At 46.6% G+C, this 143,424-nt stretch overlaps 2 protein-coding genes and 1 pseudogene across 2 annotated transcripts; 2 read left to right on the forward strand and 1 right to left on the reverse strand.

The window, feature by feature from the left end:
• Positions 1–418: 418 nt before the first annotated feature.
• Positions 419–38,249, forward strand: LOC132078521 (fer-1-like protein 4). The gene is given in 45 exon segments (XM_059480729.1): positions 419–497; positions 595–650; positions 1,660–1,748; positions 3,096–3,195; positions 5,749–5,840; positions 6,444–6,485; positions 6,592–6,756; positions 7,027–7,087; positions 8,287–8,418; positions 8,537–8,599; positions 9,610–9,694; positions 9,971–10,130; positions 10,348–10,531; positions 11,301–11,487; positions 11,695–12,059; positions 12,400–12,508; positions 13,256–13,454; positions 14,184–14,304; positions 14,922–15,022; positions 15,596–15,683; positions 16,987–17,103; positions 18,216–18,368; positions 18,607–18,784; positions 19,372–19,496; positions 19,872–20,006; positions 21,162–21,335; positions 21,582–21,698; positions 22,005–22,166; positions 22,501–22,660; positions 23,442–23,545; positions 23,943–24,074; positions 24,660–24,708; positions 25,891–25,997; positions 26,351–26,482; positions 27,195–27,305; positions 27,747–27,874; positions 28,329–28,499; positions 29,271–29,425; positions 31,331–31,509; positions 32,478–32,563; positions 33,517–33,615; positions 33,881–34,122; positions 36,011–36,282; positions 37,040–37,140; positions 37,674–38,249. Coding segments are annotated over 45 exon segments (6,048 nt in total). The 3' UTR covers positions 37,855–38,249.
• Positions 38,250–41,667: 3,418 nt separating this feature from the next.
• Positions 41,668–47,191, forward strand: LOC132078431 (CMP-N-acetylneuraminate-beta-galactosamide-alpha-2,3-sialyltransferase 2-like; annotated as a pseudogene).
• A 475-nt stretch (positions 47,192–47,666) lies between these two features.
• On the reverse strand, positions 47,667–75,350 carry ERGIC3 (ERGIC and golgi 3). The gene is made up of 13 exons (XM_059480767.1): positions 75,246–75,350; positions 75,057–75,127; positions 74,454–74,541; positions 74,216–74,335; positions 72,901–72,994; positions 71,580–71,745; positions 69,889–69,946; positions 56,863–56,894; positions 56,116–56,212; positions 54,387–54,451; positions 53,433–53,569; positions 52,546–52,601; positions 47,667–49,981 (listed from the first exon to the last, which is right to left on the reverse strand). Exons 1-13 carry the CDS (start codon positions 75,331–75,333, stop codon positions 49,902–49,904), a joined length of 1,152 nt encoding a protein of 383 aa, XP_059336750.1. The 5' UTR covers positions 75,334–75,350; the 3' UTR covers positions 47,667–49,901.
• Positions 75,351–143,424: the final 68,074 nt, after the last annotated feature.

Here is a 143,424-nt window from a genome sequence, read left to right on the forward strand (position 1 = left end):
TTTGTGCTGGGGACGGTGCAGGGCTGAGGCTGAAAGCAGAGCCAAGCTCTGTATTCACAGATGGTGTCTCTCAGTTCTGAATTCAGCAGCCCATGCCCTTCCAAGCACCAGCTTAAGCATGGCCATGTGATGGCTTCACTTCCCCGGCTGTTTCCTGCAGTGCTCCCTGGGGGTCCCCATGGTCCAGGGCTCTCTTAGCCAGCAGAGGTGCGTTCTGGGGGGCTCAGCCGGGTGGGTTGAGGGAGGGAGGCAGTACAGCCAGGGCTTCCCCTCCTCCCTGTGTCCCTCGGCAGGGGCTGCCCAGCCCATGGGCCCACTGGGGTGTGGAGAGTCTGGCTGGACCGGCTGGGTGAGTCGAGGTTGAGTCACTTTGGGCGGTGCACGCTGAGCGGAGGCAGCAGGGCCCACCACCAGCTCCATGGCGCTCAGTGTTGGTGTCCGGCGGCTCTCCCAGCTGCCGGGCCATGGCGAGCGGCAGGTCCATCTCAGCTTCCGAGGTGGGCTCAGGTGGCCGGGAGGGTGGGGTTTGGGGATTTAGGGCTGGGGACTGCCTTCTCCTTGCCAGCACCTTATGCCTCCTCTCTACTTCTCAAGGCTTCACCCAGAAGACAAGAAAGGTCTGCTGTGGCCCAGAGGCCGTCTTCAAGGAGGTGAGGAAACTGGGATCATGTGGAACTTGTGGGACTGGGATGGGACAAGTCAGTGTCTCGGTCATAAAATCATAGATTGGTTTGTGTTGGAAGGGATCTTGAAGACCATCTCATTCCAACCCCCATACCATGGACAGGGCCACCTTCCACTGGACGATCTTCTGGGAATTTCTCTGCTGTCTCCTTCTTCCTCTCTGCTCAGAGGGGCAGATGGATTCCTCACACTGTGTATGTGACCTATGTGTACAAGCCTCCAGGAACTGAAATTCAACTGAGTGACACTGCCTGGAAGGCTGGGCATATCAAAGCTGAAGGCAAAACTCCCCCTGCCCTCAGAAAGCCAGACTGTCACTGCAGTTGATGCCTTGTGGGACAGGAGTGCGACTTGTGTGTTTGAGTGCATGTATGTGTGCATACGTGTGAGTGTGCAGGGGCAGGGATGGGGTGGCCTGGGAAGCATGTCCATTCCTTCAGTGCCATCCCCACTGAAGCCTGTGACAGCCCACCTGTGCTGTGCCAGTGGGTGGTTCCCACCTGTCCCTTGCTCAAGTCCCAGTGCCAATGTGCTGCCTGGGGAAAGGCAGAGAAGGTGGCAGGGAGCAGGAGGCCCAGCCACTGTTTTGGATGTGTGGTGAGTTGAAGCCTCAGAGTGCAGCTTTTCTCTAAGCCAGATGACTCCCTGCCTGGATGATCACTTCTTCCCAAGCACCTCTGTACGTTCCCATGTTCTGTCTCACTCCACAACCTGCCAGCTCAGGAACTCCAGCAGACACAAGCATCCTTCTTTTTCCAGGGTGGTGCTGCTCTGACTTCTGTAGCAGCTGGCTTGTGGTTCTGTGCTGCTGGAGGGGCTCTATGCCTGGCCAGCAGGAAAGTAACTTTCCGTCACAGCTGCTTTTCACCATATCCATGGACTTGGTCACCTCACAGGGGAGCCAACCAGCCATGAGACATGGCAAAGTGTGGCTGAGAATGAGTTGTCATCCCTTCCTGCTCCATTTGTTTGCAGCTCTTTCGCTGGCCGCACTATGGGAAGCTTGTCATGGGTGAAATGCTGTCCATTAAGGTTTACAACTGCAGCAAGGTTTTCAGTAACAGGTGGGTCCTTTGATTGTTGGGGTGACCTGTAGAGGTGGGGGAGAAGACATACTGGTCTTTACATTGTGTTCTGGCAGTAGAAAATGTTTATTGAAAATTTGATGGAAAGAAGATGAGCAGAATGCCACTTATAGAGGAAGGATGGAGTGGTTGTTCTGGTGGGGCAGCAATACTGTATATATTAAGTTAAATAAGGGAAAGGATTTAGCTGTGCCAGCAGTAACAGGGACTACATAAGGATCCAGATCAGACCTTCAGCTGGGACAAAGGTTAAACAAGGCCCTAAAAAACAGCTACAAAGGCAGGTCTTGCTGCAGACTGAGGACCTACTGTCATCCTGAACATCGTTGTGACTGTGACCATGCTGCACCCAAATTCAACATATCTGTTGGTGTAGAAAAGCCCTGAATGCATTGTGTTATGGTTTAACCTTTAAAAAGACAGCAATTTCAATTTAAAAGATCAGAAAAGATCAGCCAGAATTTAAAATGCTTCTAGGTGGCACAGGCACATTGTCAACTCAGTGGCTATTCCAACACTTGTAAAACACTGCAGGGAAACCCAAGAATGGAGATGACGGGGAGATCTCCTTTGCACTCCATGAGTCTGGATCTGCACAAACCTTTAACCATCAATGGCAGCTCAGTTGCAAGTAGCTGCCTGGGGAAAAAGGCAGGACCTGCTGCAGGGTCAGTCTCAGGTATTCAGCTGCCCGACTCCCTATGGAAAACACTTCAGGGTAGCTCAGAGGGCCTGTAAGTGGGAGAGTGGAGGTCCCAGTTCTCCCCAGGATGTAGGCACTGACGCTATGTACGGTGTTGTTGCAGTCTCTCTTTTTATTCCAGTGTTAGGAAAATTAATCCACAAACACCATAGGTTTCTGTCCAAAAAGGAGACAGAGGAGTCCTGTAGCTTTGTTTGAATAAAGGGAGAGGTCATGGGTGTTTTCCATGGGATCTCTCAAATTGTTAGAGGATACAGCCTCCTTTTTGTCCTGATCTCCCAGCCACATTTCCCTTCTCTTTTTCCCCATTGGCTGGCGTACTTGAGAGGTACAGACTTCCCGAATGCCTAATACCTATGACTCCTTTGTAATTTGTATACTCCCACCCCCTTTTTTTTCCCTTGTGTCAATCTATGGAATTTCTATGGAATGTATGGTTCTTCTTTTATCTCTCTGTATTTAACTTTATTTATCAGCAGACTCACTGTTTGTAAAGACAAATCTCTCATTCCATTCATCAATCAGTGGAATCCTTCCCATTGTTTCTTTTATCCCTCAGTACTAGTTTTATCTACCAGCAAACCCACAGTTTGTAAAGACAAATCCCTCATTCCTTTCACCAGGCTGCTCGGTACCCTTGTCCTCAGCCTTCAGCACCTGATGACATCTGGAAGACTAATCCTGCGTGAGTCCCTTGTGGACAAGAGCAACAGAGTCACTGATGTAAGTTCTCCAAGGACAGCCTGCTATCAGCAGTCAGTAAGACTTTTTGGGAAACTTCGCGTGGTACTCTCCAGGTGGATTGGGGACTGAGGGGGAATCCAAAATGCTGTTTGAGCTGGAAGCACTGTGGCATTTATGCCATCTCTGCACAGACACTTCACATTCACCAAGAGGTTTCTTGGAGCATCTACAAATGCATGGGTTGGGCTTGGGCTCCTGGAGAACTGTCAAGGGCCTGAATGAACAGAGGGAGGCTTCGTAAAACCTTCTCAACTCTGGGAAATGGATGTAGGAAGTGGCATCTTCTCTGCTTCATGCACCATGAAGTGCATGTGTATGGGCTGCTGCAGTGATGGAGTGAGGTGGAAGGTGGTAGCGTGCCTTGGAACCCCCAGCAAGCTTTTGGGTTAAACACTAGCATTAACTGGATGACTTAATGAGTGTCTGGGACAGCATGAGTGTCACTGACACCTGACTGCCCCTCTGCTCTGCGAGTCCTGCTCTCCTCCACCCCAGCACTGGGGCTCAGTTAGTCCTTTGCACTTGTAGAAGATGAACACCACCCTAAAATGAGCTGTTTCCCGCCAGCTGGGCGTGCAGACACAGCTCAGTGGGTTCCAGACTGCCACACCTGTGCCAGGGCAGCTGGCAGGCAGGAAGAGCAGAGGCGGAGGCAGTGGTCCTGCAAGGTGCTCTCTGCTTGCTCTTCACACTGGCAGTATGACTAAACCACATGGTGGCACATGGTATGCAAGCTCTGTGGCCACCAGACCACCAGCCTGAGTGGCACAGGCACAAGCTGCTGGTGTTACTGGACTCCTGGAGCAGGTCCAGATAGAAATTGACCATTTCCAGGATGATTGCCCATGCAGCTCACTGGATAAATGTTCATGCCAGCAAAGAGACAGGGATTAGACTCACCTCTTGGTGCTGGTGATGGTTTGGAGGGACTCCATTGTGTAAGGTTAGAGGTACAATGTGGCCCAGCCCTTTGCCCCGGGTGCCTCTTCCCTTGTGCTAACAGCAACACGTGTAAGAGCCTAAATGAGAGATGTGTGACTCAAGGTGGGTCTCCAAAATGCAGTTTATTCCATCCAAGAGGTTACAGCAGTCCAGGGTCGTGGGCAACAGTGCCTGTGCCTACAGCTGTCAGTTCCAGCTGCAGGCAGGCCTGGAGACCCTTTGGTTTTGGTTACATTGCATTATATACTCTTCTTTGCTGAGCATCTTAATACAGCAGAACCAATCTATACCGTAACTATTATCTATAGCCTATCATAACTACAATAATTACCATATTCATGTTACAATTCTCCAATCACTAAAAGTTACTTCATTACAGTTTAAGCTAGAAGTTGTTATTCAGTTTTCTTGCAGTGGAAAATTCTGAGACTTTTTTCTACTTCCCACATCAGCAGGCTTGTTTGCCTGTGCTATTTTCTTGCACCCCCCCCCCCCCATCTCCTCAGCCAGGCTGCCTGCTGCCAGCACATGTTTACTGAGTTTCAAGATAACGACACAGGCTGCACTCTCTCTCTCTCTCTCTCTCTCTGTCTCCAAGGGGGGAAGGGGGAATGGCTGCCCGATGTCTCTTGGGGCTCTCCACCCTTCCATCCTCCAGGGCCTCCTCACCTCCCATCTCTGTCCAGGCCCAGGCCTACCACATGGCTGCCCCTCCCCCGCCCAGCAGCAGCAGTGGCTGGACGGGGGAAGGGAGATCCGACCTCCGTCCCTCGAAGTCCCAAGAGAGCCTCCCAGGGCCGAAGCTCTGCTTTTAACCCCTGGGTGTTCTCGGAGGTGTGTCCAAAAACCCACTGGCTACACCAGGTGCCAATATCAAAATCCAAGCACCCATTGGTTTGACCACAACATCCCAGAATTCCTACTTCTTCCTGGTCAAACCACCACAGCTTTGAACCCAGAGTACATCCCCTTCAGCCTACTAAGGAGTGATCTCCTCCACGCTAGTGTTTTTGGCCTCTGCTGGGAAATCATTTGTGTATGTGTTGGTTTGAGATCAGGCTGGCCACCTGCAGACCAAGGGTGTTAGACCTGTGTTGACTGTGCCAATACCCAGCGTGCTTTGTGCGTCTCTGGCTGTCCTTCCTTGTCTCTTGTAATGCAGGCTCTTGATGTGTTGGTGGCTTCTCCAGCATTTTAATCCAAGCTAGGGATTCCTAGCTTGCTAGGATCCTCTGCCAGCTGTCTTGTGCTTCCTCCAGAGAGACTGCTCCAAATCCCTGCATGTTATTGTGCAGGGCTTTCCCCAGTTCCCTTGTCAAAAATGCCTCGAGGCTATTCTCTGGGCCTCTTTATGGGAGATTTGTAAAGTTGAGCCAGCTTTTATTCAATGAAATATGGAGTTTAAGAAGCTGTGGAGGAGGGAGTTTTGTTATGTCTAGCCTATTGGTGGAGGCAGACAATGGGAGTCTGGTATAAATATGCTTCTCACCTCTTTTTTTCTTCCATGTCCCACTTTCTCTTTTTTGTGACATTTTTGCCTTTGTTTTGTGGCTACCAAGCTCTCAGGCCCTTTCACTTTCTGCTTTGTAGATCTACATTGAGTTGGATTTGCGCTACCAGCCTCCAAATAGCTCAGCGGGGAGCTGGGTTGAAGAGGATTTTGTCTATCTTATAAAAGACAGGTATGGAAATCCTAGGAAGAGCAAATTTCCAGGTAGTCTGTACAGCTGCCTTTGTCAGTGGCAGCCTTTGGGATGCAATCCAGCCTCATTTACTCTCCACTTCTGGCCAGGCTGATGCATCTCAACTCCACAGCAGCAATAAGGGAGCAGGACTCTAGGATAGAGAGATTCCTTGTTATCACAACGAGCCTTTGACTGCAATGATCCACTGTAGGTGCTGGGAGTCCTGGGACTCCCTAGGAGAGACTTGAGAGCATTTCTGCAGCCCTCCTGGCTTGTGGTTGCAAAGTTGCAGAGAGCATGGTTTTGGCCTCCAGCAATTCCATGCACCATGCATGCTGGTAATGCCCAAAGCCAGGGGAGTTGTAGGTTTCTGGGCAAACACGATGACAGGGAGTAGCAGGGCCTGCAGAGTGTCACTTGTGGAACTAGAGAGAAAACAGCAGACACATGAGGCGGACAGTGGATAAGCTTAGGAAAAAATTGCTGGTGTCCCTGCCAAAAAATAAACAGGAGAGTGGCTGGGGCACTGTTCATTAAATGAATCCGAAAACAGCCGTGGCACACTGGTCTTTACAGAAAAGCATCTTTTGTTTTTTACAGTTCGGAGTTAATCATCCACAATCCTGGATTTGAGCAGCTGGAGTAAGTAGCCCTTGAATGTCTTGGCTCACCCTCCTGGATGGAGGGCAGTGAACAGCCCACTTGTGAGGGCTGATGTATGGCTCGTGGCATGCTGTGGGGCTTGCAGGACTGCCCAGTGGCTGAGAGCGAAGGAACTGGACAAGAAGGCTGTTGCACTAGGCAGGAAGTTGGCAAAAGGTCTGGAGACTGATGAAGAAGAGGAAGAGGAGGAAGATTTCTATGATACATCTGTGATTGAGGCCTCGGGCATAATCTTCAGCCCTGTGAAGAGGTATCCACAGCATGGTCTTCTTTCTTGCCCTTGCTTGGGTCCTGGTGTAGAAAGTGCCATATCCTGAGGAATTCCTGCAGCTCATGACAATCTGCTTTGGCAAAATGTCAGAAAACTTCCATCTCTGAAGGCCCTAGATAGGGTGTGTTGGGGATTTGGTCATTCCCAAGGCAATGAGCCATTATTTTCTGTTGCTTCCCTTGGTGGGGACTTACTCAGGGTTCATGTTGACAAGGACACCTGCTCACCTGGGCTTTTTTTTCTGTGTAGCCACTCCAGACTCTGCTCTGCACGGGACCTCTTTGCCATCCCAACGCCGCAGAGTTTCCAGGTACTGCAGCACTGGGTGCATGTCCCCATAGCTGCCTCCAGCCCTGCAGCCAGTCCCTTTCTGCCTTGCTGGAGGCCTGGGCTTCTCCAATTGACACATACTTTGTCAAGGCCTCTAGCATGAAGACCATCATGCTTAGTGTGACTTCCCTGGGCAAGATGTAAGATTCCCTGCATCCATGTACGGCATGCAGAATGAACTGCATCCATGAGTGCTGGCCACAGTATCAGTAAGCCCATGTAGTTAGCTATGGATAAACAGGAGAAGGGAATCAGCTACATGTGCCATTGCAAAACACTGCCTGAGCAGAGCTTCAGAGAGTATCCAGGCAGGGCTGGTGCCTGCCAGCTTTCTGCCAGGGTCTTGTCTGTCTTCCTTAGGGACAGCTGTGGGACATGACCAGGGCCAGAGGGCTGTGTGGGGGCTTGCTTGGACATGCCATAAGGCTGTTAGGAAGCAGTGGCTCTGGCTGATTATCTCATATCTGGCTAAATTGATTTCAGGGCAAGTCGCCCAGCATGGCTATAGATATAAATCTTCCTCTGGTTCTAAGTAAACATGGACTCACATTTTGTCCGATCAAACAAGCAGGAAGTTTTTGTGATGATTGAATTTACTGACATCATTCTCTTGAAGCAATCATTCTGTACCTTAACTATGGTCTATTTGCTTGTACTAAGAGCAAATGTGAGAACATTTCTTTTATATCTTAGACTCGTAAGCAGTTGCAGTAAATGTAAGTAAATCTGAAGCAGCCACATTCCAGTCTCTCCAATGGTGCCCATATCAGTAGGATTCAAAGAGGAGTATTAACAGAAGATACAAAAAGCATCTTCTCCAAGATGCTCTGTGGACCCTCCCATGTGGGAGCAGTGGGTTTTCAGACACTTGGGATCAGAAACTGAGGGTACAGGTGCTGCTGGGAAGGTCAGCTCTTGTCAAAAGTACTGGGGCTCTTACACTTTATTTCCTTGCTTGTCTGAAAGAAACAAGTATCTCAAATACTACTTTGGTCTTTCCTGGCTGTAGTAGATTTCAGCAGGTATGCTTTTGCCTGCCCTAGGCATCCGGCTCTGAATTGAGACTGCCCTGTACATGTGCATACTGGTATTCTTGAAACAATCTCAGGATGGAGGTGTAAACAAGGAGAGTGCTGATTCAGACAAGGAGAGTGCTGGTTTTCTCCCATATTTTCTCAGGTTGGGATTAATGTAATTGAAGCACAGAAGTTGGTGGGGGTGAACATCAATCCCTTTGTTGTAGTCAAGGTGGGAGAAGAAAAGAGGCACACGGCAACACAGAAGTCAACAAACTGCCCCTTCTACAACGAGGTATGTGACATGGACAGAGGCTCTGTCCTTGCCCCACCAATGTCCCGAGTGCCTGGGACCATCCTTGCAAGGGATGCCTGGAAGCCTGGGGCTAAGCTGTCTTGCTCTTCTCTTCCAGTATTTTTTGTTTGACTTCTATGAGCCAAGGGACATTTTATTGCACAGACTCATAGAGATCTCGGTATGTATGTCTTCCTCTTCATCTTTCACTGGCTAGTGGTACAGCCTGATGCTTCTGTGTGTAGACACTGGGTGCAATGGGCAAAGCAAAGCTACCAATGCCATCAAGGTGTTCCAGCTGGAATCACCTGCCCACAGAGAGCCACAGGGCCTTCCTGTGGCTACACTGGGGCAGAGACCTAGTCTTGCTCTGAGCCAGTGCTGGGCAGTGTTGCCTTCCCAACTCCTCCAGGTAAGGGTTTTTCGTCACCCTGTGACTGCAGTGGGGCCTCTGGGGCACTTTCTTGCCTTTTTCCCTTGTTGCCCTGCTATTTGGCAGCAATCCCCTACTGCCCCCTTACCCTGGAGTCTCATCCTGCAGGTCCTGAAGATAAGTGACAGATGTGAGGGGAGCTCAGAAATTATTTGTGCTGTAGAAAAGCCCAAGCAGGCAGAGAGTTTGAAAATCCCTTGGCACAAAGCACAAAGATTTTCCCAAGGCACAGGGATATTCTGAAGATAGCTAAACCCAGCCAGCACGCCCTTTGCCAAGTGGCCTTCAATACTTTCCTTGTGAAAAGCTGTGTGTCTCTTTTGCTGCCGAGAGTTCAGCAAGAACTGAGCAAGACTTGGGTTTTGGGAGAGATGCTGGCCTGGTGGGGTCATGGCTCTGCCCTAACCCAGCAGGATACGGACACAAGGACTTCCTGTGGGAAAACAGATCTGTCCTATCTCCATTGCTGGGCTGTGGCTTACCTGGGACTGCAGAAGTTGAATTGTTTGCACCTGACTGCCTCGGTCTAGGTTTGACTGTGGGCTATGGGCTGGTGGGCTTTGTGGGAGTGGTTGGGTAGGAAAGGGTTGGTCCTACAGCTAACACAGATGAGTCAATCTGCATGAAGAGCTTGCAACCACTGCCTCAGCTGTGCTTTGGAACACCTCTTGGCAGTCCTGTGTTCCTCGGAGATATCTGGATGTATCACCTGGCTGTCCACACCTCATGGTGCTCAGGGGAACTTGTGCTGTCTGCAGGTTTTTCACTCAAAGAAGATACCATTTCTGGGAACTTGCATAGGAACGTTCAAGATGGATGTTGAGACAGTGTACAGCCAGCCAGGTATGAGAACTGCACCACATACCTGTGTCTGATCCTGGCTCTGTGTGAAACTGGTGTTTCCTTCATGCTCTGATGGGTCTGGTCAAGGCCCTGGTTTTAAAGCACTTAGTTTGCATGAAGATCTGAGCTTGCTTCTCCACCCAGCTGTCGGAAGGCAGGTGACACCTTCTGCACCTTCAGAGGCAGGGTCAGGGCCAGAGCAGTCTGTGCAGACAGAGCTGGATGTGAAATGGTAACCTAGCTGCTCCCTAGGAAACTCCTCCTCTTCCCTCTCAGATCACAGGTTTTTCCAGAAGTGGGCAGTTATCAGTGACCCCATGGACACCCAGGCAGGCGTGAAAGGCTTTGTGAAGTGCAACATCTCTGTCTCTGCACGCGGGGATATTGCGGGCTCCCTTCCCACCTATTCCAGGAACCAGGATGAGGACATTGAAAGGTAGGTGCAGTGCGATCTTGCATGGCCCTGAGGAACACTGCCATGTCTCTCTTCACACAACCTTTTTTTCCCCATTTTCCCCTCTTCTGATGGGTAAAGACCCAGTGAAAAAGACCTGTGGTGAGGCAGGATCCAATCTTCCTGCAAGTCAGTGAATTTCCCATCATTGTGTTCTGTGGACTCCAGGAGAGGGGCAGAACATTAATTTGTCTTTCAGGAATCTGCTGCTGTCTGAGAGAGTCCCTGCAGAGAGACCTTGGGCCAGGGTCTGCATCAAACTCTATCGTGCTGAGGGCCTGCCCAGCATGAGAGCAGGCATTATGAGTGGTATCTCCAAGATCATAGGGGAGAGAAAAGTCTTTATTGACCCATATGTGCAGGTCTCATTCTGTGGGCAGCAGGTGAGTCTGAGGGGAAGCTGTGTTGGGACAGGCTGATTCTCCCTTGGCTGTGTGGCAGTACGTGGTGGGCTCATGGTGCCAGGAGCCTCCATGCGGCACAGCAATCCCACTGAAAATAGGCTGGGAGAGCTCAAGTGTTGCTGCCTTTAGCAGTGGTCTGAGCTGTGTGGCCATGGCTGTGCAATGTCTGAATGAGAAGGCTGTTCTCTGCTTTTGTCTCTACAGAGTGCTGCTTATAGGACATCCTCAGCCCTGAGCACAGCTACTGGCTGAGCTACTGGCTTTGCAGGCAGATATTCATATCCTTAAATACAGGGATAAATCCTGGAGCAGAAGTCCTTTTTCTGTGTCAAGCTGGGCTCAGCCTGAGACCCTTGAGAGACTTTACTGAGATAATGACCCAGTTTTTGCACATAAGGTCAGGCTTTTTGATCCCATTATATCCATTAATATGAGAATCAATCCCTGATTGGCAGTCTTGTGGGCCTGGAGTGCTCCAGGCAGCCCTTAGATACCTATGAGTCTGCTGCTCGTTTGCATTCCCTTGATTGTGTAGGTCATGCCAGGGCCTTGGGACAGGCCCCATTAATGAAACAGAGAGGAATTGCAGGAATGGGGATAGGAGCAGGGACACTGTCACATCCAGAGCCTGCCTGTCACTGTCTGCAGGTGGTACAAGAGTGCATGCCATTCCAAGCCAAGCTTTGAGGCATCCCTTTCTCTGGGCACCAGTTGGGACGGTGACACTTTCACACCTTCCTCTTCCCAGGGGGAAACGTCAATAGACACCAGCACCACTGAGCCTGAGTGGAACGAGCAGATCAGTTTCATTGAGATGTTCCCACCTCTGTCCAGGAAGATAAAAGTCCAGGTGCTGGATGATGCCAATGTCGGTGATGTGGCCATTGCTACACACTACATTGACCTGCAGGAGATCTCAGACCCTGACAGGAATGGTGAGGCTTGGCATGGCTGCCTTGGGGCAGGATGTCTTGGGCAGCCGTGTGCCATGCACTTTCTGCTTGGCATGCTGGTGTCCTGGGGCTGGGAGCAAAAGTGGCTGAAGCACGCTGACACTCTGGTGTCCTGGGCAGTCCTTTTTGGGGAGGTCCTTCTGCAGCAGCACCTTGGAGCATAATGAAACCCTGTCTCTGTCTCTGCAGGCTTTAACCCCACATTTGGCCCAGCCTGGGTGAACCTGTATGGCTCCCCCCAGAACTCAACTCTGCGGGATGTCCACAAAGACCTCAATGAAGGCATGGGTGAGGGCATCTTCTACCGTGGGCGCATCCTCATGGCCATCACAGTGGAGATCTTCAGCAGCCCCAGTGCAGCAGAGAGGAAGCTTGGGTACCGGATGAGAGGCGCCCTGAGAAAAATGAAGCTGAAGAAGAAAAGTAAAAAATCCAAGGAGAAAACAAAAGAACTGAGCCAGCTGCAGGGAGAGGGGGAGGCTGGGAGCTCTCAGGAGGCTGAGCAGCCCAGGGAGGTCACTGTGGAAGTGGAAGAGCTTCATCCACTCCCTGAGGTGAGTTCTGTGCTGACATGGCTGATCCATGCCAGTCTTTGGCATGCACATCTGTGAAGGGAAAGAGGCAAGGTGGGAGGCAGCTGTGTTGATGCAGTAGCCATCCCTTAGCCTACAACCTGCTCAGTGGCTTCACACAAGCATCAGCCAATCCATGGCTCTGCACCAACACCTCAGGATTTCCAAGAAATCCTATCCTGCTTCTGGCAGACCAGTGGTAATCTCAGCAGCATCCTGCTGAGGTCCTGTGGAAGGGTTGGCAGACATCAGTTATGCCCTGGTGCTCAGGCAGTGCTTTGGCACACAAGGGTCTCAAGCTGATTTCTGTCTCCTTGCTCAGAATGTGTTGGGGAGAAAGGATGAATTCCTTCTGTTTGCTGCCTTCTTTGAAGCAACTATGATGGACTCCTCTCTCAGCTTGAAACCTGTCAACTTTGAAGTCTCTATAGGTGTGTATTCCCCAGGGCCCCACGTCCAGAAACTATGGGAACAGTGTGAATCTCCCTCTGACAGGAAAGTCAGTTCTTCATACTGCCCTGTCAAGTCAGCTCAGGAAGTTGGGAAAGATGAGGAATGAGTCCAGGGAGTGTGCACAGTGCTTTACTAAAACCCTGAATGTCTTCTATGGGACTGGAGATTCGCACCATTTGTGGAAATACCTGTTTTGGGAAAGTTTGAGGAAACTCTTCTAGTAAGTAGGAGTACAAAGAAGTAGAAGAATTTGGTAGCAAGAAAGGGAAAAAAAGGAGGGAAAGCTGGGATACTGGGGTTGGCCATGTGGCACTGAGGGGATATGACAACAAGTGATGGGGAAACAATGGTCTGAGAGTGGGTCAAAGCCCTCACCTGCTAAGCTGGACGGGTGAAGATGCTTGATGCTGAGATAGTACTTGAGGAGCTGATGCTGGTCCCAGTGTAGGGATGTAGATGGTAGTCCGCAGACACTTGGTGGAGCTGATAGAACTAAAGAAGGCATACACAAGGACCTCCTTGCAATTGCACAGCTCCCTCTCGGACCTCCTGGTTGTCCATGTGATGTGCCAATGGTTGGACACAACTACTAGTTCCCAAAGAAGTAAATGCCTCTGTGGCAGTCTTCCTGCCAAGAGTCTGGTATAGCCAGCTAGAAAATGTCTTTTCTAAAAACACCTGAGTGATCCCACTTACCAGTTTATAATTTAATGCTCACCTTCAAGGAAACTACGGCAAATGTGAAGAGGTTGTGACCAAAGGATGGCAAAAAGTGGAAAAGGGAGAAGTGAAAGAGGAAAGGCAGCCTTTACTGGATGCTGGTTCAGATGGTGAGCTGGATGCTGAAATGCTGACTCCAGCTTTAGCAGCAATGAACAAATCAGTTACAAAGAGTCAGAGACCAGAGCCCATGGAATATGACAAGTAAGTCTTCTATATCTTTCTATTCCACCTTTCTTGGAGCTGTTACAGCTTCCCACATTGGTTGTTCCAGATGTTATTAGAGGTCTGCTCTAATAACATCTAATGCATCATAGGTTTCTCTTCCTTGCAATCCTGCAGCTTGCCATGGCCTAGCTGGCTGGGATTTCCCACTAGCTCTACGAGCCCTATGGTGTCTACTTGATGTTTGCAGATGGCCAAGGATGGGGTCCCAAGGAAACTGAGACCTGTCAAAAACAGCCATCCCAGTGAGGAAGGAGAGGAGTACTCTTGGCATATGCTATCCTATGTTGAGCAGACAAGACACATACAGAAGCTCTTCTGATGTTTGTTCTGGGAATATTGCCTAGTTTGTCCCATAGGCCTGGCAATGTCTTAGTCTTTGTGTTGTGCAGCCTGTGCCTGCTACTACTTAGTCCCATAGCAGTGAGAAATCTTGGCAACTTCCCATGCTCCTGTCAGCCTCATTTGTCTAAGCATGTGTTGCTGTCTCTACTAGAAACCCTGTGTGCTAGTTTGGGATGGCAAAGGGCAGATCCAGCAGCTTGCACCCATGTCCATGGTGCAGAGCCCAAAACAGACAATTAATTCCCTATGAGGGAGACAGAGTTCAGCCTCTGCTCCCTTGCTGGATGTGCAAGTGCATGTGTTATGATATGGCATATGCTTTCTGTAGCAGTAGCCATAACCGCCTATGCCTGCTGTCCTTAGGTCATACAGCTGCCTGCCCATGACACATGAAAAACCCTGCGTGTACGTATGGAGCTACTGGGAGGATCACACCTGGAGACTCTGCATTTCAAACCGGATTGTCAAACTGGCAGAGCGTCTGGTAGCATTTTCAGAGTTTTTGTCTGTGTCATCCTCCTTCCTGGTGTGCTTTGTTGCATGTGCAGTTGCTGTGCGAGATGTTTGCTGTCCTCACCCCCCACGCAAGTCCATGTCTCTCACAGGGCTTAGTCCCACCTGCCCTTTAGACACGATTGGGTAGGCCACATGGACTCATGCTGTGCAACTGCCTAGTGGTGGTTCCTGGAGGAGTGAGTGATGTGATATGATGTCTGTGACAAGTTCCTCTGCTGCCAGTCCTGAGCTGTGTGAGCCCTGGGCAGATGATTGGGCAAGCAGACTCTCAGATTGTCGTGAAGGGGATGCAGTCTCTCCCCAGGACCTTGCCTTTCCCTTTTGGCTTGAAAATATGAAAGTAGAGCTTGCCACAATGTATGTTAGTGGCTGCTTGAGGACTGAGACACAAGGTGTTGTAACAACAAATGCTAAGGTTATCCTCAGGCTCTGGAGAATCCCAGGCAGCATAGTGCTGATCTGCAGCTCATGAATCCCAGCTCTGCAGAAAGGCATAAGCCATTTGTGACAAATGCATCCTTGCAAGGTTTTACTCTGACCCCTCAGCCAGGTGCAAGCTTTGTGAATATTGCAATTTCGCTGCAGGAGCAGGGGTTGGATGACGTGGAGAAGCTCTTGAGAAGACCAAAAGCTAAAGCAGAAGAGCGGCTCAGAGAAGTGCTGGAGGAATTTGTAGGTGGATGCAGGTTAGCATGTCCCTGATGTCCTGAAGATTCTTGTTTTCAGATTAGGAGGTCATATAATGTTCTGCCTCAGCTGTGTGCAGCCTTCTCTCTTCTCCTTTTGAGGTGGATGTGCAAAAGAAAATGAGGATGACTTGGGAAAAGGACCTTCTCTGTAGCTCTTCAAGCTTGGAGAGGAGACTCCAGTCCTGTTCTAAGAATCAGAGGGGTCATAAATGAGAGCTTCAGTGCTCCTGGGCTCTCATGTCTTTCCTAAATGTGAAGGATATTTCCTTCACTATATTCAATCACACAGTCAAAAGATCACTCACTGTTTCAATCCCCATGACTATCCTGTGGGGGCTGTTATGCACTTCAGTCTGCAGTGCTACAGTAGAAAGGGAGCCTCAGGTACTGAGAATCCCCAGCGTACCTTCTGAACTGACAAGCTTGCAGAAGAGAAGGCATTGTAGAAATGGAGCCACCTGACACATCTGGATTGGTACCAGGGATTTGGAGCTTGTGTCCCTGCTGTGAGCTGTGCTCAACATGCTGGGTGCAGAGGATACAGAGTCTGTGCTGCTTTTCTTATTGCAGGCAATATTCACTCAGCACAGAGAGAAAAACAATGGCTCATCCAAATAACCTGGACAGATGTCGGACAAAATACCTGATGCGCAACATTGTAAGTCATGGGGTTTGGTGGTGGTTGGTGGGAGCCTGTGCAATCCCTGCTCTGGGGAAACTTCTGGAGGATCAGCAGGAACTGATGCTAAGAAGAAAACCTGGAGCTAAAACTCACTGTATCAGTCATGGGCTTTTACTACACCATCTCCCAGTTCTGCTCAGAGCAATACAATTTCCGGCACAGGGAAAAGAGAGAGAGTCTGGCCATGGCTGCCCCTTTTTCTGTGCAGATGCTGTGACCTGATACCTTTCTTCATCTCCACTGGGGCATATGTAGTTGAGCACGTGCATATTGCTGCCCAGTAGGTTGCTGGAGGCCTTTTGGTGCACCATATTCCTGCAGGCAGTTTTGTGGTGGCTCACTGAGATCCGCTACTCCTGAAAACTCAGCCCCTTGGCTGAGTACATATCCAGCAGGTCTACAACAGCCATTCATCTGTCTGTCCTTAGAAAGGGCAACACTTGGGCACTTATCACCCGGCACACAAGACTAGCTAGATGAATGAGAGCACAATTACATACCCTTCATCACAGCACAGCTGTAGAGTCATAGCCCCTGTCAGACTACAAAGCTTTGAAAAGCTGACCAAAATGCAGTGACAGCAGCAGGAAATAAAATTTAGGCATATCTGGATCCCAGTTCCCTTCTCTCTGCTTCCTTGCGGGTCATCACCTGAGCTATGGTGGAGGTACTCTTCAAAGTCTGAGAGACTCTGTAAGAGAGAACCCACCTAAGAGATGAGTTTTCTGGCCTTGCCACTCCATAGTGGGTGTACACCCTGAATTTCTTCTGGATTTCATTATTAGTTTTGATTCATCCCAAAGTTTCTTTTCAGATGTGTACACTATCTCCGATATGTACTAATAATGGTGAAAGCCAAGCCCTGTGTTGCAGTTTACTACATCTTCATAATCCCACACTACTGTGGCCCCAAGTTGCTCCTTGGCCAAGATCTCCTGCAGGCACTATCTGGAGCCTTAGAACACCAGCTTCTGGAATGTTTATTCCTTAGACAACTTTCTGCCCCAAATGATTTTAAAGCTTATGGACTTCTGTTACCAGATTATATTGGCCAGGCTGATGAGTTACTGTAGTCTCCAGTTCATGGCATCCTTTGTTAAATGGCTTGTGACAGGTTCATGGAGGTTTGCTCTCAGCAACTGGGCAGTGGGCCATGGTGGACATCAGGGCGCAATGGGGCAAGATGGACTTGGTCAGCACAATAGGCTCCCTGCAGACCCCCCATGTGGGGTGGCAGTGGGGCATGGCTGGTTGTGTAACAACTGTGCTTTGTGTTCAGATCCTGTGTGCAAAGCAGGGGCTCCGTGTGAGGCGGCACCTGACCTGAGATAATGTCAAGGAGAAGGTTAAGGAGACAAGGAGGATCCTGGCAAAGATACGTTCCATGGCTAAAGAGGTACAGTGGCTACGAGGGAACCCCTGCTCTGAGCTGGAGAGGTTAGGCAAGGAGAGGATACTGAGCTGGCTGCTCGGGCTCTCACCAGTCTGAGCTGAAGCTTTTCCTCTGCTGCTATGTAAAATTCCAAGTTCCAGCTACTGGAAGTTACCATGTTTCCTGTGATAGCTCTAATGAGGGATGAGGCCTGGCAGCTTTGCAGGGCTGTTGGTGGCGGGGCAGGGGTCCAAGCAACTTTGTAGTGGGTAGGAGGCAGAGCAGGGCCAGCTCCAGGCCTCCTGGGCCTCTCTGCCCCACCAGCCCAAGGCCTTGTCTGCAGCAGACAATTTTGCCTTGGAAAACAGCCTTGCTTGTGCTGCCTGAACTTCCACCAGGGTCTTACCCTTGATACTTTCTGCAGATTCAAACTTGTATTGGAGTAAAATTCTCATCCATAGCAGAGACTCTTCACATTCAGAGTTTCACTTTTTCATTTTAAGTAACTGAAAAAATCGGCGTGTTGTGCTGTAGTGTCAACCAGAACGCCATGTTTGTTGACATTAGGTGGACAGATGCTGTTGAAGTTTGGAGAAGTCTTTCACCAAGTAAAGTCAAATAATTTTCACGTCTTTAGCTATGTGAGGGTAGAGTGATGTACAATTGTAGTGATGATGTTTTTCTTCCCAAGTCATCATTTCTGTGATGGAGCTCTGGTGTTCTGGGGATGGTTGAAGATCTGCCTGTCCACAGGAAGAGGGGAATGAATTCTTTTGTTTGCTTTGCTTGTGTGTGAAGTTTTTTCTTTCCCTATAAAACTGTTTTTATCTCAATCCATGACTTCTTTCAATTTTACATTTTGAATCCTTTCTCCCATCACACCGAGGGACAGTGTGTGACAGGCTGCATGGGGCTGAGTTGCCAGCCAGAGTCAAACCACAACACCTCCAGAGCCATATTGCAGGGCTGACTTTCAGAAGTACATGGCCAATGTTAGGTCCTTTATTTCTGGATCTCTAAATCACCATTGCTCAGCAGTCCGTCCTGTGGGGAGATGAAGCTTTCACCATGTCAATGGAGGGAGGATGACACATGCTATTCTTCTGCTGTGATGTTCCTCCCTTCCCTCCCTCCAGCCCCAGTGCACTCTCCCTGATGTACTCATCTGGATGCTCAGCAAAAACAGGCGTGTGGCATATGCCAGAATTCCTGCACAAAACATCCTCTACTCAGTAGTTGAAGAGGAGAAAGGCAAAGACTGTGCAAAGATCCAGACTGTCTTTATGAAGGTAGGGTTTATACCAAAACAGTGTGTTCTTGCTTGCTTCACACTGTTTCCTTCTCCTTGCTTTCAGCCCTCCTTCCTGAAATCCTCAAGTTCATAAGGAAACACAGCTCTCATTCCACAACTGCCTTTTAGCTCTGCTGATGTGATGCTCTTTCTCCTGTGCTCTTTGGTCATTCCCAGGCTGATGGTGATCATCTTGGTCTGAGATGTGAAACCTGCTAAACCTTCTGTGCTTTCAGGTTCCTGGCTTACACACTGGTGAGATCTTTGCCAAACTGGAAATCTACATGTGGCTTGGGGTAACCAAATATGTGAAAAACTGTTTGGCAGAGTTGCCTGAGGAGTTCCTTTCCGAGAGTGAGCAGGAGATAGCCCAGCTCTCAGCATATAGCCCTCCCAGCCGGCTCACCAGGGATGGTGAGTGCAGATACCAGTTCTTCACATAAGCAGGAGAATAGGGAGTTGAGAGGTCCCATCCATGGATTAGTGTCTGTGATGGTGCATTGTCCCCTCACAGTCCTTCACCTCAGGCCACACTGTGAGAATTAGGACCTGATCTAGGGTTGTCTCCAAGGCATAACTGGGATAGGTGCATCCAGTTTGATCTCATGAGGATGTATTTGCGCATTCACAGCTAAAGCACCAGACAGAATGGGTGCTTTGTAGGCATTGAATGTGCTGCCAAATTGGCAATGGGCATGAGTTCTGCCCCTCTGATGAGGCTTGATGGTGCTCCCCCACAGTAGATGCTCATAGCAGAACACTGCACATTTCACATGTCGCACTCATGTACTTCCCAGACGTGTCTGGGGAGCCCACTGAGCTTGTCTGGCTTGGCTAAACCTTTTGAGATGTACTGGCCGGAGAACCACAGCCCCACAGAAGTGGCAACTATTTGTCACAGAATGCACCCACTCCTCCTATCTGGCTGGCCTTCTCCTTCAGGCATTTTTTGGCCTCATACAGGACTTTGTTGGGGACTTCCTCTCTCCTTTTCTTACCAGACTTCAGCTATTTCCAGCTCCGAGCCCATCTGTATCAGGCTCGAGGGATCCTACCTGCAGATGATAATGGCCTTTCAGATCCATTTGCAAGAGTGGTATTTTCAACTCATTGCCAGACCACGAGGGTGAGACCACTTAAACTCTTGCCTCTGTCATCTTGGGAACTCGGGGAGAGAAAAATGACCATGCTCGCACTGACACGTTTAAGGTCAGTGCTACGGAAGTCCTCCTGGGACTTTTGTATCTCCAAGGACTTGGGTATCTATGCTCTGAGCAGTGTAATTATGTTCAGAGAATATCTGACAGTCATTGAGCATGGTCTCAAAGGTTGATTGGCATGTGCTAGTTGACCTTGAGTGCTGATCTCACATCCCTCCTGCCAACCTCCAGCTGCATGTGGCTGTGTGAGAGAGGGAATCAGCCTGGAGTTCCTCTCTTTCCTGCATGTGGTTTATTTCCACTGACTGTGGAACACTTGGGCCTTCTGTCTCCATCTGCAGATGCTGGAGGAGACACTGAGCCCTATGTGGAATGAGCTACTTTTGTTTGACCAGCTCATTATTGATGGGAAGAAAGAAGAGTTGAAAACAGAGACCCCCATCATTATAATCAACCTTTTCAGCCACAATAAATTTGTAAGTATGGCCACGCTGCCCTCCTTATGTTGTTTCTGGAAAAGGGAAGGCAAAGGATTTCTGAGTACTGCGACTTCTCTGCTTGGTTTCCATGACAGCTTGGTGCTGGTCCGCTGGTAATAGTGAGTTGTGGGGACTGTGGCTGAGGTTGAGATTTTCTGACTCAGAGATACTCTAAACTCATCAGGGGCTGATGAGTTCTTGTTGGATCCAGGATCTTTTATATTTGAAGAAACATTATGCCTGCTTCCTTGGCAGGCTCACATTGCAGAGGGCTCATATCATGGGGGAACTGATATTGTTTTTAGGACTATTCCTTCCCTGTGTCCTCACATATCATCAATCATCCCTCCTCAGTCCTTCCTTTTCTCTCTTTATAATGCTTTAAAGTCACACTGTCTCCTAGAGCCTCTTTGCTATCCTAAGGCTAATGACATAACTTGCACCAGGTTCTCCGGCAGTAACTCAGCAGCTTTCCTGTGGTTCCAGTACAAGACAAACCCTGTCATATTGGGATGAGTCCAGAGGAGGCCACCAAGATGGAGCACAGGACAGAGGAGGAGGGCTGAGTATAGCCTATATTTCAGCCTCAGACAGAGGTTGAGAGAAAGCCTCAGACAGAGGTTGAGAGAAAGCCAGTGTCTTTTTGCTGTCTGCAGCTACCTGGTGGGAAAGGATGGAAAAGCTCAGTTCAGATTTCTCATGGAAGGTATCAAGGGGCCCAACGGCAAGCAATGAACACAAACTGGCAAGGAAGAAAATCCATCTTGATATAAGAAAGAAATTTTTACACAGAGGTAGAATGCATGCTGGGCTTGTAGCTCAGAGAGCTTGTAGTGTATCCATCCTTGGAGATAATCAAACCCTGTCTGGAAGAGACTCTGAAAAACCTGATCTAGATTTCATATCCTCTGGTACATGGTGCCAGGCTGTTTGCTGAGTTCTGCAGGGAGATGAACCGGGAGTTAAGTGGAGCTGCTGTAAACATGCCTTTATCTGTTCCTAGCTCTGGATGGAGCAGAGAAAATCAAAGCAGAGGATAACATGGGTGGAAGAGTAATTTTGTATTGTCCCAGATTGGCTGGAATTAGTGGTGGTCTTTGAGGTGGTGAGATACCACAGGGATGATTTGAGTCACTCCCCTCTTTCCTGCAGGGCTCCCCCGAGTTCCTTGGGCAGGCCTTTGCTGTCCCACAGGTGAAGCTGGTTGATGAGCCATACACCAAACCTGCCCTGCAGTTCTTTGACTTCTACAGAGGCAGCAAAGCAGCGGGAGAGCTCATTGCCACTTTTGAGCTGATCGAGCTCGATTACAGTGGCTATTTGGAGGTAACAGGCTTGTAGAAAGCTGCACATGGTTGTGAGCTCTCTGAGGAGAGCTGTGTGGGTGAGGAGCTGGTTGCATGGGGCCCCACCAGAATTCCAAGTTGGAGGCCATATCTGGCTTTCCAATGAGAGGAGGCTGCAGGGACAGCCTGTGAGCACAGAACTAGAAGGTGGAAGAGAGTGGGCTTGTCATGGCATGGAATAGAAGTGATTTTCATCACCTGCTGTGTCCTGGTTTTACCTGTTCAGCCATCAGTGCCTGAGGATGTGGAGCCCAAGGAGCCAGACTACCTGGAAGACCCTTGTGCGGGACGGTTCATCATCCCTGAGGGCATCCGCCCAGTACTGAAGGAGTTTCGCATAGAGGTGTGCCTCCTTCTGCTGCACTGGCTTTCCCCTTAAGCTGCCCCTGGGTGGAGGGCAGGGCTTTGTGAGACAGTCCAGTTTGATGGTCTAATGTGTCTGTGAGGCCTAAGCAGATGCCAGAAATGGAAGAGCTTGACCTGAAGGGGAAACCATCTGAGTAGTTCAACAGGCAAAGCTGCTGGGCAGCTGAGCTGGGAGAGCAGGCTTGTGCCTCTTCTGGGGACTGTGTCCTGTGGGTGGGGGGTAGTAGCATGGGCAGTGCCATGGCTGGCATGTCTCGGACAGCAGCTTCATGTTGTGCTTCAGATCCTGTTCTGGGGCCTGAGGGACCTGAAGAGAGTGAACTTGTTCGAGGTGGATGAGCCTCAGGTGATCATTGAATGTGCTGGCAAGAAGGTGGAGTCAGAGGTTATTGCATCCTACAAAGAGAACCCCAACTTCACTGAGCTGGTCAAATACATGGATGTGGTGAGTGGGAAGGTGCCATGGTGGATTCCACCATGGCAGGGTACACCATAGCTACTCTGCATCATATCACTGCACGGGACAACACGGAGGGAAACTGCTTCCAGGATTTTGCTCTCCCATGACCACATGGTTCAGCTGCAGAACAAAACCTTTGTGAAATTGCTCACCAAGAACTGTCTTAGCCATGGCCTGTCACTGTAAGGCTTTGATTTTTGGGCATAGCTGCAAGGTGCCAGCAGGCTTCTCCTTATGTGATAGGGCTGCCATAGTTTGACAGCTCAACACAGATTGATCACCTTTACTCCTGTGAACCCCATGCATAATTCTTTTGCAGGAGCTCCCAGAGCAGGTGTACCTGCACCCTCCCCTCATCATCTTTGTGGTGGAAAAGCGTGCATTTGGGCGCACTGTGCTTGTGGGTAGCCATGTTGTGTCCAATGTGATGAAATTCTCTCCCAGAGAGTTGGAGGAGGAACCAGAGGATGTGCCCAAGGGTAAGCTACTTGGAGAGGTTCTCACAGGGACGACAGGCAGGTTTTGCCAGTGGCAAAGATCCCTGGCTCTTCCACTTTCTCTTAGAAAAATGATTTCTTGCAGCAGAATCCTCTCCCTGCAATCACAAGGTCATAGAATCACAGAATAGCTTGGGTTGGAAGGGAGCTTAAAGATCATTTTGTTCTACCTTCTGCCATGATTATGGACACTTTCCACTAGACCAGATTGCTCAAGCCCTGTCCAACCTGGCCTCGAACATTTCCAGGAATGGGGCAGCCACAGCTTCTCTGGGGAACCTGTGCCAGCGCCTCACCACCCTCACAGGGAAGAATTTGCTCAATGAGACCTTCATCTTTAGGGAGCTGGTCCACTAGGACCAAGGATTGAAAAGTTTTCAGTTCTCTCATGTTGTCAGGTCAAAGTCTGTTCATTGGGTAATAACTTAGCTAAACAGCTCTATGATAGCAATAGCCAGCACTCCTGATCTGGAAGCATGAAGAAGAAGCCAAAGATTGATCCATCTGTGGCTATTTCTGAGTAGGGAAGGTATATCTCATAATTATGAATTCCTGGGAGTCAGCAACAAGCATATTGATGATGGTGGTTAATCTCAGTACTGTAGTTGGATTTCCAGCAGTATTTTTTCAGGGTCTGATTTAAAAAGCTCTGAAATCAATCAGATTAGTGTTTTAACAAGGAGGATTTTCCTATGGCTGAAAGTAAGAAGTAGTGGGCAGAAATAAATGCATGGAAACATTAAGTTTTTTATTTTCATCTCAGCTTGCAATGTCTCATCTCACCGTCTTCCATCTCAGACTGTGGTAAACATTGGACTGGCAGCTGGTGACCCAGGTTCCAGCACTCACCCCCTTAGCTTTGTGAAGGTGAGTCATATGTTTGGTCCAACAAATTTTGAAGTTTGTAAAGCCAAACTGTAGATTACAAACAACAACAACAACAAAAAAAGTTCAGAAATTCAGTGTTAGGTTTCATCCACCAGGTCTTTTTCTGGACTGAAATTCTCCTCTCTCCTGCCTGCTCATTGGCAGTATAATGTGCTGGGGCTCTGGCACAGGGACATTAAAGAGGTCTGCCCTATGCCTTGAGAATGGCTTCTTTTGTAGCAAAGAACAAAGCTGGAGCCACGGGCAGCTTTGCACCTCCTGCGCCGTGCCTGAATGCTGAGACTTTGCCAGAGGCTCCCAGGGCACTGGAGGAGGGCGCATGAGTGTCCTGGATGGTCATTTCTTCCCTCTGAACCCTGTTATCTTTTCTCTCAAGGCTCCTTTGAAGAAAATTCCTATCAATAAGCTTGTAAAGAAGGAAGATGAATATGAAGAGGAAAAACCAGAACTGGAAGAACTGGATTGGTGGTCCAAGTACTATGCGTCCCTGAAAGAACTGTATAACCAGGTAATATTTTGTGACAGCTGCCAGCAGAAGGGAAAATAGGCTGCACTGGTCTGATGAAGATATTTTCAACCATATTGAGTGTCACAGGAGCTCTCCTGGCATGGATCTGCAGGAAAATGTGAACTTTAGTGTATCAAGCATATTTAAGGTAGCCAGGTATCAAGCATCTACCAGGTGGGCTGATTTCACTAGGAGGTGGGTATTGAAACATCCCTGAGGCTCGGTGCTCAACTGGTGTGAGAATGAGGCAGCTTCTGTCAAGGGACTTCTGAAAATGTGAGGTTGCTGACTTGAACAGGGACTTTCATACTGCTTACTCTGTCCTGGTTATGTACTAGTATGTGTTATGGGAGCAGGTCTGCTCCAAATTTCCTTCCTTGCACTGTCAACTTAAATTCCAATCAAAAGAAGCTAGAAGGAGGATCTGGGGAGAAGAAAAAAGTCTTTAAGACACTCGTTGAATGCCATCCTGCAATGATTTCAGCTATGTCTTACTTACTCTGCCAGCAGGAAAATGTCAGTGTTGTGTGCTTGGAAGGTGAAACTTTTTCTGTCAGAGATCTGAGGTGACTGTGTGTGTTTCAGGCATGCAGTGATGAGGAAGATGCTGAGAATGATGACCTGAATTGTGCAGGTGAGCTCTCTAGCAATACCTCACTCTTTAGTGGAGAGAACCAAGAGTTTATACCATCCCAGAGGGTACTGGACTTGTGAGAATAGTGTCTGTGCAGACACCCTTGCAACATTCAGCAACATCAACATAAAAGTGAGCAGAGAGGCCGAAGACATTGAAAAGGGCTATCAGGCTATTTCAAGTTGAAAAAACACCAAACTTTCCTGAAAAAAATTTGGAAAAGTCAGAAAAGTCCTGGAAAATAGTTGAGTCTTGTAAAATGGTGTTAAAGCAAGTGTTTTCCTGTGTGAGAAAAATGAAGAAAAATCATCTGCAGGGATCATGGGATTGTCTAGGTGAGACCAGGAAGCAGTGGTAGGATGGAGAGAGGATGATGGACAGGAAAAACTGTCCAGGATCTGGGAATCACTCTGTGCTTATGGGGTACTCACGTGGGGTGCAGATGAATCAGGTAACAGGAGATACCAGAGGCAATGAACAACAATAACAATCTTTTTATGATCTGAGAATAGTGTTACAGCTGTAGGTTCAGGTTTGCAGAGGTGTAAGCAGTGACTCATATGGCTCTGGCCTGGGAAAGTGCAAAGTATAAAAATTATGTAAATCATCACAATTTAAGGAGAGACTTTGAGGGTACCTGCATCCCATTAGCGCTTGAGGGATCTGGAGCCTTGGGAAATGAGACAAGCACACACCCACTCTGTCCTTGGTTTGGTGGTGCCCCTGAGAAAGGTCTAGACATGGTCTCTTTCAGCTGGCTGTGCCAAAAGTGGCAGTGATGCTTCAGTTAGCCACCCAAACTACCAGGCCAGCAAATAAGCTCTCATCCAAAGAGGAGGGTGGACTCTCCTCTGTGCCTTCCCTGACAGCACCTGTAAGATGGCCCAACCACCTTCCTTCATTTGGTTTCTGCCCAATTCCTGTCTAAATGGTGGCCATCCAGACAAATAGGCAGGTAGGTCTGTGCTAATTTTTGTCCCCCCACCCATCCAGCCATGCTGTGCTGGGAAACTGGAGATGCTGGAAAGACACCTGTTACAAATAGCAATAGTTCCAGTTGCTGTGACAGAGGCCAAAACCCTGGGTGAAAGCAGAAACTGTGGCTGGGGTGACTTCATGTAGAGACACTTGATATGATGGGCAAAATCAGAGTGTTTCCTAATCTCTTACCATCATTTCTAGATGGAGGGAATTTAAATGCATCTTTCATTGACATGGAAGCAGAGGATGAGGCAGTGATTGAAACTGAACCTGCTCAACCGAAGAGGAAGCTCATTGCCACCCTTCAGGTGATAATTGGGGTGACCTAGTCACTTTCAGCCCTGGGCCTTCGTCCATGTCTTCCTCACCTTCCTGCAGTGGAAATTATGCTGGGAGGAGAACCTGCAGTGTGTGCTGAGGACACACCATTGCTTGCCTTTGATGCAGCTAGTAACACCTTGGAGCCAAGCTGAGATGTGCAACCACATCTAAGGCTGGCCCTAGGGACATGCAGGAAAATCATTAACATCCTGCCCTGAGTAATACAGAAGTAAGGTAGGACTAGGTGAAATGATTGAAACAGAGAAAGGATGGTCTTTCTGACTCTCCTTCCCTTTGAGATGGCAAGAAAAGGCTCACAATAACTTTCTACTTATTTCAGATCTACAACTCTGAGCTGGAACATGAGTTTGGTAATTTTGAAGACTTGTTGTGTATTTTCCCCCTTCATCATGGCAAAGCAAATGAAGATGAAGATGGAAATGAAGATGAACACTATGTGGGGAAGTACAAGGTACTGTTTCATTTGGATGACATTTGTGCTGCTTGTGGAAGAAGATCCTTATAATCTGTATTTCAGGGCAAGCCAACACCAGTAAAACCTTGCAGAATGCATGGGTGTGCAGTTTGGGCTGCAGCACGGCCAGGGTATTGTTAGTGCCTGTTGAAGCAATTGTACTTTGGTCCTACTGTTTTTATCTTATAAATCCATCCAATTTAGGTTTTTTAACTGCTACAAGGAGAAAGTATGAAGCATAAAGGACTCACTCTGGTTGCAGCCTCTGGGTCTATTCAATATGCATATAAGTACTATATAAGTAAGTTTCACTGGTTTTAAGGTTAGGAAAACTTATTTAAAAGAGGTGTCATCCTCCCATCCAGGAGCTCTTGAAGACTCTAAAATATCAACTACAGAAATTGTAGCTGTCGCTAGAAAACGTTTGGTGTCCTCTGTCTTTGGCAATCCAAAGTGCCTAGAGATGCTCATATCTGACATTGGCAGAGGCATGACAGCCTGCAGCCTAAATTGCAAGCAGGAATTGCCTGCACCATGTGGACATGATTTGACCTTTGGAAAACACTGTCCCCATGGCCATAGGGTGTCTGTGGTCTGCATGGGGGAAATGGCTCTGATTTTCTAGTTAGCAGGTGAAGCTGGTGGCTCCAATCCTTTCTGAGATATTCCCATGTATATCCAACTGTTCCTTGAAAAGTGTTTTCTGCAGGGCTCCTTCTATGTCTACCCCAGTGAGGAAACTGTTACAGAGCCCAAGGTCTCCCACGGCATTCCAAGGAATAGACCCATCAAGGTTCTTGTAAGAGTTTACATTGTTAAGGTAAGTCTCTGGGGGAGGTGACAGTAATGCTTGGCGGTCTCTCCCCTCCCTGTGGACCTTCTGCCCTTCTCTGCTCAGTAAATGTGAGCAGTGGCGCTTGTGAAAAATGTGATGCTGGCTTGAAGCCTCTGCCAGTGGAAGGCACCTACCTCCTGTCCATGGAGAGTCTTCCATGCTTTGTAGCTTGAGGATGGGCAGATGGGTATTTCTTGGCTCCTCACATCTGCCTTGAGATCATGAGCAAGTAGGTGGGTCCACAGCTGAAGATATTAATGGCTTGTAGAGTGAGGATTTGTGTGGGATCAAGTGCCTGTTTCACTGCTGGGGTGGTTGCTGGAGGGACCTGACCAAGTGGGCTTGGGTGGTTTCAGGCTGGTGCAGTGTTCCTTTTCCAGGTTGCCCTCCACAGCTTTGTATAGCAGTATCTCTTATATATTCCAGGCCACAAATCTCTCTCCAGCAGACCCCAATGGCAAAGCAGACCCCTATGTGGTGGTGACTGTGGGGAAGCAGCAGAAAGACACTAAGGAGCGATACATTCCAAAGAAGCTCAATCCTGTGTTTGGAGAGTATGCAAGAAGGTTTCATCTAGTGGGTTTAATAAGAACAGTGCAAATCTGGGGCTTGAAATGTGGTTCAGCATATAAGGTCTTCTGTTCCTTTCTGATGGAGAATCTTGTGCTTTTACACAAAGCCCTTGGGCATGTCTCTTGCCTCCAGCTAACTCAGGAGCCATCATGCTTTGGGTTAGGAGGCGAGTACACCCAAGGATTTGATTTAAAATTGGAAGCCAAGCATTCCCTAACTCCAGACCCTCTATCCAAGCCATACACTCCTGGAAAAGGAATTCCTTTGAGCATGCCCACCGAAAATGTCACATACTGAATTTAGAGAGAATCAAAGTTTATCAGAGGCCTTTAAGTTGTCAAATACCGTTCTTAAATATATAGGATTATCAAAGCAGAGCATGTGTTTAATTTCCATCCTCTGCTAATTGTGCTTTCCCTGTTTGATTCTGTCCAGAGTTGTGGAGCTGACAGTCTCCTTTCCCATGGAATCAGAACTCACTGTGGCAATATTTGATCATGATTTGGTTGGATCTGATGATCTGACTGGGGAGACCAAGACTGACTTGGAGAATCGATTCTACAGCAAGCACAGGGCCAACTGTGGAGTGGCTACACAGTATGACTTGTAGGTACCAATGTGACACATGAGGGCCATAGACATTCTTCTCACCTGCCACATGTGCGTAATAGAGCTCCTCCTGTTGTGTGAGACAGAATATTCATTTGCAGGTGCTCATTTGCAGATTCGCTACAAGTTACATGGATAACTCTATCTCTTTAGACCCCTACCATCTTCCTGTGATAACTCTAATTCTTACTGCAATCTAATATACCTTGCATAAAATAGCAAAAAAAACCTTTTCTATTCCTTACACATTGGTGTTCTGTGAGAAAAGTGCTTGCTTGACTCCGACCTCTTTCGGAAAGTACAGCAGTTTCTCTGGCAGCATTTTGTAAGCAGCAACACTCAGGACATCTGATTTTCTTTGGCCTCCTTCCATATGGATTCTCCAGATCTTCAGCCAAATTTCTGCAAATTTCTCCTCTCCTACCCTGCTATTGAAAAATTAGCTGTGGAAATGGAGCTAAGTACGCAGCACAACTAAAAGTTCTTTCTCACTTAGGAACTGCATCTAGAATTGCTCCTGCTCCTAGCATTGCTTCTGCTGCTCAGAAGCTAATAGTTCTGTGGGGTGCAAGTCCAGCTTGTTTTCTGTCAGGAAAGAATTTGTTTAGCTTTTCATTCATTAAGACTTTTTGTAACCTCTTTAAGCCCAGTGGAAATCTGAGCAGGGTTCTAGTGATATAGCCTATGCTTTGGGAAGGAAGGCTGTTTCACAGCCTAGCAAGGAAACTTAAGTTAAACAATTTCCTGATGTTTTCTTTTTCCATGCAGAAATGGCTACAACATGTGGCGAGACGCTTTTAAACCCACACAAATCTTGGATAGTTTATGCAAGAAAAACTCAATCCCTGCTGCAGAGTACAGATGGGAGGAGATCAAAGTGGACAATAAAATATTCAAGGTCCCTCCAGAGGCTTTTCCTGAAGGTACATAGGGCTTGTTACACTGGTCCCTTAAGCAGCTGCCTGTGCTCAGCAATGCACGTGCTGCTGGGTGGTCTGCGAGCCCACAATCCTCTCTTCCCTGAGGTGTCCAGGCTGGCTTCCCCCTAGGTGCCCTGCATGGCCCAGGTTTTCGGGTTACTGTGAGGTGCATCCTTGGTTCAGTGCCCTTGTTTCAGTGGACATTGTTGCACTGGGAGAAGATGTGATCCAGGCCATTAGATAACTAAGTGGCTTCCGTGTCAGTGGGTGGAACAAAGTAAACCTACTTTCACAGCAGTGCTGGTCATGGAGGTTTGCTGTATGCCAACTTATTCTGGTGGCTGGCACTATCACAAAGCTGTACCTTCATCTGCTTATGATCACTATCAGCAAGATAATGAAGTCCTCTTTGGGGTTATGTGTGTTTTGCAGTTTTTTGGGTTGTGGATTTTTTTTGTTTTTGGTTGGTTGGGTTTTTTTGTGGTGATATTTTTTGTTTGTTTTTTCTTTAATGTTTTTTGGTTTGTTCGTAGGTGTTGTTTTGTTTTGTTTTGGGCGTGTTTTGGGGTTGGGGGGGAGGGGAAAGGGAATGTTTTTTCAGTCTTCTTCCCTGTTTCTAGCTGGCTTTGTCCAGGAATGCTCTGTGCTTCCAGTGGCTTCAGGTGCCTTGAGTGATTCCACATTGCCTCTCTCTACTGTTGATCTCCACCTTGTGGGCAGCTTCTGCTTCTCATTTGCTGTTTTCTTTCCCTCTACCTGGCATTACAAGGGAGGGACCAGGGCCAGGGCCACAGATGTCCAAGAACACACTAACCTTTCACAGTGTCTACCAGCAGTGATGGAGATCTTCCCTCACCAAAGGCCAGACCCTGCTGCTGCCAACACCTGTGCAATTGAGTCCAACCTTGAGGAAAGACTAGAGCAGATGTGGCCCACATGTGGATGGCTGAGTACTGCAAGGCAATGCTATGTAGCTTGTAGGAAGGATGATCCCTGGCCTTACCTGTTCAGAGTGAGGACACCTACAGTATGGACAACTTTACTTTCTCCTTGTTTCAGTGAAACTGTTCCTCAGTTTTCTGGTCGTTCCTATGACTTATGCAAAGAATGGAAAAGAAATCCTACTCAGGAGAGGGCAAGGAGCCTCCAGAAGCCACTCCTCCTTTTTTTCAGATCACTGGGTAGCTGGGGAGGGAGAAACAAGGTGCTCTCCTGGTGTTCCCTGACAGCTGGTTCTTGTTCCAACACAGCTGCAACTGGTGTCCTGTGAACCTCTGCTGTACTTGAACACTGCTTGAAATGGTTTAGGTCTCAGACTGCTATCCAAGGGGCAGTGGTGCTCCATAAACCCAGGAGTGAGTGGGTCATTATGCCCTCATCTGTTGGCTCTGGTTTATCTCCCACCAGCAAGATTTGGTCTTGAAGTGCCATTTGGCTTTGCTGTGCCAAAGGAGTCAACTACTAATTGTGTTCATTAATGGAGAGCACAGCTGCATGTCTTGAGACTGGCAAGTAATGCTTTCCAGTAGCACTTCTCTGGCAAAAATTCATCCATGGATCTGTTGGCACTACCACAGAGATGTGGGGACTTAAACTGCCCCAGAAGATCACGTCCTCCTCAATGTTCATTGGATCTTTTTCCCAGGGCCAGAGTAAATTAGTTTTTGCCCTTTCCACTGCATTTCTCTTAGCTTGTTTTTTTCCTGCTTGCCATTTCTGTCATCACTGCATCATACCGAACTCACTCCCTTCATCTTTGCCCTCCTGCTTCTCCCCATTTGTTTTTCTGAAGAGGTGCTTTTTTGCCCAGTCCATCATCTCCTGTTGCTTGTGCTAGTGACTGATGTCCTGACATGACTCTTGCTGACCAGAAGCCCTAATTTTCTCCCTGGCTGTGTCCTGCTGCAGAGGCTTCTGTGAGGAACAAGAGAGGAGTGGCAGATGAGAACTTGTCGCTGGATGTTGAACATAAGGCTCTGTATGTCCTGCAGCACTGGGAAGAGATGCCAGGATATGGGTACAAGCTAGTACCAGAGCATGTGGAAATCCGGTCTTTGTACAACCCGGAGAACCCCGGGCTTGTGAAGGTGAGATGTGTTTCCGTGCTAAACCTCAACATTGTTTCGGGGAAGGACCTTCTGGACAACTGGTTTCTAGTCAGCTGTCCGGTCGCCTGTGAATCTTACATATTGTCCCCTTCCTAGGTGGGTGACTGGAGTTATGTCTGTGGATGGCTGGTCCAGCTACAAAGTGAGGACATTGGCCATGGTTGTCCTTTGCTTACACCTACCCTCTGACCTCTCATGATGCTTCTGAATACCCTTTCCTCAAGGAAATTCTGTCCATTGATGTTGTGTTCACAGTGTTGGTGACCCAGAGTTCTTCCTGTCTCCACAGGTCATTTAGCACTGGCTCTGATGAGGATACTGTGTGGGTGGCAATAGATGTGCTCTGCTTTTGAGCCTTGCCACCATGCACCCCCATGGCTGATGGTATCCTTGCCTATACCTGCCTCCTCTGCATTGTCCCTTATCACTGCTGTTTTGCAATAACCTTGTTCTCTGCCCTTGGCTTCTCCATCCTTAGTTTTGTGCAATGCAGCCATCTGAACTCACCATTTTAATGTCCTGCACTGAAATATCCTGTTCTCTTGGGTACTGGAGGTTTGAACAAAGCAGAGTCCTGCAGTCATGCTGGCTTTCTTTGGCATTGGAAATGCATGAGTCAGATCTATCACTTCTTAGTTTTGTTGGTTTTGCTTAAGCATTGCATTACCATATGCTCCTTATTAAGACAGAGGGATATGTTTACCTCTGAAATGGATTCAGTATAGGTGAAGTGGTTTTTCTTGGAGCAGAAATAAGCAATCTTTCATAGCCTTAATTTTTTTCCCTGTGTAAAATTGAATCTCATGTCACTCTCAAGTGCTGGGAATGGAGAGAACCAAGCAGGGGCTTTCTGATGAGAACTTTCCTCGCAGGATCAAGCCTTTGCTCCTTGAAGAGCTGGAGAGTGGTCTGTCTCTTGAAGTGTCTTTGCTCTCTTCTCTCGTCAGGGCTCCTTGCACATGTGGATCGACATGTTTCCAAATGATGTCCCTGCACCACCGCCTGTCAACATCAAACCACGACAGCCTGTCAGGTAGCACCTGTGGGGGTAGGCCTGGGGCTGGTGGGCTGCAAGGAGGGTCAATGTCCCTTGCCATGGCTGGTGGGATGTGCCACAGGGCACTGGCTGAGGGTCAGTGCTAGTGTGGCATGTAGACCTCTTTCCTCCAATTCTGACCACAGGATGCTCTCTTGAGTGTATCATGTTGGGCCCTAAGAGCTTCAGCTACACAAAGGTTTGGGGAAGGGCAGGTCAATGTCTCTATGGCAGGACATAAAGGTAATAGAAACCCAGGCCAGAGCTACTCAGCAAACTCTATTCTGGCTAGTGGACAGATGTCCTTAGGAGTCTGGAGAAATGGAGTTGAAGGATGAAATCTGCTGTTTTCAAGGATCTAATGGTACTTTTGAGATGGAGGATCCAGGTTATTCTCTGACGTTCACCTGAAAGGACAAGAGATAATAAACATGAATTTCAGCAAGGGAAACTCTAGCTGACTATAGGGAAAATGTTTTCCCAGTGAGAGTGAAGCTACACTGGAATAGGGACAGATTGACTCAGATATGCTGGGATGTCCATCCTTGGTGATATTAAAAACTGATGCAGACAAGGTCCTGCACAATTGACCTACTATGAAGCTAGAGCAAGAGCTTGGAGCAGAGACTGCAGAGATCCCTTCTTGCCTAAGCTTTTCTGTACTCCTCTGGCTTAGCAGAGCAGGGTGGATTTCCCATGCAACAGGGATTTGGTTTGCAAAATCTACCTGTATTGACTGTGGGTGTTTGTCTTGTAGGGTTGTAGTGTCCAGAAAGGGTTTTATGCCTGGCAGTGAGATTGCAGAGCTGTGCTTGGCGGGAGGAGCGGGGGGAACCACACTGCTGGGAATTTTCAAGTCCTGCAGCTCTGGCGTTGTGCTCAGGGCTTGATCTGCCCTCCCATGCACCAGGGACAAGGACATGAATCTCACCTCTGTGTCCTTCCCACAGCTATGAGCTCCGTGTGATTATCTGGAACACGGATAATGTGATCCTTGATGATGTCAACCCAGTAACAGGAGAGCCTTCCAGCGACATCTACGTGAAAAGGTCTGGTGGGAATGACTGGGAGGCCAGAGCTTGGCTGCCCTGCTCCCTGCCCTGGCCCACATGCTCACTTGCCTCCTCTGAACCTCTGGTGTGAGACGCCTACTCCAGTTCTCTTCATGGGCTGCTCTAGCCCCAGAGATGTTGTCCAGGTGTTGCTCTGGTTTGGCCCTTTCCTGCTACTCCATGGTGTTCAGTGCTTCGATCCTCCTGCTCTGCCTCTCAGGCTGGCTGACAAGGGTAGAGGATAACTGAGTTTCTCCTGCAGCTGGATAAAAGGTCTTGACCATGACAAGCAGGAGACAGATGTTCACTTTAACTCCTTGACTGGGGAAGGCAATTTCAACTGGAGGTTCATCTTCCGCTTCAATTATCTCCCAACTGAGAAGGAGATCACCTACAAGAAAAAGGACTCTGTCTTCTCCATGGAGGAATCAGAGTTTCGGGAACCGGCTGTTCTGGTCCTCCAGGTCTGGGATTATGACAGGATTTCAGCTAATGACTTTCTAGGTATGGTGTTACCTGCTGGAAGTGGGGTGACCTGTCCCTTACCTTGCTGGAGCATTTCCCTGGGGTTCAGCTCTCTGAGAAGGGACCCTAGGACCATCAGATCAAACTCTTCAGCTCAGCAGTCATCTGGGCTGGTTTTTCACACCTGAGCTACAGACAAAGCCTGGAGATAGGCACCTCCCCTACACAGACATGCAGTGCTTACATGCTTGTCCCAGGGCCCTGGTGTATTTATTCAGGGCTTGTCACATCACAGGACTCCCAGGTTCTGCTTCCTCACAACCTTTCCAATAAATGTGCTTGTTTTCTGTGCTCTTAGATATGCAGATCTCAAAGTCTGGGCTTAAGAACACTTTTCCCAGGACCTTATGTTGTGGGAACAGGGACAACCAGTGTAAGACTAGACAACCTTTGTGAGACTATTGTCACTTGAATTGCTGGGACCTCAGAGCTCCCTGGATGCCCCTGAAACTTCCCAGTAATAAAACCTCCTGAGCTGGGCATGCAGCAAGGCCCAGTGCCAAAACAGAGCTAGTGGTGATTCCCCACATATTATGCTAGCAAGTACTGCTGATTGTCTCCCACTTCTGCTGTCATCCCCAAGATTATAGCACTCTGTTCAGTTGTTCCTCCCTTCTTCAAATGTTAACCTCCCTACTAAAAAGCAGCGCCTTTCCCCAACTATCTCCTGGGCATGTTTGAACTCTCCTTATACTTCACCTTTCATAGTGTATTTAAGAGGCTTTACTGCTAGAGGCACTTCCAGTGGTTCAGCCATGAAAAACTGAGGCACTGAAGAAAGAATTTACAATTCCAATGATTTCTGGCATGTATGATCTCAGGACCTTCTAGACAGTAAGAGGCTTCTGCAGGGTTTACTGCAATCTCCTGCCCTGGCTGTAGGTCATTTTCTGGGTGGACATTTTCTGGGTGGGTTTTGATTATCTCCAAGGATGGATTGCTAGCATGCTTCTGGAGCCCTTTTCCTGGCTGCACCTTTTTCACAATTCTCAGGTTTTTTACTTCCAGCATTTTGTGTCTGTTGCCTTAGGTGCTTTCATTATCGATTTCTGAGAAGAATCTAGCTCCATCTGCTCTGTAGCTTCCTCTAGGCTGTGAGGGATGCAGTAAGACCACCCTCTTGACCTCTCTTCTCTGAACTGAACATATAAGTGTCTCTCACCCCTCTTGCTGCGGCACCTACTACATACTTGACTATCTCAGCCAATAAAAACTATTTAGTTGACACCTTTCTTGTATTAGGGGTCCAAAACTGGACACAGTATCCAGATGCAGTCTCACTTGGAAATGAGCAGGGAACACTCACATCCCTTGTCTGCTTTTACCAGTACAGACCAGGATGTGGTAAGATTGTTTTGTTGCAAGGGCTCAGTGCCAGAGTGGGACAGGAACTCATTCTGAGCAGGACAGAGGCACAAGACCAAACAGGGAGATAAACTGAGGCTGTTGCAAATCTATGATAAACTTGAAACACTTAAAGCACTTATAATTTTAAATTGTTATCATTTTATAAGTTTAATTGACATTTCCAGGAATTAGAGAGGAAGATCATCTTAGACATGTGAGGAGAGCAGGGTGGGACATAATAAAAGGGTGAAAATAACTCACCATATGAACATACCAAACAGCCCTTATCAAAAATGAGATGAGACCTGGGGCTTCTGCCTCCCAGTCTCTAACTCCTAAGCTAGTAATTTCTTATGCATAATTTCAGGTTCTCTATCTGTAAATGTGCAGGGTGCTACTAGATAATTGCAGCAGCTGGGACCTGCTTGTGGCAGTTGGGAGCATGGCAGAGACAGCCAAATGTTGTGTGGGGCTGACCTCAAGGTTTTACCATGTGGTCTCCTCTTCCCTGTGCCTGCAGGCTCCATCGAGTTGAAGCTGCATGACATGGTGTGGGCAGCCAAGAGCTCTGAGCATTGCACCATCAAAATGGCCAAGGAGAATGCAACACCTCGATTTTCCATTTTCCGATATAAGCGCATGAGGGGCTGGTGGCCCTTCATCAAACTCAGAGATCAAGAAGATGACGAGAGACACGAAAGAGAGTATAAGAAGAAAACGAAGTGGAGCAGCTCAGTCAGACCAGAGGACATGGAATTCACAGACCCCAGTGGGAACAAGTATTTCCTGACGGTAAGGTGGGGAGCTGGAAACGGTGAGCACAGCCAGTGTTTTTCCTCTGCCTTGATATGGCAGCCTGTCCTACACGCACACAATCTACAAGGGAAGCAGTGGCCCAGCTTTTGCAGGATCCTGAAGACTTCTTCCATCTGCTGCTCATCCAGCACTTTGTCTACCCCTGAGAAACCAGGTGCTGTGGCATGCAGAGGTGTCTGACTTCATGTATTCCTCTGAACTTTCCATAGAGCTCAGCTCCATGAGGGGAGCTGTATTGGTTTAGAAATTTAGTATTCCCACTAAAACACCTCAGACCATGTTCTCCTCACTCACTCCTACTCCAAAGCAAGAGGCATATGGCTCCCCATCAGCCAGTCAGGACAGCAGCAGAAGCTTGTCCTGGGGTCTCTGCCTACCCAAGACAAGCAGGTGCCGACTGACCAGAGACAGACTTGCTCCTGATACCCCTGCTGCTGAACCACTGTGTGTCTCCAAGGGTGAATTTTGCTCAGGGCCACTGTGGGAGGGTAGAGACAAATCAGGTAGTTGGGGAGTTCATTAAAATACAGTTCCTTGTCTGCAAAACAGTTTCTTACCAGGCCACAGTTTCCACTGGCTGTGAAGTAAGACTCTAGCCAACGGAGAAAAAAGCTCTGAGCCATCTGTAAGTGGAACTGGGAGAAAAATACCCAGTTGTGGCAGGATGCGTGGTCATCGGGCTGGTTTGTGAAGCAACACATTCAACTGTGGCTCAGACATATTGTCCCTACAGGGTAAGGTGGAAGCAGAGTTCCAGCTGCTGACTGTGGAGGAGGCTGACAAAAGTCCTGTTGGCTTGGGCCGAAAAGGGCCTGAACCCCTGGAGAAGCCCAAGTGAGTATATGTATTATCACCTTTAGGGTGAACAGACAGTGTCACATTCTCAGCAGCTGTTTGTATGGAAACCAGGAGTATTGGCTTGTCTGGAAGCCAAGAGCAATCTCTGATGTCCTGGGCATTGGGGTCTGCAGGACCAGGACTGCCAGAGTTTCCCAGAGTTCAAGTGAGTCCACAGGACTTGAGGCTGCAGCACCTGACCCAGGATTGATCTAAGGGTGATACTCAAGGCAGCTGTGCCATAACATTGCTAGTACAATGGTCAGATCTGTCTATGTGAAGGGATCCCTTGTGTACAAAGGTGAAGGACAGCTCTGGGGACACTGGGACACTGTTCCAAAGAGTCCCATCCTTTTGTCTCTAGTGTTTCCACAGGCAGTGTGTTTACTGTAGCCCCTGGGCTGATCCTGCCTGAAAGCAGCAGGAAGAGCTAGTGATTCATGAGGGTAGCAGGACACCAAAGAAGAAGGGCTAACGTGATGTTCTGTAGATTGAGCATGTGCTTATATATTCTTCTCTTCCTGTTCTAGTTGGCCCAAAACAACTTTCAACTGGTTTGTGAATCCCATGAAGACCTTTGCGTTTTTTATCTGGAAGCGGTACAAGAGATACATAATTGTGCTGTTTGTTGTCACTGTTCTGACAATCTTCCTGGTTCTTTTGGTCTACACCATGCCTGGATACATCAGCGAGAAGATCATTAATGGATAAATGCTCTTCAGCAGAGAACTATTCAAGGATGGGTGATTGTGGCAGGAGTCAAGATAAGATCAGAAAGCTTGATGAAAACCTGCAGGTGCAGAGACAGCCTAGAGAGACAGAGACCGGCAGAAGTGAGCTTTGTTTTCCTTGTGAATAAAAACTCCTTAGCTACTCTCTCCGATGCTTGCGTTTTTAGCTGCTTTCTGGAGCTGGGGGACAACCTGTTTATTTGTGTGGTACAGGCTGATCCTGGTTCAGCAGTCCTCACTACTGCCCCTTTGCCCTTCCTCCTGAGTAGTACAGCAGCAAGGACTACACTGGGACAACATGGGGTCATGAGCGTGCATCTGTGTTTGGTGTTGGGCTGACGTAAACTAAATGAGAAAATAAATGCATAAATTGTTCTTGGCATGGTTTGTGGTGCACCAGGTTTCCTGTTATCTGCACAGACAAGCCCTGACATGATCTGATCCCAGTGGAGGTATTTCAACCAGGGTTTTGAGAGGATAGATTCCTTCTGAGTAGTGCAGGTGATGCTTAGTGGGACCACAACTTTTCCAAAGAATTTATCTGACTATGCAGTTTTATAGCAAAGGTGCTTGCGTCATGGCCATTTGAATGGGGCAGGAACAGAGTATGTTTTGTGGAGAAAATTGTCTGGGCAGACCCAGGCAGGTAGATGTGAAGCAGGTGAGGACTCTGGCTGGACATGAACCCAGAAGTTAATGTGTGGCAGACATGATGTTCCCCCAGTGAGTCTAGAGTTCAGCCATGGAGTGGGGACCCCAGAATGGCAAAGAGGGAGGCCTCTCTCCCTCTAGGGGACCTTTGGCCTGCAAGGTGGGGGTGAAACAGGCTGCAAAGGGCTCAGGTTATGCAACACCTGCTTGGGGCTACAGCAAAGCTCTGGGCTGTGACAGTGCTGCATCGCTCCCTTTTTTTCTGCAGGGCCTATTTATTTAGTGGGATGTTGCCTTCATAAATAATGCCTGGTCCTCTCTGGTAGTGCCCAGCGAGCCCCAGCAGCGATTGTTCCATGCAAACAAACTCAGTGCGCTCCAGCACATCCAGGGCACACCTCCCTCTTGGCTCTTTCAGCCATGCTCAACCACATTTCCCACCACACCACCTGTTGAAACGCTGGCATGGGTCTCCTTCTCGTAGCAGATAAACCGGGTGGATTTTGGTGTCTTTTTTCTTGTTGGTTCTGCTTTCCCCGAGGTCTGGGCCGGCGCAGTGGCTCCCGCGGCTCCCACAGCTCCTGGCCGACGGACCAAAACGAAGGAGAACAGTTCAGGATAAAATACCGAAAAGCCGCTGGAGGATTCCTGCCGCAGTCTCGCCAGGCCAGGGAAAGGGGGAAAAGGAAACTTGTTGCTTAAGCTAACAAAAAACTCAAGCTAGCTAAACAACAAAGTACCACCTAATCGGCCTGGCACCCAGCAACACTCCGGAGTGAGGCTTGGAACAAAGCCCACGGCTCCCAAGGCTCCCACACCCCGCCCACTGACTCACCTTAAAGTTACAGCAAACTTTTCTGGGCATAAAGCCAAGACACGCAGGCTTCCTGAAAGTACTTAGTTTTATAATTGCTGCTGTGTGCCTGGGATCTGCAGGTGTGTGTCCGTGTGTACAAAGTGAAAGGAGGGTGAGGCGGTGTCTGTTCAGGGTGTGAGTTTGCGAGCCAAGAGGTTCTGTCCTGCCTTTGCTGCTGGCAGCAGAGTGACCTCAGGCCTCTGCCCCAGACCCCTTCAAGCCCAAATGTGACCATGATTCATACCAGCAATTCCCCTTCCTGGTCAGCACCATGGCTGCCCTGATCTCAGTGTGCAGCCAGTGCAGGAGGACTTCAGGTCACCCACCACCTCTGCTTTCATCAGCTGCATGGACCACTGCAAGGCTACTGACAACAGCATGGAGAAGAAGAGCAGGGGTGGAATGCTACAGGGATGCAGCCTAAAGGCATGTGACAGGTTATGGTGGCCAGGGGTGTCAGAGACTGCAGATGGGTCTAAGGCCTGACATATTTGGTCAGCAATTATGCACGCCGACAAAATAATGTAGAAGAAGAACTTATTGTTTGTTGGTAGGACTAACCTTCAGAAATGCAGCCATGTATTGGTCACCTGGTGGGATTTATCTTGTGAAAGAGAAACAATACAATAAAACTGTTGTTGGCATGGAAGTGTGATCATGGGCTGTTGTGATCTCATCTCATGCATTGACCCCATGTGAGATGATGTTGAAACTGGCCATTCCTGAGGAGGAGATACAGGGTGTGGTCGTGGGGTGGAGAGAGAGGACAACATCATGCACACCATGTTGATCCAGGGGACATCCTGAAGGTGTGCTGCCCTACTGCCTCTCCCGCTCAGGAGCCATGCTCTATCTCCTTCTCCTGTTTGGCGGCTTCTCCAACATCCAGGGGTCAGTATGTATTTATTGCTAACACAACAAATAGAATTGACTTGCTTTGCTATTCTAACTGTGTCGCGAGTTTTTTGTGCATGGGAATCTTCCCGAACCCATAACACCGGGTGACAGGCACCTGTCGGCTGAGGACAAGAGCAAGGGGGGAGATGTTTGTACAGGAAACCTGTGCCTAGTACTGGTCCCACACTATGGGTTGAAGAGAGGACAGCTCTCACACAGGCAGACTGAGGGCTGAGGCAGGGTCTTCCACAGCACAGATCTTTGACAAATGTGTGAATGCTGCCAGGAGCAGCCCCAGGGTGTCCAGGATGGATATCTGGACAGCTGGAGCCTCTGGGTGCATTGAGGAACCAGCCTCATCCCAGCAGATCTCAGCAGTTTGGGAAGCATGGCAGCAATAAAGGGTGCCAAGCACATGATGCACAGCAGCTGCATCCTAATGCTGGCAGCTCTTGGAGCACCTTGGAGCTGCATATCTCCCACCTTCTGGTAACATACTTCTCATTCAAACCTCCATGCTATGTCCTTCTGCTTCCTGGCCATGTCCTCTTCCCCTGTTGCTGCTCTCCACCCTGTCCACAGTCCCTGCCCTTTCCAGTTCCCAGACTGAATGTGTGTTTGTTGCTTGCATCTTACCATGGTGGAGGACCAGATTGCACTGTGTTGTCTGACAGTGGATGTTGCTGTTGTCCACATGTGATGAAAGGTGTTAGATGACCAGCCTGATTGTTGTTGTGCCTGAAAGTCATGGACCCCATCTGCATATCTGACTGAGCACAGTGGAACAGTCCGGCCCACACTGGTTCCTCCAGAAGCCAGATCCATGTTCTGGCCATGCTTGGGATGTATCACCCCTTCTTCCTCGGAGGAGTAGTTTGGTAGGTGGCCAGAGGCCAGGATCAACTCAGCTCCCACATCTGCCAGTATTTATCCCCTTTAGTTTTGACCTGAATTGGTGTTGGCCCTAGCAGTTTCTCTTTTCAGCAGTGCTGTGATTCCTTGGCATTGACATCTCCCTGCTAATTGCTGAGAATGCTATCCCTGTATTGTTTATAATTCCAGGTTTTTAGCAGGTCACAGAGTGAAATTTTGGACACGGAGAAGAGTGCAGTGTCTACAGTGGCCCTGCTTCTCTGGGCTGCAGGAGACATCTTTCTTCCTGAGGACACTGCAAAGGCAGAGCCCTTTCCTTAGGGACACCTTGCTTGATCTTGAGATCATGGTGAGCAGCACTGCTGGCTCCATGCACAGACCCTGCCCTGGGAAACTGAGACCCCATATGGTGCACCTGCACATGCCTGGGGCCTAGTGCAAAGAATCAGCTGCCTCCATAAGGATGCTTGAGCAGAAGGAGGCATCTTCTGGATCCCTCTCTCAAACTGCCCAGAGATGACCTGCTACCTCAGCACCTCCTCTGCACACGAAACCTCCCAGTCTCTCATTTTTGTTCTTCACACCATTGCCAGGGGCTCTGGGATCAGGTCAGTGGAATTAGTTTTGGTTTGTGGCTGATGAAGAAGTTCTCTCCTTCTTTGATTCCTCCAGAATCAACTGCTGTTCTGCAGGGTTCACGGTCTTTGTAAGTGTGGTAAGGATTGAGCACACTGGAGCTTGGGAAAGCAAACAAGTGGAGCCAGCACCACAGAGGCTGTGCTGTCCCCAATTCCTCCCACCCATGTTTTATTCTCTGTGTGATCCAGAAAATGTGCTTCATGACAGCCCAGGGCACAGTCCCTGCCCAGCCCCCCAGTAGTGGTGCAGAGGCCCTTTGAGCCTGTAACCAGTAAATACAGACCTTTTGCGTTTTCCAGTGCTATTCTAGTTTGAGTTTCTAGATCCTTCATCTTTGTGCCAAACTTCCTTGCAAAGCAAAGTGTTGACCTCCCCTTGGATAAAATAATCACTGTTCAGCTTGCACTGCTTTTTCACTGGCAGTACTTTTCTAATTGCTGAGCACATTTCACAGTGCTCTGTCCCCTCTGAGCCAAAATTACATCCAGGTGTGCAAGTCCTGGTGAGGTGCTGGATGTACAAGGCTGTTGAGAGCTCTGCGTTGCTGGAGAGCAGCTTCACTCCAGGCAGATTTTCCCACCCAGAGGAATTTCTTAATCATTAAATTCCTGATTCGGCCTTGGGAACCTGACTGGGCTGCATGGAGAGGCTGTGCCAGAATGCCAGAGTGGCAGGCACTAACGAAGAAAGGACAGCAGTTTTGACCCTACTGTATCACCCACAGTTCTTCCCCACAGCGTGGTACAACACTGCCTCTTCCCTTCGCAGTTGCTGCACTTGCAAAAAGCACTGGAGAGGCTACTGAGTCCAGTAGCATCACCTTCACCCGTTCGTGCTCAGTGGAGTGGGTGCTTGCAAGAGTACAAAAGATTAAGTTATAGGAACTTGTGACTGCCAGCAGGGAAAGTGTGGGGTCTCTGGTAGCCACCCTGTGGGAAGAAGAGCTGGCATTCCATGGCATCTTCATGCCTGGGAGAACGAACATCTGGGTTTCCAGTTGCACTGGCAATGGCTTGTTTGTGCTTCCCCCTTTAATATGGGGGTGATGGTTCCTGGGCTTTTAGAAGGGACAGGCTATTAGAAGGAACAGCAGGCTTCAGCCACCTAGGATCATGCAGATTCTTGTTGCTGTTATGTAAGAAATGACATCAGAAGGCTGGTTTGCACAGCATCTCGCTTTACTTCAAATTCTCTCTTTTTATAGACTGTTCCAATACAGATAGACCAGATTGGTCAATTATCAATATATTTCACCTGATTGGCTAATTAACAAAATGCCTTTCTTATAAACAATCTTCGAAAAAAACAGGAAAACCGAGAGTAGGAGAACAACACCTGCCAGTTGTTTACAATAAGAAGTTATCATTGTTTATCTCTAACTCCCTAAAGTCTCACAAGCCAATTCTGGGAAAACTTATTTGTCACAGACAACTTTTATTAAAAATCCTTTCCTTAGGATTTTTCTTCCTGAGAAGCTGAGAGGCCTCAGGAACAAAATGTAAACATTGGTTATCTGCTGCTGTGGAATGCAACAGGTGCATCTGTGATTGGTCTCATAGAGTTGTTTCTAGTTAATGGCCAATCACAGTCAGCTGGCTTGGACTCTCTCTCTGAGACAGAAGCCTTTGTTATCATTCTTTGCTATTCTATTCTTAGCTAGCCTTCTGATGAAACCTCTCTTCTTTTAGTATAGTTTTAATGTAATATATATTATAAAAAAACTAAATCAAGCCTTCTGAAACATGGAGTCAGATCCTCGTCTTTTCCCTCATCCAAGAACCCCTGTGAACACGGTCACACTTATCTAGTTTTCTCACTCTCTGACCAGGCTGTCACATCCACAGATTCTCCCACTCTGTTCTGTCTCCCATCTCTGTTGACTGGACCCCATGGACAGCAGTTTTGCTGTCTGGGACGTGTTCTGGGGGTCAGATCTGAGCACAGATCTGAGTCAGCCACCATGGTGAGCAGGGATGTCCATTAGGGCTCTGTTCTCCAGGAGCTGCAGAAAATGGTTTCTATGGAGAAATGGAGTTAGTGCTGACACATAGCAAATGAGGGAGGCACAGGGTGCTACTGTGAGAACATGAGGGATTTTCTAGCAGAGAGGGGATACCTCCACAAACCAGCTGTGTTCTCTTCTGACCCTGGGATGAAGGCTGCTATGAAGCTCTGCTCTTCGCTCTTGCCTTGGGCCACAGAAGCCAAGTCCTGTGTCACTGAGCACTTAATGAATTCCCTGAAAAATGGAAAACCCTTTTCCCTCTGACCTTAGGCTACATGAGAGCTTTTTGATAGAGAACAGATGTTCTTCCTGGCAATGATTTAATGCCCTTGAAACTGCAGAACCCCAGGACTGCTAGGGTGGGAGCTGAATGGTGCCTGCATGGGCTCAGCAGGGCAGAGAGGTTGTGGGGCTCTTCTGCCCCAGCCTCTCTTCAGGCATGGGGACGAGAGCTCACTGCTAGCATTGTGGACTTGGTAGGTGAATGTACACCACTTAGAATGGGGAAGCTGGTGTTTGACTCATGGCCAGGGTGATGATGCTTTGCTGCTAGTTCACAGGTCAGTTTACAGACCCTACATGTGTTGCATGCAGAGAGAAGTTTCTTGTACAGCACATGCTTCCAGCCAACCCTGTCTGGCCTGAAGTAAATGGTGGCAGTGGCAACAGCAGAACACAGCAATAACATCAATGAACACTTAAAAAAGGAAATTAATATTGGGCTATTTCAGTTCCCTCAGAGTGGATGAGCATCCAAGGGATGTCCTAGGAAGCTGGGCAGACAGGGTGGGTAAGAAGGCATACTGTGGTGCCACTGGTGTTTGTGACACATCACTGCAGGTGGCTCATGGGCCGCTGTTACAGAGGTACACAAAGGTGGTGCTGGCCCTGTGCCCTGTGCTGCTCGTCCTGTGGCATTGTTTCTGAGTCCTCACAGACGGCATTGCTGCTGTTGGGTTCCCTCCCTCCTCCACACCCCTACTGCTCACTGCACCACCCCTACCAACAGCTCTGCATGGTTCAACACCCACTATAAGGCAGCCATAGGGCCTCTGCTGACAGGTGCACACCACGAGCTCTCCTCAGATGTAGTTCAGTGGTGGCTGATAAGTGAGGCAATGGGCAGGAGCTTGTTGGTCTTCCCAGGCTCCCTGAATCTGTTCACAGTGGGTCAGGGCCAAGACTCCTCTTCATACCCTGCCCCCTGGGCTGTTTTACACCCTTTTCCTAACATCCCATCTGTTTTTGCTGCCCTTTCCCAGGTCTCTGCTAGGAGAAATGGGATTTTGTCTCCCCTTGGGCTACTGTTGGAGGTGCTAATGCGGCATGTCACTGTGCTTGCTCCCCTAGACCCTGCAGGGTCCCAGGTGATATCCAGCTCCAGGCCATAATTCAGCAGCTCTTCAATGTCTTCTGGGCCCTGACAGTTGATGCGTGGGACCCTTCTCACTTCAGGACTTGTGCAGTGGTGGGAAACTCTGGGCAGCTGAAAGAGTCCAGTCATGGGATGCTAATTGATGCTCATGACTGGGTGCTGAGGTGGGTGACCTAAAGGGACTTGCTCTCTCCCTATCTTCTGAGAACCCTAGCATGCCCCAGTCCCTGTCCATGCTGTTGAAATCTGCCAACACAAACCCTGTGAAGGAGGTGGCTGGCTGACCCTGCTTTCCGGAGCCCTGCATCCTGGGACACACAGGCCTTGTGTCACCCATATCCACTCTTTGCTGGCTAGGGTGGCCTGCTGTCGCTGCCTGGTGGGACCAAGCGCCTGGGAAGATGCACCTTTGTTTTGGGACACACCATCCTGCTGTCCTTTAGGATGAATGGAGCAAAGATCACTGGCTTTGAGCTGGATGTTGGCATGAGAAGAAAGCATCTCTTCATGTGTTGCATATAGGTAAAGCCTTACAGAATAAGAGCCTTGTTACCCTTGTAAAATCATAGATTAGGCCTGCTGCATCAGCTGGGTGCAGCTAACAGCTAGCCTAGCAAGTTACTGTGAGAAAGGAATTTTACCTGTGAAAATAGAGGCTCTAACCGTGAGAATAATTCTGTACCCATGAAACAAGAATGTAAACATCATTAGAGAGGAAAGTTTTTGATGGACACATACACTAGCAACTACTAAGCAATGAACTGATTTGCAGTAAGTTACCAATTAGAATGAAACATGATGCCTTTAGAACTATGATAAATATGATAAATACGAACTGTGAACAATAAGGATTGGGTTATTGTGCATGAAGAAAAGAAGTGTCTTGTTCATTTCTACAGTGACATTCATGTACCCAGAAGAGTGCAGTGAACCTAAGGCCCGATGTTCACCTTGTCTTTGTTCCCTTCAAACCTCTGGACCTGTAGTGGGTGACCAGTGTCTTCTCCACCTCTCCTCTGGAGAACTCACACAGTGTGTCAGCATTGGGGGATGCTGTCTTTTGTGCTGGAAACCCCGTGGATGGTGCAGTGGGATCTGGGGATTCTAGTGCCTCACTGGAGACCTGGCATGAGTCCTGATGGCACAAAAGGTACTGAGCATCCTTCTGCCCTGCACTTTGAGGTAGTTGGGCATTGACATGTCCCCACAGGGCTTAGGCAACCTGCAGTACCATACTCCTATGTGTGGGATGGCAGCTGTGCCCACATTGGGGCCATGAGTTTGATGCGTCCCTTCCTACAGCCAGGCCAGGGGATGCTGCTTGGCCAACTCAAGGGGTGGGAGATGCCACTGGGCTGGGTGCTGGGAGACAATGAATATCCTCTGCAAAGAAATGGGTCCCCTCAGCAGTGGGTGTACTACATGATCATTGCTTGCCTCTGCTTTTGCAGCACATGTGAGAGTTAAACAGTTCAAAGGAACAAGGTAATGGCTCCGTGCACTCCAGCTCCTCAGGGGCAGGCAGAACTCTGTTGGGCAGTGACCCAATGGCTGCACTGTGTTGGGCTGACTGTCCTGTTCCAGCATGGAGAGCACCATACCACTCCACTCCCCACCCAGGTTTTGATCCTGAGCCCAGTTTTCCTCAAGTACATCCATGACAACTGGACAGAGCATCATGGGTGATAGCCCTCCACCGGCTTCACAGCCCTGCTCTTTGCCTTGCACAGCTGCCATTAGGTGAGCACAGCCAGTGATACCAGATGCTGCCACTGTACCTCCCCTTGCATTGCTTGTCCATATGCTTGTAGGATGCTCCAGTGTCCATACAGCATTGGCTCTGGCTGGCATGCACACAGGTCTCCATGTTTGGCTTTGGAGCAGACACTGAAGGGAACTGGCACCTCTATTGGGAAAAAACTCACTGGTCTGGAGCCTTTCGCAGGACAAGAGCACATGACACTGATGTTGAATTCAGCCTCATTGAGAGACGGGTATATGAAGGCAGGATTGTATTTTAAAACTGATGCATTTCCAAGAAACTGGAGCCAGCTGTTTGGCCAGGAATGGGCCAAAGGACACTGCCAGCAGCTGTCCTGGCTCTTTAGCTTGGTGTTCCACCCCACCATTTGGGCTCATAGACCCTGCAATTTGTAGCGTTTCAGTACTGCTTGTGCTGGTCCTACCAGCTGGGTACTGTGGGTGCCATTCTCCCATGGCAGTAGCAATGTTGTGTTTAGTTGGACATAGGGTGGGCACAGTTCTGCCCAAGCTGGTTGGGAGGGACAAAGGGGAGATGTTGGGGCTGGAAGTGGGCATGGAGCCTGTAAGCTGTTGTGTGTGGCCCAGCAGGGCTGTGAAGCCAGTGGTGGACAGCAGCTGCTCAAATATTGCTGTCCACATGACAGAGCTGGTATTTCCACCCACAGATGGCTTTTGGGGGAGGTCTGTAGTTGGTCTTAGGAAAGGAAGACGCCCTCCTCACCCTGCCCAGTCTTTTACTAAGACTTTTATTTTTACAGTCCTTAACTAAGGGAATATTTTTAAAATTGCATCAAGGAAGAATAAAAAGGGAAAAAAAATCAAACATGGTGACAGAAGACAACAGAATCAAATACACTTGAAATGATCTTATGTTGAATAAACTTTGAAAAAACATGAACAACCACTTCCTTTGCTTTTTGACCCCTTACAACTTTGAAAAGGCACCCCTGCAGAACATGACCCCCCTGCAGATCAAGACTGCAGACCCTGGGGACTGAGCTCCCTAAAGAAGGTTTTTGTCCTCCAGAGCAGGATTAGCAGGATTTCTTTTATCACTTCCAGTCACTAACATCCTTGATTCAGACTCAGCTTTATCATGGTTCTTAGTCACTTGGGCTTTCAGTCTATTAAAATCACCAGATCTCTTGGACTCATATCATCCCTACAGATAGCAGAAGCCTGTATTACTTAACTATTAGCTTCATTAATTTTCTGTCTCTCTACATAGAATCTCCATTTCAGTGTCTTCGATTTCTTCTCTCCACATTTTGCAGTATCCCATGATGAGTACAAGTATTGCACCTTCACCTTCCCTTCACCTTTCTTTAGGTCCTCAGGTCTGCTCTGGGCAATAATGTCCAGTGCTTGTCCAGTTTACAAACAATTTGCTTTCCTATCAAGGATAAGCCAGTCCTAGATAGGAAACAGTGATGATAACTGTTTCACTGTGGGTTACTCTTGCTGCATTACTTCCTTTCATCTTCTCTCTCCTACTATTCCTATAAATTTAGTTACAAAGCTGACATGCACTGATGAGCAATTGAAGCTGTTCAGGTCACTTTTTGATCCTGAGAAACATACAGATACTGTGTTCTATTCCTCATCCTGTAGTAGTACTGTGTGATCCTGACCCACTGGATTCATTAAATAGCTTTGTAAAAATACATTTAAAACAAACCTGCTTTTCAACATTCTTGCTTGAAGATTATCATTTTCCTTACCCACACCACAAATTGCTTCCCTCCCCAGCTGAAAAAACAGTTTTTAGACTCTCTGGTTTATAGGTAAGTTCAACTAATTAAAAACCCCAACCACCTAGCAAAACCTGCTTCAAAATAAATTGCAAAACAGCTTTCTCTCTGCAGTATCTGATCCTGTGCCTGTTCAACTGCTTGGACCAATATTAGAGTCATACCAAAGCAAATCCAGATCTGAGATTTAAGAGTAATCGGTCTGTTTTACATCCAATAGGCAAGAATTCACAAGTTCTTTTTCCTCATTATTTTCAAATTTCTCCCAATATAGTTTCAGATACCAAGCACTTTACTCATTTGTGTAATCATTTAAAATAAAAAAGCCCCATCATCATCACAATCTCTACATACTTTGCCACAATGCAATGTGTCTTTTAATTCTTATTTCCAATTTAGTATCAGGACTAGTTAAAATAATTTAATTATTCTTCCATGTGACTTACTAGAACAAGAGAGGATGGACTTTATTTGAAAATATATACCAAGGGGAAATGAAAAAAAAAAATCCAATTAAAAATCAATTAAAATTCTGGACAACTTTTTTTTTGTGAAACATCAACTCGCAACTTTCAGAAGACGAACAATTGGGAGCTCCCCCAGCACAGAAAGTACATCCCAAATGCTTAGGCGCCCCATGCATTCCAGGAGGGCTGGAAGGCAATAGATGGGATTCAGCACATTTTTATGTGCTGAATAGGTCTGACATACAGCATCAGCATACCCAGAAACATTTTATGGAGAAATTAAAAATCCCTGATGGTGTTGCTAGAAAGCTTATTTGATGGCAACTTCAATCCATTACAGGTCTCTTGACAATAAACTACATTATTCCTAGAGGCAAACTGAATACAGTATCTCCAGCATCTCTGTAGGGAATGGGAACAGAACTGGAGGAACATGGACTGACACAAAAAGAGTGTGAGAGTAGGGCCTGCAGAGCCAGATATGATAGCTAATCTTTATATAGCAGCAAGGCTCAAGTTGTTCCATCCACAAACTAAGGCCAAAGAACCAGGGCATATGAGTGGTTAGGGCCATGTGGAAGTTCCAAACCTCTTCTCCTGTGCACTCTCAGAAGACCACTTGTGCTTCAAAGAACCTGTTCAGTTCTCCTTGGAGGCTGGTGGGGGTTACTTTGTTTTGTTTGTTTTTGTTTGTCTGTTTGTTTGGTTTTGGTTTGTTTGTTTTTAAATGGGTTGATGCCATTGCTTATTTATGTTGTCTTCCCAAGTTCAATTTTCTTCTGGATGGCACGTGCTGAGTGATAGATCAAGGAGTCAATGAAACCGGCAACTAAAGGAGAAAACCAAAGCAATGAAGTCAGACATGCCTCAAAGACAGAACAACTCCCAAAGACAGAAAACACAAACCCTGCTGTCAGAGGAAAGGAATACCACGTCCGTTAGACAGAAAAAGGTTCTGCTGCTGCTGTTGCCGCTCAGAGCAGTAAAGTCCTCACCTCCTCAGGACAGACAAGACCCACCCTACAGGACAGAGGTGATCATGCTTCTCTAGAAAAGATCCCTTTTCCAGAAATAAAAGAGACAGGCTGCATCATGCATGTTTACTGATGACTGAGAAGAGTTTGGAGAGGAAGCCGATGTGCTTTACGCCACTTGTTGCCTTGATTCAGCATGCAAAGGACTTGTTTCCCATTTCTTGCTCATTTCACATCAACTCTAAAAGTACCATATGATGGCCTTGAAGGATGCCCTTTATTGGAGATAGCAATGCACACCTACCAGACACAAAACAATACAAACCACTACCTTTAATTCTTTCTGCAGTATTTTCCTCAAACCTCTCCAGCCCTGAAGAAGCCTATTAATTCAGTGTTTGTTTGTGACCACAGAAAAACTCAGAGCGGCCTACTGTACCACAAACCCCAGACAACCAAGGTTTTCACAGGATAGGAACCTTGAGTTCCTGCCAGGGAAGGAACACAGAGGTTGCTAGGGAGCTATTTTTCAATGAAAATATATAAAGCTTCATATTCTTTCTTTTATTCAAAACTTCAATCAAAGGAATAAGTAAATGATTACCTGGCTGTATACAAAGACATTTCAATATGATATAAAGCACTGCAGCTAAAATGGGAATTGAATCCTCTTTTTATTACTATATAATATTATATTCTTGGACTTAATATTTGGTCTATCATGCTTCAGATAACTCTTGTGTGGTTGTTTTGCCCTGAAATTATCTCTATTTCTGGAATCAATTTGATATGGTTACACGAACACTGAGGTGACTTTAGAATAGCACAGAATCATCTAGGTTGGAAAAGATCTCTAATGTCATAGAGTCCAATTGCCCCCAGCTCTGCCAAGCCCACCACTATAGCACGTCTTTAAGTGTCACATCTACACATCTTTTAGATTCCTCCAGGAAGGGTGACTCTACCACTGCCCTGAGCAGCTTGTGCCACAGACAACCCTTTCCATGACAGATTTTTTTTTCTAATATCCAATCTAAACTTCCCCTGGTGCAACTTGAGGCCATTTGCTTTCATCCTCTCCCTGTCAGAAGAAGAGACTGACCCTCATCTGGCTCCAACCTCCTTTCACACAGTTGTAGAGAGCAAGAAGGTCCCTCTTGAGCTTCTTTTTCTGCAGGCTGAGCACCCCCACCTGCTCAAACCTATGTTCCTGCTCCTTCCACAGCTCCATTCTCTTCTCTGGACTTGCTGCAGAACCTCAATGTCTTGCTTGTCATGAAGGGTCCAGAACTGAACTCAGGATTCAAGGTACATCACCAGTATGCAGTGGGGGACAGTCACCGCCCTGGTCCTGTTGGCCACGCTATTGCTGGCAGAAGTAATTGACCTTACTGGCCACTAGCTGATTTGATCTCTAGAATACAGAGAGTCTGAGCATGGTGCATGGCAGAAACATGAATTGGCTGTCAAACCCAGTCAGTGCTAACGGGCACTTGAATTTGTCATGAAAGAAATTTCTGAATGACTTTTCAATTCAGAGATGAATAGGATAAAATTTATTGCAGACAGAAATTCTGTTTAACAATATCAGGTTAATTGAGCACTGTGACACCTCAGATGATGGAAATCTTGCAGATAAAGGTATGATGTTATATACATAATTGATACAGACGTTATGTGACACAGAAACTGGTTTCTCAGGTCCCTGACCACATCTTCAGGCTGGCCCTTAACACCCACATGTCTGACTATGAGCACTCTGGATTACTACCTGGAGAGCACGGCTGCACCAAGGCTGCTCCCATGCACAGAGCTGAGCAGATACTGATTAGCTATTCCAGATGCCAGCACTGAGAGTGAAGTGCAGATACTCAGATGTATCTGCAGGAACCTCTGAACCTCTTCTCAAAAGACCCCATCTAGTCCTTGCAGAATACTAGCTGGAGGTCCTATGTCTGGGAGCAGTTTGATGTCTCTCAGACATATATTATGCCCATGGCAACCTGGGTTCACAGACTTAACTGGCGTTGATTCCACATGAAAACAAGTATCTACTTACAGACCCAAGCTGGCCAAGAATGCAAGTACAGACACTTTCATATGGTCTGTGAAGAACAGCTTTGTTAGAAAACAAAATGTCCTGTAGAGCATCAAAATGAAATATTATGACAGGTCTACAGGTCTAATTAAATGAAATGCTGTAATAGGTCTACATTATCTACAGCATCTTGTAAGCCTCCAGTGCTAGCTACAGTCTGATGCCACTCCTGTGGCTCTGCAGAACATGTATCACTTCCCAAGGGCTGAAATAACCTCTCTTAATCAAACAGAGATTTATTACTAGACACGCAGACTTTAGAAAGCATAAGATAGTAAATATTTACACTTTAGAAAGCAAAATGATTGAAAGGTGCAATACCTGTAAATATGCCTCCAACAATGGCACAAACTCCAGTGAGAAAGTGAGTAAAGGACCTAGAATTTGAACAACCAACATGAGCTCAGATACCAATGTCAGGTATGTAACAATTAACTGATAATTCTAATAATATTCATCATACCATATAAGTATGCATTCCCTAAATAGTCATAGCTAACAATTCTCAAATTAAGGAATTAATTAACTCCTACTGGCTACAGAATGGAGTTTGTCACTGCTACTTTTAGTCATCAGCACTAAAAGAAGTACTGAATTTATAAACTTGAAAGATGGGCTTTCAATCTCTAAGACATTCCTACCCAGTGAGAATGCACAGGAGGGTCACACAACACACTAATTAAATCCTAAGCACACATTAATACATTTTAAGATATAGACATTTTCTGCCCCTCATTATGAACCTCAAAGACTGGACAGCTACAACCCCTTCCCTTTCCCTGCAGCTGCATTGCCAGCCATTAACCCAGAGAGAAGAGGAGGTTCCACACTGGCTGGAAGATGTAGAAAAGTGATAGCAAATTCAGACTAAGGGACCAGTTGGACTATGTGGGTGCTGCTGGTAAAATGGGTATGCTATGTAAATCTAATCTTCCCATTAGAAGTCTGAACCAAGAACCATCATATCACACTTCTGCTCCTCGCACCACTTTCCCATCTTGATACATAGCAACAGATAAAACCCAGACCACAGTTCACACAGAGAGGAAGGGCACCAGTAAGCACCTCTTCCTTTTCACTGGCTGGGAAGGGGCTTGGATGAATTTCAGGCATTTGCACTATCATGTCTAAATGACAATGAAGTTTCAAGCTATTCAAAATTACAAAATCAATGAAGAATGAACAAAATAGAATGAAATGTCTCTTACCTGTGCTTCTCCGTCAGCTTCACCATCATGGGTGAAAGCTCATACAGCACAAAGACACCAGGCAGACCCTGGTCTCCCAGTAGCCCATTTGCTATTTTCTCATGTCGTGTAACTGAGAACTGGTTAGTTCTTACCACCTACCAGGAAACAAACACAGCAAACATTATTTTGCCAACAGGGAATAGGAAAGGCTACTAAAACATGCGTTCAGTGAACCACATCAGCGTGGCCCTGCCCATGTGGGCAACCTGACAGTGGTTAGAAAGAGTTCAAGAGCTATATCAGAGCTCTATCAGGAACAGGTATTTGCTATCAGGTCTATTTTTACTATAGGCTACCAGTTAAAGCTGCAGCTAGCCCATGGTATGAAGGAAGCATAACATCCAGGCTGGACTATTTGGTCTCTGCTGGCACACAATAGCATAAGCTGTCCCTCTCAACCCTGAGTCTATGTCACCCTCTGCAGGACCAAAATGCAGTCCTGCCAAGCATGCTTCAGGAGACAGTACTGATAGCAAAAGGCCATAAATAATCAAGAGTGAGAAAAAGGAAAATAATATATAGAGGCAGGAGATCAGAGAAAGACAGAGATAGCCTGTCTTCACATAAATTAAGATCAACCTTCAGCATTCTTCTGTGCCCTGCCATTCTTCTACATGTTGTTCATACTAGCCCTATTCTTAGAGCAATTAAACTGAGTTTCTGTAAAATAAAATTATGTTCTATCATCCCTACTAAGTTATCTGACACAAATTACAATCCAAGTGGAGAAAGATACTATCCAGGTTTCTTTACCGAATTCCACACTTGGGGTTTCCAAGTACTGAATGTACAATATAGCCCCTGGTATACATCTGGCAACACATCTGGATCCACAGTTGCTGTCAGCATCAAGAATATGAGAAGAAAGTGAAGGCTTCCACTTGTCAAAGTAGCAGGGAAAAAGGTACTTACTTCACCATCTACTTTCCTATACACAGTGGGGACCACTTTGACAAAATATTGAAACATCATAGAAGCTATAAGCAAAGAAAGGGAGAGACACAATTAATATAAAGCCATAAGCTGGAAGCTTTTCACTGACAGGTCAGGTAGACACAAACTACTTTTGTTCAGCTTGTCAGGGAACATCTTTCTGCACAACAGCTGCTGGAGGTTTTCAAGGACAGTAAAGTAAATGTCTGAAATGTGCCTTCCTTTTGCCAAAGTGAATTTCATTTCTGCTCCCACCAAAACCAAAACTCATGGCATTTTGGCCTTGAATAAATAGAAAAACTATTTCTACAAACTTGCTATAGCTTTACCAGTAAAACTTCTTGCAAATTCAATTCTAGTCCAGAAAAATGTCTTAACAACATAGCCCTAAGAAAACTTCCTCAGATCTAAATGAGTATCTCATATCAACTTCAATTAACATTGCAGTTTATTCTTGTAGAAGCATGGCATTTATTGTATCAGAAGATGAAAAGGAAGATCAGGACCAGTGAAGAAAAAAATAGAAGAATCCCTTCTGTTGCCCCAGACCAGCCTGTTCCTTCAGTTCTCTTAAGGATAACACAATGCAAGAAAAAAGCTATTTTCTATGGAATTCCCTAGAGAAGACTATCCATCCATTTCTACAGCAGAAGTAATTCTTGCATATGGTATATTTAGCTGCAATAAACATAAATTTGACCTGCAATCTACTGCTTCTACTTCTTTACTGGAGCATCTCTTCAGAACAAATTCTTCAAGAATTTACCAACTGAGGTAAATTTCCCTGAGGCTCAGGATGAAAAGCTTGAGCTTATGCAGAAATTTACCAGTCAGCTACAGGTCCTCCCTCTCAGATAGTTTGTTACTTCATAGAATAACTACAGCATCATAATCATACTGAACATTATGATACCTTTTAATTTTTTGTACTTTTTTTCAAACACCATCCTCTGATTTGGGTACAAGGATCAAAATCAATGGTAGAAAACTTTAAAGAACAGATTCAGGTAGGACTAACAATCCTATCACCACTTCAAAGCAAATTACTTCTTTCTCCAAGCTTTATTACATACAGTTCCAATTACCTTCAAAGGAAAACTATTCAGGCTTCAGTGGATCTAAAAAAAAACCCCTCTGCAATGGCATGTAAAGGACCTTTCATAGAAAAGCAGGCTTGTGGAAATAAACTTAAGCACAGCAGCAGCATGAAGAAAAAATTGTCTCACAAGCCAGCAAATCTGGAGCTATCAAGATCAGCAATATTTCAACTTCACTGCAGCTTTTCAAGCTCTTACTGTTGGGTATGTCAAGATCAGGCAGACACCATAGCTCTCCAGCAACTACCAATTAGGCCTTTTTTGTCTACCTTGCATCTTCTCATTCTCTCTCACGGTAAGCAGTAGTTAGACAGGGCTCTCCTTGAACTATATCTGAGGTAGGCCTTTAATAATGATACACTGTACCTGCTGTTGTGCATTCACGAATGCTGAAGAGATACCTATTAGAAAGGTCACAGAATCCAAACATGTTGGCAGACTTCTTCCAGGCAAATGGAGACAGCCGCTCCAGAATGAGCAAAAGGTGGAGGAGTCATATTTCACATAACACTGTCAGGGTTTTTGTTGAAACTGAGAACTTTGCTCCTGTTCTCTTCTAACACTTATTAATACAGACACTTAAAAAGAGACTTCTTTCAGCTGTCTTTTACCTTGCTGTGCAGTGATGGCTGTCCCATCCAGAGGGTTCACAATGCCTGGATAATCCCTTCCAAATGAGAGATGTTTGATATAGTGCGTCATATTGATCTGAAATGGAAATGCTAATAACTCAAATAGCTGCACAGCACATGAGGGGTAAGGTAAGGGGCCTGAAGGTCGTTATTGGTATATTTTTCTGAGCCTGGCTCTAGAACAGAGACAGGTGCTCCTTTTCTCCCTGCATCCCAACTGTAAACTCCAAAACATTTGCTCTTCTTTTTTATTCATTGGAGATTTCAAGACAAGGAATTTCTCCTTCTCCTGCTTGAAATCTACAGATCTCAGTGCCCTTTCCTCCCATCTACAGAGCAGGCTCTCCCACCCACTCCTCTCTCTGCAATAGGAGCACATACTATCAGCTGCCTTGGAGGAATAAGTATGAGCATTGTCTGCTTTCCTCCCAGCACAAGGTAAACTCCAACAGATCCAGAAGCAGCTGTGACAATATTAACCACAAGAAACTGTGAAGCATAGATTAAGGGAAAAGGCAGGCTCAGGAAGAGAAGCGCAGGTTTGCCAAGCAGCATGCAAATGTCATAGAATGTATTTCAGAACTCTCTGTGAAAGCAGAACCCAGGTTTTGCTTAGACCCATAAAGCCAAATCTGCAGCAATCTAGGATCTTAATGTGGCAATGGGAGGGAAATCCAGAAGGAAAATAGACTAAAAGAACTGTAACACTGCTGTAGAAACACTTACATTATCAAGTCCGAAGCTCTGCAGATCGTGAACTGTAATAGAAAAATAGTTAACAATATATCTCACATTGTCATAGCAATAATATCTCCCTCCCATATTCTAGCAATAAGGCAGCTCCTTTATTTCCATCATGATCTAAAATGGCAAGAAAATTGTCTGGGCTTCTCTCTTGCTTGCATAGTAGGGTGTGTGACAGATAAAACTGCTGTAATACCCCTCCTTACACAGAGCCACCACTAGAATAAAAGAAAATAAATTTAATTTGGGGTTACTTCAGCTTAGGTACTCAATCCTCACCTGCATGTATTCTTCATCTAGGGCAAAAAAAGACCCCAGAGGTCAGAAAAGAAAGCTTTGCTGTTAGCTACACATAACTTCTCTCACTACTGTAAAACACAGAGGCACAACAGATCTAAACTAACAAATGAGCAGAGCACATGCTTTAATATAACATGCAAGTGCCCTTAAAAATAATCATCATCTTAGTAACTCTCAGCACTCTGCCTATCAGCCTTGCTACTGCTGTCCAGAGAACATACTAGGAAAGGAAAAGTCTTTGCGGGAATGGTCCAAGCAGGTTATTTACAAACCACTAGTAGGACCACAGTGATTGTCAACAGTGTTGGGATTTGGGGAATTTGGCCTGCATCTCTGCCCTTCCCACATGTAGCAATGTGACAATGCTGGCAGCACCACACACCCCTAGAAGGGATCTGGCAGAGATATGGTATGGGGATTTTTGAAGGAGTTTTGAATGAGTTAAAGACGATGCCTCTGAGTTTTTTAGATTATGCGATTTATTTTTCTTATCTTCTACATAGGCAGGAAGGGTGAGTTTGGCTCACATCTTCCCTGCATGGCTCAGAAGGTCATAAGACCTCTAGCTACAAGACTTTTAAAGAATTTATTGACCAATAAAACACTACCAACAAAGATATTTATGTTTTTGACCCAATCCTTAAATATTTTGTCTTATGGACTCATGCTACAGTGTAAACTTTATTAGCCAATCATGTTATGTATGACAAAAACCTACAGTACTGCATTCTAAACCTCTTGTTTACCTTTGTAACTACTTTTATTTTTTCTGTATCTTAAACTCCAAAACTCTAAACTGTCTTCTATTTAGCTTAACATGTCTCTGCTTTAAACTATAAATCCACATTCTCGCTCCCAGCACCTAAGTTTGGAAACCTTTTCCAGGGTCTCAGATCAAATCCTGTGTTTAATTCTAACCTTCGGCTTACAGGCCCAAAATTCTGAGAGTTCTCTGCATTTTGGATTCCAACATCTTCCCATTCTTTTTGTACTAAGAATACTCTTTTGATGGCTTAGTCAATTATCTTTCGTGCAGTGGAGTAGGTAAGGTACTGCTATAACTATGATGACAATCAATATATACATGCTTATCTTTAAAATCTGTGGGAGGCAATGGTTATCTTCTAGTTTGCTACTTAAATGACTTTATGCAATACCAGGAGCATCAGTCTCAGGATGAAAATCTAAATTGCAACTCCATTTCAGTATCACTCCTACCAGGTTAATCCAAAGTCATACAATGAACTCAAAGAAGCCAGAGCCTGTGGCCATTTTAACAGGTAAATTCATGTGCTCAGGAAGGCAGACTTCACCTTTCAATTTAGCAAAGTAAAACACAGTTCAATAATTGTGGGCTATTACCTTAGGAGCTAATGGAGTCAGATCACCAAGTGTTGCTACATTATTAACAATGATTAGAAATGCTGCTCCCGTGAGAGCCTAGCACAAGAGACAAGTTGCTGTGTTGATTTGGCACAGCCTGGTTTTTGGTAGTGAGGGAGGGCCATAGGAGTAGTTTCTGTGAGAAGCTGCTAAAAGCTTCCACCATGTCCAGCAGAGCCAATCTCTGATGGCTCTGAAGATGGACATTCTGTTGGCCCAATTAGAGAGGCTGGTAATGCCTTTGTGATGACACAGTTAAGAAAAATTGAAACACGCATGCGCAGTTTTCTCCGGGGTGGTGAGGCGCCACGGCTGCTGCTGTCCTGGCGCAGCGCGTGGCAAGCCTCTACTGCCTGGCCAACCCCAGCCAGCCGTGTCATGGGAAGAAGGGCAGGGGCAGTGGCAGCAGCCTCTCCTTCCCAGGCCCCGCAGGAAGAGAGGGGTTAAATAGTGCGGGGCCGTGGTGGCCGTCACTGCCCGCTTGGCGGTGGCGGGGCCGCGTGGCCAGCAGCAGAAACACGGTGAGAGACTCTCTGGTACAGAACCTCGATGAGATTGACCTCTCGGAGCTGTGGGATCCTGTAGGAATCTTTGAATTAGCAGAACTCGTTATCAAAAGCACCTATGAGCACCAGTTTTACTTGCAGTCACAGAAGAGGAGGAGGTGGGCACATGTGAGGGACAACAACAGGGCAACACCAAGGTCAGTGGAAAAAGAGGGGGAAGAGGTGCTCCAAGTGTTAAAGCCAAGATTCCTCTGCAAGCCATGATGAGGACTATGGTGAAACAAACTGTCCCCTGTGAGGCACGAAGTTCATGGGGGATGTAGAGATCCACTCACAGCCCATGGGAAAAGTGCTCCTGCCAGAGTGGGTGGATACCAGAGAAAGATGTGATCCAGTGGAAGGCCCAAATAGAGAGAGAGAACCCCTGCCTCCAGAGATAGAGGGCCCTTGCTTCCAAACTCAAACAGACTATCCTTAGGGGACTGCACCCCATGGACAAGTGACATGCCACAATAGTTTCTGGAAGACTGTTTCTCCGTGGGAGGGATTCATGCTACAGCAGAAGACTCCGCTCCCTGAGCAAAAAGAAAAAGATCTTGGGTGACGAACTGATCAAAACCAATATGTCCTGTCTCCCTGCACTGTCAGTGGGAAAGAGGGAACAGCTGGGGGCAGAAAAAGATGGTTTAAAGTCTTATTTTACTTCTCATTATCTTCCTCTGACTCTGTTAATAAGAAACTTACTTTATACCTTTAAATTTGAACCTGATTTGCCCTTAAGAGTGTTTTCTCTCAGTCCTCATCTCACAACTCAGAAGCCCTTAGTTTTTTCCCCCCTTTCTGCCCAGCTGAGAGCAAGAGAGGGAGAGCATATAACTTTCAGGGGTGCCTGGTATTTGGCCAGTAGCAAACCACAACAGCTGCAAAGCTAAAGATCTGATTTGAACTAGCCTCTCCTTTAAAACATCTACTTAAGTGTGCTGTGAACTCTTTTTTTCAATTAACGTTTTTTAGTAAACCACCAGAAGCTGTACTTGTATTTATATAAAACCCTTACTAAACCTAAAGAGATAGGCATGAAAAATAGAGAATGTACAGTTAGAAAAGGAAATGCTAAAGTACACTCCTCCTAAGCCTCTGATGAAGGGAGAGGTCCTCTTGCAGATAAATGCCCAGAGACTAGGTTGCTGTACTTGGAATTAAGTCAATGGGTCTGCATTTCAAAGAGCTCAGAGATGCACTGGCTTCAGATATTCCTTTTACTATCTCTGACTGGAGTGCAGACCTGTCACTGCGACTAGCACAGTGACAGCACGCAGGTTTGTGTTCCTGTGCTGACAACTGTATGAATAAACTTTAAAAAAGAAATTCCTAGTAAAAATTTGGAATTATATGTGATGGTGGGCAGGGGAAAGAAAGAAAGGAGAAGTGGCCTTGGCATTATGCTCTGTTATTCTTAACAGTTACCAGCAACACTAGGCTGTTTCATGTTGCACTTATTATGTGCACTTAAGTCAAGAGTTCAGTGCCTTAGCTGCCAGTGAAGTGTCAAGTCTTGCTGCCTTTTGTGCAGACACTAGCTGGCTAACCTTCAGTTATAACAAAGTTCCACAGAGATCCTGGCTCTGATGGGTCTGCATTTAAACTGGACCTACGTGAAGATCCTTGTGGGTCCCTTCTATCTCAGAATATTCTATGATTCCATACCACCAAAGGAATAAAACTTTCTTTGTCCCACCATCTTTTGGTCCCTCAGCTCATTCCTATCCCACCCACCTTTCAGTCATGAGCCATCTCAGACTCTGTAAAAGGCTGAAATGCAAGTCTTGCTTTATCTGAGGCTATTCTTCTAGTCAGAACAGCTCCAAAGTAAGGTTAATTCCACAGCTGCACTGGCATAGTGATGCACAGGGAGGGAGAGGGATGATCCTTGTGGTAGCTGTGCTCCTAGAACCCTTTGCAGGATTATGATGTTTGTCAGATTTATCACCTGGGTAGTCACATGTGTTGGTACATGTGAAGCTGTATTGAGGACTAGTGAGCATGACAAAACTTACAGGAACAGCACAGTACCAAAGAAATCCCAGGGCATCACTTGAGAAGGACCAGACATTAACTAACATGTTACACTAGACTTACATTGTGTGTGACCCCTATTATTAGTTATGGCTACCAAAAAAAAAAATGTCCCCAGAATGCTCTGCTATGCTTTCCACAACAAAGTAGTTTTTATAAAACTTCCCTCCAATAAGTGATTCACAACTCTGCAGTAGAGCTGCTCAGTTTCTAGAAGAGTCTTCCACCATCCCGCAGGTTTATTTCTCCTTGATCACCGATGATTATTCTAAGCACATATGTACATACTCTACGTTGCAGATACACATTTAGCTTAACATAAACCAGCAGGCTATTAAGCCTGCTAAGATAAGGAACAGGACAAGGAAAGAGAACAGAAGATCTTTAAAAGACAGTCTGCTAGGACCAAAGAGTCTTATTTCTGAAGAAACAAGCACATTTTTTTCATTTCCTTAACCACATCTAACAGGCAAAATAAAGATACCTGCTAAACATCTTAAGTTTGTCAAGAACTCTGTCTGCTTTATAGAACCAAGATTTGTTCATGGTTTTAGTAACACAGTTTTAACTAATGCTGTCTATCTGAAGAATTCTCCCCATCCTGCATTTCTGACCTGGACAATCACAAAGCCTCCTTGGACTTCACAAAACTCAGTTCTTAACCCCTAAAAGAGGATTAACAGCACTTACAGCCATTCAGGACTCTGTCAATAAACATGTGAAGGTTCCAAAAAACCGAAGACTGCCACCCAAACACATTGCTCCAAGGCGAGATAGGACACCACTTTTCAAAGTGGGGATAAATTTTATGGAGGAAAGTATCTTACAGGAGCACAGTGGCAGGAAGATGGAAGTGGCATAAAGATGTGTTGTGAAGAGGGGAATGAGGCAGGGAGCAACACAGAAAATGTTGCGGCTAAGCAAAGCTGAGACTCTGAGCTCTCTGCCAGATGCTACTGACTTGAAACACCACATCTCAACCTGCAACTGCCATGATTACCCATAGAAAAATCCAATGGTTTACTTAACCCTTGTAAAAGTTCCTACAAACTACTCACAGATCAGCTGTCTTGGTACATGAAATTTCAGGACATATTCTCTAACGTGCTGTACAAATGAGATTAAGTGAGATAATTCTCTCATCTGACTTGAAAAGGCAGAAGTTGCTCTAACATATCAGCACATTCCCCTCAAGCACATTAGCGGCACAGTGCAGCTAAACATTTGTCAAAACATTATCTCCAACATGGGGATACTAAAATCATTTAAGACAAGGATTCTCCACCTTTTCCACCTCGTTTACCACAGAAGAATGACCTGGCACAGCTCTCCTATTAGCTTCCTGGAAACCTTCTCAAATCCCAGCCTAGATCAACAGCTCCTTCCAAAGGAGATTTATGAGCTCAGCAAATAACAAAAATCATGTTAGTTCTGTAGTCCAGAGGAAAAAAAAGGATACAGCAACACCTAATCTCAGCAGCATACACTGGGAAAACAAGTAAAGTAGAAGAGAAAAGAGAAATGTTCATATCCTTACAAACAGATTCAGGTAGAGTACTATTTAAAGTTCATACCATAAAGGGGAAGAGAAACATCTGTGCTTATGTGCTTTTTAGGCCATATAAAATCACCCCCTAGACAGATAAAGGACTGGTATACGGTCAAGCAATCATTTAAAGTGTAACAGAGAACTCAAAATGCAGTAATTAATCACCAAAAGGAAAAACACAGTGGGATGTGCGTATATGTTAAGTGAACTCCAAAGCAGCATGCCAAACAACAGTATTGGTTATATTTAGATTATTTTTCAGTCATAAGATAAGAGAGATAATTTTAGGAGCAAAGCTATTCAGAAATGCACCCAAGGTTTATATTTACAACATATTAACATTCAAAGCTGTGTAACAGGTTCTTTATTCTTAATCAGTCCTGTGCTATTTTCATCCCACCTGATATACAGAAGAAATAACAAATCATGAGGCTGATTTTGTTCATTCTGTTGCAAGATCCTGACAAAGGTGAATACCAGGAAAGATTGGGGGCAGGGAAATGCATGTTTGAACAGCCTATCTCAAGCGAGGTAAACTCCTTTTTTGTTTGTTTCAAAAGCTTGTTCATTTGTATTGAACACTGTGTAGTATATACATTTAGCACTAATCAGTAACTGTCTTAAGCTTACAGAGCCTTATAGTTGTATGGGCCTCTGAATCCTTCCCACAGCAATTTGATCCCCTTAGCTACATCTCTGCTGGGGCTTCTACAATAGTATGATTTTTGGTATGGAGAAGGAAAAGCAGCTCCAGAGGGCTACTTGACAAATGTTAAGCATTCCCAACAACTGGTACAACTTGAGCAACTTGAGCTCTGATGGATGATAGCAAAGTGACAAATGAAAATGTTATTTCTGTTGTCTCCAAAACAGACTTGTTATAACTTGAAAACAGTTTGTCCACCATAAATGGGTGAGACCTTGCATCTTTCAGCACCAAGACAACCAAACTCTGGTAAGAGGTCACTAGGGTAAAAAGAAAAGTCCTCAGCAGTGCTGAGGATGAAGTAAGACTCTCAGTGTTCAGTATTCAGTATGGGGATAAAAACAGTTCCCTAACAGACACTACTTTGGGACAGAAGTCAGAATGAGCTCATACACACCTCCTCTATGGAAGGAATCGTGTACAGGTGATCAGAGGATTTGGATCTTCCCACACTGAACGGGTGTCCTGATGGAGACTGAGTCCCACATAATTTTTTTTTTAAGTATGTTGTTGGGCAGGAGAAGAACTCAGATAAGTAACTGCTACCTGTAGAGGCCTGTGCAATAGTAACAAGCCCACAACTACTTGGGCTATAGGAAAGGAACAGAGAAGGAGACTGCAGTCTCTGCAGAAAAAGGAGCTAGTGTGACATGCTCTTGGCTGACATTGGGAAGGTGCCAAGGGACTTGAAAAATGACAATCAGTCTGCAGTCAAAGACTTGGTAGCTTTTCACAATTCATTAATCAAAACACTAAAAAGTATGTAAATAAGAGGCTATTTGGGGTCATCCACAGCGTCCAAGAATGAGTTCAAATAGGTTCTGGCTGTCAAACAAGCTCTAGCAGAGAAAGAAAGAAGCCCTTTGTTAAATACATAAACAGAACACTAATGAGGATGTACAACTGACCAGTGGATCTGACTCCTAGAAAGCTAACAAAGCTTCACACCTTTCTAGGCAAAGCTTGGTGGCTCCAAGGAGAAGACTCCTTTTCCAGGACTATCATCATAAGAAAGAGCAGCAAACCTGTGTTTTTTCCTTCCACAGCTATCACCACAAAAGAGGATGAAAACAAATGGTAATCTCTCAAAAACAGCATCTTCAAAGATAACTTTGTTCGTCCAGCTGACATGTAGGGTGCAAGAAAACCACAGAATTTGGACCACATACAGACTGCTTCATCCACAGAAATTATCACAGTCATTCAGAGTGTGTCTTCAGGACAGCATGTCCTGAATGATGCCACCAACACCATCTTCTTTTTAAGGACTCGAAGGAGTCTAATGAGACATTTTAAATAATCCTGAAAATCTCTCTGGCTGTCAAAAAAGCATGATTGCCAATGTCTTTTCTAAAAAGTACTGATGATGGTGTAGCCACATTTCTCTTCACAGAGAAAAGCAAGGCACAATATGACAACATGATGGCACCTCAGCAACAGAGTGACCCAAAGACAATCTAAAGGAGGAATGAGAACCCTCAGCCTTTTCCCTTGACTATAAGAAACAGAGCAAGAAAGATGGGAAGTGATATAGATAACGTCACTCTCCTCAGGAGCCTACCATTAGGTAGGTGAAGTTTCCACAGGCAGGAAAGTCACTCTCAACTACTGCCAATGAAGCAGGAGATGGCTGCTGCTGTACAGGCATGGACAGACATGGCAGCAGCCCCTGAAGCACAAATCTCAGAGGTTAAACAGCTAAATCACCCAATCATTTCTCTTTCCTCTGAGACAGGAAGGAAAGACCACAGATGTGAATTGCTGCAAAAGAAAACAGATACAATATTCAGAGTCACAAATTGGCCCAGCTGATGGTGGAGGCTGTCCTTGCAGACACAAAAGTGAAAGAACTTCACCAAAATCTGCAGCACATTGCATGAACCAAACATAAAATCTCAGTTTAGGATTCAAAGTCTAAACAGACAACAGTGAAGCAACCCCAACCTCAGCAAGAACCAAATGAATAAGCAGGGCTTGAGGCTGTGCTGCTTAAAACAGAAGACTCTAAGTATCGGTAATGTTTGATTCTGGCCTCCCTCAATGCAGGAGAACCAAAGCTACTTGTTTCAGTTTAAGAATTCTGATTGGAAGTGCTTCAGCCCTCCTCACAATCTCTTTCAATCCTCCTCCTAATGATCTGGGATTTCTTAGTGCAACTGAACAACAAATGACCATTTGCAGCCACTATGACATTCCAGAGTTGGAGGTCTTCTCTGACACTGATGCTGTCACATCATGGTGCAAGCCTAAAGTGACCAATTTTAAATGCTTCCAATAACTTGGAATGAAAAGCAGCATCACTGCTTGCTTCAAAAGCAACACATTTCCAAAGATTCAGCTCAGATTCTCAGGGAACACAGGATGTGAAGAACAGAGACAAGTACCAGTTCAAGAAGTTCAAGCATGGTATTTATGCACCAGCTAATAGGCAATTAACCATTTTAGATGGCACAAAAGCATAAAATCAGCCATGTGAGTCATCCTAGACAGGACAATTCTGATGACCTGAGATTAGGAATGAGTAGCAATACACACTAAAACATAGTAATGGTGAAAACTGAGATAAAATACTAACTAGTAGTAAAGTGCTCAGTCTCTAATGGAGAGCTGAGAACACAGAGCTTACGCAAATAAAGTTATATATAACTGAAGTTAAATAACTAAACAGAAATGAAATTGCACCTTACACAGTGCTGCCACGTGTATCAGCCCCTCTTATTCTACTTTCTGAGATAAAGCCATTTCAACTTGCTTCTCCCTAGGAAAGAAGTTAGAGTTTCAAGATCTTAACACCAAGCAAACAAGAGTTCAGAAGCTCAGATCAGGATTACATCTGTAGTCAGATCTACAAAGTGCTGCTTAATAGGACCCTTGGGACAGTCACAGTGATGCCCATGTCCATTTCCTGGCTGGAGATGTATGATACAACAGGAACTTCAGCATAAAAAGAGAGGAACAATGCAAGAAACTGAAAAGCTGATATGCAAGCTTCAGTATTTCAATGCCACCTCAAAATAAAAATCCAACAATCAGCTGTACAAACGTGGTACAGACTCCAATAGGAGGCAAGAAGAATGGTGCAGTGGACTGAACTTTCCACACTACTCATATTCGTGATCCTCATATTATCTACTGATTCATATCAGTAGGGAATAGAAAGAAAAGCAAAAATACTGTCAGTCATTAGAGTTCTGCATCAAGTAGGTCAGGTAAAATGATTTAGTGAATTGTTAATGTGACTTACAACAACAGTTTGGAATATTCAGACTTCTCTTAGACTTTCAACTTCATCCTGTGTGACATTCTGTTAAATGTATTAACAGGACTGCATGTTAAAGCAGACCCTACTGAAAGAATCAAACACCACAAGCACTTTAATTCTTGTCTGGAACTATGATCCAAACGAGATACAAGTTCTGGAAATACCTCACAGAACTCTGTCCTCTCACACTAGTCAAATTCTTTACCTGAAATTAAAGGGAAGAAAAAAACCCAAAAGATTAGAAAGAAAGGTTACAGTGAGTCATGTACAAGAAAACAACCATACACTGAGCAGTCCATTTTCCTTACAGGTCTGGAAAACTTCCTTGTTTGTTGGTTAGTGTAATGAAAACACTGCCAAGGAAAAGGCTGGGTAAAAAGGAAAATCCCACATTATAAATAACTAGGAAAGCAAGAGAGAACAAAAGGAAGAAAATCATTAGGCCACTGCTTCTCATGTTTAGCCAGGATCACAATTCTGGATGCAGTCTGGTACCTTCAGACAGAGCTGAACTGAAAGAGGTTCAGAGAAATCCTGCAAGGAAGCTCAGAGGTTGACTGGTGTCCACAAATGACCAGCTTCATATGCTGTGACTCTTCAGCAGGGAAAGATATGCCCTGAGCCCTGTACAGGAAAGGCCTATGAAATGCTGATGGGCAAGGAGACAGTAGGAAGCAACTACACTCTTTTTCTGTAGGCAAAGAGAAGGCCATCAGATACAGCCAGCAGGAACAAGCAAATGAGTGGATGAGGTTGGCAGTAACTACACAGTCCTTTTGCATTTTTGTAGTAAATGCCATGGACCTGGGCAAGACCCCATGGAGAATCTGAACAATAGGAATGCTGAGACAGCAACAGAACTTCCTGTCTCCTGACTCCTGCCCCAAAGCTTATCTCTGTAACCCTATAGGCTATGTTACTTAACCCTCACTACTGGTCAAATCTGGATCCCCCCGAACCCTATAAAAGAGGTGTATTTTAGCCCATTCGACAGAAGAAGAGCTGTCACTGGGACCCTTCACAGATTTCCCCAATAAAGCCATCTCTGTGGAACCACCAGCATCTCTCCCACTCCTCTCTCGCCATCTGCTGCAGCCTCAGCCCGGGGGCACCCCTACCTAGCACGCAAGAGCCGAAACCCTAAGAGAGCTTGCAATCACTAATAAAGCTGATAATCACCATTCTTGCTAGAGGGTAGCCCCGCGGCATCAGCCTTGAGCTAGCTTAGCTTTGGGCACCCTGTCTCCCTGGGGACTGAGCTCCCGAGCTATCTTGCACTGCTTGATGATAAGGCCAGAATGGAGGCCTTATTAGGTTTTATCTGTATTTTCTGAGTGAATTTTAATTCAGCTCTGCAGCATTTCTGGAGGACATGGAATTAGCGAGCTTATCCTGACCTCTCTGTACACAAAGTAGCTGCTCTGAAGCAGCCAGCTTGAATTCCTGTATGTTACAGAGAGGTGTAATACAGACATGCTTCTCCTTAACATATATGCCATGACTTCGCTGATTCTGGCTGTAGTAAGGTTGCTGCTGTCATGAGAGTTTAAGCACACAAAGGAGGTTTTGCCACAATAAGTGAAATATTTTTTTTTAATTACAAACGATCGGTATTATGGGGGAAACCATTATTGTTGTTTGTACAAAAGTGCTTCTGTGCTCAAAAGTTTGTTGTTCTCCAAATACACCAGTTACTCCCACCAAGCACATTCACATTCTCCCCTGACCTTAACCACAGCAGTACAGACTAAACTGGAGTGAGTAATAAAAGGAAAAAAATACAGATTTGATGTGTGGACTCTTCACTGGATAAGGAACTACTTGGATGATCACGTGCAAAGGGTAGTGGCCAATGGCTCAATATACAGATGAAAACAGGAATGAGTGGGGTCCATGTTAGGAAAAGAACTGTTTAATACTGTCATCAATGACATGGACAGTGAGACTGAGGGCACCTCAGCCTATCTGCAGATAATAGCAAGTTGAGTAGTAAGGTTGATGTGCTTGAGGGGCAGGACACCATCCAGAGGAACCTGTACAAGCTTGAGAAGTGAGCCCAGTGAACATCATGATCAAGTGGAAGGTGCTGCACCTGGGTAAGGGCAACCCCCGGTACCAATACAAGTCAAGAACTGCCCAGGGGAGATGGAATTGGGAGTGTTAGTGGACAAGAAGCTTAACATGACCTGGCCATATGCACTGGCAATCCAGAAACCATTTGCATATTGGGTTCATTCACAGCAGTATGGGCAGCAGGTGAGGGGGAAGACACTCCCTCTCTATTCCACTCAGGTGAGACGCCACATGCAGAGACGCCTCCAGCTCTGCGATGCTCAGCACAGGGAAGATGTGGACCTGCTGGAGCAAGTCTACATGAGCACACAAAGATGCCCCAAGGGCTGGAGCACTTCTGCTATGGAGAGAGGCTTGGAGAGCCTGGAGAAGAGAAGGCTCTGGGCAGACCTGAGAGCCCCTTCTAACAGCAAAAGGGAACTGTAACAAAGATGGGAACAGACATTTTAATAAGGCCTGTTGCAATAGGACAAGGGGCAATACTTTTAAACTAAAAGAGTGCCGATTCAGACTGCATATAAGAAATTGTATATGTTGAAAGTGATGAGACATTTGCACAGGTTGCCTAGAGAGCTGGCAGACACTCAGTCCCTGGGAACATTGAAGGCCAGGCTGGACTGGGCTCTTAGCAATCTGCTCTAGTGGAAGGTGTCCTTGCTCATTGCAGGGCGGTTGGACTACATGGCCTTTTAAAGGTCCCTTCCAACTCAAACCATTCCATGATTTTGTAAACTACCACTATGGTTCTCACCACGCTATATTTATACTCAAGGAAGTCCTTCACAACATAATTTTACTCTGAACCTCATGAATAGAGGAAAATATCCCTTCTAGAGGTACTTGTAGTTAGGTTCAGGTCTGAAAATTTTACTTGAGGTTGTTTGACTGCAAAGCAGCAAAGTTTTGCAGAACTGAGAGACTACCCAGAAACATCCTCTACTATGTTCTTCCACACTCATGTGGCAGCACCCCTAGAAACCACTTTTCTGTTTGTCCATGATAGTTCTAAACCACTGTAACAAAACTTCAACAATGTCCTCCTCACTGAAGCAGTGATGTTGTTACTACAGACAGTAATGCAAAGATATTAAAAGAAAATGGTCAGACACTTGAAACCACAAGGTCCAATAAACAGGAAAAGAAAATACTTTACCATGTACATGAGACTGTTGAAAACTTTTTCCTGGTGCAAAGTGAAAATTTCCAGCTACCTGCAGGAGACAATAAACATTCATTAAATGGTCTGAATCTATGTAAGCAAAGCAGTTGTACTGGTGTTTGGACTTTTAGGATTTTGTTCACACAAGACAGACACCAACTGACTCATTTTCACAGGGGACAGTAGCAGCAGACATTATCCTAAGAGAGGTATGAATTTCCCATGTTCATTACAGCCAGTGATGCTGAAATCCGTGATTAAATACTGATGTGGATAACAGCTGTTCTATCCAGATTATTTTGTGGACATAAAAAAGAGAAAAGGAGGAATTAACTCCCAAGTAGGGAACTGTCTGGTCCTTCAGAAAATACAAAACACTATCAAAGAAAAAGAGAGGATAAAGTGAGGATGAACACTTATAACAATAGTCAGCAGTGATCCAATGTATAAACCCATGAAAAGAAGAGCATGCAAAAATAAAGCACTTAACCTACTAAACCCCCCTCCCAAAGCAACCCCCCAAAAATCTGCAAAAGACAAACTGGTAAAATTTCATCCTGGACTCTGAAAGGGATATGGATATTAGGCGCCAGTCCTCCCTGACACTTACTAGCAATCACATGCACTCTGCCTTGGAAGATCTGAATGTACCAAGCTCACTCACTGTATTAAATCTTTGATGCCTGGGCAAACCTATGCTTTATGTTAACTGCAGACCTGTTGAGAATGAAGATGCACAAAGTTCCAAGTGCCTAAAAAAAGGCCCCAAAAACTTCCCCAGTGACACTCACACTTGGACCAGTCCTACATCCAGAATTCCTCCTGGAATCTTCCTGCTCATCATATATTGTGAGAGAGGGTCCCATAACAGTTCAATAGCTATGATAATGCTCAAATCACAATCTCTGGATATGACAGTACAAGGTCTACTTTCTAGAAATAAAGACTGTGGTCTCCAGGAAGAATACACAAGGATAAAAAAAAAAAAAAAGAAAAAAAAAACACCCCAAAAATAAAAAACCAACAGAGTTTGAAGTTAAAAACAAACGAAAAATAGCCTGGGTCTGACTTCTAGAGGGCATTTGGGTATGCAACCTGTGTATTTGTGAGGGTAACCCACAAAATGACAGGTTACATAGTTACCTGGTGCATCTTGTGTATTTTCATACATCATTTGCATAAACCACCTCTCTGAGCATTTTCAGCCTTGACAACCAACTCCAATAGCCTTGCTTCCTGTTTTTCTAAAGAAGATAACATTTCACTCTCTCCAGCACCTCTGCAGGCAAGTTGGTTACTGCTATCTCCAGCACCCACTTTTGGCCTCTGATTTAAAACCGGAAGGGCAGTGGAACAATTCAAGCTAAAAGAAGCTGCCTCTCCTCCTCTAGAAATCTCAGCAAAAATACTTGGTACCCAGGTGGGATGAAAAGATGAACTTCTCCAGCTGCCATGACTTCCTATCAGCCCACAGAACACAAACCAGAACTAGCCTCTTTTCCACTGCTCTTCCTGACTGTCCTCCTGAACCTCATGACAAGCACAAAGATGTAGCTGACCCCAGAGGTTATTCTATGATAGTACTGTAAGCACCTAAAACTGGAAAAGGAGAGGAATGTCCCAACTCTGCCTTTTCACAGTCCTCACCATCATGCAGCAGGTTCACAGCAAAAGCTCTCTCTCACCTTGTTGACCTCTAGGAAACCATACACTTGGCAGCCCTCATTCTTCTGCTCTTGCATTTTCTGGCTAAACCCTTCCCTCTTGCACTGCTCTATGCTATCTGGGTTCTTGAAGGCCCAGCCTCGCCGCCTGTATGCTTCTCTGACATCGTCACAGGTATTACAACACCTGCAAAAAGCACAAGCACCATCTTACCATCTTTATCATTAAGACGAGATGCCCCAGCTCAGGACTTGAATCCTTGACAGGATTCAACAAAGCAGCAACACAAATATTGGGGACTGGACCTTGGAAAGTGGCCTAATGGTCCTGAATAAGCATGATCTTCTTGATGTGCCTTTTGAGGTTTGGAGGTCAGGATGCACACTCTTTGAATACAGGACTGGAGTCCAAAGAGGGCTCTGCCTGGCCATTTACACAGCCAAGGCATCCCTTGGCAAAGAAATTTATCACAAAAACAACATCAGTGTCCCCCAGTTATAAGCAGTTTGGAACTTCCTCATGTGAACAAAGCATCTGCCTATTTCTATTGCTCCTCTCCTCTGTTTTTAGGCCAAGACATTGGGCTAAAGGGGGGCTTAACTACAAACTTTCTTTGTACTTTTCTACCTGTGGACAATACTTGGTTACCAGAAAAAACCCCAGGTTTCTTCCTTGGTTTCATGTTTTGGTGGACATGTTGAACGAATTCCTGCTGTTGAAGGCAGCAGTTATGAATACCTCAAGATGAAAACATCTCTGGGAAAGGACACAACTTGACAGATGGGACAAACCAAGTTATCACTGAGCCAAAAATAGACAAAATTAGTCCAGAACCTATATGGACTATCATGGATCCATTCTTACAGTGATTTCCTGTTCGGAGGAATGAGGAATACGAAAAGATGCCTGTTGTTTGTGTGAACCATAGATGTCTGGTCTTTTCTCCTGTAAGGAAACAATGCCACCAGCAGCAGTGAGAAGGCAAGGCCAGGGCATAACCAGGTTTTACGTCAAGATACCTCGTGTAACAGTGAAATAATTTAAACACTTCTGCTCTGGACACCAAACAAGCCCAGAAAATCTCTCACCTGCTGAGATACAAGTTTTGTACTGCTTAAACAGGCACGTAGACAATCCAAACAACCTACAGATGCACCTTCTCAACAATCTTGAGTGCAGCTTCCAAAGACATAGCCAAACCACAATAGCTCTTATCGCTGAACATGTGCCTGAGAGCAGGATTTCATTGCACAGACCTTCATAGACATTTGGAAAAAAAATATGCATATAACATACCAGGATTCAAGCGCTAAGAAGATAGGAAAAAAGTGTAAAGGTTACCGAATGTCCTCTGACTCTGCCCCATAACAGCTCTCGCAGCGATCAGCATCCAAAGAATTTGGATCAAACACTTTTTCTTCTTCTTTTCCAAGCTCTAAGACAAAACAAGATTCAAAGTGATGAGACACATCTAGAAACTCTGTCTTGTACTCTTGTTCTGCTCTATGCATAATGAATACTCTGCACACAATGTGCTACTGCACATCCTGCACCCAACATCCACCTAAAATGGTATGTATGTAGCCTGCTGAGGTGTGGAGCAAAACCAAGAAGGAGCATAGTATTTGTCCTCTCAAGAACAGCCTCCATGGAAAGAACTGGCTATCTGTAAGCCTTGCTGAAGCATCAGACATTGCTTGCATAAAGGCTTTGCTAAAGCATCTAAAGTAGACCCAACCAGTACATTATGAGCAATACAGGACTTGCTTAAAAACATGTAGAATAGTTTTTTTACCCAAATAATAATTTTTAAAGTCACAACCTGTGATGGTTGCTAAGTGACATAGCAGTAAGAACACTATCACCACATTCCCATGACAACCAGAGAAACCCTTGTGCCTGCCAATTGTTCAGCTCTTGCCTTAGTTTAGCCTTTCAGCGTCAACAACAAAATGTTAAATCTAAAGTGATACAAAGCTAAAAATTTGCTCATGTTGATACTCAGAACTACACTGACTCCCAGAAAATAGAACAAGTAACTCATGTTCTGGAAAGGAAAAGTCAAAATAGTAATAGTGTGCGACTGAAAAATGCTTTGTCGGAATCCTTTCTGGTTGGTATCAAAGAACAAGGATGAGTCATAACATATAAAAAATGTAGAGGAGAGGTTTATGTAGCCAAGGATCCCTTATTACAGCTTGCAAACAATAGATCAACTCACATGTATTTATCCAGGTGTGCATTAACACACACAGAGTTAATGCAGTAAAATGCAAGTTTAGGCTTAAAAGTTAAGTCACTGGAGCCTTTCCTAGAATCACACAGTCCCATTTGTTCACCCACTGTGATTTAAAGCCAAATTTTGCAAGAACAGCTGCTTGATTTCTAATCTCAAAAGACCACCAACTGTGCAACTTTATTCCTCAAATGCATGCATAGGTCTTTATCATAGTTTCAGAGGGACTGGGCAAAGATTTTCTTGCAAAAATACTGAGTGTAAGAGTAGTTTAATAGATCTGCATGCTATAAGGTATTCAAGACTTTGTGGCATTTAAACACTCTACAGCTGTCACCTTGCTCCCACAAATCTCAGAACAGGCATACAACGGAAACACTAACAGAGCATCCAACGAGGACAGGTAGAAGAGCATCTTACCATGTCTCTCAGCCTCTGGAGTTACACGATTCCCAGCTTTATCCAAGCGTTGTTTAAACAGATTGTGCTCTACATCCAGCTGCTGCTCTCCTGCTACATCCATTGCATCAATGCTCAAATCTGAAACCAGTGCACAAGGAAAGTGATCTATAAGCATACATTTGTTATGAGCACACTGAGCCTCTTGAGTCCCTGCCAAGGACAAAAATTATCATCACCATTCAGAAGTCTTACTCACAAGCACAAGGCATATGTGGAAAAATAACATCTAGATTGATCTTCAGTTTATCTCCCCTTGATTTATCAACGTATAATTCTGGATGAACCTGGGAACAAAGGAAAAACAGTCCCATTTTACTTGTGAGCAAATCAAAAGGCCCCTTTCTCTTGGTGCTTTGGCCCAGGAGCTGATTTTTAAGACAGAAGAGGTTTGCGAGACAGCTAAGCCACTGCCCTGCACAGCCCAGCGCATGCCATTTGCAATGCTGTTAAATAACTGGGGGATCTCTGAACGTGGGGAGGGAACAAGGCTTCAGCGCTTGCTTTCCCTTCTTGGCTTGGCATGGCTGCTCGCAGGAGGCGTGACGTACCGCCGTCCTGGCAGGACGCCACAGAAGGGGGAGGGCAGCTCGCCCCCACCGCCGCGGCGACCGGACAGGGCACAGAAAAATAACGCGAACCGCAGGTCTATGCTGGGCGAAGCTGCTGTCTGGGCAGCCCAGGGGGGAGGCCCGCCGGGGGCAGGGGCAAGGGCGCTTCGGCCACCCTGAAGGGTTGCCCGCCGCGAGTCGGAGGCAGCACCGGGGTCTGGGGCCGTGTCCGCTCCGTCGGCGGTACTTACCTCCTTGGTGAGGTAGTACTGCAGCTCCGAGAAGAAAAGCAGCACCATGATGAGCCCGCTAACTGCCGTCACTGCCGGGGAGACGAGAACCACTGTCAGCCCCGCCGCAACCAGACCGCCGCCGCCCCGAGTCTCTAACGAGCGCCGGCCCGCCAAGGTCCCCCGGCCACCCGCAGCGCCCCCGCTCACCCAGCGCTCCCCCACACGTCTTAACCCGAAAATCTTCTAGAGTCTTCGGAAAAGCGTCGAACCGCTTCAGCCGCCACAGCGACTCCATGACGCCGCGCGGCCCGGAACCGAACCCTTCTTCCGGCGCCGGCCTCACCCCGCTCCCGGGCCCGCCCCCGGCGGGGAGCGGTTCTCTGTAGCCGGCGGAGCTTCCCAGTCCTGTCTGTAGCCTCAAGATGCGGGAGGGCTGGAGTAGGGCGCTGACAGCTTTTCGAGAGCAGTCGAGCTGTCCCCTGGGCCCACTGTGGCGGCAACAGTACGGAAGAAAAGGGTGTCGGCAGAGTAATGAATCATGATTTTAAAGGGTTAAAATTTTAGCTGACGGTTAGAACCAATTCATTTTGAAGTTAGATACACCAACAATAGGTTAATGATTATTAGATGCTTAAGGTAAAGCTAATTGTTATGTTATGAGCTCATTTGTAGAAAGAAGTGGAGCAATTGAACCATTATAGGAACGTATTGAAACCAGTAGAACAATGTCCAGCGCCAGGACTCTATGTTAATCCATCACGAAGCAGAGGGCCCTGGATCATGCCAGAGGGTTACAGAGACCTGACAAAGACCTTCCTGACTTCATCTCTGGGACCACTGACCCAATTCAAGAGAAGAATTGTGCACGCATGAAAGACTAATAACCTCATTTTAATACAAAACAGAGATGGGAAGTGCTGGAGTTATGCATATGTATTATTTTGGGAAATAAATAGAAGGCCAAGTACCTTGTATCACTGGCCAGGGCCTATGTACAAATCATGAACAGGATGGAACTGCTAGGAACACGTCTTGAGCTGTATTATTTTCCAGCATCTGTCTCATTACATGATTATGACAATGGGAAGATGCCATCAGCTCCCATCCCAGGCAGCAGACCAAGAATTTAATGTTACAACTTACTTTCTAAGTTTTTGACCAATCACACAAAGTAAAAGTATACTGACAGTAGTTCCATCCAACCACTGTAAGCAGAAACGTCACTTAAAACAATGCTTACTTATTTCAAATACAATACCCGCTAGTAAGCTTTAAAACACCATAGACAGAGCTCCATTATTAAGCTTGGAACTTCCTAACATCTGCCTAGATATACTTTTCTGCAGCTTAGGGAGTTATTCTAGACAAACGTTAATAAGAAACAAATGTTCTATTTGTCCTCACTTTTCTATATCTTAGATAATTTTTCTGCTGACCAATCTTATGGTTACTGCTTAGCTGGAATCACAGTTCTGCTGTCACTGAGGCCTGCCTTTTGTGGCTTTTCCAAAACTCTCTGATTTTATGGATACCCACACCTACCGCCCCACTGTCTGCAAGTGTGACTGGCAACAAAGGAAAGCCATTTTCCATGAGAAAAAGAAGTCCTTTCCCCAGGGTCTGGGTATCAAACAAAAGGTGGCGTCTGGGGCTTTACGGACTTGCAGGATCCTAGTTGCTGGCAGCTTTAGTTTTGGAGAAACCCAACAAAGTTTTCTAATTTTAAGCTTGGCACTGCCCTGTCGGCCCAGGCGAGCGGCTGCAAAATGGAGGGATTTTTCTGTGGGACAAAGAAGTCCTTTCCTCAGGGTCTGGGTATCAGTTGAAAGGTGACTTTTAGGACTCTAAAAGCTTGCAGGGTCCTATTTGCTGGCAGCTTTAGTTTTGGAGAAATCCAACAAGGCTTGTCCATTTCCAATCTGGCGCCGCCCTGTTGAGCAGGGCAATTGGCTGCAAACACAGGCCATTTTCCATGGGAAAAAGAAGTCCTTTTGTGGGAGGAGAGGACAGGGAAGGTGGGGTGGGAGCGCCCTGGGACGACTCTAACATCAATCACCTCTAACCCACTCCTTCCCTTCTGGAAAATTCCCCATTCCCCACTCCCCTCTTTGGACCTTGCCCCAGGACCACTCTCTTCCCCCATTCCTATAGGTGTACCCCCGATCACCCTGCCTTGTCCCCTCTGAATCCTTTCCCCACTGGTTAAATGGTACCCCGACCCCGCCTACTCTCTCCCCTTTATAAACCCTGGTCCCACCCCGGTTTGGGGCTCGAGCTCATCCCAACACCGGCTCCCCCCTTGGAGAAGGCTCGGCATTGTATTTAGCAAGCAGAGCAGAAAATGCAGCTTTATCTTTTGCGCTAGAGTTTTCAGTCATTTTGTGAAGGGACCAAAACCACAACAGGGAGGTGCAAACTTAAGTTAGACAATCTCACAGCCTTTGCTGTGTTCCCCTTTGCTTCCCTGGCTGGGTGAAGAGACAAAATCTGCCTGGGAGGCTCTGCTTACTTCCTTCAAGTTGTTCCTTCCTTCCTTCCCAGACAGTCCAAATTCACACATAAACAAAAACAAGTTCCCCTTTTGCACTAAGAGATCTTTTGGGAAATTCTAAAGACAGAACCCTCAATAGAATATGGGGGTGTATTTCACCTGGGCGCGCGCAGTTTGTGGGAAATTCAAAGAGCTTTCCTTGCTTTCCAGTTCTGTTCAACCCTTTCGGGATGAGGGACAAGGTGTGGCTGAAGCAAATCGTCTTTCCCCTGTTACAGACTACAAACAGCCCTGTAGACCCCTCTGTCTATCAGAATTCTGCCCATGACGCTGATTTAATGTCACAATCCGCTCATACCAATGGGGGTGGTGATGGTTTGTTAACTGATCTCAGAGTGCAACAGACAACATGGAAAGGGGATTGCAGTACCAATCAAAACAAATGCACCTTTATAGAATGACCACAGCAAATGCGTGAAAGGAATTAAGGAGAGGAAAAGAATAGAAAAGAGAGGGAAAAAGAGAGAGGGAGTTGTCCTAGGTTGACTATATGATGCTTTTATCCCCAATCGTCTTGTTCTGTTTATGCTGAATAATAAGTTTTGCACCTTTAAGGCTTGTTACAGAGAGTGAAGGGGGGGAGACAAGAAGCGTGCAGTTTGTTTTCAGACACTGCACTCACTCCTCCACATTTCTGCTGCTGGACTGTGTTGTCTGTGGATGAACAGACAGCGGGACAGAGCTCTCCTTTGCTTTTAGTTAGTTTTAGCTTGCTGAGGCAAAGAAGTTCCCTGGACTGTATTTTTTTTTCTTTTTTCCCTTTTCTTTGGACCTCTTGAAACCTGCTCTGGACTGAACACCCAGAAGAGCACCGGCAGCTGCACCTGTGGCCCACCGGGCCAGGCCTGGCCCATGACATTTCCAGTGCTGGAGGGACTGATAAGAGACTGAGTGAGCTGAACTGAAACCCGGGGAGGGGACTTTCTCATTTTGTTATCTCTTTTGGAGCAACAAGGTAGTTTATTGTTTCATATTGTTTGGGTTTTATTGTTTAATAAACAGGTTTTTTCCACGTCTTTCCAAGGAGCTATTTTCTCCTGGACCGGTTCGGGGAGGGGCCAAATGAATCTGCTTTCCTAGAGGAACGCCTTTGTGGGTTTTCTCCAAAATTTGCCCTGAACCAGGACAGGAGTATAGCGACCAAACTTGGAGAGACTAAGTCCTCATAGTCCAGCCGGTAGAGTTTGCCTACTCATGTCGGGAAAATATCAAAGTCCTGGTTAACTCAAGATTCTATTATAGTAGATTTCTGAGGGGGGAAACAGATCTTGAAATGGCTGAGGGGGAACAGATACAATCAAGAAGAAGAAGTCTATTGAAATTGCTGAGGGGGACAAAGGTATTGAAGACAGGTACAGACAGTCCATGTTCTCAGCAGGATATGTCAATATCAGCAGTGAGTGGGACCCATTGTTTCAGGACTGCTTTCTATGGGAAACCAGTCTAGGTCCAGTGAACACATCTGTAGCCAACAATTAGCAGGCATCCTGCTTCAGTCAGGCCAGCACCCCTGGATCAGAATTACGGGGGTCTCAGTTTCAGTCCTTGATAGAGGGGCTTCAATTTCCGTCCCTCACGGTGGTTGTGGAGCAGATGAAGGACTTTCCATGGGGGGGCTACCAAAATTGCCTCAGCAAGTTCATCTGGCCGAGAGGTGGGAAAATTCCTGGCCTATTGTCGAGAAGCAGGTGCAAGCATATGGGCTGCGTTGCCCCTTGGCAGACCATGCTAGAAGCAGTCACTGTAGACACAGCTGTGAACAATCACTTGGCAGGCCAGAATTCTGCTCAGGGGTCTCAGGATTTTTGGCGTTCATCCACCACCAGCAGGCCAGAACTCCCATCAGGGTCTTTAGGGTCCCAGTGTCTTTCCTGGGAATGGTCGTGAGGCAAATGAGGGGAACTTCAGACCGTCTTTCACACATATCAGAAAATCTATTTACTAAAATGGCCAAAAAGAATGCATAACATTTAGAATTGAGGGGAAAAAAAAACCCAACAAACTCAAAAGGTTAGAGCAATATCATTCTAGAGAATGGCATGTATTTATGAAAAATACGAAAAACTTCTACTTTCAAACACACCTACAAATCACCATTTTGCATTTGTTTTTTTTTTGTTTGTTTTAAAGCTCTGGCACTTACCTGATTCCTTGTTGAGCTAGTTCAGCTCATTAATCTGGTAAGAAAGCAGCTAAAAATAAACAGAAAAACCTATGAGGAACAGGATGCCACTTCAGCCATGTTGTAGGGAAGCATTAGGTCAGCCTTCTGTGTTGTAGAAGTATGTCTGTCATATATGAAAATCAACGCATAGCACTATCTTAATTTGGACTTTCTCATTGCTACTGGGTTCCTGAATGATCCAGATGGTTTCAAACCAAACAACAGCCAGCCCTCTAAGATACTCCCCAAACTATTCTAATGGAATAACTTGATCAGGTGAAGAGCTTGCTATGCAAAAGCTGAATATGATGTCAAGAATGCTTTGTTGTGGATTACCATTGTTTGGGATCATTTATCCCTTACCCTCCCATGTAGTATAGGAAAAAATTAAGTAGCCACATGTGGGATCTCAGCACCTCAGGATGGAGGTGCAGAGTGGCTGAGAACACCCTTGGGGGGCTCGGGAGTCCTGGAATGTTGCCAGAAGTGTCTGGTGGCTGGACTTTGATCCGACACAGGAGACGACGCCTGTATGAGGACTGGAAAGGTTTCACTGGGTGAATGGTGAAGGGATAAGTTAGTTAAAGTGTAAAACACAGGGTTTAGGATTTTGGTACAGGGGGGTCTAAAGAAGTAAGATGGAGCAATTGGGGCGTGTCCTGTTCTTCTTCTTCTTCTTCTTGGCCTCCATCTTCTGTGGTGATGGTGGCACTTTGGGATTGGTTATTACTAAAAGTGCACCGGTTAATAAGGGTAGAGGGTATTGGGGAAAAATGATAAATATTGTACACGTAACTTCGGGTATAAAGATAAGTGACCACCCCGGGGGCTCGCAGTGTGCCCATGGCTGACTTACTGTGCAGACCTCTGTCGGGCTGAAAGAAAATCTTTTAGATAAACAATTAATAAACACCAAGACCGAGACAAGATCAGAAGTCTCTCCTCATCCTTTGAAGCGCCGGGCTCTTCAAGGCCATCCCTGGGCCTTTCCAGGCCACCTAAACAGCACCAGAAAACTAACAGCCACAAGGCTTTTACAGCTGTTCTTGTATTTTGGGATAGTAAGGACTTAGGGTAGTAAACGAAACTGTGGTGTGTTTTACTATTGACTTTATCACTGTTTCACTTTGAATTAACTGCTTTGCATTTTAGCTTACCCATCAGTATAATGAGAAGAATAATATCTTCCTTCCTGCCCAAAAGATGTTGAATTATGCCAGTGAATTATGCCAGTCACGGACTTAAAAACGAAAACCATTGTGATTGACAGGAAGTATTGGCATGCTACAAGGTAACTGTAGTGAGCTGTGTTTCCTCCTCAGCTTCACTGTGATAGTAGAATTTTAATTAGCAGTTCCAAACTTTGTCTTAGCATAGTCTGGTGACATATCTCAGTAGAGCAGTGTCCTAGGGTGACTTTATGATGCTTGTATCCCCAGTCATCTGTTCTGTTAATGCTGGATATTATATTCTCTGTCTTCAAGACTGGTTCTGAGAGCGAAGGTGGGGAGAAAAAGAAGCACAGAGTTTGTTATCAGAGGCTGCACTCACTCTTCTAAAAGCAACACTGCTCCACATTCTGTGCTGCACTGTGTTGTCTGGGCACTGACAGAGCAGAACAGAGTGTTTCTTTGCTTTTCAGTTGGTTTAGCTGGTTGAGGCAGAGTTTTCCCTGGACTGTCTTTTTTTCTTACCCTTTTCTTGGAACTGTTCAGACCTGCTCTGGACTGGGGCCTGGGGAGCACTGAGAGCTTGCACTTTATGGCCTATGGGGGCCTACTGTGGGCAGCAGCCTTTCCCAGTGCCAAAGGGATTGATAACAGAGTGAGCATCCACAGGAGAGACTTTTGGAATTTGTCTTCTCTTCAGAGAGGCGATTGAGTTTTGTCGTCTGGTATTGTTCATTTTTTGTGCTGGGGAGTGCTTTGCCTGTTAAATAAACAGGTTTTTTCCACTTCTCTCAGAGGAAATTTTTCGCAAACCAGTTGAGGGGAGGGGCCGTGTGGGTGGGCTTTCTGGGGGGGTGGGCCCCTGAGACATAAACTTTAAGGAATTTAGGGATTTTAGAGGAGCTGAGGTTTTTGTTAGAGATAAGCCTTATTAGAGTTTATCTAAATGAATTGGTAGGCCTTGATGAAGTTAAGAGTTAGTAGTTAGCTAATAACTGATTGCTTGTCAACATAATGTTTGGTTAGCTGGGTTTATAATGAAGAATATAGAAACTGATAAATAGCTTTTAGGAACATAAGACAATTGTAGGCCTCCTCTGTTCTGAAACCAATTGAAGATGGGGAATGGGAGTTCTACCAATGGGTTCATTTGTCATATTTGCATTGAAAATGTAGAAAGTTCAGAACGAGGAAGACTTCATTTATTTCCTCATTTTCGGACACCTCCCCATGAAAGGGACCACCGACTTATTTTGAGGAACAAACTACTCATGCTTAATAGCTTTTGAACTAATTACCATACAAAGTGGGGAATGGGATGTACCAAAATTACGAATATGTATTTGTATTTTGGGTATTCAATACTTGTATAGCTAAAAGGACTCTGTAATCACCTGTAAATCACAGTGTGTATTTGGGAGCTATCCCACACACTGCCTGGTGTTGCAATAAACATACACTTTCTAACTTTAAACTGTTAGAGAGTCTTTGTCCGTCACAGTTGGATATCAGTACTAGATCAATATTTTTAATAAATCACCTCTTCTTGAGGTTTGCTGCCAAGTTTGCCCTAAACCAGGACAAGCAGTATATGCGACTTAGAGAATGATGGAATCACTTTGGTTGGAAAAGACCTTTAAGAACATTGAGTCTAAATGTAATTAGCAAATACAACCATCAAGATATGTTTTGCTGTCTGAAGAGAACATGGTTTATCTGGTAAGCTTTGCAAGTATTTGTGTCATCACAAGCATGCATGTCCAATGCATTAGATAGGTATATAATAAGAAACCTGTGCAAATCAACAGAATGATTCTCAGGGTAGGATATTGGCATGTTTCATCCTTGTTCCCAACTTCATCCAAATAATTATTTTTATAAAGTATTGTTACTCTTTTGACGGTTCTTATTGCATTACCGACATTTTTGGCTTAGGAATGCCGAATGAGTTAATTCACCTAGTTTTTCAAATAAAGACCAAGATTTAGTGTTGCTTAAGCTGGAGGCAGAAATATTTAAATCCTCCAGCCTCCTTCTTAGTACCTAATTTCTATTACAAAATCAGTGCACAATCTTGTCCCTTAAAGTCCAGGTAGCTCAGTTTATACCGACAGGGTGACATTAGTAGGGCTTACGGGATGCTGCACACAGAAGCCCTCAGGCTGCACCTCTAGCAGACAGTAATTCCATGCAGTTGGACCATCCCAGTGCTGACTTTGGATCACCAGAAGAGTAGAACTAGAGAGATTCGATAGAGAGCTCTCTGGAGTAAGTGGCCTGAAGAAGACAGCAGAAATCCCATCTGTGTGTTTGTACAAATAATTTGAATGCCATTTACAGAAAAAGATCTTCAAATCGATCTAGCTTTTTCTGCAGATTATTTGTCAACTCCATGCATTACATGGACAGTTTCACTGAGCATCTGAAATACAGCTGTGTTTAAGTGGATTGATTCAGGGTTGGGAAGCAGTGAAATAAAGCTTTTCAGGAATAGCTGACATCCAAGTCCCACAGAAATTTATCTATTTTTAATGTCCAGATGCTTTTTAAAATAATGGCTGACCATTTAGCTATGTAATAGTTTTAATCAGAAATATGAAGAAAATTTTAAACTCACATCTTTTATAGTTTGAATATTTTTCTCCCTTTCTTTCCTGGTTTCCAATTCAGTTATGCAAATCATATGATTAGGTAATGAGAACTCATGCTGTATAAAAATATTTCATGCTATACTTCCAAGTCAAGGCCATGTTTTTCCTGGAACTGTTAAAAAAAAAAATTCTACCTGGATTCTCTCTAGCCCACACTCATCATTATATGAACATCATTTAAATATTATATTTTGACTTTATATGGTGCAATTATATCCAGAAATTCAAAGCTCTATTGTTAGGTTGTTTATATGGTTTTCTGGCACTTCTAACTTCCCACAAACACTCTTTGCAGCTCTATATTTTTGCAGCAAGGCGTCACAGGGGTCTGTGAGAAGTTTTAATGTGAAGAAGAACTAACATGCAAAATACATGTGACATACTCAACATATTTCCCTTCAGAAAGTTACAGTTTGCTTAGATGGAATGAAATATGAAATAAATAAGCTTAACACAACATTTATAAATCTTGGAAATCTATTACCTGAACTTTGAGTCAGTTTGCAGGACAGGACTCTGTAGAAATGCAATTGGGAAGTCCAAGGAATAGAGCGGGTGTATTGGGCAGGGGTACAGAAGATTGCTCTAAAGGGTGATGTAAGCAAGATTGTATCCTATAAAGATAGCAGCTGCTTCTGCTGGTGCCAACATAGAGAATCTGTGCCACCAGCCTAGTTTTCTGGGAACATTTGACCTGTACACTCTTCAGGGCTTGCAGATGTGAATTAATCTGTCCTTTGATATTTTTTTTCTTTTGAATGTCTATGACCTGATTTGCTATTGTGTACTGTACCATATCGTTTTATAAACAGACATGTTTCAACTGTTTGAAAGCCATAGTTGAAAGTGAGGTTGCAATTATGAGTTGGCTGTCAAAAGAATTAATTTTCTGCTTTAAGCAAAATATCAATAGAAACATTCAATCCACTCCTATGATACAGATTCATTTTGAATTTACAGGGTCATTTGCATTAGTGATTGTACTGCATGTGCAATAAATACAACTTGCTTGGTTTCTAATGATGATAGTAGTCCTCTTTGTATTACTCTAAGGACTGAATCCACCATCATTATTTTCCTGTTCTTCTTTTACTGTAAAGGAAAAATAGTTTTGCATTAACCAAGGAGTAAAATGCATGCATTTAGCATCATTCTTGCAGGTTGTCCTCAATTCTGAAAATACCTCTCAGAAGCTGCATCAAATGGGAAAGCTAGACAGATGGCTGAATGCAGAACCTGCCATTTAGGATCAGGTACAAAATAACACCCAAGAAATTCTTCATGGATGCTTCATCAGTACAAAGACTCCATTATTTAAAGGTGAAAAATAGTGAATGTGAAACTTGGTTGATGAATAAAAAACTATGCTGATCAAGAGACTACAGTGCTAAGTGTGCTACAAGGCTTTTTTTTGTAATTAACATCATTCCCAGCATGAAAAAATACTATTTTTAATTGTAGATTGTTTAGGAGTGCACAACAGTTAGGAAAAAAGTGCTCTTCTTTTTCTATTAATAAGAACTGTGTATCATTCTGAGAGATACTGTAAACAGGTTTTTGAAAACAATCTTATTTTGAAGGTTCATTCTATTCATAAATATACTTCACATGAAAAAATTTGATCTGCTCTTCGTCCTGAAGACTCTTAAAGGAAAATGTCTTTGTTGCATTCTCTTCTCACTAGTTCAGGAGCTCAGTCGTACCTGCATTCTAATGCTTTTTTATGTCCCTGATGGCACAGCTTAGGCATCCTTGTCTCCATTACCATCATGATTTCCATATCAAGTGATGAGAATTTTTCTTCAGGATTGGTGAAGTTAAGTGTCATAACATTTATGTCAAGTCAATTTGAAGGTTTTTTTTCCAAAGGAATCTCTTCCTTCCTAATGAAAACTATTTGCAATAGCAAACCTACTCAGTTTTTCAGGAAGTGAAATAATATGTCTCCACTGTAAGATGTCCTCTGTTTTGTTTTTTTTTCACCAGAAGAAAACTGCTGTTTTCTTCTTCTTCTATCACTTTAGACTTACTTTATTCAAAATCTTCTTAAACCTTTAGATTTCTATTTATAGCTAATTACTTTCACAGTGTGCTATAGTGTATGTATTTGAAAAGGCCATTTGTAGATATTCAAATGGCTTACTTCTATTCTATTAAGAAATGGCTGTACTTCTATTAAGGAAACATAAAGGTGCAGTAATATTTTATCCTCTACAAAATTTAAAACCCCCCAACTATTAAAAATGATACCAGCAAATGATGTCTGTAGGAGGCTTTTTCCAGAACAATGTGCAGTTCTTCCCAATTTTATTTTTCCCTCTGATTACTTTGTATGCAAATATTTTTACACAGTCTTCTAATAGTGGCATGTTACTACTGGGATAGAGTATTGCCCTGCCAGCATTGGAATTGACTCAATTGTAGTTGTGTTCAAATTTGTTGATGAGACAAGGTTTATTTGCTGAACACACTTTAGCAAGCAAGAGAGATTCTTAGTCTTTAGATGCTATGAGTCCCAGAAGAAGATGAATAAGGTGATGACATGCCTTGTGTTCTGAAGAGAGATCAAAACTTATTTCTGGGGTCGCCCTCTTCTTGGTACATAAAGAGCACAGAGGGCTTTGAAGCAGCACTTTCACCCTCTTTGCATTCACTAGTAAATCGGAGACAGAGCTTGCCCCAAGGTTTGTGCAAAAATACTCTTTTGTTGCAACTCTTAACCAGACAATATCTGTGGGAAAATTTGCAGTGGCAGAAAGCATGCCCTTCCTGGGAAATCTACTGAAACGGTTCCGAAGTTATTTCCATTCACTGTTGCTAACCTCTGCTGTCTAGCTGTCAGATATGTTTGGGACCATGTTGAAAGAATTCGAAACAATGTACTGATGCTGCACTATTGAGTCAACATAGGTCTTTTCCATAGGTGTAAGGGAAAATTATTTCTACTGGTAAAAATGATAGAAAACAATACCAGCATGGCAGGAAAAAAAATTATAATAGATTGAAGATGCCCAAAATTCTTATTTTGAAGTTACACAGAGTCAATATTTTCTAAAGAAGGTTGTGAAACTTATTAAGAAGTAGGAGTGCATTCCACGTGACTGGTGCACAAGTTCATGTTTCCATCTTACAAAAAACATATTATTAAAAGAAAAATGTTCTACTTTGTAAAAAAGTAACCCATTTTATCCAAGGTAGGATTAGATCAATTATTCCTACAAGAGAGCAGTAGTACTACGAAAAACCTTTTGGCATCTATTGAACTACTGAAAACCTGAGAAAGCAGAAGAGTGTCTTTCCCTGCTGCAAGCTGTACTTCCTATTTGCTAGTGCTGCTTCAACATTGTCTAAAGAAAACTTGTCAAAATAAGACTATTGGAAACAAGCAACTGTAACTATCCATTCCGTTCCACCTAATTTAACCTAGCAGGTATGAGTCACACACTCTAGGTGAATATTCTAATGCATAGATGGAGTATACCATCACTAATAAATGGGGACTCTGGACAAAAGAGCAAATGCAGATGAATTTCAGGGAAGGAAATTATTGGAGAGCTAACTGCAGTCCCTCAACTTCATAAGAAATGGTGTCCAGTAATCCCAACCAGAAAGAAATAGAACTCCATTTTCAAATGGGTTGCATCTATGGTCCTCTCTTCTTCCTAGATGAAGAAACTGTGTTTTGAATCAATCTTCAAAATGGTGTGGCTAAAGACCTTAGATGCCTCCAATTTTTTTTTTTTTTTCCCAGAAGCAACTGTCTCAAAACCCCTTTAAAGCTGACTTTTTCCCTTAAGATGCCATCATTTAAAAGAGCACCTTGTCATTTAACAGGGTATCGCAAATATCATTTACGAATTTAGACTAAAAGTAACACTTTTCCTAGTAGTCTTTCATTTTTTGCAGCTCAGTGCTAACACAGGCAGCAAAGAAGAGAGGGGACCGCAGCTCTTTCTAGAGCATCTTGAACAAATGCCCTTGCTTATGTTCTAATCATTCACTTCAGCAAAATACCTAATGATGAAGAAAAGGTTGTGAAAGCATTACTAGTAGTGTTGCACGGCAATAGATGGGTGTAATTTCTCAAGCAGAATTTGTATCACATAGATTATAAAAATGCAAACAGCAAATGAAGGGGTTTTCTTCAGCTCTTAGACTGATGTTATGTGTGGGTAATTTAAAGAAAAGATAACAAGAAGGATATTTTTTAACATGTGAATTTAATTACACCCCTACCATGGACATATGAATCTTATGAATAGACAGTGTCTGGTTTAGAAAGAAATAAAAAATGATTACAGTTTAAAGAAACATAGGATCATATACCCTTTTGCTGATGGAACGTAGTCTATTCATTGGTTGAAATGAAGCAGGTAGACAGGACATATGAAATTTTTTTTTTGTGGATCAAACATTTATTTTCGAAAGTGATGCTGACAGTGAAGTCACCAACTTAGATATTGCACAGTAGACAAGGTTGCATAACTTGCTCCATCAAGTTATCTCTTGGAATGATCATCCAAGGGGATTTTCCCTGCATCTGTGAAAGTGTGCCTACCTTTTTCACAATATTTTTGCAGCAGCATTGTTAGGCCTGATCAGCTGGTATGGAGGGTGAATTAGCAGCAGCAGCAGCAAGGTGACTGGCCAGGAGAATTTGCTTCAATGGATTTTGATCTCCTGGATATTTTGAAGATCTGCTTCAAGCCCTGTTTGTCAAACACCACCTTTAAAGGGTGCTAAACAATTGTTCAGGCTATGGATCACATGAAGAAATACTTTCTGGTATCCGCACTGGGCCATATGCTCTTTATTCTCTCCCTCAACTTCTCCATCACCTCTCATCTGTTTCACATGAGCTATCTTCAAGGTCCACAGGCTACTTTTCACAGAATCTTCAGGCCTGATGCAGTAAGAATGATGAATAAAACAGAGCTGGGATCAATTTTCCAGTTTGGATAAAACGCATTCTACACACAAATCCAATGAGAAGGTGTTCCCCCTATGCCCAGAAAAACTTTCACTACTACTAGTGCTCAACGCCAACCGCAACTTAGTCTGAAAGAAAAGCTTTTCCTCTGAGAGCATCTGAGAGGTTTGCATGAAGCACTGATATCTGACATATGCAATTTTGAATAGGAGAGGAAAAAGAAAATGGCAAGAAGTTTTTAATTTTACTGGTTTCAATTTTAATTTCCGTGCACTTTTTCACAACTTGTCAGCTCAAATGCCCATCAACATCTTTTAGTCATCTGTAAGTCAGTATTCATATAAAATGTGCTTCAAATCTAAAGAATTTCAAATTTGCGCTCCAAGTTTCTATGCCTAGATTTATGATTTCCTACACATATTAGATGAAAGGAAGGCCTTTTTTACTGTGGGAGTGCTGGAACACTGGAACAGGTTGCCCAGAGAAGTTGTGGGTGTCCCATCCCTGAAAGTATTCAAGGCCAGGTGGATGGGGCTTGGAGCAGCAACAAAGGAGAAGCTTGATGGTAGAGAAACAAAGTTGGACTATAGAAGAAACTGGGATTGAAGTATAGGAGCAAGTTTTCTCTCAGCTCTTGGGCTAAATTCAAAGTTGTACAAAATGACATTTATCTATGATTTTCACTACTGTAACAGAAAGGTTCATGAAAACTGTACAGAAGATAGCAAACTTTAAAAGAGGTAAGAATTACAGCATAAAATCCATGGGATGGGGTACAGCATGAGACACTCTCTAAGAGAAAATCTCTGTGTTTCAGCACTTCATCATGTTAAGATTTCATGAAGTGCCGAAGAAGGTGGCAAAATATCATTCGGGACATTATTTACTGGAATTCAGCCTGGCCATTAGTAGGAATTGGTTTGAACATCGTGTAGATATACCACACACACTTTCCCTTCACTGAAAAATTACCGTTTACAATGAATAAGCAATTGAGAATCAAAATTGATTGAAAGCATCTTAACCATGTCAAGTATTTCATTGTAGATGATCTGTGATCCAAATACTTCTTCCACCTTAGAGAGGGACAAAACAATTCTTCCATGTCATGATGGTTTAAAATTGTATCAACTAATGTTTTCTGCTGAAAAGATATCATATATTTTTTTATTTTTCAAATAAAATATTCCTAGACGTACAACAGGTGAGAACTAAGTAATTTTAAAGAAACAAAGGAAATGAAAATATTCTGTAAATAGAAGGAAATGAAAAGCTGTGTTTTAAATAGGAGCTAAATATTAAACAGAATTTTTGTACCAGGCATTTGAATTACTGCACCAGCTCTTTTGCCCATCAAGAGAGGCATTGAGCATTTCAGTCTTTTCCAAGGTGTTCATGATCTGCTATGCTGATCTCTGTGTGTGCCTAGGTGTGTGTGGAAGGGGGGGCATGTGAAGGGGAGTGTGTATGTTTGCTTAACACTTGTTGTGGCAGATTCATGCCTCAGCTCCACATTTTGTTTCAGAAAGCTCACATAGAGTGGATATGAAGTTTACTATCAACAAGAGATCAATTCCCAAATCATCCATTTGACTCTACCTTATAAATCATGTGCTTTGTTGCATATTTTATCAAATCTACTTTCAAGCCACATGGAGGAATGAGAATGTGGAGAATGACAATGTGGGAATCTCTCTAATGTCTTGCAACTTTTATGCAAGTAGGTTTTCAAGAAAATCATCATTTCTCTTTTAAATATGTCTGGAACAGGCATGATGGTGGTGTCAAGCTGTTGGAGTTTTTGTTGCTGGGAGAAGTTGTACAAAAGGATTGGTTTTTACATTGACCAGTTACTGAATCAAGCGCAGGAATACATTGGAAATTCAACTGGGGCTTCCTTTTCCCAGCAGACTACTTCTAGAACGAGCTTACTGAAGCTGACTCTTTTGCTCTCTTTTTGTTTCTTTCCTATTTTCTTGGCTTCTTTGCCACTATCTAGAAAAATTTGGAACTTTTTTTCTAACTAAAATTGTTTCAGTAGTCTGATAATGATAATACATTTTTACAAGGAATTTTCAATATCTTTCTTCGAGTTAAGAAAGTCAAGGACTTAGGTCTTTTTCTTCCCTTATCAATACTGCAATGAAATTGATAAATAAAGACCAACTCTTTATTTTTATTTTTAACCCAAGTAGATAATTCCCATACATTATTACATTTTGTGGACCAATAGTTGCCATGCTGATGGAAGTTGTCACTTCTTAACAATAGACATTCTGTGACTATGTTGACAGCACTTTGGGTGAAGATCCTAACTGGTCTTAGATACACATAGGGAGAAATTTGCTCAGCCAGCATGAGTATTAAGCATGCGTATCAGAAGATCTTTCTAGAGCTGGGAATTTTCCCATGAAAGGGATTCAGTTAGGGAAGAGACATTGTCCTGGTTAAGGGCAAATTTGTTAAAGAATCTGCAAAGGAGGGCCCCTCCAGAAAGCAAAACCCACACGGCCCCTCCCCCCAACCGGTTCGGGAAAAAATTCCTTGGAGAGAGGTGGAAAGAACCTGTTTATTTGACAGCACAGCACCCCGCAGCACACAAAATGAACAATACCAGATGACACCGCTCTGAGAAAGATGACAAAATCAGAAAGTCTCTTTCGGGGGTGGTTGCTCTGTTCTCAGTCCCTCTGGCACTGGGGCAGCTGCTGCAGGCCAAAACGTTGCAAACTCTCGGTGATCCCAGGTCCCAGTCCGGAGCAGGTTCGAGATGGTCACAGAAACAGGAGAGGAGAAACAGTCCAGGAAGGAATGTGGACTGTTTAGCTAGAGCTAGCTAAGAAGCAGAGGCCAAAGCAGAGCAGAAGCGAGAGCAGAAAAGAGAGCAAGCAAAGCAGCACGCTGAAAGCAAGAAGTGAAAACAGCCCTATGTACTGCCCGTCTCTGTGTCCCTGATAAGAGAAACCCAAACAAAACTTCCACTCTTCAAAGCCAGTCTTAAAGGTACAGAACAGATGAATGGGGATACAAGCATCATAACGCCACCCCAGGACATTCCACCCCTTATCCCCATATCATCAACATACTACAACACATCATGCATTATTCATACAAAATTTCCATCTGTTCTCCCAAAATTTACAAGCAATACCCATCATGCCTTCATCACATCCCCACACTGGACCACTGAATCCAGGCCCTATACTACAGAGCTGCAGGATTCCCCCTTTTCACTTTAGTCACTTAAAGCTCCATCTATCACTTGCTCAGACCTTTGACACTTACACATTTCCTTCTCCATCTTCTACTTGCCCAGACCTTCAACACTTACACATTTCCTTCCATCTCATGTCTGTATGGTTTAATGTACAGACAATGGCTGTAACATCCAATGAACAGTGAAATTGCATATCATTCTTACCCCACAATCAGATCTCCCTGAGGTACACATCGTGCTGTTCCATCTCTTTGCATTATCCACCACGTGCAACCTGGTGCCTGAGCAAAGACAGCCCCACGAATGGGTTTGTCTGTACTCAAGGCAGAATTGATCCACACAGTCTTCCCTAACAAACCTCTGATATGTACCACTGGGACTTTGCCTCCTTCTGTTACATTCAGGGACTCAGACTGGGCAGGACCTGCTCGGTTGGTGGAACGTCGGGTGTTAACTAACCAGGTGGCCTTTGCTAAATGCTGCTCCCAATTTTTGAAAGATCCCCCACCCAAAGCTTTCAACTGGGTTTTTAGTAGTCCATTGTACCTCTCCACTTTTCCTGCAGCTGGTGCATGGTAGGGGATATGGTACACCCACTCAATGCCATGTTCCCTAGCCCAGGTGTTGATAAGGCTGTTCTTGAAATGAGTCCTGTTGTCTGACTCAATCCTCTCAGGGGTACCATGACTCCACAGAACTTGCTTTTCAAGGCCCAGGATGGTGTTCCGGGCTGTAGCATGAGACGCAGGGTAGGTTTCCAACCATCCAGTGGTGGCTTCCACCATGGTCAGCACGTAGCGCTTGCCCTGACATGTCTGGGGCAGCGTGATGTAGTCAATCTGCCAGGCCTCCCCATACTTGTACTTGGACCACCGCCCACCGTACCACAGGGGCTTCACTCGCTTGGCCTGCTTGATGGCAGCACACGTCTCACAGTCATGGATAACCTGAGAAATACTGTCCATGGTTAGATCCACCCCTTGGTCTCGTGCCCACTTATAGGTGGCATCTCTGCCCTGGTGGCCTGAGGCATCATGGGCCCATCTAGATAGGAATAACTCTCCCTTATGTTCCAAATCTAGGTCTATTTTGGACACCCCTATCTTTGCAGCTTGGTCTACCTGCTCATTGTTTTGGTGCTCCTCATTGGCCCTACTCTTGGGTACATGGGCATCTACATGGCAGACTTTCACAGGTAGCCTCCCTACCCTGGTAGCAATGTCTTTCCACTCATCAGCAGCCCAAATTGGTTTCCCTCTACGTTGCCAGTTAGCCTTTTTCCACCTCTCCAGCCATCCCCACAGAGCATTGGCTACCATCCATGAATCAGTGTAGAGGTAGAGCTTTGGCCACTTCTCTCTCTCAGCAATGTCTAGGGCCAGTTGAACAGCTTTGAGTTCAGCAAGTTGGCTTGATCCACCTTCTCCTTCGGTAGCTTGTGCAACCTGTCGTGTGGGGCTCCATATGGCTGCTTTCCACTTCCGGTTCATCCCTACAATGCGACAGGAACCGTCAGTGAAAAGAGCGTAGCGTGTTTCCTCTGGTGGCAGTTGGTTATATGGAGGAGCCTCTTCAGCACGTGTCACTGGTTCTTGTTCCTCTTCATCTGTGACTCCAAAATTCTCACCTTCGGGCCAATTTCTAATGACCTCAAAAATCCCAGGGCAATTCAGTTTACCTATACGGGCACCCTGAATGATGAGAGCAATCCACTTGCTCCATGTAGCACTGGTGGCATAGTGAGTGGAAGGAACCTTCCCTTTGAACATCCACCCCAGCACCGGTAGTCGGGGTGCCAGGATGAGTTGTGCTTCAGTGCCTATTACCTCCGAGGCAGCCTGGACTCCTTCATAGGCAGCCAAGATTTCCTTCTCTGTTGGAGTGTAGTTGGCTTCAGACCCTCTGTAGCTTCGACTCCAAAATCCCAGTGGTCGACCCTGAGTCTCCTCAGGCACCTTCTGCCAAAGACTCCAGGACAAGCCATGGTTCCCGGCTGCAGAGTAGAGCATGTTCTTTACCTCTGGTCCTGTCCTGACTGGGCCAAGGGCTACTGCATGAGCAATCTCCTGCTTGATCTGGACAAAGGCTTGTTGCTGCTCAGGGCCCCACTGGAAATTGTTCTTCTTGCGGGTGACCAGGTAGAGAGGGCTCACGATCTGACTGTACTCAGGAATATGCATCCTCCAAAAACCTATTGCACCCAGGAAAGCTTGTGTCTCTTTCTTATTGGTGGGTGGAGACATTGCTGTGATCTTGTTGATGACATCTGTAGGAATCTGACGCCATCCATCTTGCCACTTCACTCCCAGGAATTGAATCTCACGAGCTGGTCCCTTTACTTTGCTCTATTTAATGGTGAAACCAGTTTCCAGGAGGATCTGGATGATTTCCTTCCCTTTCTCGAACACTTCCGCAGCTGTGTTCCCCCACACAATGATGTCATCAATATACGACAGATGTTCTGGAGCCTCTCCCCTTTCTAGTACAGTCTGGATCAGTCCATGGCAGATGGTGGGGCTGTGCTTCCACCCCTGGGGCAGTCGGTTCCAGGTGTACTGCACTCCCCTCCAGGTGAAGGCAAACTGAGGCCTGCATTCTGCTGCCAGAGGAATGGAGAAAAATGCATTGGCAATGTCTATAGTGGCATACCACTTTGCTGCCTTGGACTCAAGCTCATACTGGAGCTCTAACATATCTGGCACGGCAGCACTCAGTGGTGGAGTCATTTCATTCAATGCACAGTAGTCCACAGTCAATCTCCATTCTCCTTCTGATTTTCGCACCGGCCAAATGGGGCTGTTGAAGGGTGAGTGGGTCTTGCTGACCACCCCTTGGCTCTCCAGCTCTCGGATCATCTTATGGATGGGGATCACAGCATCTCGAGTGGTCCTATACTGTCGTTGATGCACTATGGAAGTGGCAATTGGCACTCGTTGCTCTTCTCCCATCAGGCATCCTACTGCAGATGGATTTTCAGACAACCCAGGCAAGGTGTTAAATTGCTGGATGCCCTCTGTCTCTACAGCAGCTATTCCAAATGCCCATCTGAGTCCTTTTGGGTCTTTGAAGTACCCACTTCGAAGGTAGTCTATGCCCAAAATACATGGGGCCTCTGGGCCAGTCACAATAGGATGCTTCTTCCACTCATTTCCCGTTAGGCTCATATCAGCTTCCACCAAAGTGAAATCCTGGGATCCCCCTATCACACCAGCAATAGAAACAGACTCTGTCCCCACATGTCTTGATGGGATTAATGTGCATTGCACACCAGTATCGACCAAAGCTTTGTACTCTTGTGGTTCCGATGTGCCAGGCCAACAAATCCACACAGACCAGAAAACACAATTTTCCCTGGCCTCTACCTGGCTAGAGGCAGGGCCCCTCTAAGCCTGGTTATCCTTCTTTCCCTGGGTGTATGTTTTGGATGTTCCTTCAAGGGGATCAGACATGTCATCATCATCATACCTGGCTGTTTGGCTACGGCCAACTGGAGCTGCTTTCCTCCTGGTGGCTTCCTTCAGTTCACACACTTGTCGTGCCAGAACAGCAGTAGGTTTCCTATCCCACCTTCTCATGTTTTCCCCACAATCACGCAGGTAAAACCACAGCTCAGCTCGTGGGGTGTACCTTCTCTCACCATCTGGGAAACGTCTGCCTTGGATACCAGAACCTCAGATCTGTACTGCTGAAATTTGGAGAAGGTCTTCTTTAATCTCCTCTCTAAGCTTCTGATGATTCTCCTCTATCTTATCCTCTAAGTTCTGCAGACATGTTTCTACCACTGTGATTCTGGCATGTGTTGGGCCATGTACAGCATCTGCATATGCTCGGAGCTTCCTTGCCATGTCAAGCACAGTCTCATCCCTCTCATCCCTCTTCATTATGGCTAAGGCAGAAGCATATTCATGTGGCCCAAGTCGTACGAGTTTTCGCCACATCACAGACGTGCATGGTACTAAGTCTGGGTTCCTAGTTGTTACATCATCTGAGAAGATAATCTCTGCCACTGCCATTTCTCTCAGTCGTTGGATCCCTTGCTCTATTGTCTTCCACTGAGTTTGCTGCATATAGAGACCGTCTGCACACAGGTATCTTTCTGCTACACTTCTTAGGACCCGTTCCCAGAGGCTGTGAGAGTTATCCCCCCTCATCATTCCTTGGTCTATGACAGGATCCTGTGACAGGGATCCCAAATGCCGGGCTTCAGTGCCGTCCAGAATTGTAGCCTCACCTGCAGCATCCCAGAGACAGGCCAGCCAACTAATTATGGATTCATCAGACCTTCAAGTGTAATACTTCCGTAGGCCACGAAGTTCCTTCAGGGAAAAGGACTCAATACTTGCATCTGATCTTGCACCTACTGCTTTGACTCCTGATTTTATGTCAGGAGGCATTGGGGTTCCTTCTCCTTCATCATCATCATCATCATCATCCACTGGTCGATTGGTCTTGTCCGTGCATTTCCCATTTCTAGTGCTGGTAGCAACAGCCATGGGTTTAGATGCTGGCTTAGGCTCACTATCTGGTTTGGCTGCTAGCTTTCAGCCTAGAGTGTTAGCTGCAGCCTAAGTCACCGGGACAGTTGCTGATTTAAACGAACACAGAGTAATAGCAACCAAAATGCAATCAAAACAGGGTTTTTCCATTCTCTCTCAAGCCTCACGTTTGGGCACCAATATTTTGTCCAGGTTTAGGGCAAATTTGTTAAAGAATCTGCAAAGGAGGGCCCCTCCAGAAAGCAAAACCCACACGGCCCCTCCCCCCAACCAGTTCGGGAAAAAATTCCTTGGAGAGAGGTGGAAAGAACCTGTTTATTTGACAGCACAGCACCCCGCAGCACACAAAATGAACAATACCAGATGACACCGCTCTGAGAAAGATGACAAAATCAGAAAGTCTCTTTCGGGGGTGGTTGCTCTGTTCTCAGTCCCTCTGGCACTGGGGCAGCTGCTGCAGGCCAAAACGTTGCAAACTCTCGGTGATCCCAGGTCCCAGTCCAGAGCAGGTTTGAGATGGTCACAGAAACAGGAGAGGAGAAACAGTTCAGGAAGGAATGTGGACTGTTTAGCTAGAGCTAGCTAAGAAGCAGAGGCCAAAGCAGAGCAGAAGCGAGAGTAGAAAAGAGAGCAAGCAAAGCAGCAAGCTGAAAGCAAGAAGTGAAAACAGCCCTATGTACTGCCCGTCTCTGTGTCCCTGATAAGAGAAACCCAAACAAAACTTCCACTCTTCAAAGCCAGTCTTAAAGGCACAGAACAGATGAATGGGGATACAAGCATCATAATGGCACCCCAGGATAGACACTTGTCCTAGAGTTTTACATTCGTCTTGAACACTGCTTAAGGAACTTAGATCCCATGTCCATTTGGATCTCTGTCTGCACAGAACTTTGTCATGCCAGTGCTTGAAATGCATCTCAAAGAGAATTCAATAGCACAGAATGAATGAGAGTGGAAGGGGTTGGTGGGGCTAACCAGGCCCAACCCCCCTGCCTAAACCAGGATACCTAGAGCCTCTTGCCCAGGATTCTATCTGGGTGTACTTTTAATGTCTTCAAAGATCCAGGCTCCACAATCTCTCTGGGCAGTCTGTGCTGTGGTTCAGTCACCCTCACAGTAAAAAATCATTCGGTGATGTTCAAAGGCAATCTCCTGTATTTCAGTGTGTGCCCACTGCCTCTTGTCTTTTCACTCAGCATCATTGAAAAGACACTGGTTCCCTCCCCTTTGCACTATTGCTTCCGGTATGTATGTGTGCTGCCATGTAGAGATATGTCAAAAACCTCCCTGAAGCCCAGGCAGTCAAAATTCCCTTCATCTAGCAGTCAAGTTGATTCATCAGAGTAGTTTAAAAAGTTGTTCAGCATGAAATTCCCCTGGTAGATCCATGCTGACTACATTATTTTGTCCTCCTTCATGTGCCTGGCAATGCTTTCCAGGAATAGCTGCTCCATCAACTTCCTGGGGATAAAAAAGAGGCTGGCTGGCTTGTACTTTTCAAGTCCTCCTAGTTGCCTTTTTTGAAGATGGGTGACATTTCCTTTCATCCAGTCTTTGGGCACTTTCCTCAGTCGCCATGATCCATCCAACATGATTAGGAGTGGCCTCAGAATAACATCTGCTAACACCCTTGAGACCTGTGGCTCCATCTCAACGGGGCCTGTGAACTTCATGGAATACATACCAGTTCAGTGCCAGTGCCAAAAAAAGTTTGCATGGGATAACAGGACATATTAACAACTTTAGCTTCAGAGAGCTCTGTATCTTCGTCTTTAGCGTCTCTTCTCACCTACATCTAAGCAAAAAGCTTTTCCACGATGTCTCACGAGGAGAAACTGTGCCTGTTTGAAAACATCTCCGATCGTGTTTTAGAGCTTGCATGCAGGTCTGCAGAGTGTTTTCCAAGAAGCAAAAGAAAGTTGTCCAAAACTCCTTCTTCTCGAATATTAATGTGAATGGAAAAGGCAAGAGAGTGGAAAGGTACTTTTTTCTATGAGTTTGCAAGCAGCACACACAATCCCAGTGTTGTGGGGCTTCGTTGTTCACTTATCGGAGGCTGCCACTCTTTCTGCCTCCCGGAAGTGAAGAAGTGGCTTCTCTGCATGAAGAGCATTGTGCCGGTCGCAGAGCATTATGAGGGTCAAAGAGCACGGTGGCGGTCGCGGTGCACTCCATAGCGCAGTTCCTAGACCCAAGCCGGCACCAGGGCTACTTGGGGTAGTTTGACAGTGCCAAATGGCTCCTGCTATCTGCATTCTGGAATGGGGGACAGTGAGTTTTTTTTACCCGGAAAAGGGCAGAGGTTTGCCTTAAGGGACCTTTGGCTGGGACTGGCCAGCTGGCTCGTGAAATTCCGCCACACGCAGGATGTTTCCCAGACTCAAGCCGGCACCAGTTGCAACTCGGGCTGGTTTGACAGTGCCAAGTGGCTCCTGCAATCTTCCATCAAGAACCGGAGATGGTGAGTTCCATTTTCCAGGGAAAAGAGACAAGGTTTGTATTCGGGGCCTATGGCCCGAGTGGCCGGCTGGCTTTTGAAATTCCACAATATGCCGGATGATTACCAGAACTAATCTGGCACCAGTGCCAATTCAGGTGGTTTGACAGTGCCAAGTGACTCCTGTAATCTGCCATCAAAACCGGGGCAGGTGAGTTTTGTTTGCGAGGAAAATGGGCCAGCATTTCTGTCTGGGGTCCTGTGACCGGAGTGGCCAGCTGGCTCCTAAAATTCCACGATACGCTGGATGGTTCCCAGACCCAAGTGTGCACCAGTTGCAACTTGGGCTGGATTGACAGCGCCAAGTGACTCCTGTAATCAGCCATCAAGAACCAGGGATGGTGAGTTTAGTTTGCCAGGGAAAAGAGCAGAGCTTTTTATTCAGGGCCTGTGGCAGGAGAGGCCGGCTGGCTTCTGAAATTCCACAATACACAGGATGGCTCCCAGACCTGAGCAGGCACCAGTGCCAAGTTGGGCTGGTTTGACAGTGCCAGGCGTCTACATCAATCGACAATGAAGTTCCGGGGCAGGTGAGTTTTCTTTTCAAAGGAAGATGGCCAAGGTTTGAGTTTATGCATCTGTGGATGAAGTGGTCGGCTGGCTCCTGAAATTCTGAAATACACAGGATGGTTTCCAGACCTGAGCAGGCACCAATGACAAGTCAGGCTGGTTTGACAGTGCCAAGTGTCTCCTGCAATCTGCCATAAACGAGCGGGACAGGTGGGTTTTGTTTGCCAGGAAAAAGGAGTGAGGTTTTTATTTGGGGTCTGGTGGCTGAAATGGCTGGCTGGCTCCTGAAATTCCACAATATGCAGGATGTATCCCAGGCCCAAGCTACCACCAGTGACAAGTCAGGCTGGTTTGACAGTGCCAAGTGGCTCCTGCAATGTTCCATTGAGAACCAGGGCAGGTTAGTTTTGTTTGCCACAAAATAGGACTTCAGATTTATTCAGGGGCCTGTTGCCGGAGATGCCGGCTGGTTCCTGAAATTGCACAATAGCAGGATGGTTCCTAGATGCAAGCTGGCTCCAGTTGCAACTCGGTCTGGTTTGACATTGCCAAGTGGCTCCTGCAATCTGCCATAAAGGACTAGGGCAGGTGAGTTTTCTTTTCAAATAAAAATGGCTGAGGTTTTAGTTCAGGCTCCTGTGGCTGAGAATCGCTGGCTGGGTTCTGAAATTCAACAACACGGAGGATGGTTCCCAGACCCAAGCTGGCACCAATGACAAGTCAGGCTGATTTGAGAGTGCCAAGTGTCTCCTGCAATCTGCTTTAAAGGACCAGGACAGGTGGGTTTTGCTTGTCAGGAAAAAGGAGCGAGGTTTTTGTTTGGGGCCCTGTGACCCAAGTGGCCGTCTGGCTCCTGAAATTCCGCAATACACAGGATGGTTCCCAGACCTAAGATGGCCATAATGACATATCGGGCTGGTTTGACAGTGCTAAGTCGCTCCTGCGATTGGCCATCAAGATCCGGGGCAGGTGAGTTTTGTTTTCCAGGGAAAATAGGCCATCATTTCTGTTTGGAGGCCTCCTGCTTGACTGGCCGGCCAGCTCCCGAAATTCCACAACACAGAGGATGGTTCCCAGACCCAAACTGGCGCCAGTGCCAAGTTGGTCTGGTTTGACAGTGCCAAGTTACTCCTGCAATCTGCCATCAAGAACCACAGCAGGTGAGTTTAGTTTGTCTTGAAAAAAGGAAGAAATTTCAGTTCAGGGGACTGTGGCCCGAGTGGCTGACTGGCTCCTGAAATTCCGCAATACGCAGGATGTATCCCAGGCCCAAGCTACCACCAGTGACAAGCCATGCTGGTTTGACAGTGCCAAGTGGTTCCTGCAATCTTCCATTGAGAACCAGGGAAGGTTAGTTTTGTTTGCCACAAAATAGGACTTAAGATTTATTCAGGGGCCTGTTGCTGGAGATGCCGGCTGGCTCCTGAAATTCCACAATAGCAGGATGGTTCCCAGACCCAAGCTGGCACCAGTTGCAACTTGGTCTGGTTTGACAGTGTCAAGTGGCTCCTGCAATCTGCCATAAAGGACTAGGGCAGGTGAGTTTTCTTTTCAAATAAAAATGGCTGAGGTTTTAGTTCAGGCTCCTGTAGCTGAGAGCTGCTGGCTGGCTCCTGAAATTCAACAACACGGAAGATGGTTCCCAGACCCAAGCTGACAGCAGTGCCAAGTCATGCTGGTTTGACAGTGCGAAGTTACTTCTGCAATCTGTCATCAAGAACCACAGCAGATGAGTTTAGTTTCACTGGAAAACAGGCAGAGATTTCAGTTCAGGGGCCTGTGGCCCGAGTGGCCGGCTGGCTCCTGAAATTCCCCAATACGCAGGATGGTTCCCAGACCTAAGCTGGCACCAATGGCAAGTCAGGCTGGTTTGACAATGCCAAGTGGCTTCTGCAATCTGCCATCAAGAACTGGGGCAGGTGTGTTTTTGCCAGGAAAAAGGTGCGATGTTTTTATTTGGGGGCCTGTGGCTGGAGTGGCCGGCTGGCTCCTGAAATTCCACAATACGCAGTATGGTTCTCCAACCCAAGCTGGCACCAGGAGTAACACAGGCTGTTTTGATAGTGCCAAGTGGCTCCTGCAATCGGCCATCAAGATCCAGGACAGGTGAGTTGTTTTTGCTATGGAAAATGGGACAGCATTTCTGTTTGGGGGCGTGTGGCTGGCGTGGCCGTCTGGCTCTGTAAAATCCACAATACGCTGGATGGTTCCCAGACCCAAGCTGGCACCAGTGCCTAGGCGGGCTGGTTTGACAGTGTCAAGTGGCTCCTGCAATCTGCCATAAAAATCCGGGGCAGGTGAGTTGTCTTTGCCTGGAAATTGGAGCGAGGTTTTTGTTTCGGGGTCTGTGGCTGAAGTGGCCAGCTGGGTCCTGAACATCCACAATTCGCAGGATGGTTCCCAGATACAAGCTGGCAACAGTGCCAGGTAGGTCTGGTTTGATAGTGCCAAGTGGTTTCTACAATATTCCATTGAGTAACAGTGCAGATTAGTTTTCTTTGCTAGGAAAAAGGAGCGACATTTTTATTCGGGGGCCTATGGCTGGAGTGGCCGGCTGGCTACTGAAATTCAAAAGTACATAGGAGGTTTCCCAGAACCTAGCTGGCACCAGTGCACCATCGGTCGGGTTTGACATTGCCAAGTAGCTCCTGCAATCTGCCAGCAAGAACTGGGGATGATGAGTTTTCTTCTCAAAGGAAAATGGCCGAGGTTTTAGGTCATGCTCCTAAGGCTGAGAGTCGCCACCTGGCTCCTGAAATAAAAAGGCTCCAAATTTGTCTAGATAGTGGCAAAGAAGCCAAGAAAATAGGAAAGAAACAAAAAGAGAGCAAAAGAGTCAGCTTCAGTGTACAAGCTCGTTCTAGAAGTAGTCTGCTGGGAAAAGGAAGCCCCAGTTGAATTTCCAATGTATTCCTGCGCTTGATTCAGTAACTGGTCAATGTAAAAACCAATCCTTTTGTACAACTTCTTCCAGCAACAAAAACTCCAACAGGTTGACACTACCATCATGCCTGTTCCAGACATATTTCCAAGAGAAATGATGATTTTCTTGAAAACCTACTTGCATAAAAGTTGCAAGATGGTGGAGGGATTCCCACATCCTCCTTCCTCCATCTGGCTTGAAAGTAGATTTGATAAAATATGCAACAAAGCACATGATTTATAAGGTAGAGTCAAATGGATGATTTGGGAATTGATCTCTTGTTGATAGTAAACTTCATATCCACTCTGTGTGACCTTTCTAAAACAAAATGTGGAGCTGAGGCATGAATCTGCCACAACAATTGTAAAGCAAACATACACACTCCCCTTCACATGCCCCCCCTTCCACACACACCTAGGCACACACAGAGATCAGCATAGCAGATCATGAACACCTTGGAAAAGACTGAAATGCTCAATGCCTCTCTTGATGGGCAAAAGAGCTGGTGCAGTAATTCAAATGCCTGGTACAAAAATTCTGTTTAATATTTAGCTCCTATTTAAAACACAGCTTTTCATTTCCTTCTATTTACAGAATATTTTCATTTCCTTTGTTTCTTTAAAATTACTTAGTTCTCACCTGTTGTACGTCTAGGAATATTTTCTTCCAAAAATTGGTTGATACAATTTTAAACCATCATGATATGGAAGAATTGTTCTGTCCCTCTCGAAGGTGGAAGAAGCATTTGGATCACAGATCATCTACAATGAAATACTTGACATGTTTAAGATGCTTTCAATCAATTTTGATCGTCAATTGCTTCTTCGTTGTAAACAGTAATTTTTCAGTGAAGGGAAAGTGTGTGTGGTATATCTACATGATGTGGTCAAACCCAGTTCCTACTAATGGCCAGGCTGAACTCCAGTAAATAATGTCCCGAATGATATTTTGCCGCCTTCTTTGGCACTTTGTGAAATCTTACCATGATGAAGTGCTGAAACACAGAGATTTTCTCTTAGAGAGTGTCTCATGTTGTAACCCGTCCCATGGATTTTATGCTGTAATTCTTATCTCTTTTAAAATTTGCTATCTTCTGTACAGTTTTCATGAACCTTTCTGTTACAGTAGTGAAAATCACAGATAAATGTCATTTTGTACAACTTTGAATTTAGCCCAAGAGCTGAGAGAAAACTTGCTCCTATACTTCAATCTCAGTTTCTTCTATAGTCCAACTTTGTTTCTCTACCATCAAGCTTCTCCTTTGTTGCTGCTCCAAGCCCCGTCCAAGCTGACCTTGAATACTTTCAGGGATGGGACACCCACAACTTCTCTGGGCAACCTGTTCCAGTGTTCCAGCACTCCCACAGTAAAGAAGGCCTTCCTTTCATCTAATATGTGTAGGAAATCATAAATCTAGGCATAGAGACTTGGAGTGCAAATTTGAAATTCTTTTGATTTCAAGCACATTTTATATGAATACTGACTTACAGATGACTAAAAGATGTTGATGGGCATTTGAGCTGACAAGTTGTGAAAAAGTGCACGGAAATTAAAATTGAAACCAGTAAAATTAAAAACTTCTTGCCATTTTCTTTTTCCTCTCCTATTCAAAATTGCATATGTCAGATATCAGTGCTTCATGCAAACCTCTCAGATGCTCTCAGAGGAAAAGCTTTTCTTTCAGACTAAGTTGCGGTTGACATAGAACACTAGCAGGAGTGAAAGTTTTTCTGGGCATCGGGGCAGCACCTCCTCCTTGGATTTGTGTGCAGAAAGCATTTTATCCAAACTGGAAAATAGACCCAACTCTGTTCTATTCATCATTCTTACTGCATCAGGCCTGAAGACGCTGTGAAAAGTAGCCTGTGGACCTTGCAGATAGCGCATGTGAAACAGATGAGAGGTGATGGAGAAGTTGAGAGAAGAAAGAGCATATGGCCCAGTACGGACGCCAGAAAGTATTTCTTCATGTGATCATGGCAGATTGCAGGAGCCACTTGGTACTATCAAACCAGCCCGACTTGGCACTGGTGCCACCTTGGGTCTGGGAACCATCCTGCGTATCGTGGATTTTCAGGAGCCAGCAGGACACTCTTGGCCACAGGCCCCCAAACACAAACCTCGGCCCTTTTCCCTGGCAAAGAAAAGTCACCTGCCCTGCTTCTGGATGGCAGATTGCAGGAGCAACTTGGTACTATCAAACCAGCCCGACTTGGCAATGTTGCTACCTTGGGTCTGAGAAACATCCTGCGTATCGTGGATTTTCAGGAGCCAGCCGGCCTCTCCCAGCCACAGGCCCCCAAACACAATCCACGGCCCTTTTCCCTGGCAAACAACACTCACCTGCCCCGCTTCTCGATGGCAGATTGCAGGAGTCCCTGGGTAATTTCAATCCAGCCTGACTTGGCAGCGTTTCCACCTTGCGTCTGGGAATCATCCTGCATATCAAAGAATTTCAGGAGCCAGCCGGCACTCTCAGTCACAGGCCCCCAAACACAAACCATGGCCCTTTTCCCTTGCAAACAAAACTCACCTGCCCCGCTTCTGGATGGCAGATTGCAGCAGCCACTTAGTCCTACCAATCCAGCCCGAATTGGCACTGTGTTGAAAGCGAAGGGAAGCCAACCCACCTTGTCGTTTATCAGCATTGACTCCAATTTATTGATTAAATCAGCCACTTTATATAACAGTGTTAATTAACTTCATGCATATTGCAAAATCCAAGCTCACTATAGGTTAACAGAGAAAACTCTAACCCCTCCTTTTGTTTTACCATACCCATGATTGTTTCTTGCAAACAGGACCAGCATTCCCACTGTGATATGAAAGTCAAGTATTGGAGAGTGCTTTTATTACTTCTTTAGAAGGTTAGAATATGCCGAAAAGATGCTAGCTGGGGACTTGCAATTAATGAATTACTTGCTGTAAGTAGGTCAAATGACATGAGCTTTCAAAAAGGAAAAGTAGTCTTATTCCACCTGCCAATTCTAAAGTAGATTAATAAGCCTTAAGCAGAAGATGGATGTGAAGAGGGATATGACATGAAAGGTTAAGCAACACTGCTGACAGCAAAAGGCTTACCTGCTGCAGATACGGGAGACAAAATACTATTTGGACACAAACATTGCTATTCAGACGACAGTAAAATTCTGAGTGACAGCAAAATTTACTCAGTCATCATGACAGTAAAATTTGCTCCCATCAAAATGTGCTCATCAATTCTTAGTGTAAGCTAAGCACCTTAAGCAAAGGGTAGTTCAAGCCTAACTGGTATTTGATGGCAAAAAAGGCAACTTGGCCTGCGTTTCTCACTTCTACTCCATTCAAAAGCTTACTCTGTCTCAGATTCCTTTGGTGGGATACCAACGCAAGCCGCCAAACTGCACAAAAATGATGATTTAAAGAAAGATAGATGAGAAAAATGGAATAATGGTTCATGTTCTTTTCCTTCCAACTGCTTTGTTTGCCCTTTGAATTTTTTGAAGTCCTTTCTGGTGTCACCATGGTTGCACTGCAGCAAGTGTTGGGCTGTAAGCTGTCCATATTGCCAGCTTCTGGACTGCCTTCAGAAAACTTCCCACTGGTTTTGTCTAGAAATCACAAGCAGTAGAGATGACAAAGACTGCAGAAACCTTCTCATCTCCTTCTAGAGCAAGACCATGTCTTTCACCCACTCTTAACTAGACAACTTTCATCAGTCACGAGGGAGTCTCATGTTCAAGAGCTAAGCAGTGACAGCTGTAAATGACAAAAAGCAGACTGAAATTCTCTTGGGACTCCAGCAGAGAGCAATGAAGGAGGTTGAATTCACCTTCTTGGGAAGTTCTAAAATGCACGTTCACTTGAGCACAGGAGCTAAGCCATCGTAACCTTTGTTGAGTATGTCTGCGTAGACAGACATATTTAGACCATGTTATTTAAGCCACGTTATCATCTCTAGCTGCTAAGCTGCACTTCTTGCAAAGTATCTGCAACGTATTTTACAGGGTGGGCTTTGATGTGTAATCCCTGAGTAATATTGCAAAGAGAAGTACTTGGGCTGTGGGGTGGGGGGGGAGCCGCAACTCTTAGGTTTTTCAAATCATGGTTCCATTTGAAAGTCAAAAAAGATGTCAAACCTTTCTTTCCTAGACCTATTACCAGTACAAACTGTACCAGAATTTATGACCTGTGACTGTACCGTGGACGCTCTTTCTCTGGACTATTCCTTAAGAAACAAAGTCCTCACTAGGAATAAAACAAAATTAGCCAAGTATTGGCCTGGATTAGTTCCAAGGCTCTGTACTAAAGGCCAAACACGTGTAATAATAGTAACCAGTGGACTAAAAGTTAAATCAATAGAGCATGACTCAGTTCAAAGACATCTTGTGTCCTAATGTTCTCACAGAAGACTGTAAAAACCTGTCTATTTTTGTGGGTTTCTTTTATCCATTTAGCTGTACCTTCTACTTCTCTCCACTGTCTGAGAACATTGATGATAAGGTTGGATGACCTCATGTCAACTTGTAGAAGTAAAGAAAGAGAAGCCAGGAAAGAAAGGCAAATTTGTTAATTGCAGGTGGAAAGAGGGAGGCCAACAAAAGAAAACAAAAGAACAGTACTAATGAAATGCTCCCCTGTCTTCTGTGAAAAGTAAAGGCACAGACAAGAAAGAACAAGTGCAAAATTCTCACTAGAGAAACGCACTTGATCTGACTCAAGTATTTTGCGGTACATTTCTTGCTGTTTTCTCATGCCAAACATATTAACCATTGAAGGTGTCCCTTTCCTCTCTCTGGAATACAGCTAGGAAGATGGCTGTGTCATTGCTGACAAGCTGCTATTCTCAGAGGTGCCCACCTGAAAGTCCTAGATCAATTGATTTGCTCTGTCACTTTGATATGGCTTGACTTACAGTTTCAGCACCTGAACTTGCCAGCCCTACAATTCTTTGCCCCTTGAATGGTTAGATAGGCTCCTTGGCAACTGGCATTTGTAAGGACTTGAAACTATGCAGAATTTGCACCGTGAGATGATGCCAAACGAGTGACGCCGGTAGATTAACTGGGTATGCAAGGCAGAGAGAGGGAAATGAGAGCACAAGAAGAGAGTACACAAGAAGAGAGTACAATCTCCTTTTTTCTGAAACACTGAAGAGATCAAAGTGAACACAAATCCTCCTAGGGGTAGTTCTTGCAAAAGACTAAGAGTTCTTTTTGTGTTCACAGGCCTGGAATATTTAGCTTTGGATGACGGCAAAATGCAGATGAAAAAACGAGGCCTTGAAGTCACATGCAGTATGAAGCAGTAGGAAAGAGGAAAGCAGCTGAGAGCGTCAACCCTGCTAAGTAGTCTCAGTATTCTTCTTGACATGAGCAGAAATTTGAAACGAGTCTCTGAAAATGACAAAGGAGGCAGAAGAAAAGGGAGCGATGACTCCTCTGGCATAGTGTTTCCTAACAGGGATCTTCAAAATGTCAAGGTTGTATCATCCTTTCAACTGAAGGAAGGTATGAAAACAACAGGAAGGAAATGGCATCCAATACTCTGGGCAGTGTACTTCTAGACAGAAAGGCCACTGATGGAAAACCAACTAAACTGGCACCAATGCAGCAGCACTGTACTAAAGCCAGAAATGTCCAGCGCTTCGCTCTCTGCCATTCCATTCAGATGCACACAGCAGCTCTGCAACATTCCTACTGATCGTCTCCTTGGCAAAGTGGCAGTGAGGGTCCGTGGTGATGCAGAGTCCCCAGGCAGATGCAAAGGAGAGCTGCTTTCTTGCAAAAACCGGGCTTTTGAAACACTCAGGCCTTTATCAGTTCCATAGCTTTAAGTCATAACAAACACAATTCAACCAACCACCATGCACCACGCTGTGAACACACGACGCTTCTAGAACTTGTTGATCTACCTCGAAGTCAGCTGCCTCACTTTGCCACAGTCCTTTTCTACTTAGCCAAAGTAATGTGTCTCAGCCCAAGGCCTTCCTTTTGTAAGCTTCTAGCTCTATGCAGCAGCAAACCACTACTTTCTTCTGTGCCAAGACTTTAGGTAGACAATTTGCATCTGCCCTCCTTCCAGTGAAACCTAATGGGGAGAGAAAAGCCTCTCAGAGATGTTCAGTCATTCCATTTTCTAGACAGGCCAAATCCAAAGAAAAGCAAGCTATGGCATTGTGTACTTGCTCTTACAAAACACCTGCTGCCCTCTGACAATCAACTAGCAGAAAACCAGCCAAACTGAGACTTGAGGCAAACAACCCTTGGAAGGGAATAATGATGTCAAAAATAAAGACAACACTTTTCCGGGCTACCGAGATATTGGAAATGTCAGCAAAGGCTTGAGAGCAAAGGCTGAACTAATGGGGAAAGGGTAAAGGAATCCTAAGGAAAACATGACCAAAGGTTAAAACAATTCCAAGAAGAACATAGGCAACTAACCTGTTGAAGCCTTCAGGAAATCAGTGGCCATTCAAGTTAATTGACCCGTGCACCTTCCACTCCTTTTTCGGCACCATATTGAGTGAATTGAGACCATGGAATCACAATTCCTTGGATTCTGTTCTTAACTTTAGGAGAGAAGTACAGCAGCTGAAGTACCTGTTACTGAAGTGATACCCAGGAACACCGAGTTGACACATTTCTTTCTTGGCCAATCACCACAAGCAAGGCTAAGAGGATAAGGCTGGCTTATTTTCATGACACTTTTCTTGTTTTACAGCGTGCTCTGATTCCGGTGAAACTTTTTCATTAGCTTCTCTCTAAAAGGAGAAAGTCCAGTTCAATGTCCCGCCCTACTGCTGCAAGTATACCATTTGGTTTGTGGAGCCGAAAAAATTGAATTGGAAGGTACGGAGCCGCCGGAGCTAAGAGCGCTCGAGGCGTCTTTCGGCAGAAGCCGCGCTAAGAGAGCACTGTGACCGGTACAATCGTCTTTGCGGGAAGAAGCCGCTTCGTCGGCTCCAGGAGCTGGAGAGAGCGGCAGCTTCGGACAGGAGAAGAAGGAAGCTGTACAACACTGGGATTGTGTGCGTAGCTTGCTAACTGATAGAAAACAGTACCTTTGCACTCTCCTGACTTTTCCAATCACATGAATATTCGATGGGAAGCTGTTTCGGACAGGTTTTCTTTTCTTCTTGTCAAACACTTGGCAGACGTCCGTGCAACGTCTAGAACATGATGGGAGATGTTTTCTGTGCTGGCGCAAGTTTTGATTGCCAGACATAGCGGAAAAGCTTTCTGCTAGGATGTAGACCACAAAAGACGCTAAAGACGAAGGTACGATGCTCTCCGGAGCTAAGCACCGCACCCGGGCTTCTTTCGGCAGAAGCCGCGCTAAGAGCGCACTTTGACCGGTACAATCGTCTTTGCGCGAAGAAGCCGCTTCTTCGCCTCCAGGAGCCGGAGAGAGCGGCAGCATCGGAAAGGTGAAGAAGGAAGTTGTACAACACTGGGATTGTGTGCTCAACTTGCCAACTGATAGAAAACAGTACCTTACACTTTCCTGACTTTTCCAATCACATGAATATTCGATTGGAAGCTGTTTCGGACAGCTTTTCTTTTCTTCTTGTCAAACATTTGGCAGACGTCCGTGCAACGTCTAGAACACGATGGGAGATGTTTTCTGTGCTGGCGCAGGTTTTCCTTGCCAGATAGAGTGGAAAAGCTTTCTGCTAGGATGTAGACCACAAAAGACGCTGAAGACGAAGGTACGATGCTCTCCGGAGCTAAGCGCCTCTCTATAGCTTCTTTCGGCAGAAGCGGCGCTAAGAGAGCACTGTGAGCGGTACAATCGTCTTTGCGCGAAGAAGCCGCTTCTTCGGCTCCGGGAGCCGGAGAGAGCGGCAGCATCGGAAAGGCGAAGAAGGAAGCTGTACAACACTGGGATTGTGTGCTCAACTTGCCAACTGATAGAAAACAGTACCTTATCATTCTCCTGACTTTTCCAATCACATGAATATTCGATTGGAAGCTGTTTTGGACAGCTTTTCTTTTCTTTATGCCAAACACTGGGCAGACCTTCGTGCAACGTCCAGGACACGATGGGAGATGTTTTCTGTGTTGGCGCAGGTTTTCCTTGCCAGACATAGTGGAAAAGCTTTCTGCTAGGATGTAGACCACAAAAGACGCTAAAGACGAAGGTACGATTCTCTCCGGAGCTAAGCGCCGCTCCCGGGCTTCTTTCGGTAGAAGCCGCGCTAAGAGCGCACTTTGACCGGTACAATCGTCTTTGCGCGAAGAAGCCGCTTCTTCGGCTCCAGGTGCCGGAGAGAGCGGCAGCATCGGAAAGGTGAAGAAGGAAGCTGTACAACACTGGGATTGTGTGCGCAGCTTGCTAACTGATAGAAAACAGTACCTTTGCACTCTCCTGACTTTTCCAATCACATGAATATTCGATTGGAAGCTGTTTTGGACAACTTTTCTTTTCTTCAAGCCAACCACTTGGCAGACCTTTGTGCAAAGTCTAGAACACGATGGGAGATGTTTTCTGTCTTGGTGCAGGTGTTGCTTGCCAGACACAATAGTATAGCTTTTTGCTAGGATGTCGACCACAAAAGACGCTAAAGACGAAGGTACGATGCTCTCCGGAGCTAAGCACCGCACCCGGGCGTCTTTCGGCAGAAGCCGCGCTAAGGAGAGCACTGCGACCGGTAGAATCTTTGCGCGAAGAAGCCTCTTCTTTGCCTCCAGGAGCCGGAGAGAGCGGCAGCATCGGAAAGGTGAAGAAGGAAGCTGTACAACACTGGGATTGTGTGCGTAACTTGCCAACTGATAGAAAACAGTACCTTACCACTTTCCCGACTTTTCCAATCACATGAATATTCGATTGGAAGCTGTTTTGGACAACTTTTCTTTTCTTCATGCCAAGCACTTGGCAGACCTCCGTACAATGCCCAGAAGACGATGGGAGATGTTGTCTGTGCTGGCGCAGGTTTTCCTTGCCAGACAGAGTGGAAAAGCTTTCTGCTAGGATGTAGACCACAAAAGACGCTAAAGACGAAGGTACGATGCTCTCCGGAGCTAAGCACCGCACCCGGGCTTCTTTCGGCAGAAGCCGCGCTAAGAGCGCACTTTGACCGGTACAATCGTCTTTGCGCGAAGAAGCCGCTTCTTCGCCTCCAGGAGCCGGAGAGAGCGGCAGCATCGGAAAGGTGAAGAAGGAAGTTGTACAACACTGGGATTGTGTGCTCAACTTGCCAACTGATAGAAAACAGTACCTTACACTTTCCTGACTTTTCCAATCACATGAATATTCGATTGGAAGCTGTTTTGGACAGCTTTTCTTTTCTTTATGCCAAACACTGGGCAGACCTTCGTGCAACGTCCAGAACACGATGGGAGATGTTTTCTGTGTTGGCGCAGGTTTTCCTTGCCAGACATAGTGGAAAAGCTTTCTGCTAGGATGTAGACCACAAAAGACGCTAAAGACGAAGGTACGATTCTCTCCGGAGCTAAGCGCCGCTCCCGGGCTTCTTTCGGTAGAAGCCGCGCTAAGAGCGCACTTTGACCGGTACAATCGTCTTTGCGCGAAGAAGCCGCTTCTTCGGCTCCAGGTGCCGGAGAGAGCGGCTGCATCGGAAAGGTGAAGAAGGAAGCTGTACAACACTGGGATTGTGTGCGCAGCTTGCTAACTGATAGAAAACAGTACCTTTGCACTCTCCTGACTTTTCCAATCACATGAATATTCGATTGGAAGCTGTTTTGGACAACTTTTCTTTTCTTCAGGCCAACCACTTGGCAGACCTCCGTACAACGCCCAGAAGACGATGGGAGATGTTGTCTGTGCTGGCGCAGGTTTTCCTTGCCAGACAGAGTGGAAAAGCTTTCTGCTAGGATGTAGACCACAAAAGACACTAAAGACGAAGGTACGATGCTCTCCGGAGCTAAGCACCGCACCCGGGCGTCTTTCGGCAGAAGCCGCGCTAAGGAGAGCACTGCGACCGGTAGAATCTTTGCGCGAAGAAGCCTCTTCTTTGCCTCCAGGAGCCGGAGAGAGCGGCAGCATCAGAAAGGTGAAGAAGGAAGCTGTACAACACTGGGATTGTGTGCGCAGCTTGCTAACTGATAGAAAACAGTACCTTTGCACTCTCCTGACTTTTCCAATCACATGAATATTCGATTGGAAGCTGTTTTGGACAACTTTTCTTCAAGCCAACCACTTGGCAGACCTTTGTGCAAAGTCTAGAACACGATGGGAGATGTTTTCTGTCTTGGTGCAGGTGTTGCTTGCCAGACACAATAGTATAGCTTTTTGCTAGGATGTCGACCACAAAAGACGCTAAAGACGAAGGTACGATGCTCTCCGGAGCTAAGCACCGCACCCGGGCGTCTTTCGGCAGAAGCCGCGCAAAGGAGAGCACTGCGACCGGTAGAATCTTTGCGCGAAGAAGCCTCTTCTTTGCCTCCAGGAGCCGGAGAGAGCGGCAGCATCGGAAAGGTGAAGAAGGAAGCTGTACAACACTGGGATTGTGTGCGTAACTTGCCAACTGATAGAAAACAGTACCTTACCACTTTCCTGACTTTTCCAATCACATGAATATTCGATTGGAAGCTGTTTTGGACAACTTTTCTTTTCTTCATGCCAAGCACTTGGCAGACCTCCGTACAATGCCCAGAAGACGATGGGAGATGTTGTCTGTGCTGGCGCAGGTTTTCCTTGCCAGACAGAGTGGAAAAGCTTTCTGCTAGGATGTAGACCACAAAAGACGCTAAAGACGAAGGTACGATGCTCTCCGGAGCTAAGCACCGCACCCGGGCTTCTTTCGGCAGAAGCCGCGCTAAGAGCGCACTTTGACCGGTACAATCGTCTTTGCGCGAAGAAGCCGCTTCTTCGCCTCCAGGAGACGGAGAGAGCGGCAGCATCGGAAAGGTGAAGAAGGAAGCTGTACAACACTGGGATTGTGTGCACAACTTGCCAACTGATAGAAAACAGTACCTTACCATTCTCCTGACTTTTCCAATCACATGAATAGTCGATTGGAAGCTGTTTTGGACAGCTTTTCTTTTCTTTATGCCAAACACTGGGCAGACCTCCGTGCAACGTCCAGAACACGATGGGAGATGTTTTCTGTGTTGGCGCAGGTTTTCCTTGCCAGACATAGTGGAAAAGCTTTCTGCTAGGATGTAGACCACAAAAGACGCTAAAGACGAAGGTACGATGCTCTCCGGAGCTAAGCGCCGCTCCCGGGCTTCTTTCGGTAGAAGCCGCGCTAAGAGCGCACTTTGACCGGTACAATCGTCTTTGCGCGAAGAAGCCGCTTCTTCGGCTCCAGGTGCCGGAGAGAGCGGCAGCATCGGAAAGGTGAAGAAGGAAGCTGTACAACACTGGGATTGAGTGCGCAGCTTGCCAACTGATAGAAAACAGTACCTTACCATTCTCCTGACTTTTCCAATCACATGAATATTCGATTGGAAGCTGTTTTGGAAACCTTTTCTTTTCTTCATGCCAACCACTTGGCAGACCTTTGTTCAACGTCTAGAACACGATGGGAGATGTTCTCTGTGCTGGCGCAAGTTTTGCTTGCCAGACACAATAGTAAAGCTTTCTGCTAGGATGTAGACCACAAAAGACGCTAAAGACGAAGGTACGATGCTCTCCGGACCTAAGCGTCGCTCCCGGGCGTCTTTCGGCAGAATCCGCGCTAAGGAGAGCACTGTGACCGGTACAATCGTCTTTGCGCGAAGAAGACGCTTCTTCGCCTCCAGGAGCCGGAGAGAGCGGCAGCATCAGAAAGGTGAAGAAGGAAGCTGTACAACACTGGGATTGTGTGCGCAGCTTGCCAGCTGATAGGAAACAGTACCTTACCACTTTCCTGACTTTTCCGATCACATGAATATTCGATTGGAAGCTGTTTTGGACAACTTTCCTTTTCTTCTCGTCAATCACTTGGCAGACCTCCGAGCAACTTCCAGAACACGATGGGAGATGTTTTCTGTGCTGGCGCAAGTTTTGCTTACCAGAGAGTGTAGAAAAGCTTTCTGCTAAGATGTAGACGACAAAAGACGCTAAAGACCTAGGTTACGATGCTCTCCGAAGGTAAGCGCCGCTCCCGGGCGTCTTTCGGCAGAAGCCGCGCTAAGAGAGCACTGTGACCGGTACAATCGTCTTTGTGCGAAGAAGCCGCTTCTTCAGCTCGAGGAGCCGGAGAGAGCGGCAGCATCGGAAAGGTGAAGAAGGAAGCTGTACAACACTGGGATTGTGTGCGCAACTTGCCAACTGATAGAAAACAGTACCTTACCACTTTCCTGACTTTTCCAATCACATGAATATTCGATTGGAAGCTGTTTTGGACAACTTTTCTTTTCTTCATGCCAACCACTTGGCAGACCTCCGTACAACGCCCAGAAGACGATGGGAGATGTTGTCTGTGCTGGCGCAGGTTTTCCTTGCCAGACAGAGTGGAAAAGCTTTCTGCTAGGATGTAGACCTCAAAAGACGCTAAAGACGAAGGTACGATGCTCTCCGGAGCTAAGCGCCGCTCCCGGGCGTCTTTCGGCAGAAGCCGCGCTAAGGAGAGCACTGTGACGGGTAAAATCTACTTTGCGCGAAGAAGCCGCTTCTTCGCCTCCAGGAGCCGGAGAGAGCGGCAGCATCAGAAAGGTGAAGAAGGAAGCTGTACAACACTGGGATTGTGTGCGCAGCTTGCTAACTGATAGAAAACAGTACCTTTGCACTCTCCTGACTTTTCCAATCACATGAATATTCGATTGGAAGCTGTTTTGGACAACTTTTCTTCAAGCCAACCACTTGGCAGACCTTTGTGCAAAGTCTAGAACACGATGGGAGATGTTTTCTGTCTTGGTGCAGGTGTTGCTTGCCAGACACAATAGTATAGCTTTTTGCTAGGATGTCGACCACAAAAGACGCTAAAGACGAAGGTACGATGCTCTCCGGAGCTAAGCACCGCACCCGGGCTTCTTTCGGCAGAAGCCGCGCAAAGGAGAGCACTGCGACCGGTAGAATCTTTGCGCGAAGAAGCCTCTTCTTTGCCTCCAGGAGCCGGAGAGAGCGGCAGCATCGGAAAGGTGAAGAAGGAAGCTGTACAACACTGGGATTGTGTGCGTAACTTGCCAACTGATAGAAAACAGTACCTTACCACTTTCCTGACTTTTCCAATCACATGAATATTCGATTGGAAGCTGTTTTGGACAACTTTTCTTTTCTTCATGCCAAGCACTTGGCAGACCTCCGTACAATGCCCAGAAGACGATGGGAGATGTTGTCTGTGCTGGCGCAGGTTTTCCTTGCCAGACAGAGTGGAAAAGCTTTCTGCTAGGATGTAGACCACAAAAGACGCTAAAGACGAAGGTACGATGCTCTCCGGAGCTAAGCACCGCACCCGGGCTTCTTTCGGCAGAAGCCGCGCTAAGAGCGCACTTTGACCGGTACAATCGTCTTTGCGCGAAGAAGCCGCTTCTTCGCCTCCAGGAGACGGAGAGAGCGGCAGCATCGGAAAGGTGAAGAAGGAAGCTGTACAACACTGGGATTGTGTGCACAACTTGCCAACTGATAGAAAACAGTACCTTACCATTCTCCTGACTTTTCCAATCACATGAATAGTCGATTGGAAGCTGTTTTGGACAGCTTTTCTTTTCTTTATGCCAAACACTGGGCAGACCTCCGTGCAACGTCCAGAACACGATGGGAGATGTTTTCTGTGTTGGCGCAGGTTTTCCTTGCCAGACATAGTGGAAAAGCTTTCTGCTAGGATGTAGACCACAAAAGACGCTAAAGACGAAGGTACGATGCTCTCCGGAGCTAAGCGCCGCTCCCGGGCTTCTTTCGGTAGAAGCCGCGCTAAGAGCGCACTTTGACCGGTACAATCGTCTTTGCGCGAAGAAGCCGCTTCTTCGGCTCCAGGTGCCGGAGAGAGCGGCAGCATCGGAAAGGTGAAGAAGGAAGCTGTACAACACTGGGATTGTGTGCGCAGCTTGCCAGCTGATAGGAAACAGTACCTTACCACTTTCCTGACTTTTCCGATCACATGAATATTCGATTGGAAGCTGTTTTGGACAACTTTCCTTTTCTTCTCGTCAATCACTTGGCAGACCTCCGAGCAACTTCCAGAACACGATGGGAGATGTTTTCTGTGCTGGCGCAAGTTTTGCTTACCAGAGAGTGTAGAAAAGCTTTCTGCTAAGATGTAGACGACAAAAGACGCTAAAGACCTAGGTTACGATGCTCTCCGAAGGTAAGCGCCGCTCCCGGGCGTCTTTCGGCAGAAGCCGCGCTAAGAGAGCACTGTGACCGGTACAATCGTCTTTGTGCGAAGAAGCCGCTTCTTCAGCTCGAGGAGCCGGAGAGAGCGGCAGCATCGGAAAGGTGAAGAAGGAAGCTGTACAACACTGGGATTGTGTGCGCAACTTGCCAACTGATAGAAAACAGTACCTTACCACTTTCCTGACTTTTCCAATCACATGAATATTCGATTGGAAGCTGTTTTGGACAACTTTTCTTTTCTTCATGCCAACCACTTGGCAGACCTCCGTACAACGCCCAGAAGACGATGGGAGATGTTGTCTGTGCTGGCGCAGGTTTTCCTTGCCAGACAGAGTGGAAAAGCTTTCTGCTAGGATGTAGACCTCAAAAGACGCTAAAGACGAAGGTACGATGCTCTCCGGAGCTAAGCGCCGCTCCCGGGCGTCTTTCGGCAGAAGCCGCGCTAAGGAGAGCACTGTGACGGGTAAAATCTACTTTGCGCGAAGAAGCCGCTTCTTCGCCTCCAGGAGTCGGAGAGAGCGGCAGCTTCGGACAGGAGAAGAAGGAAGCTGTACAACACTGGGATTGTGTGCGCAGCTTGCTAACTGATAGAAAACAGTACCTTTGCACTGTCCTGACTTTTCCAATCACATGAACATTCGATTGGAAGCTGTTTTGGACAACATTTCTTTCCTTTATGCCAAGTACTTGGAAGACCTCCGTGCAACGTCTAGAACACGATGGGAGATGTTCTCTGTGCTGGCGCAAGTTTTGATTTCCAGACATAGCGGAAAAGCTTTCTGCTAGGATGTAGACCACAAAAGACGCTAAAGACGAAGGTACGATGCTCTCCGGAGCTAAGCACCGCACCCGGGCGTCTTTCGGCAGAAGCCGCGCTAAGGAGAGCACTGTGACGGGTAAAATCTTCCTCGCGCGAAGAAGCCGCTTCTTCGCCTCCAGGAGTCGGAGAGAGCGGCAGCATCAGAAAGGTGAAGAAGGAAGCTGTACAAGACTGGGATTGTGTGCGCAGCTTGCTAACTGATAGAAAACAGTACCTTTGCACTCTCCTGACTTTTCCAATCACATGAATATTCGATTGGAAGCTGTTTTGGACAACTTTTCTTTTCTTCAAGCCAACCACTTGGCAGACCTTCGTGCAACGTCCAGAACACGATGGGAGATGTTTTCTGTCTTGGTGCAGGTGTTGCTTGCCAGACACAATAGTAAAGCTTTTTGCTAGGATGTCGACCACAAAAGACGCTAAAGACGAAGGTACGATGCTCTCCGGAGCTAAGCGCCGCTCCCGGGCTTCTTTCGGTAGAAGCCGCGCTAAGAGAGCACTTTGACCGGTACAATCGTCTTTGCGCGAAGAAGCTGCTTCTTCGGCTCCAGGAGCCGGAGAGAGCGGCAGCATCGGAAAGGTGAAGAAGGAAGCTGTACAACACTGGGATTGTGTGCGCAGCTTGCCAAATGATAGAAAACAGTACCTTACCACTTTCCTGACTTTTCCGATCACATGAATATTCGATTGGAAGCTGTTTTGGACAACTTTCCTTTTCTTCTTGTCAATCACTTGGCAGACCTCCGAGCAACGTCCAGAACACGATGGGAGATGTTTTCTGTGCTGGCGCAAGTTTTGCTTACCAGAGAGAGTAGAAAAGCTTTCTGCTAAGATGTAGACGACAAAAGACGCTAAAGACCTAGGTTACGATGCTCTCCGGAGCTAAGCGCCGCTCCCGGGCGCCTTTCGGCAGAAGCCGCGCTAAGAGAGCACTGTGACCGGTACAATCGTCTTTGTGCGAAGAAGCCGCTTCTTCGCCTCCAGGAGCCGGAGAGAGCGGCAGCATCGGAAAGGTGAAGAAGGAAGCTGTACAACACTGGGATTGTGTGCGCAACTTGCCAACTGATAGAAAACAGTACCTTACCATTCTCCTGACTTTTCCAATCACATGAATATTCGATTGGAAGCTGTTTTGGACAACTTTTCTTTTCTTCAAGCCAACCACTTGGCAGACCTTCGTGCAAAGTCTAGAACACGATGGGAGATGTTTTCTGTCTTGGTGCAGGTGTTGCTTGCCAGACACAATAGTAAAGCTTTTTGCTAGGATGTCGACCACAAAAGACGCTAAAGACGAAGGTACGATGCTCTCCGGAGCTAAGCGCCGCTCCCGGGCTTCTTTCGGTAGAAGCCGCGCTAAGAGAGCACTTTGACCGGTACAATCGTCTTTGCGCGAAGAAGCTGCTTCTTCGGCTCCAGGAGCCGGAGAGAGCGGCAGCATCGGAAAGGTGAAGAAGGAAGCTGTACAACACTGGGATTGTGTGCGCAGCTTGCCAAATGATAGAAAACAGTACCTTACCACTTTCCTGACTTTTCCGATCACATGAATATTCGATTGGAAGCTGTTTTGGACAACTTTCCTTTTCTTCTTGTCAATCACTTGGCAGACCTCCGAGCAACGTCCAGAACACGATGGGAGATGTTTTCTGTGCTGGCGCAAGTTTTGCTTACCAGAGAGAGTAGAAAAGCTTTCTGCTAAGATGTAGACGACAAAAGACGCTAAAGACCTAGGTTACGATGCTCTCCGGAGCTAAGCGCCGCTCCCGGGCGCCTTTCGGCAGAAGCCGCGCTAAGAGAGCACTGTGACCGGTACAATCGTCTTTGTGCGAAGAAGCCGCTTCTTCGCCTCCAGGAGCCGGAGAGAGCGGCAGCATCGGAAAGGTGAAGAAGGAAGCTGTACAACACTGGGATTGTGTGCGCGACTTGCCAACTGATAGAAAACAGTACCTTACCATTCTCCTGACTTTTCCAATCACATGAATATTCGATTGGAAGCTGTTTCGGACAGGTTTTCTTTTCTTCTTGTCAAACACTTGGCAGACCTCCGTACAACGCCCAGAAGACGATGGGAGATGTTGTCTGTGCTGGCGCAGGTTTTCCTTGCCAGACAGAGTGGAAAAGCTTTCTGCTAGGATGTAGACCTCAAAAGACGCTAAAGACGAAGGTACGATGCTCTCCGGAGCTAAGCGCCGCTCCTGGGGCGTCTTTCGGCAGAAGCCGCGCTAAGGAGAGCACTGTGACCGGTACAATCTTCTTTGCGCGAAGAAGCCGCTTCTTCGGCTCCAGGAGCCGGAGAGAGCGGCAGCTTCGGACAGGAGAAGAAGGAAGCTGTACAACACTGGGATTGTGTGCGTAGCTTGCTAACTGATAGAAAACAGTACCTTTGCACTCTCCTGACTTTTCCGATCACATGAATATTCGATGGGAAGCTGTTTCGGACAGGTTTTCTTTTCTTCTTGTCAAACACTTGGCAGACGTCCGTGCAACGTCTAGAACACGATGGGAGATGTTTTCTGTGCTGGCGCAAGTTTTGATTGCCAGACATAGCGGAAAAGCTTTCTGCTAGGATGTAGACCACAAAAGACGCTAAAGACGAAGGTACGATGCTCTCCGGAGCTAAGCACCGCACCCGGGCTTCTTTCGGCAGAAGCCGCGCTAAGAGCGCACTTTGACCGGTACAATCGTCTTTGCGCGAAGAAGCCGCTTCTTCGCCTCCAGGAGCCGGAGAGAGCGGCAGCATCGGAAAGGTGAAGAAGGAAGTTGTACAACACTGGGATTGTGTGCTCAACTTGCCAACTGATAGAAAACAGTACCTTACACTTTCCTGACTTTTCCAATCACATGAATATTCGATTGGAAGCTGTTTCGGACAGCTTTTCTTTTCTTCTTGTCAAACATTTGGCAGACGTCCGTGCAACGTCTAGAACACGATGGGAGATGTTTTCTGTGCTGGCGCAGGTTTTCCTTGCCAGATAGAGTGGAAAAGCTTTCTGCTAGGATATAGACCACAAAAGACGCTGAAGACGAAGGTACGATGCTCTCCGGAGCTAAGCGCCTCTCTATAGCTTCTTTCGGCAGAAGCGGCGCTAAGAGAGCACTGTGAGCGGTACAATCGTCTTTGCGCGAAGAAGCCGCTTCTTCGGCTCCGGGAGCCGGAGAGAGCGGCAGCATCGGAAAGGCGAAGAAGGAAGCTGTACAACACTGGGATTGTGTGCACAACTTGCCAACTGATAGAAAACAGTACCTTATCATTCTCCTGACTTTTCCAATCACATGAATATTCGATTGGAAGCTGTTTTGGACAACTTTTCTTTTCTTCATGCCAAGCACTTGGCAGACCTCCGTACAATGCCCAGAAGACGATGGGAGATGTTGTCTGTGCTGGCGCAGGTTTTCCTTGCCAGACAGAGTGGAAAAGCTTTCTGCTAGGATGTAGACCACAAAAGACGCTAAAGACGAAGGTACGATGCTCTCCGGAGCTAAGCGCCGCTCCCGGGCTTCTTTCGGTAGAAGCCGCGCTAAGAGCGCACTTTGACCGGTACAATCGTCTTTGCGCGAAGAAGCCGCTTCTTCGGCTCCAGGTGCCGGAGAGAGCGGCAGCATCGGAAAGGTGAAGAAGGAAGCTGTACAACACTGGGATTGAGTGCGCAGCTTGCCAACTGATAGAAAACAGTACCTTACCATTTTTCTGACTTTTCCAATCACATGAATATTCGATTGGAAGCTGTTTTGGAAACCTTTTCTTTTCTTCATGCCAACCACTTGGCAGACCTCCGTTCAACGTCTAGAACACGATGGGAGATGTTCTCTGTGCTGGCGCAAGTTTTGCTTGCCAGACACAATAGTAAAGCTTTCTGCTAGGATGTAGACCACAAAAGACGCTAAAGACGAAGGTACGATGCTCTCCGGACCTAAGCGTCGCTCCCGGGCGTCTTTCGGCAGAATCCGCGCTAAGGAGAGCACTGTGACCGGTACAATCGTCTTTGCGCGAAGAAGACGCTTCTTCGCCTCCAGGAGCCGGAGAGAGCGGCAGCATCGGAAAGGTGAAGAAGGAAGCTGTACAACACTGGGATTGTGTGCGCAGCTTGCCAGCTGATAGGAAACAGTACCTTACCACTTTCCTGACTTTTCCGATCACATGAATATTCGATTGGAAGCTGTTTTGGACAACTTTCCTTTTCTTCTCGTCAATCACTTGGCAGACCTCCGAGCAACTTCCAGAACACGATGGGAGATGTTTTCTGTGCTGGCGCAAGTTTTGCTTACCAGAGAGTGTAGAAAAGCTTTCTGCTAAGATGTAGACGACAAAAGACGCTAAAGACCTAGGTTACGATGCTCTCCGAAGGTAAGCGCCGCTCCCGGGCGTCTTTCGGCAGAAGCCGCGCTAAGAGAGCACTGTGACCGGTACAATCGTCTTTGTGCGAAGAAGCCGCTTCTTCAGCTCGAGGAGCCGGAGAGAGCGGCAGCATCGGAAAGGTGAAGAAGGAAGCTGTACAACACTGGGATTGTGTGCACAACTTGCCAACTGATAGAAAACAGTACCTTACCACTTTCCTGACTTTTCCAATCACATGAATATTCGATTGGAAGCTGTTTTGGACAACTTTTCTTTTCTTCATGCCAACCACTTGGCAGACCTCCGTACAACGCCCAGAAGACGATGGGAGATGTTGTCTGTGCTGGCGCAGGTTTTCCTTGCCAGACAGAGTGGAAAAGCTTTCTGCTAGGATGTAGACCTCAAAAGACGCTAAAGACGAAGGTACGATGCTCTCCGGAGCTAAGCGCCGCTCCCGGGCGTCTTTCGGCAGAAGCCGCGCTAAGGAGAGCACTGTGACGGGTAAAATCTACTTTGCGCGAAGAAGCCGCTTCTTCGCCTCCAGGAGTCGGAGAGAGCGGCAGCTTCGGACAGGAGAAGAAGGAAGCTGTACAACACTGGGATTGTGTGCGCAGCTTGCTAACTGATAGAAAACAGTACCTTTGCACTGTCCTGACTTTTCCAATCACATGAACATTCGATTGGAAGCTGTTTTGGACAACATTTCTTTCCTTTATGCCAAGTACTTGGAAGACCTCCGTGCAACGTCTAGAACACGATGGGAGATGTTTTCTGTGCTGGCGCAAGTTTTGCTTACCAGAGAGAGTAGAAAAGCTTTCTGCTAAGATGTAGACGACAAAAGACGCTAAAGACCTAGGTTACGATGCTCTCCGGAGCTAAGCGCCGCTCCCGGGCGCCTTTCGGCAGAAGCCGCGCTAAGAGAGCACTGTGACCGGTACAATCGTCTTTGTGCGAAGAAGACGCTTCTTCGCCTCCAGGAGCCGGAGAGAGCGGCAGCATCGGAAAGGTGAAGAAGGAAGCTGTACAACACTGGGATTGTGTGCGCAACTTGCCAACTGATAGAAAACAGTACCTTACCATTCTCCTGACTTTTCCAATCACATGAATATTCGATTGGAAGCTGTTTTGGACAACTTTTCTTTTCTTCAAGCCAACCACTTGGCAGACCTTCGTGCAAAGTCTAGAACACGATGGGAGATGTTTTCTGTCTTGGTGCAGGTGTTGCTTGCCAGACACAATAGTAAAGCTTTTTGCTAGGATGTCGACCACAAAAGACGCTAAAGACGAAGGTACGATGCTCTCCGGAGCTAAGCGCCGCTCCCGGGCTTCTTTCGGTAGAAGCCGCGCTAAGAGAGCACTTTGACCGGTACAATCGTCTTTGCGCGAAGAAGCTGCTTCTTCGGCTCCAGGAGCCGGAGAGAGCGGCAGCATCGGAAAGGTGAAGAAGGAAGCTGTACAACACTGGGATTGTGTGCGCAGCTTGCCAAATGATAGAAAACAGTACCTTACCACTTTCCTGACTTTTCCGATCACATGAATATTCGATTGGAAGCTGTTTTGGACAACTTTCCTTTTCTTCTTGTCAATCACTTGGCAGACCTCCGAGCAACGTCCAGAACACGATGGGAGATGTTTTCTGTGCTGGCGCAAGTTTTGCTTACCAGAGAGAGTAGAAAAGCTTTCTGCTAAGATGTAGACGACAAAAGACGCTAAAGACCTAGGTTACGATGCTCTCCGGAGCTAAGCGCCGCTCCCGGGCGCCTTTCGGCAGAAGCCGCGCTAAGAGAGCACTGTGACCGGTACAATCGTCTTTGTGCGAAGAAGCCGCTTCTTCGCCTCCAGGAGCCGGAGAGAGCGGCAGCATCAGAAAGGTGAAGAAGGAAGCTGTACAACACTGGGATTGTGTGCGCAGCTTGCTAACTGATAGAAAACAGTACCTTTGCACTCTCCTGACTTTTCCAATCACATGAATATTCGATTGGAAGCTGTTTTGGACAACTTTTCTTCAAGCCAACCACTTGGCAGACCTTTGTGCAAAGTCTAGAACACGATGGGAGATGTTTTCTGTCTTGGTGCAGGTGTTGCTTGCCAGACACTATAGTATAGCTTTTTGCTAGGATGTCGACCACAAAAGACGCTAAAGACGAAGGTACGATGCTCTCCGGAGCTAAGCACCGCACCCGGGCGTCTTTCGGCAGAAGCCGCGCTAAGGAGAGCACTGCGACCGGTAGAATGTTTGCGCGAAGAAGCCTCTTCTTTGCCTCCAGGAGCCGGAGAGAGCGGCAGCATCGGAAAGGTGAAGAAGGAAGCTGTACAACACTGGGATTGTGTGCGTAACTTGCCAACTGATAGAAAACAGTACCTTACCACTTTCCTGACTTTTCCAATCACATGAATATTCGATTGGAAGCTGTTTTGGACAACTTTTCTTTTCTTCATGCCAAGCACTTGGCAGACCTCCGTACAATGCCCAGAAGACGATGGGAGATGTTGTCTGTGCTGGCGCAGGTTTTCCTTGCCAGACAGAGTGGAAAAGCTTTCTGCTAGGATGTAGACCACAAAAGACGCTAAAGACGAAGGTACGATGCTCTCCGGAGCTAAGCACCGCACCCGGGCTTCTTTCGGCAGAAGCCGCGCTAAGAGCGCACTTTGACCGGTACAATCGTCTTTGCGCGAAGAAGCCGCTTCTTCGCCTCCAGGAGACGGAGAGAGCGGCAGCATCGGAAAGGTGAAGAAGGAAGCTGTACAACACTGGGATTGTGTGCACAACTTGCCAACTGATAGAAAACAGTACCTTACCATTCTCCTGACTTTTCCAATCACATGAATAGTCGATTGGAAGCTGTTTTGGACAGCTTTTCTTTTCTTTATGCCAAACACTGGGCAGACCTCCGTGCAACGTCCAGAACACGATGGGAGATGTTTTCTGTGTTGGCGCAGGTTTTCCTTGCCAGACATAGTGGAAAAGCTTTCTGCTAGGATGTAGACCACAAAAGACGCTAAAGACGAAGGGACGATGCTCTCCGGAGCTAAGCGCCGCTCCCGGGCTTCTTTCGGTAGAAGCCGCGCTAAGAGCGCACTTTGACCGGTACAATCGTCTTTGCGCGAAGAAGCCGCTTCTTCGGCTCCAGGTGCCGGAGAGAGCGGCAGCATCGGAAAGGTGAAGAAGGAAGCTGTACAACACTGGGATTGAGTGCGCAGCTTGCCAACTGATAGAAAACAGTACCTTACCATTCTCCTGACTTTTCCAATCACATGAATATTCGATTGGAAGCTGTTTTGGAAACCTTTTCTTTTCTTCATGCCAACCACTTGGCAGACCTTTGTTCAACGTCTAGAACACGATGGGAGATGTTCTCTGTGCTGGCGCAAGTTTTGCTTGCCAGACACAATAGTAAAGCTTTCTGCTAGGATGTAGACCACAAAAGACGCTAAAGACGAAGGTACGATGCTCTCCGGACCTAAGCGTCGCTCCCGGGCGTCTTTCGGCAGAATCCGCGCTAAGGAGAGCACTGTGACCGGTACAATCGTCTTTGCGCGAAGAAGACGCTTCTTCGCCTCCAGGAGCCGGAGAGAGCGGCAGCATCAGAAAGGTGAAGAAGGAAGCTGTACAACACTGGGATTGTGTGCGCAGCTTGCCAGCTGATAGGAAACAGTACCTTACCACTTTCCTGACTTTTCCGATCACATGAATATTCGATTGGAAGCTGTTTTGGACAACTTTCCTTTTCTTCTCGTCAATCACTTGGCAGACCTCCGAGCAACTTCCAGAACACGATGGGAGATGTTTTCTGTGCTGGCGCAAGTTTTGCTTACCAGAGAGTGTAGAAAAGCTTTCTGCTAAGATGTAGACGACAAAAGACGCTAAAGACCTAGGTTACGATGCTCTCCGAAGGTAAGCGCCGCTCCCGGGCGTCTTTCGGCAGAAGCCGCGCTAAGAGAGCACTGTGACCGGTACAATCGTCTTTGTGCGAAGAAGCCGCTTCTTCAGCTCGAGGAGCCGGAGAGAGCGGCAGCATCGGAAAGGTGAAGAAGGAAGCTGTACAACACTGGGATTGTGTGCGCAACTTGCCAACTGATAGAAAACAGTACCTTACCACTTTCCTGACTTTTCCAATCACATGAATATTCGATTGGAAGCTGTTTTGGACAACTTTTCTTTTCTTCATGCCAACCACTTGGCAGACCTCCGTACAACGCCCAGAAGACGATGGGAGATGTTGTCTGTGCTGGCGCAGGTTTTCCTTGCCAGACAGAGTGGAAAAGCTTTCTGCTAGGATGTAGACCTCAAAAGACGCTAAAGACGAAGGTACGATGCTCTCCGGAGCTAAGCGCCGCTCCCGGGCGTCTTTCGGCAGAAGCCGCGCTAAGGAGAGCACTGTGACGGGTAAAATCTACTTTGCGCGAAGAAGCCGCTTCTTCGCCTCCAGGAGTCGGAGAGAGCGGCAGCTTCGGACAGGAGAAGAAGGAAGCTGTACAACACTGGGATTGTGTGCGCAGCTTGCTAACTGATAGAAAACAGTACCTTTGCACTGTCCTGACTTTTCCAATCACATGAACATTCGATTGGAAGCTGTTTTGGACAACATTTCTTTCCTTTATGCCAAGTACTTGGAAGACCTCCGTGCAACGTCTAGAACACGATGGGAGATGTTCTCTGTGCTGGCGCAAGTTTTGATTTCCAGACATAGCGGAAAAGCTTTCTGCTAGGATGTAGACCACAAAAGACGCTAAAGACGAAGGTACGATGCTCTCCGGAGCTAAGCACCGCACCCGGGCGTCTTTCGGCAGAAGCCGCGCTAAGGAGAGCACTGTGACGGGTAAAATCTTCCTCGCGCGAAGAAGCCGCTTCTTCGCCTCCAGGAGTCGGAGAGAGCGGCAGCATCAGAAAGGTGAAGAAGGAAGCTGTACAAGACTGGGATTGTGTGCGCAGCTTGCTAACTGATAGAAAACAGTACCTTTGCACTCTCCTGACTTTTCCAATCACATGAATATTCGATTGGAAGCTGTTTTGGACAACTTTTCTTTTCTTCAAGCCAACCACTTGGCAGACCTTCGTGCAAAGTCTAGAACACGATGGGAGATGTTTTCTGTCTTGGTGCAGGTGTTGCTTGCCAGACACAATAGTAAAGCTTTTTGCTAGGATGTCGACCACAAAAGACGCTAAAGACGAAGGTACGATGCTCTCCGGAGCTAAGCGCCGCTCCCGGGCTTCTTTCGGTAGAAGCCGCGCTAAGAGAGCACTTTGACCGGTACAATCGTCTTTGCGCGAAGAAGCTGCTTCTTCGGCTCCAGGAGCCGGAGAGAGCGGCAGCATCGGAAAGGTGAAGAAGGAAGCTGTACAACACTGGGATTGTGTGCGCAGCTTGCCAAATGATAGAAAACAGTACCTTACCACTTTCCTGACTTTTCCGATCACATGAATATTCGATTGGAAGCTGTTTTGGACAACTTTCCTTTTCTTCTTGTCAATCACTTGGCAGACCTCCGAGCAACGTCCAGAACACGATGGGAGATGTTTTCTGTGCTGGCGCAAGTTTTGCTTACCAGAGAGAGTAGAAAAGCTTTCTGCTAAGATGTAGACGACAAAAGACGCTAAAGACCTAGGTTACGATGCTCTCCGGAGCTAAGCGCCGCTCCCGGGCGCCTTTCGGCAGAAGCCGCGCTAAGAGAGCACTGTGACCGGTACAATCGTCTTTGTGCGAAGAAGCCGCTTCTTCGCCTCCAGGAGCCGGAGAGAGCGGCAGCATCGGAAAGGTGAAGAAGGAAGCTGTACAACACTGGGATTGTGTGCGCAACTTGCCAACTGATAGAAAACAGTACCTTACCATTCTCCTGACTTTTCCAATCACATGAATATTCGATTGGAAGCTGTTTTGGACAACTTTTCTTTTCTTCAAGCCAACCACTTGGCAGACCTTCGTGCAAAGTCTAGAACACGATGGGAGATGTTTTCTGTCTTGGTGCAGGTGTTGCTTGCCAGACACAATAGTAAAGCTTTTTGCTAGGATGTCGACCACAAAAGACGCTAAAGACGAAGGTACGATGCTCTCCGGAGCTAAGCGCCGCTCCCGGGCTTCTTTCGGTAGAAGCCGCGCTAAGAGAGCACTTTGACCGGTACAATCGTCTTTGCGCGAAGAAGCTGCTTCTTCGGCTCCAGGAGCCGGAGAGAGCGGCAGCATCGGAAAGGTGAAGAAGGAAGCTGTACAACACTGGGATTGTGTGCGCAGCTTGCCAAATGATAGAAAACAGTACCTTACCACTTTCCTGACTTTTCCGATCACATGAATATTCGATTGGAAGCTGTTTTGGACAACTTTCCTTTTCTTCTTGTCAATCACTTGGCAGACCTCCGAGCAACGTCCAGAACACGATGGGAGATGTTTTCTGTGCTGGCGCAAGTTTTGCTTACCAGAGAGAGTAGAAAAGCTTTCTGCTAAGATGTAGACGACAAAAGACGCTAAAGACCTAGGTTACGATGCTCTCCGGAGCTAAGCGCCGCTCCCGGGCGCCTTTCGGCAGAAGCCGCGCTAAGAGAGCACTGTGAGCGGTACAATCGTCTTTGTGCGAAGAAGCCGCTTCTTCGCCTCCAGGAGCCGGAGAGAGCGGCAGCATCGGAAAGGTGAAGAAGGAAGCTGTACAACACTGGGATTGTGTGCGCGACTTGCCAACTGATAGAAAACAGTACCTTACCATTCTCCTGACTTTTCCAATCACATGAATATTCGATTGGAAGCTGTTTCGGACAGGTTTTCTTTTCTTCTTGTCAAACACTTGGCAGACCTCCGTACAACGCCCAGAAGACGATGGGAGATGTTGTCTGTGCTGGCGCAGGTTTTCCTTGCCAGACAGAGTGGAAAAGCTTTCTGCTAGGATGTAGACCTCAAAAGACGCTAAAGACGAAGGTACGATGCTCTCCGGAGCTAAGCGCCGCTCCTGGGGCGTCTTTCGGCAGAAGCCGCGCTAAGGAGAGCACTGTGACCGGTACAATCTTCTTTGCGCGAAGAAGCCGCTTCTTCGGCTCCAGGAGCCGGAGAGAGCGGCAGCTTCGGACAGGAGAAGAAGGAAGCTGTACAACACTGGGATTGTGTGCGTAGCTTGCTAACTGATAGAAAACAGTACCTTTGCACTCTCCTGACTTTTCCAATCACATGAATATTCGATGGGAAGCTGTTTCGGACAGGTTTTCTTTTCTTCTTGTCAAACACTTGGCAGACGTCCGTGCAACGTCTAGAACACGATGGGAGATGTTCTCTGTGCTGGCGCAAGTTTTGATTTCCAGACATAGCGGAAAAGCTTTCTGCTAGGATGTAGACCACAAAAGACGCTAAAGACGAAGGTACGATGCTCTCCGGAGCTAAGCACCGCACCCGGGCGTCTTTCGGCAGAAGCCGCGCTAAGGAGAGCACTGTGACGGGTAAAATCTTCCTCGCGCGAAGAAGCCGCTTCTTCGCCTCCAGGAGTCGGAGAGAGCGGCAGCATCAGAAAGGTGAAGAAGGAAGCTGTACAAGACTGGGATTGTGTGCGCAGCTTGCTAACTGATAGAAAACAGTACCTTTGCACTCTCCTGACTTTTCCAATCACATGAATATTCGATTGGAAGCTGTTTTGGACAACTTTTCTTTTCTTCAAGCCAACCACTTGGCAGACCTTCGTGCAAAGTCTAGAACACGATGGGAGATGTTTTCTGTCTTGGTGCAGGTGTTGCTTGCCAGACACAATAGTAAAGCTTTTTGCTAGGATGTCGACCACAAAAGACGCTAAAGACGAAGGTACGATGCTCTCCGGAGCTAAGCGCCGCTCCCGGGCTTCTTTCGGTAGAAGCCGCGCTAAGAGAGCACTTTGACCGGTACAATCGTCTTTGCGCGAAGAAGCTGCTTCTTCGGCTCCAGGAGCCGGAGAGAGCGGCAGCATCGGAAAGGTGAAGAAGGAAGCTGTACAACACTGGGATTGTGTGCGCAGCTTGCCAAATGATAGAAAACAGTACCTTACCACTTTCCTGACTTTTCCGATCACATGAATATTCGATTGGAAGCTGTTTTGGACAACTTTCCTTTTCTTCTTGTCAATCACTTGGCAGACCTCCGAGCAACGTCCAGAACACGATGGGAGATGTTTTCTGTGCTGGCGCAAGTTTTGCTTACCAGAGAGAGTAGAAAAGCTTTCTGCTAAGATGTAGACGACAAAAGACGCTAAAGACCTAGGTTACGATGCTCTCCGGAGCTAAGCGCCGCTCCCGGGCGCCTTTCGGCAGAAGCCGCGCTAAGAGAGCACTGTGACCGGTACAATCGTCTTTGTGCGAAGAAGCCGCTTCTTCGCCTCCAGGAGCCGGAGAGAGCGGCAGCATCGGAAAGGTGAAGAAGGAAGCTGTACAACACTGGGATTGTGTGCGCAACTTGCCAACTGATAGAAAACAGTACCTTACCATTCTCCTGACTTTTCCAATCACATGAATATTCGATTGGAAGCTGTTTTGGACAACTTTTCTTTTCTTCAAGCCAACCACTTGGCAGACCTTCGTGCAAAGTCTAGAACACGATGGGAGATGTTTTCTGTCTTGGTGCAGGTGTTGCTTGCCAGACACAATAGTAAAGCTTTTTGCTAGGATGTCGACCACAAAAGACGCTAAAGACGAAGGTACGATGCTCTCCGGAGCTAAGCGCCGCTCCCGGGCTTCTTTCGGTAGAAGCCGCGCTAAGAGAGCACTTTGACCGGTACAATCGTCTTTGCGCGAAGAAGCTGCTTCTTCGGCTCCAGGAGCCGGAGAGAGCGGCAGCATCGGAAAGGTGAAGAAGGAAGCTGTACAACACTGGGTTTGTGTGCGCAGCTTGCCAAATGATAGAAAACAGTACCTTACCACTTTCCTGACTTTTCCGATCACATGAATATTCGATTGGAAGCTGTTTTGGACAACTTTCCTTTTCTTCTTGTCAATCACTTGGCAGACCTCCGAGCAACGTCCAGAACACGATGGGAGATGTTTTCTGTGCTGGCGCAAGTTTTGCTTACCAGAGAGAGTAGAAAAGCTTTCTGCTAAGATGTAGACGACAAAAGACGCTAAAGACCTAGGTTACGATGCTCTCCGGAGCTAAGCGCCGCTCCCGGGCGCCTTTCGGCAGAAGCCGCGCTAAGAGAGCACTGTGACCGGTACAATCGTCTTTGTGCGAAGAAGCCGCTTCTTCGCCTCCAGGAGCCGGAGAGAGCGGCAGCATCGGAAAGGTGAAGAAGGAAGCTGTACAACACTGGGATTGTGTGCGCGACTTGCCAACTGATAGAAAACAGTACCTTACCATTCTCCTGACTTTTCCAATCACATGAATATTCGATTGGAAGCTGTTTCGGACAGGTTTTCTTTTCTTCTTGTCAAACACTTGGCAGACCTCCGTACAACGCCCAGAAGACGATGGGAGATGTTGTCTGTGCTGGCGCAGGTTTTCCTTGCCAGACAGAGTGGAAAAGCTTTCTGCTAGGATGTAGACCTCAAAAGACGCTAAAGACGAAGGTACGATGCTCTCCGGAGCTAAGCGCCGCTCCTGGGGCGTCTTTCGGCAGAAGCCGCGCTAAGGAGAGCACTGTGACCGGTACAATCTTCTTTGCGCGAAGAAGCCGCTTCTTCGGCTCCAGGAGCCGGAGAGAGCGGCAGCTTCGGACAGGAGAAGAAGGAAGCTGTACAACACTGGGATTGTGTGCGTAGCTTGCTAACTGATAGAAAACAGTACCTTTGCACTCTCCTGACTTTTCCAATCACATGAATATTCGATGGGAAGCTGTTTCGGACAGGTTTTCTTTTCTTCTTGTCAAACACTTGGCAGACGTCCGTGCAACGTCTAGAACACGATGGGAGATGTTTTCTGTGCTGGCGCAAGTTTTGATTTCCAGACATAGCGGAAAAGCTTTCTGCTAGGATGTAGACCACAAAAGACGCTAAAGACGAAGGTACGATGCTCTCCGGAGCTAAGCACCGCACCCGGGCTTCTTTCGGCAGAAGCCGCGCTAAGAGCGCACTTTGACCGGTACAATCGTCTTTGCGCGAAGAAGCCGCTTCTTCGCCTCCAGGAGCCGGAGAGAGCGGCAGCATCGGAAAGGTGAAGAAGGAAGTTGTACAACACTGGGATTGTGTGCTCAACTTGCCAACTGATAGAAAACAGTACCTTACACTTTCCTGACTTTTCCAATCACATGAATATTCGATTGGAAGCTGTTTCGGACAGCTTTTCTTTTCTTCTTGTCAAACATTTGGCAGACGTCCGTGCAACGTCTAGAACACGATGGGAGATGTTTTCTGTGCTGGCGCAGGTTTTCCTTGCCAGATAGAGTGGAAAAGCTTTCTGCTAGGATATAGACCACAAAAGACGCTGAAGACGAAGGTACGATGCTCTCCGGAGCTAAGCGCCTCTCTATAGCTTCTTTCGGCAGAAGCGGCGCTAAGAGAGCACTGTGAGCGGTACAATCGTCTTTGCGCGAAGAAGCCGCTTCTTCGGCTCCGAAAGCCGGAGAGAGCGGCAGCATCGGAAAGGCGAAGAAGGAAGCTGTACAACACTGGGATTGTGTGCACAACTTGCCAACTGATAGAAAACAGTACCTTATCATTCTCCTGACTTTTCCAATCACATGAATATTCGATTGGAAGCTGTTTTGGACAACTTTTCTTTTCTTCATGCCAAGCACTTGGCAGACCTCCGTACAATGCCCAGAAGACGATGGGAGATGTTGTCTGTGCTGGCGCAGGTTTTCCTTGCCAGACAGAGTGGAAAAGCTTTCTGCTAGGATGTAGACCACAAAAGACGCTAAAGACGAAGGTACGATGCTCTCCGGAGCTAAGCGCCGCTCCCGGGCTTCTTTCGGTAGAAGCCGCGCTAAGAGCGCACTTTGACCGGTACAATCGTCTTTGCGCGAAGAAGCCGCTTCTTCGGCTCCAGGTGCCGGAGAGAGCGGCAGCATCGGAAAGGTGAAGAAGGAAGCTGTACAACACTGGGATTGAGTGCGCAGCTTGCCAACTGATAGAAAACAGTACCTTACCATTTTTCTGACTTTTCCAATCACATGAATATTCGATTGGAAGCTGTTTTGGAAACCTTTTCTTTTCTTCATGCCAACCACTTGGCAGACCTCCGTTCAACGTCTAGAACACGATGGGAGATGTTCTCTGTGCTGGCGCAAGTTTTGCTTGCCAGACACAATAGTAAAGCTTTCTGCTAGGATGTAGACCACAAAAGACGCTAAAGACGAAGGTACGATGCTCTCCGGACCTAAGCGTCGCTCCCGGGCGTCTTTCGGCAGAATCCGCGCTAAGGAGAGCACTGTGACCGGTACAATCGTCTTTGCGCGAAGAAGACGCTTCTTCGCCTCCAGGAGCCGGAGAGAGCGGCAGCATCAGAAAGGTGAAGAAGGAAGCTGTACAACACTGGGATTGTGTGCGCAGCTTGCCAGCTGATAGGAAACAGTACCTTACCACTTTCCTGACTTTTCCGATCACATGAATATTCGATTGGAAGCTGTTTTGGACAACTTTCCTTTTCTTCTCGTCAATCACTTGGCAGACCTCCGAGCAACTTCCAGAACACGATGGGAGATGTTTTCTGTGCTGGCGCAAGTTTTGCTTACCAGAGAGTGTAGAAAAGCTTTCTGCTAAGATGTAGACGACAAAAGACGCTAAAGACCTAGGTTACGATGCTCTCCGAAGGTAAGCGCCGCTCCCGGGCGTCTTTCGGCAGAAGCCGCGCTAAGAGAGCACTGTGACCGGTACAATCGTCTTTGTGCGAAGAAGCCGCTTCTTCAGCTCGAGGAGCCGGAGAGAGCGGCAGCATCGGAAAGGTGAAGAAGGAAGCTGTACAACACTGGGATTGTGTGCGCAACTTGCCAACTGATAGAAAACAGTACCTTACCACTTTCCTGACTTTTCCAATCACATGAATATTCGATTGGAAGCTGTTTTGGACAACTTTTCTTTTCTTCATGCCAACCACTTGGCAGACCTCCGTACAACGCCCAGAAGACGATGGGAGATGTTGTCTGTGCTGGCGCAGGTTTTCCTTGCCAGACAGAGTGGAAAAGCTTTCTGCTAGGATGTAGACCTCAAAAGACGCTAAAGACGAAGGTACGATGCTCTCCGGAGCTAAGCGCCGCTCCCGGGCGTCTTTCAGCAAAAGCCGCGCTAAGGAGAGCACTGTGACGGGTAAAATCTACTTTGCGCGAAGAAGCCGCTTCTTCGCCTCCAGGAGTCGGAGAGAGCGGCAGCTTCGGACAGGAGAAGAAGGAAGCTGTACAACACTGGGATTGTGTGCGCAGCTTGCTAACTGATAGAAAACAGTACCTTTGCACTGTCCTGACTTTTCCAATCACATGAACATTCGATTGGAAGCTGTTTTGGACAACATTTCTTTCCTTTATGCCAAGTACTTGGAAGACCTCCGTGCAACGTCTAGAACACGATGGGAGATGTTTTCTGTGCTGGCGCAAGTTTTGCTTACCAGAGAGAGTAGAAAAGCTTTCTGCTAAGATGTAGACGACAAAAGACGCTAAAGACCTAGGTTACGATGCTCTCCGGAGCTAAGCGCCGCTCCCGGGCGCCTTTCGGCAGAAGCCGCGCTAAGAGAGCACTGTGACCGGTACAATCGTCTTTGTGCGAAGAAGCCGCTTCTTCGCCTCCAGGAGCCGGAGAGAGCGGCAGCATCGGAAAGGTGAAGAAGGAAGCTGTACAACACTGGGATTGTGTGCGCAACTTGCCAACTGATAGAAAACAGTACCTTACCATTCTCCTGACTTTTCCAATCACATGAATATTCGATTGGAAGCTGTTTTGGACAACTTTTCTTTTCTTCAAGCCAACCACTTGGCAGACCTTCGTGCAAAGTCTAGAACACGATGGGAGATGTTTTCTGTCTTGGTGCAGGTGTTGCTTGCCAGACACAATAGTAAAGCTTTTTGCTAGGATGTCGACCACAAAAGACGCTAAAGACGAAGGTACGATGCTCTCCGGAGCTAAGCGCCGCTCCCGGGCTTCTTTCGGTAGAAGCCGCGCTAAGAGAGCACTTTGACCGGTACAATCGTCTTTGCGCGAAGAAGCTGCTTCTTCGGCTCCAGGAGCCGGAGAGAGCGGCAGCATCGGAAAGGTGAAGAAGGAAGCTGTACAACACTGGGTTTGTGTGCGCAGCTTGCCAACTGATAGAAAACAGTACCTTACCATTCTCCTGACTTTTCCAATCACATGAATATTCGATTGGAAGCTGTTTTGGAAACCTTTTCTTTTCTTCATGCCAACCACTTGGCAGACCTTTGTTCAACGTCTAGAACACGATGGGAGATGTTCTCTGTGCTGGCGCAAGTTTTGCTTGCCAGACACAATAGTAAAGCTTTCTGCTAGGATGTAGACCACAAAAGACGCTAAAGACGAAGGTACGATGCTCTCCGGACCTAAGCGTCGCTCCCGGGCGTCTTTCGGCAGAATCCGCGCTAAGGAGAGCACTGTGACCGGTACAATCGTCTTTGCGCGAAGAAGACGCTTCTTCGCCTCCAGGAGCCGGAGAGAGCGGCAGCATCAGAAAGGTGAAGAAGGAAGCTGTACAACACTGGGATTGTGTGCGCAGCTTGCCAGCTGATAGGAAACAGTACCTTACCACTTTCCTGACTTTTCCGATCACATGAATATTCGATTGGAAGCTGTTTTGGACAACTTTCCTTTTCTTCTCGTCAATCACTTGGCAGACCTCCGAGCAACTTCCAGAACACGATGGGAGATGTTTTCTGTGCTGGCGCAAGTTTTGCTTACCAGAGAGTGTAGAAAAGCTTTCTGCTAAGATGTAGACGACAAAAGACGCTAAAGACCTAGGTTACGATGCTCTCCGAAGGTAAGCGCCGCTCCCGGGCGTCTTTCGGCAGAAGCCGCGCTAAGAGAGCACTGTGACCGGTACAATCGTCTTTGTGCGAAGAAGCCGCTTCTTCAGCTCGAGGAGCCGGAGAGAGCGGCAGCATCGGAAAGGTGAAGAAGGAAGCTGTACAACACTGGGATTGTGTGCGCAACTTGCCAACTGATAGAAAACAGTACCTTACCACTTTCCTGACTTTTCCAATCACATGAATATTCGATTGGAAGCTGTTTTGGACAACTTTTCTTTTCTTCATGCCAACCACTTGGCAGACCTCCGTACAACGCCCAGAAGACGATGGGAGATGTTGTCTGTGCTGGCGCAGGTTTTCCTTGCCAGACAGAGTGGAAAAGCTTTCTGCTAGGATGTAGACCTCAAAAGACGCTAAAGACGAAGGTACGATGCTCTCCGGAGCTAAGCGCCGCTCCCGGGCGTCTTTCGGCAGAAGCCGCGCTAAGGAGAGCACTGTGACGGGTAAAATCTACTTTGCGCGAAGAAGCCGCTTCTTCGCCTCCAGGAGTCGGAGAGAGCGGCAGCTTCGGACAGGAGAAGAAGGAAGCTGTACAACACTGGGATTGTGTGCGCAGCTTGCTAACTGATAGAAAACAGTACCTTTGCACTGTCCTGACTTTTCCAATCACATGAACATTCGATTGGAAGCTGTTTTGGACAACATTTCTTTCCTTTATGCCAAGTACTTGGAAGACCTCCGTGCAACGTCTAGAACACGATGGGAGATGTTCTCTGTGCTGGCGCAAGTTTTGATTTCCAGACATAGCGGAAAAGCTTTCTGCTAGGATGTAGACCACAAAAGACGCTAAAGACGAAGGTACGATGCTCTCCGGAGCTAAGCACCGCACCCGGGCGTCTTTCGGCAGAAGCCGCGCTAAGGAGAGCACTGTGACGGGTAAAATCTTCCTCGCGCGAAGAAGCCGCTTCTTCGCCTCCAGGAGTCGGAGAGAGCGGCAGCATCAGAAAGGTGAAGAAGGAAGCTGTACAAGACTGGGATTGTGTGCGCAGCTTGCTAACTGATAGAAAACAGTACCTTTGCACTCTCCTGACTTTTCCAATCACATGAATATTCGATTGGAAGCTGTTTTGGACAACTTTTCTTTTCTTCAAGCCAACCACTTGGCAGACCTTCGTGCAAAGTCTAGAACACGATGGGAGATGTTTTCTGTCTTGGTGCAGGTGTTGCTTGCCAGACACAATAGTAAAGCTTTTTGCTAGGATGTCGACCACAAAAGACGCTAAAGACGAAGGTACGATGCTCTCCGGAGCTAAGCGCCGCTCCCGGGCTTCTTTCGGTAGAAGCCGCGCTAAGAGAGCACTTTGACCGGTACAATCGTCTTTGCGCGAAGAAGCTGCTTCTTCGGCTCCAGGAGCCGGAGAGAGCGGCAGCATCGGAAAGGTGAAGAAGGAAGCTGTACAACACTGGGATTGTGTGCGCAGCTTGCCAAATGATAGAAAACAGTACCTTACCACTTTCCTGACTTTTCCGATCACATGAATATTCGATTGGAAGCTGTTTTGGACAACTTTCCTTTTCTTCTTGTCAATCACTTGGCAGACCTCCGAGCAACGTCCAGAACACGATGGGAGATGTTTTCTGTGCTGGCGCAAGTTTTGCTTACCAGAGAGAGTAGAAAAGCTTTCTGCTAAGATGTAGACGACAAAAGACGCTAAAGACCTAGGTTACGATGCTCTCCGGAGCTAAGCGCCGCTCCCGGGCGCCTTTCGGCAGAAGCCGCGCTAAGAGAGCACTGTGACCGGTACAATCGTCTTTGTGCGAAGAAGCCGCTTCTTCGCCTCCAGGAGCCGGAGAGAGCGGCAGCATCGGAAAGGTGAAGAAGGAAGCTGTACAACACTGGGATTGTGTGCGCAACTTGCCAACTGATAGAAAACAGTACCTTACCATTCTCCTGACTTTTCCAATCACATGAATATTCGATTGGAAGCTGTTTTGGACAACTTTTCTTTTCTTCAAGCCAACCACTTGGCAGACCTTCGTGCAAAGTCTAGAACACGATGGGAGATGTTTTCTGTCTTGGTGCAGGTGTTGCTTGCCAGACACAATAGTAAAGCTTTTTGCTAGGATGTCGACCACAAAAGACGCTAAAGACGAAGGTACGATGCTCTCCGGAGCTAAGCGCCGCTCCCGGGCTTCTTTCGGTAGAAGCCGCGCTAAGAGAGCACTTTGACCGGTACAATCGTCTTTGCGCGAAGAAGCTGCTTCTTCGGCTCCAGGAGCCGGAGAGAGCGGCAGCATCGGAAAGGTGAAGAAGGAAGCTGTACAACACTGGGATTGTGTGCGCAGCTTGCCAAATGATAGAAAACAGTACCTTACCACTTTCCTGACTTTTCCGATCACATGAATATTCGATTGGAAGCTGTTTTGGACAACTTTCCTTTTCTTCTTGTCAATCACTTGGCAGACCTCCGAGCAACGTCCAGAACACGATGGGAGATGTTTTCTGTGCTGGCGCAAGTTTTGCTTACCAGAGAGAGTAGAAAAGCTTTCTGCTAAGATGTAGACGACAAAAGACGCTAAAGACCTAGGTTACGATGCTCTCCGGAGCTAAGCGCCGCTCCCGGGCGCCTTTCGGCAGAAGCCGCGCTAAGAGAGCACTGTGACCGGTACAATCGTCTTTGTGCGAAGAAGCCGCTTCTTCGCCTCCAGGAGCCGGAGAGAGCGGCAGCATCGGAAAGGTGAAGAAGGAAGCTGTACAACACTGGGATTGTGTGCGCGACTTGCCAACTGATAGAAAACAGTACCTTACCATTCTCCTGACTTTTCCAATCACATGAATATTCGATTGGAAGCTGTTTCGGACAGGTTTTCTTTTCTTCTTGTCAAACACTTGGCAGACCTCCGTACAACGCCCAGAAGACGATGGGAGATGTTGTCTGTGCTGGCGCAGGTTTTCCTTGCCAGACAGAGTGGAAAAGCTTTCTGCTAGGATGTAGACCTCAAAAGACGCTAAAGACGAAGGTACGATGCTCTCCGGAGCTAAGCGCCGCTCCTGGGGCGTCTTTCGGCAGAAGCCGCGCTAAGGAGAGCACTGTGACCGGTACAATCTTCTTTGCGCGAAGAAGCCGCTTCTTCGGCTCCAGGAGCCGGAGAGAGCGGCAGCTTCGGACAGGAGAAGAAGGAAGCTGTACAACACTGGGATTGTGTGCGTAGCTTGCTAACTGATAGAAAACAGTACCTTTGCACTCTCCTGACTTTTCCAATCACATGAATATTCGATGGGAAGCTGTTTCGGACAGGTTTTCTTTTCTTCTTGTCAAACACTTGGCAGACGTCCGTGCAACGTCTAGAACACGATGGGAGATGTTCTCTGTGCTGGCGCAAGTTTTGATTTCCAGACATAGCGGAAAAGCTTTCTGCTAGGATGTAGACCACAAAAGACGCTAAAGACGAAGGTACGATGCTCTCCGGAGCTAAGCACCGCACCCGGGCGTCTTTCGGCAGAAGCCGCGCTAAGGAGAGCACTGTGACGGGTAAAATCTTCCTCGCGCGAAGAAGCCGCTTCTTCGCCTCCAGGAGTCGGAGAGAGCGGCAGCATCAGAAAGGTGAAGAAGGAAGCTGTACAAGACTGGGATTGTGTGCGCAGCTTGCTAACTGATAGAAAACAGTACCTTTGCACTCTCCTGACTTTTCCAATCACATGAATATTCGATTGGAAGCTGTTTTGGACAACTTTTCTTTTCTTCAAGCCAACCACTTGGCAGACCTTCGTGCAAAGTCTAGAACACGATGGGAGATGTTTTCTGTCTTGGTGCAGGTGTTGCTTGCCAGACACAATAGTAAAGCTTTTTGCTAGGATGTCGACCACAAAAGACGCTAAAGACGAAGGTACGATGCTCTCCGGAGCTAAGCGCCGCTCCCGGGCTTCTTTCGGTAGAAGCCGCGCTAAGAGAGCACTTTGACCGGTACAATCGTCTTTGCGCGAAGAAGCTGCTTCTTCGGCTCCAGGAGCCGGAGAGAGCGGCAGCATCGGAAAGGTGAAGAAGGAAGCTGTACAACACTGGGATTGTGTGCGCAGCTTGCCAAATGATAGAAAACAGTACCTTACCACTTTCCTGACTTTTCCGATCACATGAATATTCGATTGGAAGCTGTTTTGGACAACTTTCCTTTTCTTCTTGTCAATCACTTGGCAGACCTCCGAGCAACGTCCAGAACACGATGGGAGATGTTTTCTGTGCTGGCGCAAGTTTTGCTTACCAGAGAGAGTAGAAAAGCTTTCTGCTAAGATGTAGACGACAAAAGACGCTAAAGACCTAGGTTACGATGCTCTCCGGAGCTAAGCGCCGCTCCCGGGCGCCTTTCGGCAGAAGCCGCGCTAAGAGAGCACTGTGACCGGTACAATCGTCTTTGTGCGAAGAAGCCGCTTCTTCGCCTCCAGGAGCCGGAGAGAGCGGCAGCATCGGAAAGGTGAAGAAGGAAGCTGTACAACACTGGGATTGTGTGCGCAACTTGCCAACTGATAGAAAACAGTACCTTACCATTCTCCTGACTTTTCCAATCACATGAATATTCGATTGGAAGCTGTTTTGGACAACTTTTCTTTTCTTCAAGCCAACCACTTGGCAGACCTTCGTGCAAAGTCTAGAACACGATGGGAGATGTTTTCTGTCTTGGTGCAGGTGTTGCTTGCCAGACACAATAGTAAAGCTTTTTGCTAGGATGTCGACCACAAAAGACGCTAAAGACGAAGGTACGATGCTCTCCGGAGCTAAGCGCCGCTCCCGGGCTTCTTTCGGTAGAAGCCGCGCTAAGAGAGCACTTTGACCGGTACAATCGTCTTTGCGCGAAGAAGCTGCTTCTTCGGCTCCAGGAGCCGGAGAGAGCGGCAGCATCGGAAAGGTGAAGAAGGAAGCTGTACAACACTGGGTTTGTGTGCGCAGCTTGCCAAATGATAGAAAACAGTACCTTACCACTTTCCTGACTTTTCCGATCACATGAATATTCGATTGGAAGCTGTTTTGGACAACTTTCCTTTTCTTCTTGTCAATCACTTGGCAGACCTCCGAGCAACGTCCAGAACACGATGGGAGATGTTTTCTGTGCTGGCGCAAGTTTTGCTTACCAGAGAGAGTAGAAAAGCTTTCTGCTAAGATGTAGACGACAAAAGACGCTAAAGACCTAGGTTACGATGCTCTCCGGAGCTAAGCGCCGCTCCCGGGCGCCTTTCGGCAGAAGCCGCGCTAAGAGAGCACTGTGACCGGTACAATCGTCTTTGTGCGAAGAAGCCGCTTCTTCGCCTCCAGGAGCCGGAGAGAGCGGCAGCATCGGAAAGGTGAAGAAGGAAGCTGTACAACACTGGGATTGTGTGCGCGACTTGCCAACTGATAGAAAACAGTACCTTACCATTCTCCTGACTTTTCCAATCACATGAATATTCGATTGGAAGCTGTTTCGGACAGGTTTTCTTTTCTTCTTGTCAAACACTTGGCAGACCTCCGTACAACGCCCAGAAGACGATGGGAGATGTTGTCTGTGCTGGCGCAGGTTTTCCTTGCCAGACAGAGTGGAAAAGCTTTCTGCTAGGATGTAGACCTCAAAAGACGCTAAAGACGAAGGTACGATGCTCTCCGGAGCTAAGCGCCGCTCCTGGGGCGTCTTTCGGCAGAAGCCGCGCTAAGGAGAGCACTGTGACCGGTACAATCTTCTTTGCGCGAAGAAGCCGCTTCTTCGGCTCCAGGAGCCGGAGAGAGCGGCAGCTTCGGACAGGAGAAGAAGGAAGCTGTACAACACTGGGATTGTGTGCGTAGCTTGCTAACTGATAGAAAACAGTACCTTTGCACTCTCCTGACTTTTCCAATCACATGAATATTCGATGGGAAGCTGTTTCGGACAGGTTTTCTTTTCTTCTTGTCAAACACTTGGCAGACGTCCGTGCAACGTCTAGAACACGATGGGAGATGTTTTCTGTGCTGGCGCAAGTTTTGATTGCCAGACATAGCGGAAAAGCTTTCTGCTAGGATGTAGACCACAAAAGACGCTAAAGACGAAGGTACGATGCTCTCCGGAGCTAAGCACCGCACCCGGGCTTCTTTCGGCAGAAGCCGCGCTAAGAGCGCACTTTGACCGGTACAATCGTCTTTGCGCGAAGAAGCCGCTTCTTCGCCTCCAGGAGCCGGAGAGAGCGGCAGCATCGGAAAGGTGAAGAAGGAAGTTGTACAACACTGGGATTGTGTGCTCAACTTGCCAACTGATAGAAAACAGTACCTTACACTTTCCTGACTTTTCCAATCACATGAATATTCGATTGGAAGCTGTTTCGGACAGCTTTTCTTTTCTTCTTGTCAAACATTTGGCAGACGTCCGTGCAACGTCTAGAACACGATGGGAGATGTTTTCTGTGCTGGCGCAGGTTTTCCTTGCCAGATAGAGTGGAAAAGCTTTCTGCTAGGATATAGACCACAAAAGACGCTGAAGACGAAGGTACGATGCTCTCCGGAGCTAAGCGCCTCTCTATAGCTTCTTTCGGCAGAAGCGGCGCTAAGAGAGCACTGTGAGCGGTACAATCGTCTTTGCGCGAAGAAGCCGCTTCTTCGGCTCCGAAAGCCGGAGAGAGCGGCAGCATCGGAAAGGCGAAGAAGGAAGCTGTACAACACTGGGATTGTGTGCACAACTTGCCAACTGATAGAAAACAGTACCTTATCATTCTCCTGACTTTTCCAATCACATGAATATTCGATTGGAAGCTGTTTTGGACAACTTTTCTTTTCTTCATGCCAAGCACTTGGCAGACCTCCGTACAATGCCCAGAAGACGATGGGAGATGTTGTCTGTGCTGGCGCAGGTTTTCCTTGCCAGACAGAGTGGAAAAGCTTTCTGCTAGGATGTAGACCACAAAAGACGCTAAAGACGAAGGTACGATGCTCTCCGGAGCTAAGCGCCGCTCCCGGGCTTCTTTCGGTAGAAGCCGCGCTAAGAGCGCACTTTGACCGGTACAATCGTCTTTGCGCGAAGAAGCCGCTTCTTCGGCTCCAGGTGCCGGAGAGAGCGGCAGCATCGGAAAGGTGAAGAAGGAAGCTGTACAACACTGGGATTGAGTGCGCAGCTTGCCAACTGATAGAAAACAGTACCTTACCATTTTTCTGACTTTTCCAATCACATGAATATTCGATTGGAAGCTGTTTTGGAAACCTTTTCTTTTCTTCATGCCAACCACTTGGCAGACCTCCGTTCAACGTCTAGAACACGATGGGAGATGTTCTCTGTGCTGGCGCAAGTTTTGCTTGCCAGACACAATAGTAAAGCTTTCTGCTAGGATGTAGACCACAAAAGACGCTAAAGACGAAGGTACGATGCTCTCCGGACCTAAGCGTCGCTCCCGGGCGTCTTTCGGCAGAATCCGCGCTAAGGAGAGCACTGTGACCGGTACAATCGTCTTTGCGCGAAGAAGACGCTTCTTCGCCTCCAGGAGCCGGAGAGAGCGGCAGCATCAGAAAGGTGAAGAAGGAAGCTGTACAACACTGGGATTGTGTGCGCAGCTTGCCAGCTGATAGGAAACAGTACCTTACCACTTTCCTGACTTTTCCGATCACATGAATATTCGATTGGAAGCTGTTTTGGACAACTTTCCTTTTCTTCTCGTCAATCACTTGGCAGACCTCCGAGCAACTTCCAGAACACGATGGGAGATGTTTTCTGTGCTGGCGCAAGTTTTGCTTACCAGAGAGTGTAGAAAAGCTTTCTGCTAAGATGTAGACGACAAAAGACGCTAAAGACCTAGGTTACGATGCTCTCCGAAGGTAAGCGCCGCTCCCGGGCGTCTTTCGGCAGAAGCCGCGCTAAGAGAGCACTGTGACCGGTACAATCGTCTTTGTGCGAAGAAGCCGCTTCTTCAGCTCGAGGAGCCGGAGAGAGCGGCAGCATCGGAAAGGTGAAGAAGGAAGCTGTACAACACTGGGATTGTGTGCGCAACTTGCCAACTGATAGAAAACAGTACCTTACCACTTTCCTGACTTTTCCAATCACATGAATATTCGATTGGAAGCTGTTTTGGACAACTTTTCTTTTCTTCATGCCAACCACTTGGC

This window comes from Ammospiza nelsoni, chromosome 12, assembly GCF_027579445.1.
Source record: "Ammospiza nelsoni isolate bAmmNel1 chromosome 12, bAmmNel1.pri, whole genome shotgun sequence".
NCBI classification, from domain to species: Eukaryota; Metazoa; Chordata; class Aves; order Passeriformes; family Passerellidae; genus Ammospiza; species Ammospiza nelsoni.

Excerpts from the sequence above, each read along its gene's own strand:
- ERGIC3 (XM_059480767.1), bottom strand. The coding sequence starts at position 75,333 with ATGGAGTCGCTGTGGCGGCTGAAGCGGTTCGACGCTTTTCCGAAGACT. Across the intron at positions 74,336-74,453 it reads TCCACATATGCCTTGTGCTT|ATTTGAGCATTGATGCAATG; the intron begins GTGAGTAAGACT and ends CACTGGTTTCAG. Across the intron at positions 69,947-71,579 it reads GTTTCCTAGAGGTCAACAAG|GTAGCTGGAAATTTTCACTT; the intron begins GTGAGAGAGAGC and ends TGTCTCCTGCAG.